This window comes from Colossoma macropomum, unplaced genomic scaffold (genome assembly GCF_904425465.1).
Source record: "Colossoma macropomum unplaced genomic scaffold, Colossoma_macropomum, whole genome shotgun sequence".
Taxonomy (NCBI): Eukaryota; Metazoa; Chordata; class Actinopteri; order Characiformes; family Serrasalmidae; genus Colossoma; species Colossoma macropomum.
In genome coordinates this window covers 8,605,949-8,733,197 of record NW_023494807.1, presented here as the reverse complement: position 1 = coordinate 8,733,197, position 127,249 = coordinate 8,605,949, and the positions used below count along the sequence as shown (strand labels likewise).

Below are 127,249 nucleotides of genomic sequence, written 5' to 3'. Positions count from 1 at the left end.
GATTAAGTGACCCTTATTAGTCCCACAACAGGGAAGTTTCACCTCTGCATTTGACCCATCCATGCCATGAAACACCACATACACACTAGTGAGCACACAGACACTAGGGGGCAATGAGCACACTTGCCTGGAGAGGTGGGCAGCCCCATCCACAGCGGCTAGGGAGTGGTTGGAGGTTAGGCACCTTGCTCAAGGGCACTTCAGTCATGTGCTGATGTGTCGATCCTCTGAGCAGGCGACCTTCCAGTGACAAGGCTGGGTCCCAAACCTCCAGCCCATGACTGCCCTCCATTTTGCCACTAGCAAAACAATCATAACACCAGAACTTTATCAAATCTTTCGATTGTCACTTTTAAGTTTCGGTTTTGACATATTTTAGCAAACTTTGTGCAGAATTCAAAAACACATCATATTTCCATTAAAACACAAAAAAGTACTTAACTGCAGAAAATATGTTTCGGTAGTGACAATTTTTAATGTTCCACACTTGTCAGACACATTTACTTGTGGAACAATGGGATCCCACTAGTCATATTGTGGCCATGAGGGACAGGGATGCAATCTCACTTCCTGCTTTAAAATGCAGGGGCATGGCTAAAACAAAGCTCCGCCCACAGACTAAAACTTAGTTTCGGTAGTGACATGAAAACTTGGAAAGAAAGTTTTTTATTTAAAAATCAAACTCATGATCATTCTAAACCTTTCAACTTAATTTCAAAAGAAATCAAAAAGATCTTTTAAGAAAAGTAACATTGAAAAAAATTCAAAAGTAAATATTATTTTCACAAGTGTAAATTTAGGGGTTTGGGTTTAGGACATCTCTAATTAGAAAGTACCCTAGAAGTGATGATTGTGTGTATATTTAGCTTATCACTGTCTTTATTAATGCCTTGGGGCTAAATAAATCATAACATAGTCTCTGAAAAAATATATGGTCTGAATATTTAATTGTTTATTTGAATAGTTTTTTTACTGTGGGGCCACAGTTTGAATTCATTTGGTAAAGTGGTCCACAGTCATCTTTTCCACAAATTTCCCACAATTTCTTTTTAATGAAGTCTTTTTAGAGTCTCCCTAGTTGCCCCCCCCCCACCCCGCCCCCTTTGTTAGAAAGGCTGGGAAGCCCTGTTTTAGGTAAACAGTGCTCTAAGTGATTAGATTATCAACAGCGATCATCTTTTTAGTGCCCATGATTTTCCAAAGTAGGGAATTGTGATTAAGGAGATAATGAGGCAGAGTGGGTGGGAAGTTTGAGGGGAGGGTCTTGACGAGGGGCCTTGAGCTGTATGTGAATCAGCCTGCAGTGTGTGGGAGGCACAGTAAAACAACCCCTAGTGTACAGTTTACTAATCAGGGTAATGAATCTTCTCTTGTTCTCTATGAGCTCTGAAGGCCTGGTGTGTGAGCATGTACACTGCATGCCAAAAGAGTGGAAGCAGCACTCAGTCTGAAAAACAAACATGATGTTTATAAGAGATAACAGTTTTGTGTGTTAAAGTAGAAAAGCCTTTGATTAAAAGTCCGGAGCAACAGTGCATAACTACTGTATAACTAACTGAGTCGAGCTCCTGCTGATCCTCCTGCTGAGTTTTATTGCTGGTCTAACAAAATCCACTTGATTCCTCCATTCAGAGGCTCCTGAAGTCTTTGATTGACTCGATTAGGGAAATTAGAAAATTAAATAAAATTCCACCAGTTTCTTGCTTAATGAATTGGTTGGGAAGTAAACAGTCATTCAGAGTAGACTGATGGTAGTGACCCCTGTTCTAGAGGTTGTGGTGTTAACATTGTATTTACTATCCAAAACCACAGCATGTCTTCTACGTTTTTCTATGCGATGTTAATAATATTAAAACAGAAAATCTGAAAAAAAAAATTCTTTAGGGACTATTTTGCCTCACAACACCCTGCATGTACCCCTCTGCCAATAAAATACATTTTAGGCCAAAATCTTACTGCAGAACGTTCATAAAACAATGTGTCAGGCAGTGTATTTAGAACCATTTAAAGTTTATTGTGAAGGAGCTTTTAGAGGTGGACGTCTGGTTCCTATCACCACCACTGTGAACAATTCTCACTCTAGGTTTTGGAGCATTTCAAACTGACCGAATGACAGTTTACATCTTAGCTGTTTTATTACACAGAAATTTGGAAAAATTGGTGGGATTCCCCTTGAAACTAGACAGTTAAACATGTGATGGTTTGGCTAATTGATTGCACACCACACATTTGAACTGACTGAGCACGTATCCACAAACCCTGGAGCTGAAATCTATCCTGTGCTGAGTCATGTCCAGCTGGGCAGACCAGGCGAATGGCCAGGCAGACGAGAGGCCTCGCGACCTCAGGGAGCTTCTCTAGACCCCGGGAGGTGCTTGGCTCCTTCTTGCCCTCCCACGCATCCCCTATTCCGGGACTTTTCCCCTTTCTTCTGAAATCCTGCTCTCTCAGGCCAGGGAATCCCCCTCTACTGTTCCTGACTGTGCGGATGAGAGAAATTTAAGAGCCAGATGAGCTTCCACTGAAGGTTTCCCACAAGAGACCCGAGTGGTGGTGGGCGGAAGGCAGGATGTGACCTCAGTGATGCCTTCTTAATGACATGAGAGGCAAGAAAGCACTGCCAAAGAGACACTGGATGTAATTATATGAGAGTTTGACCCTGCCTGCTGGCCTTTTTACATCAGTCAGAAGTGTTTGGTGTTGGTTTAAAGCTGCTTTTAAGCTTGACTAAAATGGATAAGGATATGGTGAATTACATTGCTGGACTGTATCCTCTTCCTCAAAAGATTTCTTATCTAGGCTTGCAAACAGTGACAGACTTAAAAAAATGTTAGCTGTGTCTCAAATCCAGGGCTTCAGTGGACCAGCCGCAAGCATGGGGAAACTCAACAGGATGTAGCGTACTGTTAATAATCACATACCCTTTGAAAAATGAAGCGTGGAATGTTTTACTGTATGTGCTTAGCGGCTGCCATACATAGAAGAGCCAGCAGAGGGCACTGTGCTTTGAAAGGTTCAAATAGAGCTCTGTGATCAGCGTCAAGCCTACATTAGAATCCCAAATCATTTTCTCAAAAATGAACGACATTTTCAAGATTATCGTGTCCCACATACATTTTTCACTGGATCCCCTGAATTATGAGGTCATTTGGCAGTCAAAATACAGCTAATGCTACAAGCAAGCTAACACTCCTGCTCAGTGAAATGATCTTGTATGAAAGTAGATCTACTATTAAGCTTAAAGACTATAATATACCAACATCAGCTACTCAAACTGCAACCTAAAACCTCTAAAGCACCAAACTGGACACAGCTTGCTGTTTTGTGTTGGGTATTTTGGTGAGGTCATTCTTATGATCCAGTCAGTTCAGTGCATAGCAGTGTTAGCTTGCACGTAGCAAAAGTCACACTTCAGCTCCTTTACCCTCTATTGCACAATGTTGCCTCAGGGCAACAAACTCATTTTTCTAACTTTACAGTAACGTTATACATTAAAAGATAACGATAGGGTTAACAATAAATGGATACCTTTGAGTAAGTCAATAAAAAGCATGTACTTGGTCATAGTATCTCTTATTGGGCACATTTAAACCTCTTTTTTATTGTTCAGTATCATTTTTTTTTGCTATGAGAATTTGCAGAAATACGTTTGTTGCCTAGAAGCAACACTGTATGACAGTGGAATAGATCTAGCCAGTCACAAGCCAGGGCGCACCACATCAGGGAACATGGCTATATATCATTTCTTCCCATTGTTGCACAATGTTGCCTCAAGTCAACATACTCCAAAAGACCCCTGCATACATTATTATTATTTTTTATGTTATGTTTTTATGTTGAAAAAATAAAACAAGGATAATTGTATGCAAATAAAGTGAAATGAACATAATTTTTAATTGCTCTCATAATGCATGCAGTAGAGTCCTGCACATCGGCTCATTCCTCCATACAAAACAACTTCAGCTCTGTTATGTTGGTGGGTTTCCTCGCATGAACTGCTGCTTCAGTTTCTTCCACAACATTTCTATAGGATTAAGGTCAGGACTTTGACTTGGCCAGTCCAAAACATTCATTTTATTCCTCTTTAACCGTTCTTTGGTGGAACGACTTGAGCGCTTACAATCGTTGTCTTGCTGCATGACCCACATTCTCTTGAGGTTCAGCTCACGGACAGATGTCCTGACATTTTCCTTCAGAATTTGCTGGTATAATTCAGAGTTCATTTTCTGAACTCTGAAGGTCCTCAGAAATCTCCTTTGTTTGTGCTATGATACATTTCCACAAACATGCGTTGTGAAGATCAGACTGATAGATCCCTGTTCTCTAAATAAAACAGGGTGGTCACTCACACCTGATTGCCATCTCATTGACTGGAAACACCCAAGTCTAATGTCACCTTCAAATTATCTACTAATCCTAAAGGTTTACATACTTTCGCCACTCACAGATCTGTAATATTATTTAATCATTTGACAGCTCTAAACATGCTGTGTGAACACCTGTGTCAGCAAAGGGCGACCTTAGAGCAGCTGAATTCACTCATTAGAAGGGCTGTTTGGATCCCTGGATATATAGCACATCAGGAAAGAGCTGCTACGTTATTCGAACAGAGCGAAGAAACAAATCAGAGCCGCTCTGTTCAGAGGTCACTCAGAGTGTGTGGAAGCTAAACCGCCTGCTCCATTTCATTTTAGCTGCCAGGGGTAGCCTCACTTCCAAAACCCACAACCTCCGTTTCAACATATCACCCTCTTCAGAGCTCCTGTGTGACAGACGAAGAGGGAAAAACAGCTGACTGCAGCACTCTGACGTAACAAATCCAGCACCAACGTTAGAGGATTTATTTGACCCGCCTATGAAAAACTCATTAGGCAGCACAAACTCTCCACTGCCCTCCTGCCCAGATATGAACAAGCTTTCAGAGCAGGGAGGAAAAAAGAGATTTTAGCCTTTTCTCCTCAAAAGAAGGCTGGGCTGTGTCTAATCACCCTGCCAAGAATCATATATCTCAGAGCAGGCACGCACAAAGCAGGCCTGATCGGACGGGAGGAAGTCCGTGGGTGTGAAATAGTTGTGGTGCTGTTTTAAAAAAATAATTCCCATCACTTTCTCCAGCTGGGTTATTAGGCGATGTAGGTCCTGCGTTTTATTAGACAGGGCTTTGTCTATAGGGAGATCACGCCCACACAAACAGTCTGCTGTTCTTCATTTAATGAAAGGCCAATACTGCACGTGCATTAGGGACTCACAATATATCATTCGTTAATCATTACTGCAGCATTAGCCTTTGAAATATTGATTTTGCAGATGACCACAGTACGCAAGTAAGCCCTCTAATACAATTTTGCTTTATAGGATACAAAGTTCAGGTTCTAAAATTTGATCAAGCCACATTAAAAGTACTCCGTATGCACACGCATGGTCAAATGACACGTTTTGTTGATTTTCACAGTGAAAATAAGTTAACGCGTCCTCTACAGCAGTGGTGTCCAGTCGTATCCACAGAAGGCCAGAGTGGCTGCAGTTAAATTATTTAGTCTGAAATAGTTAACAGTGTGCTCAAGTTCTGATGAAATGAAAATCTGCAGCTATCCCGGCCCATTGCGGCCAAAATTGGACACCACTGCACTACAGGAAACTTAAATATGGCATCTTTCTGCACATTTTAATATACAATTTCCGTCAATTTTAACATGTTAGGTAAAAATAAAAAAAAACATAAAACATAAAATGTGCCATAACTTTTGCACAGGCTCCACAATGTTAAATTCAACAAATAAATAGTAATTGTATATTAATAAGCAGAAGTGTCTTTCCTGTAGAGGATGTGTTCACTTATTTGAACTTTAAAAAAGCGTATCAATTGACGAGGGGTGCCCAAACTTTCGCATATGACTGCATAACTGCAGACATCAGTTCTGTTGTTGTATGAGAAGAGACTGTATGACTGAGAGAACAAGCTCTCTGGAGTTCACGAACTCGCCTTGTGTGTCAAATTCTCTGTGTCTATATCTGTTTCTCTAGTTTTGCGATAATCCAGATTAAACATTTCCTGAATCTGTAGAGTCGCCCTTTCCATTCCATCTCATCACAAGATCATACAAGACTCACATCCGGAGTTATGAGCCTGTGAAGAGGGGTTGAGATAACGTCATCTGCCTCTCACCGTGTGGTACTAGTGGATTCGTGTGTCTGTCTACATTCTGTGTGATGCTGACCAATGGACACTCAGGAAATCACTAAGGACTGACCATCACGCTGGTCACCCTTCATTCTTCATTCAGTCCACATCGGAGAAATGTGTGAAATGGTGTGCAGAGTTTACAGCTGCTGAAGTTGCTGCAGCAGTTTTGGAAAGTAGCGACACACATACCGTAACGGAGCATTTTGATATGAAACAAATGCACTAAAAACCCCATTATTGATGTTATATCCAACTCTCTTGATCAGATCTTTAGGCCTTAATCCAATCTCAGATGTCTGAGCGTGCTGTTTACATGACCATTTGAATAATCAGATAACTGCAGAAATATAATAATGATCAAATTATTAAGTGCATGTAAACACACTCAGTGTGCCATATTTCTTTTTGCCAATTCTGAATACTGAACTACATAACATACACACTTATTTAAGCACCTTAAGCAGCTTCAATAGCATTTTAACCATTTTAGTGTTCAATTAAATCGTCAACTTAACAGTAGAATTATATGGGACTTTTATTTTGATAGCATTATGCTGAATGTGAGTGACATGTTGGCAAGGCACGGGCAGGTGACTCTGCGTTCTCAGTAGATTTGTTTGTCAATTCCAATCATTTCTTAATTCTAACATGCTGTAACTATCACTATGTCATGAATGAATCCATGAAGGCAGGTTTAACTAAATATCAGTCTTAATTATTATAATAGCTAAGCTATTTATAGCTAAATTACAGTCATGCTGTGTCAGGTTTGCGTTTGAATGGCTCCTCTTACACAAAGCACTATTTCTGCTTTTAACAACATAATCATCCATCTAAGCTGCTTTAATATAGTTAATGTTGGGTACCCACCTCAGTGTCAGGTGGATCTACCCATCATATTTTAATATTGAGCCACAGAAAAAAAAAAAAGAAAAAATATAACAGTGCCAGTGAGCTGGTGGTTTAAGACCCCAGAAATAGGACTGAGGAACAGGGAAAAGTGCAAAAACTTCCTCACAAGATACAGAGCGAAGATGGAAATGTAAATGATGTTAGATTATTTTATTACTAAATTCAATGTGTCAACTATTAAAAACTATCGTGCTGCTAATGGAGTAATCTTTGACCATTATGTTGCTCACTACACTTGGGAAAGAAATGTTTATTGTGATAAATAATTAATTCATATTAAACATAAAAGACATAAATCATATTAATAATAAATGATATAATTCATGGACCATTCTGGTATTTTACCATATTGCATATTGTGGCCATCATAAAAGCAATAGGTCATTTGAGGCTTCGCATTACAGTGATTTAATGCAAAGGCACCTAAGCCCAGATAATAAGAGGACAGTGGACCCCTGTTAGCCTGCCAAAGGCAAAGCCGGCGGCCCACTGGCTTTTTGCTTAGCATTTTTTTGAATGGCCCACTAGTGCTTAAGCAGCGTTAGACAGAATGGCACTCATTTTGCACTCACAGTTCAATTTATGTATTTTTCCTGCATTTCTTTCTTTAGTTATCCTTTGTAAGTTAGTTTAGTGAATAATAAATTATTTAGTTGATTTAGTTACTCCATATATATATATATATATATATATATATATATATATATATATATATATAAAATGTTATGATGCACCAATCAGGCATAACATTATGACCACCTCCTTGTTTCTATGCTCATTGTCTCACAGAGCAGGTACTATTTGGGTGGCGGATCTATCTATCTATGTATATTATATATACTCCATATGGAGTAACTAAATCAACTAAATAATTTTATATTACGCCTAATTATTATTGGCCTCTCAATTGTTTCTAACAGTTGTCTTACTTCAAATCTAAAATCTGATTTTAGATAACAAAGACGTTTTAAAAGAGGAGACTGGTTGAAAATTGAATGGAAAAAGCTCATAACACTCAACTGAGTGGACAGGCTTTCCTATTAGGACTTTGACAATAATCTGGGTGGTCCAAGGGTGAACCAGCAGTGGCATACAGTCAGCGGGGTGCTGACTTAATCAAGCCAGCAGACCGGGACAACACCAGTTAACCACAGTGAAACCACTGTAATGCATAGCCTCAAGTGTCTTGTAGTTTAATTACAAAATGGATAGTTGTGCTGATAAAATCTGATTGGCTAAGCTGCATTTAAACTGACTACACTCTTAAACACAGTTCTTCAAGGGTTCTTCTTGTAAAGACATACATAGGACGATGAACACTCAAAGAACCAGGATTATTTTAGAATTAAATGGTTCTTTGCATGGCGAAATAGAACCATAAAGAACCATTAGCATGCTTAAATGGTTCTTTGCATAGTGAAATGGGTCCAAAGATTGATGGAGAATGTGTTGTATATGGCTCTAAATAGAACCTTTTTGAAAATGGTTCTATATAGCACCAAAAAGGGTCTTTCTATGGTGTACAAGCTTGACATTGTAAGTATAGCAGCACCCTTCTGGTGCTATGTAGAACCATATACAACACATCCCCCATCAATCTGAAGAACAATTTTACCATGCAAAGAACCATTTAAGCATGCAAATGGTTCTTTGAGTGTTTATGGTTCTAAACTGAACCACTGTTGTTACTAAAGAACCCTTGAAGAACCATCTCTTTTAAAAGTGTAGGCTAAAAACTGGTTCCTTCATTAATATTCAGTGTTTGGCTTTGAATTGAAGGATTTACTGAATGATTCTTGAATGTCTTACATGCTTTAAACTGCAGGAAAACAAATGTGTGGCACTCTTAGCCTATTGCTAACAAAGAAAACTGCATTGACATGCTATTGGACATTAGCATTGTCTTTGTAATGGCAATTTGTTAAGAAAGGATTGCAGTAAATTGCAGTAAACACTGCTGCATTATGACATTTTCAATATTTCATCATCATATGGCAAACAAATTATTGTTAATGAATCCACTTCAGTATAAAACAATGGCGACTGAAAGGTCTTGTCCTTCTTCGGCTGTCCATGGTTGCTTACCAACGATAGCATACTTTAAACCAGGGGTTTAAAAGATCTACATGGATTTTTTTCCCCACATTTTTATGGCTGTGCATTGCAAAGCTATGCGCAACTATGTTGTTCTATGTTTTATATTCTTCTTCTTCTCTATTATTATTATTATGCTGGATTTTTGCCACGTGACTCATGTCACATTTTTCAAGACATCAACACCGGTCCAACTCCAGATTGTCCGGTCTGATTGTGTGATTCAGGCTTGAATACAGCTTTTTGATGGGATGCACGGTTTTCGTACAATCTTCGTTAAATTCTGTATATTTTCCCCATAGGAATGAATGGGGATAAAACCTTGCACGACCATCTACTGGACTTCTGCTTGACCGAAAGACACTGTTTCGCATGTATTATCTCAGGGCAGACCCCCACACAAGGATTTTGTCCTGACCCGCATTCATCTGTTTGTCATTTTTTCTTTCCCTCGTTTCTCCCATAGAGCCCCATTCATTTTCGCCACCACACAAACTCTATTACTTCGTTGCCCTACAGCCACCAAACTACATGTACTCACTAAGGGTAGGACTCAAACTCTACTGCACAGCCATACTGACCTGCACTCCTCTATGTGTCATTTTTTCATCCCTCATTCCTCCCATAGAGTCCCATTCACTTTCATCCAAACCCCAGCCCAGTTTTGTCCTTTGTCCAACAGACACCAACATGCATGTACTCACTCAGGGCAGGTTCTAGAGCTTTAATCCACAGCCATACTGATCCCACACTCCTCTATCTGTCATTTTTTCATCCCTCGTTCCTCACATAGACTCCCATTCATTTTCAGCAACATGTAGTTAACACTTGGCAACCCCCTACAAACAACTAAATAAACGCTCCCATACACCACGGCAACTGCCTAGCAGCAATTTAGCAACCACCTGGGATACCATAGTAACCGCCTAGCAACAACCTAGCAGGAAGTGGGAACCATTTAAGCTGTGCAACCATCCTGAATTTCCTTCAGCAAATGCATGTTTCTAGTTTTAATATGCAATTGTATCTTTTATATCCGATAGATTTCAATGCATCATTTCATTCATTCATATTCCAAACAGATTTTCAAATGTTTTCGATAAATACACTGTACATTTGATAAGTTATATTTGATATAAAACTGAGTCTACTACTAAAGCTTTGAACGCAGTTCATCTCCAGATGACCTGTGGGTGCCACACCTGTGTATTTATGACACGGCCCTGGTACAGATGGGCTTCTTCAAAGACCTTTTTGAGAATATTTGTCTCCAGCGTCACATTTAAAGACTGATTCCACTTTCAGTGGGCGTGAATACATTTGTCTGAGCGTTTAGTTCCAAAACAACCCACAGGCATCACTTGTGGTTTCTACCATTAGGACTGGGAGCAGTAATTTCTTCTTTCCAGTAAAAGAAGAAAACAAATGGAGAAGACTGTTCAATTAGGGTTTGAAATACAATCAGCCTCCAGAGAGAGAGAGAGAGAAGGACTGACTGCAGAAAGGAGAAGCAGTTTGGAGTGTGTGTGTTCGGAACAGGCTGGTGGGATCACGAAAACTTGCTGATAAAAAATGATATTTAAAAAAGTGCATGCTGTCTTCTTTTTTATACTACTGGGGGTCTAACATCAGCTCAGACATAAAGCTACTCAGTAACCAAATATGTATTTGTTTTATGACACGTGATGATGCTGCACGTATCATGTTTCAGTAATTGGGAAAGATTGCTGCGAGAAATTTGATCTGGCATAAATTAGGCCCGCTGCTTTGATTTGGTTCCAGTGTATTTTACAGCATAATGCTCCAGTAATCGAGTTTGCAGAGTTGCGCATCAGCTCTGTTTATGAGACGGGAGTATCGACTGGAGCCTCTTTGAACAGAAATGAGAGAAAAAGTGAGCGAGCAGAAGCCTAACAGACACGCGTGGTTACTATTAGGCCCCAATCTGTTCTACATTTAGTCAAAGACACATGGGTTTTGTCTCAAATCAAGCCCTTCTTCCATTGAAAGTAAATGAACTGGGGGTTCAGACATGCTGCAGGTAGAAACTGCTTGGTAACATTGTCTGTAGTGTTCATGAGGCTACATGACACCTACAAGCCTTCCTGACAACTGACATCTATATGGATCTATATCTATATGTATTTAACATTATAGATTATTAAATGTATTACAACTCGTGTTGTGAATTATGTATTTCTGTCTATCTATTATCTATATAACTACCATTATCAGCTTATTCCAATAGTTATCTGGTGTGAAATAGTAGGTTTATGTCAGTTGCCACAAAAGGCTAATGTCGACTATAGGTAGCCTTACAAATTACGGCCCATAAAGTGTTACCAGTTAATCTATCCACGCTTTGCTTCACATCATAGCAACTGTTGGCAGGTTGGACAATTTTTTTTAGACATACATTAATTCCAATTTTGCTATGCAAAATCAAGAATGTATTTCAAAATAAGGAATACAAGAAAAGATGTAAACTCAAATACACACCCATTCCTAATCTTATCCATAGGCATTAATATGGAGTTGGTCCCCCTTTGCAGCTATAACAGCTTCCACTCTTCTAAGAAGCTTTATACAAGATTTTCGAGTGTGTCTGTGGGAATTTCTGCCCATTCATCCAGGAGAGCATTTGTGATGTCAGACACTGGCGTTGGACGAGAGGGCCTGGCTCACAATCTCTGTTCTAGTGTGTAGGTCAGGGCTCTGTGAGGGCCAGTCAAGTTCTACCACACTAACCTCACCCAGACATGACTTTATGGACCTTGCTTTGTACACTGGGGCTCAGTCATGCTGGAACAAAAAAGGTTCTTCCCCAAACTGTTCCCACAAAGATGGAAGCATAGAATTGTCTAAAATGTCTTGGTCTGCTGAAGCATTAAGGTTTCCCTTCACTGGAACTAAGGGGCCTATAGGCCACCCCTGAAACACAACCCCATATCATCATCCCTCCTCCACCAAACTTTATAGCTGGCACAGTGCAGTCAGGCAGGTAATGTTCTCCTGGCACTCACCAAACCCAGACTCGTCCATCAGACTGACAGATAGAGAAGCGTGAATCATCACTCCACAAAATACTTTTCCACTGCTTTCCAGAGCCCAGTGGTAGCATGTTTACACCACTCCACTCGACGATTGGCATTTTGATCTTAGCCTGGTGAGTAGCTGCTCTGCCATGGAAACCCATTTCTTGACGCTCCTAACATGCCGTTCTTTTGCTGATGTTGCTTCCAGAGGCAGTTTGGAGCTCTTTAGTGAGTGATTCAACAGAGGATAGACACTGTGTACGTCAGCACTCGGCAGCTCCACTCTGTGAGTTTGCGTGGTCTAGCGCTTCCTGGCTGAGCTGTTGTTGCTCCTAGATGCTTCCATTTCAAAACAACAGCACTTACAGTTGACAAGGGCAGATCTAGCAGGACAGAAATTTCACAAACTGGCAGAAATAACATCCTATGACAGTGCCTGTCCTAGGACCCCACTTCTGAGCTCTTCATTGCGAACCATTCTACTGCCAGTGTTTGTCTATCAAGACTGCAAGGCCTTGTGCTTAATTTTATCCATCTGTTAGCAATGGGTGAGGCTGAAACACCTGAACTCAATTAGAAGGGCTGTCCTAATACTTCTGTGCATACACTGTATTTACACAGTTATTTTCTTCTTAGTATGTTGCAAATATTCACATTAGGTACAGATGACTGCAGAGTTGGACTTCCTTTCGAGAGGCCCCCAGATCTTATGAAAAATATTACTTTTCTTTTTGATTGTGTATGTAAGTCTCTCAAGTGCCAAACATGAGGCAGCTCTCTTATCCATGAGCTTAAACCTGGGCAGGTTACTGTCTTCCAATGTATGACAATCTTATGCTTTGCATGCAGTAAGCAGAGATTTACAAGTATGGATTTGTGGTTTCTTAATACTGTTTCTGGGATAAGACTCAAAATATGAAGCTCTGGGCATGCTGGAACCACTTTATCCTTAATTTTGGACGATTTATATAGAACACTGTCAGAAATCTAATTCGAGCTAATGTCAAATTGAAGCACACAACTCAATTTTGTCAAAATAACTAAATGTAGAGCGTTATTAATTAAAAGGACAATTATTAGGGCTCCCGAGTGGCGCAACCGTCTAAGCGTTGGCCATGTCATCAGGAGATCGCGAGTTCGATCCCTGGTGATGCTACAGCCATCCGTAGCCGGGAGTCCGAGAGAGCACAATTGGCCTCGCTCTCTCTGGGTGAGTAGGATGGCCCCTCCTTCTCCCCCCATCACTCAGCGCGAAGCTAGTCAGCGCAGGCGTCTGTTAGCTGACGTAACAGATCTGGCAGTTGGCGCTTTCGGCTGTCCAGTGACGTTGCGTGAGCGGCAGCTCGAAAAGATGCGGTGGTTGGTTTCACAGGTCTCGGAGGAAGCCTGTGTTAGCCTTCACCCTCCTAGCGTTGATAGTATCGCGTGATTGGGAGTCCTAACTAGCGGGTGGAATTGGAGACGACTAAATTGGGGTTAAAAAGAAAAAAAAATACAATTATTCTGTATGCATATAAAAAAGCTGTTAGGATAGATTGGGTGAAGCTTTTTCATGCTATTTAGGTTTACATGTATTAATATGTGGCTGAAAGGCTGCTAAGTTAATGCTGTACACTATCACTAGCTACTAATGCCTGAAGTTAGTCTAGCTTGTCCAACCTAGCAACAGTTACTATGAGAACAATGCCTTTGTGGGCGGAGCACAGATAGAGGAGCTAGAACAAGAGATTTTCAAGTGCGGAGAGCTAGAGTTTTTAAACACCTCAGTGTCACTGCTGGACTGAGAATAGTCCACCAACCAAAAATATCCAGCCAACAGCGTCCTGTGACCACTGATGAAGGACTAGAGGATGACCAACACAAACTGTGCAGCAGCAGATGAGCTGTTGTCTCTGACTTTACATCTACAAGGTGGACTGACAAGGTAGGAGTGTCTAATATAGCGGACAGTGAGTGGACACAGTGTTTAGAAACTCCAGCAGCACTGCTGTGTCTGATCCTCTCACACCAGCACAACACAGTCTGAACAATCTGATTGGTTGCTGGCTAGTGAGGTCAATTATTTCTCATTGGCATAAAGTTGGGCTCTTGAAAATGAATAAATATGGAGTCAAACCTGAGACAGTGAAGAAGTGGTGTGGTCTGCTGTACACGCTTAAAAAGATGGCTCTCCAAGGGTTCTTTAGTAAAAGGAATGGTTCTATAGAGCCAGGAGTTCTATAGAGAACCATTTTCTGCTCAAATTGTTCTTTGTATGGTGAAATTGTTCCTCAAATTGATGGAGAATGTGTTGTATAAGGTTCTATGTAGAACCTTTTTAGTAAGGATTCTACATATTACCAAAAGGATTCTTCTATTGTAACCAGCCTGACATTATAAAAATAGCAGAACTCTTTTTAGTGTTATATAGAACCCCTTTCAAAAAGGTTCTATATAGAACCATATACAATACGTTCTCCATCAATCCGAAGAACGCTTTCACCTTTAAGTATGCAAAGGATTCTTTGAGTGGTTATGACTCTATTTAGAACCTTTTCTTTACTGAAGAACCCGTGAAGAAGATTTTTTAAGACTGTAGTAATTTGTAAAGACAGAGACCACCCAGAGACCCCCAACCTATTGTCTTTACTTCCTTTCGGGGGTGGGGGTGTTGGGTTATAAATAGAGATGTCAGAGCCCCCAGGCCCCCCGAAAAAAAACCTTTAATTGCATTATAATAAGGGGTCAATTGAAATGAATGGACATTGGTTACAATGTGATACAGTAGATACTGAAAGCCCTTCTATGCTTTCAAGCCTTCGTGCGGATAAACGACGAAGGTAGATGTGATTATAGCCTTGATATGCAAATTTAAGGCGAATGCAAATCTGAATCCGCGAGAAGCGAATCAAAGCTGAGAAAAGCGCGTGCGATTCATTCGCCTCGCGCCGCTGACTCCGTGCACTAATGGTTAATGACTCATCCGCCGAGAGCGCTCAGCATCTGTTTCTATTAAGTGGTGTCTTCATTTCGCCGATAACTCGCGCACGATTCTCCGGGGTGCACGAGCAGCGCCTGAACGTGAGACACCGGGCGCGCACCGTGCATGCATTTTTAACACGGCGGCTCTGACGTAGCCCCTCCTCGCGCTCTGCGCGGGACGGGACGAGACGGGACGGGACGGGACCGCGCGAGAAGCCGAGAGGGTGTAGAGCATGCACCACACTGCTGCACGCGGGCATTTCTGCACAACGCCACAACGGTTTCTGCAGCTGGTCTCGTGCGGCGATGTCGAAGAGCGCGAGAGCGCCAGCAGGCAGACGGTGACCGGAGCTCGCGAGGCACCGGTCGAGAGCTCCGCAGCATGACTGGACGTTGAGGGGGAGCGCGCGGCGGGACGTTTTTCACGTTTCCCTCGAAGCCCCGAAGCACTCGCGACCCGCCGTTCGGCTCGGAATGGGCGCGTGCCTCGCCGTCCTGGCGGCGCTTGCGCTGCGTGCTTGCCAGGCATCGCGCGACTGCGGCGACGTGCGCTGCGGCGAGCACGAGCGATGCTGCGCGCGCGGAAACGGCAGCACCAGCAACGGGAACGGCGGCGGCGCGGCGACGCGCGCATTCCTGGACGGCGCGGGCTGGCTGGCGCGGAAGCTGTCGGGCGTGCTCATCCTGCTGCTGCTCTTCGCCATGGGCTACTTCGTACAGCGCGTGGTGTGTCCGCGGCCGCGCGGGCGGCGCGAGAGGGCGCGCGCGTCCCAGGACACGCTGCTGACGACGCCGCCGCCGCCGCCGCTCGAGCCGGGCGCCGAGTTCACGTGGCCCGCGCCGCTGCCGCCGCCGCCTCCGCCGCGCCTGCCCGCCTACGACGAGGTCAAACACCTGCCCACGTACGAGGAGAGCGTGCAGGAGGCGGAGGAGGAGGAGGAAGAGGAGGAGGAGGAAGGACTCGGGGGGCGCCGCTCCGAGGATAACCTGCTGGAGGCGGCGGGAGCGCTGCGGAGACCTCGCGAGGAGAGACGGACAGCCGCGCGACAGACCAGGAGCTCCAGAAACTCTGTGTGATGGACAGCAGTAGTGAGGTGCTCTGGAGATCACATTTAAAGAACACTCATTAATAAAGGGTAAAAATATTACAGTAAAAAGATTAATTAAAGATAATTTATCTGCAATCTTTAAAATGATGATCCACCGTAAAGTAGCTCCAGGTAGAAAAGTAACACTTATTTACATTCTGTCAAACAGCAATGTTTACCAGTTTTACATTTTTTTGCAGTAAAAAAAAATGAAATCCTGCAAATTGTTGTAAAAAAAGGGAGAAAAGTTTCTAGTATAAAACTATTCAGACTCATAAATTAAACTGCATTAGAAATCATTACATTCACAGTCATCTGCAAGACATTTTTCCATAAAACATTTGACATTTTTCCCTGATTTTTTTTGCAGTTTAAAGTGTCATTTCGGTATTTTGACTGTTACGCAAACATTCGGTTAAAAAATCTGGCAGTAAAGTTTTCAGCCAAAAAATGACAACATATACATACATTGTCATTCTTTCAAATGATAAACCACTGTAAAATACTTCCAGGTAGAAAAGTAACACTAATTTGCATTCTGTTTTACATTTTTTTACAGTAAAAAAACAAAATCCTGAAAAGTCTAGTAAAAAAGGGAGAAAAGTTTCTTGTATAAAACTATTCAAAAACCCATAAATTAAACTACATTCAATTCACAATCATCTGTGTTATTTAAAGCACTACATTTTCTACAAACATTTGTAAAACTGACACTTTTCCTTGTTTTTTTGCAGTTAAAAGTGTCATTTTTGCATTTTAACTGTAAAAAAAAACATTCAGTGAAAAAAGTCTGGCAGTAAAGTTTTCAGTCAGAAATTGACAACATATACAGACATTTTCATTCGTTCAAAAGATGATGTTTACCGATTTTACTGTAACACAGCTCCCAGTAGATATTTAACTCATCTATCAAACAGGAACGTTTACCAATTTTACAATTTTCTGGGCTTTTTTGTTTGTTTGTTTACCATAAAATATAAAGTCCTGCAAAAATTCTGCTTAAAAAAAGGTGTGGAAGAAAAGTTGCTATTAGACTGTTAAACAATATTCCTGTTAAATAAGGGCATAAGATATTTTTGCTGTAAACAATTCTAGAAAAAAGTCATTAAAAAGGCTTTTGACAAAGTTGCAAGCAGAAAACGGACAGTATGTTTTGGTTTTTTTTTTACATGTAATTTTTATGACTACTGTAGCCAATTTTCCAGGCATGACAACAAATGAAATTTCCTCAGTTGAAATATGACTAACGACCAATTTACAGTTTGCTTCTGTTATTTTAGAGGGTGAATGATCCTCTTCTGTAATTTTGCCTGTAGAAAATGTAGAAATTTACAGCACATTAACTGTGAAAAGACAATTTTGCAGTGTGCGAATGCAAATAGCCGTAGCCTGTTTTAGTTTAGGTGAGCCAACAGTTTGCCATATACAGAACTGTATCACTGTGCATACCTTATTTTCTATGCATATGTACCCTGACGCTGCACCTGTGAGGGAGATAATAAAGGCTCTGCAATCAACACAGCTTGTTTCATGGAAGAGAGACAATGGGGGGCTTGTGCCACTCATGGCTGTGGAAAAGTATCCACAACTAATTTATGCAAATAAATGGAATCCAGATATTCTGTTCCAACTGATAATTAGGAATATTATAAGAAACTCAGCTTCAAAGCTTTAAAAAACTGTTTATTCAGGACAGGGTGCAAAGTTCCATCTCTTGGGAGATTGTTACCAGAGTTCCTTAACTAGTTTACCAGAAAGTAATGGTTATTAGAGCAAAAACAGGCAGTTTGGACTGGTGGGCACAGAGCCCCCCTCCTCGTTGTACAGCCCTTGTTGCAAAAGCCACCCTTTGTAGGGGTCACCATAAGCTTTTCTGAGGACTCTGTGGGTAGCAGAACCACAACTGCCCATTTAAAGGGGAATTCCACTGAGTTTTTTCCGTCTCATTCAGAGTGGTTTGATGTGAAATGGTGCATTGTAGAGAAAATGACCAGCTCAGGTTTCTTTACAATGGTGGTGATAGGAACCAGGGGTCACCATGTCTACAACACAAATATAGACATTTTATTTACGATCCAAAACCACCAGTGGACCTACATGAATCTTCTGAGTTTAATATGAATGCTGATGATGGTAAAGTCATAGTGATGTGTTTACTTTGGGGACTACTTTTTGTCAGTGTCCAGCATGTACCTCCACCATGAATGGATTTTCATAAAACAATATCAGGCAGTGAATTTATAATCATTTTATGTAATAGCTTTCAACGTGGGAGCTCTTCAGACATCAGGGCCCAGATTCACAAGAAAAAAAAAATCTTCCTAAATGAGATTTTCTTAAACTTCATTCTTAAGAAAAAAGTTCAGAGCAATTGTTATTCTTCAAATAACATCTTAAGAATTATATCTTATGGTAGCCTCAAGCTTGTCTTAGGCTGTAAGTGTTGACAAGGTAAACATGTAAATTTATCATGGACACTGCCCATCTTCGTCCATCACCCCACAATTATCAGATTTTCCAACGAGGATTTTTTTCCTGTTGGCTGTTTCTTCCACCATCACCTCTAGTTCTTGTTTGCTAAATTTTTTAAAAGCTTGGTTTGATGTTTTTCCTTCATTTTGCTCCTCAGAGTGGATTAAACTAAATAACAGAAATAACCGTTAATTCAGATTTAAAATGTATCTTGTGACTTTTATGGTATATTATAAAATGCAGCATAGTCTACAGAAGAAAACGATGAAGATTTTCTAAAGAAAATCTTAAGAAAATACAACCCCATTTCCAAAAAAGTTGGGACGCTGTGCAAAATGTAAATAAAAACAAAATGCAATGATATGCAAATCATTTAAACCCTATATTTAATTGAAAATAGTACAAAGACAACACATCAAATGTTAAAACTGAGAAATTTTATTGTTTTGAATGAGTTCAGGCCCAGAGAAGGTGGCAGCATTTCTGGACCCTGTTTATATTTCTAGAGTTTTAAGTCTAAAACAAACTGTGCCCAAAGATCACAGCCAATCAATACTGGTTTTCAGCCTTGTTCCTTGCATACAGAGATTTCTCCAGTTTCCTTTAATCTTTTAATGTTATTATGTACTGCAGATGATGAAAAGGATTTGTTGTCTTTGTACTATTTTCAATGAAGTATAGGTTTTAAATGATTTGCACATCATTACATTTTTTATTTACATTTTGCACAGTGTCCCAACTTTTTTTGAAATGTGGTTGTAATAAAGATTATCTTAATAGGATATTTGAGAACTTCTGAACTTTTTATTTTTATGAACTTCGTAGTTTTTGTCTTAAGAACATTTTCAAGTTTTTTTCTTATGAAAGCTTACATGAATCCGGCCTCAGGTTCCTGTGAACAACAGAGAAGAATGGAGCATTTCACATCAAACCACTTCCTAATGATCTAAATTTGGAAAAAGTTCCCCTTCAATGAATCAGGTTCAGAAGATGCTCCCAAGTGTTGTGGATGTCCAATGCTTTGCTTTAAAGTCAGTAAATTGGAGGTTGAAAGCCTGAGGGTGCCGGGAGAACGAAGGAGCGTAATTGGATGTATCACAGTTCAGAAAACGGAAAAACAAACCAAAGGACTCAAACAGAGAATTGCCAGTTTACTTTGTATACACCCAAAAAAAAGGTTCTTCAAGCGTCCTTTAGTAAAGAAAATGGTTCTCTCTAGAACCATGAATACTCAAAGAACCCTTTGCATGATTAAAGGGTTCTTTGCATCATGAAAGGGTTCTTCAGATTGATGGGGTTTATACTGGACATGGGTCTGTTCTTTTATTGTAACAAGCTTGACATCTTAACAGTAGAGAAACCTTCTGGATGCTATATAGAACCATCACCAAGGCTCTATATAGCACCATGTACAGCTCATTCTCCATCAATCTGAAGAACCTTTTCATGACGCAAAGAATCTTTAATCATGCATAGGGTTCTTTGAGTGTTCAAGGTTCTATAAAGAACCATTTTCTTTAATGAAGAACCCTTGAAGAACCATCTTTTTAATAGTGTACTTATACTTATGTATCTTAAAAATGTCCTCAAGCATTATGATATTATATTGTTGCCATATCGCCCACTGTCGCAGCAAGAGCCTTTTTAGGATACTCTAGGTCAGTGACCACGACTGTCCAGCTGTGCATCAATCTACCTGCACAGTTCTGTTCCAAACCAGATCAAGACCTTCTGCAGAGACTGATTAGTTGACTCAAGTGAAGAAAATTAGGGTTCAGAAAGCCAGATCTTTGTTCTAGGCCTACATTCCATGGAGGTCCATTACAAAGAAGTCCAGGTTCTTCTTTGGTAGCCCTGCAAACAGTGCACTTGGGGTTTTTCATGAAAAACATTTTTTATTTTTATGCTGTGTTTATTTTAGAGCTTTGTATTCTTTTTTTTCTTACTCAGTGTTCTCCCCAAATTGGTTGCATCTAATTTCACCCAATCGCTAAGCCTCCATCACACAACATTAGTGAGCAGGGGGGGTGACAGCTTCGAGATACGTGAATCTCCACTATCTCTTCAAGCTGCTACTAACACAACGTCATTGGACAGCTCAAAGCACTTGGAGGAGAACGCCAATTGAATATTCTGCTATAACAACATGCTGAGAGGGAGGACCATCCCAACCACCAAGAGTCAGCGAGGACACTTATGCTCCTCTGGATCCCCAAGATCACTCAGGGATCAAAATGGGGATTGAACTCACAACCTTCTGATTAGAGGGCCAACGCTTAGGTGGTTGCACCTCTCAGGAGCCCATTTCAGAGCTGTACTAAAGTCTGAAAACTTCTGATCGGTGTATGAAAAAGGTCAAAGATGTCACACAGTATCTGGTGGCTACCTAAGTGTTACTACTCTGCAGATGTGCTGCAGACAAGTGGGGGCTTGACTGGGACGCAAGCCAGGACTATTGCATTTCAACCATTAATGTTTAATAAGGCATAGCAAATGGTGAGCTGTTATCGTCTTGAGATTAGAAGAAAACCAACGTAAAAAGGAACAGCTCAGTATTAATTAAGTTTTAACTAATTCTGTCAAAGTAATGGGCTTACACTCTTAAAAATAAAGGTTCTTAAATTGTTCTTGGCTTGAATGCAGGGCTCTGGGAAAACAGCTTAGGTATTGAACCTTTATATTATGTAGAGGTTCTCTAAACTTTAAAAGACTCTTCATACTTGCACATCTCATTTACAAATGTGGATCTTCAAAGAACCATCAACTGAAAGACTATAGGGAACCCAAAGTAGTACTTTTACGGTTTTGTTCCAAAGAACACTTTTTGGCACCTTCATTATTAAGAGTGTAGTTCAAAAAGACATGTTGTCTTCTTAATGGCTGCAGAACATTGATTACATTTAAGATGTAAAGAGTCATTCAAAGTGGTTTGATATGAAATGCTCTGTTCTACGTAGATTCTAGAATCAGAATTGTTTACAGTGGTGGTGATAGGAACCAGACGTCCAACACTAAAAGCTCCCTCACAGAAAGTAATCATGAAATGGTTATAATGTATAGTAGTTTCTCTACACTCTTAAAAAAGATCTTTAAGGGTTCTTTAGTGAGGAAAATGGTTCTATAGAGAACCATGAACACTCAAAAACCCTGCACGTGATTAAAGGGTGAATAAGTTCTTCAGATGGATGGAGAATGTGTTGTATATGCTTCTATATAGCACCAAAAAGCATTCTTCTACTGCTATGATGTCAAGTTTGGTGCTAAACAGAACCCTTTTCAAAAAGGTTTTATATAGAACCATCTACAGCATGTTCTCCACCAATCTGAAGAACTCTTTCACAACGCAAAGAACCCTTTAATCATGCTAAGCGTTCTTTGAGTGTTCATGGTTCTCTATAGAACCATTTTCTTTACTAAAGAACCATCTTTTTAAGTGTGTACAATCACACCAAACCATTGTAAATGACTTTGTTTACATCTCAATCACTAAATTACACAATTCTTTGAAAAATCAGTGGAACATCCATCTGGTGTAGTTCATTCAACTGCAATTTCCAGGTCACTGTATTATGGAGCTTTTGCACAGTTTGCACCGAATCCACCATGACAACAGGCCAGCAGAGCACCATGCAGCATAAACACATTACTCATACACAGTTATCAGGTTACGAGATCTATGGATATTACAGAGTTTAAAGTTGTCTCTGCAAATAAACAATGTGATCTGTATCAAACTTGCCTTGTAAATGCAGAATTTGTGCCAACACTGCAGTTATTCAATCTGCCTTTCGCTGGCCAAACAACAAAAAGCGAGCTCGGATCAATGGGCATTACGACCCATTACAGGACCTATTTTTGCCCGGTTGCTGCCTGAGGTGGAACAGCTGGTTCCAGAGGCTGGAGAAGGCCCTCTAAAAGTGCTTTTAAATTGTTTTAAAATATTGCTATCCTTGCACTTCAATGAGACAAACCCTGCTGTGGGTTGTGCTTGCTTAAACTGACCGTTATACACGTTATCCAAGAAAATCTGCCGCTGCTGACATAAGTGGCCCAATGGGGCCTGTGCGCTTAAGGACATTTCGCAAACACTAGGGCAAATCCTTCAAATCAACTTTCATTCTATCATTTGGGCATTAAGACATCGGGCATTGTTGGCGTTCTTGTTGATTTTGACAGGTTTAAGTGAAGTTCTAAGGTTCTACTATCCTGCACAGGTTCCACAGGTTTCCAAAAGAAACGTATAAAGCAAAAAAGAAGGCTCCCAAAAAAGTTTTTAAGCTACATACAGGATTATAGACCCTAATTAAGTGCATGGTCCGTGACAGAGTCAATTAGCATGACTTTACTTGTCTAATGGCAACAGGTTCTACTTAAATTACGGATTTATTTCTAATGGCTAGTCATAGATAGTTGTGCTAATGATAAACATAAATGTTAATGATCTCCTCTTACTATTTAACTGTACTTATCTGGTTACTTCTAGCATACTAGCATGCTTGTATAAAGGATCACCCATTATGGGACTTTTATTTTGTAGAATTAAAGCTCAAAGACTTGTTGTACTACATTTCCCTTCCCTTTAGTATTTAGAATACAAACACAGCACAGTAATTTAACTAAAGCCACCTTGTTCAAGCCAAGAAATGTATGGTCAATGTATGACAAATTCAAAAGTTTGGGCACAACTGGTCAAATTATTGTTACTTACTGTTTATTTGCTAAGTTTAACACATTGGGGAAAAAACATAAAACATAAAATGCGGCCTGTGCAAACATTTTGGCACATTTTATATATTTTTTCCAACATGTTAAACCCAACAAATAAATTGTGCACTAAAATTTGCATAAGAATGCCATATTTGTATTCTCTATAGAGGGTGTAGTAGTTAACTTATTTCTACTAAGAAACATGTCATTTGATCAGAAGTGTTCAAACCTTTGTATATAACCGTCAGTGGTGGACGAAGTACACAAATCTTAAGTACTTAAGTATCGAAAGTAAAAGTACTAAAAGACTAATTATGGCTCTAATGTCCTATTACCATTTTTGTAATAAGACTCTTGCTTCATTAACTCATTTTAGCTGAAAATACTCCAGTGTCACTCTTGGTAAACCAATATTTTAATAGAATGTCATTAATTAGTCTGTCATTGATCTATTAAAATTGTCATAAGCACAAAACACCGAAGGCAAACAATTACCATTAGGTAGAACTGAGTGGTTATGCTTTTGCAAACAAGCGATGTTACAAGTTTAATAAAAACTTGCTTTAAACTCAGATTCACAAATGAGTTTTCCTTTACTATACTGCATCTGTAGGTCTCTGTTCATAAACATAAACTAGCAAAAACAAATTTACTTTAAAATGAAATGTGTTTGTATAAATCCAGAAAAAGACACGTCAGTCACAACTGCATATATGTACATATTTCTATATTGTGGACTATTTACACAAAGTTAGGTTAGTCCATCATTTATGTTGAAACAGACACTGCCAAAATTTTACGCTGCTGCACTGATGTTGAACTGTATGCTTGCACTGGGTCGGTATGTCCAAAAGGTCAAAACAAGCTCAAAACAAAGTGACCGCTGTGCCCTGATTGGTGTTCTTGCTTTGTGCCTCTTTCGTTTTGACGTTACGTTTATATGCACACATAAACCAAAAGGAACGGCAGATTTTGCATAATGTAGTGGAGTAAAAAGTAAGATATGTGACTTTGAAATGTAGTGGAGTGAAAGTAAAAAGTCACCCAAAATGGAAATACTTCAGTAAAGTATAGATACATACATAGATAGATACAAAAAACTACTTAAGCACAGTAACGAATTACATTTACTTAGTTACTGTCCACCACTGATAACCGTCAAATCATCAAAATATGCTTTGTTGGGAAACTCATCATATAAGAATATTTGGATGATTTGGATTGGTGAAATTTAGACTTGAACCTTCGGTGTAAGCAGAGCAGTTTTTACTGAAATTATACTTTAAGATTAAGTGACTCTTATTAGTCCCACAACGGGGAACTTTCACCTCCGCATTTAACCCATCCGTGCAATGAAACACCACATACACACTAGTGAACACACACACTAGCAGTCAGTGAGCACACTTGCCTGGAGCGGTGGGAAGCCCTATCCACAGCGCCTGGGGTGCAGTTGGGGGTTAGGTGTCTTGCTCAAGGGCACTTCAGTCACGTACTGTTGGCTCAGGGGATCGAACCGGCAAACTTCTGGCCACAGGGCTGGTTCTCTAACCTTCAGCCCACGACTTCTAGCAGATGCTTTATGTTCAGGATGTAGACTTTTTCTAATTTGAGTCAACACTGGAAAGTGAACATCTTTCAGCTACACTGAGAACAAATACATACCTGATGGAGAACTTAACTGTACAAGAACCTGAAGTTACTGAATTGGGATTTGTCACTATAAGCCTATCATAAGCAGACTGGCATGAGTGTAATACATTCTGGATCTACAAAACGAGCACTTCTAAACGCTCCCATCAACTCTCTAAACTGATTAATTAACCATAACAACAACAAGATACAAAAGTAAGCAGGAATGTGGTTTCTTAGATTTTTCTAGATTTCTCTCTAACTGTAAACATGGTTCCGCTGTGTAACGATATGAGACATGAGACAACAGTCCTAACCATATAATCTGTTGAAAAGTGTTCTATTCATGTTACTATGTCATAACAGCATGTTTTTTCACCATAGCTGTATCATTCCACCAGAACACCGGTTGCAAAGTACCAACAACGGTTGGTTGAAGTTGTGCAGGATTTGCTTTCTGTGGAGGAATGAAATATTACAAGCTATTTGCAAAAATGTTTTAATCAATATTTAAAAAAAAAATCAGCAAACAAGAAGATATTAAATAACAATTAATGCACTGTAATTATCTACACCGATCAGGCATAACATTATGATCACCTCCTTGTTTCTATGCTCATTGTCCATTTTATCAGCTCCACTTACTATATAGGTGCACTTTGTAGTTCTACAATTACAGACTGTAGTCCATCTGTTTCTCTGCATACTTTGTTAGCCCCCTTTTACCCTGTTGTTCAGTGGTCAGGACCCCCATGGACCCTCACAGAGCAGGTACTACTTGGGTGGTGGGTCATTCTCAGCACTGCAGTAACACTGATGTGTTGGTCATCTGTTAGTGTGTGTTGTGCTGGTACGAGTGGATCAGACACAGCAGTGCTGCTGGTGTTTTTAAACACTGTGTCCACTCACTGTCCACTCTATTAGACACTCCTACCTTGTCAGTACACCCTGTAGATGTAAGTCAGAGATAATAACTCATCTGCTGCTGCACAGTTTGTGTTGGTCATCTTCTAGTCCTTCATCAGTGGTCACAGGACGCTGTTGGCTGGATATTTTTGGTTGGTGGACTATTCTCAGTCCAGCAGTGACACTGAGGTGTTTAAAAACTCCAGCAGCACTGCTGTGTCTGATCCACTCAGACCAGCGCAACACACAGAAACACACTTCTTGATGTTCTACAGCTTTCTCAGTCATTCTGCAGCTGTTTATCATTCTGAATCCGTCTAACATTTCTTCATTTCTATGTACAGCTTCTTAGTGTGCTATTAAATATTTGAAAACTATGAGATTGCACAGTATTAGCACACTAAATTCACTGTATACATTTATCTGAAAGCAAATTGGTTTTATATTGTTGAATAACATTAGTTCCAAACTTTTGAACGATAGTGTGTATTTGAAATAAAGTCTGAGACTTTTCTTTTCTTTGGGAAAGCAATGAAACAGTTGAGGCAACTGAGGATAACCTGCTCCCTCTCCTGCTCTGCTGCTTAAGTAATATCTAACGATCATCTGGGAAGTGACAGAGCTTGATGACAGCGCGCCTGGAGCACAGGACAGACCACAAATGCTTCACTGTAATTCAATTGAAACGATGATCCTGAAGGAAGTCATTAGTTTTAGATGTCATGGATCATCTAAGTACTTGTCAACAGAGCAACCTCTTCACATAGCGTGTATATACAAAGGGAGAAAAAGAAGCTATTTGAGAGAAGGGTGGGGACCGAAAAAGGGAGAGATGTGAGAGAAACAACGAGAGCAAGAGAGGGAAGGAGAAAAGAAGAAAAATCAGCCAGAGCTGCAAAGTTAAAAGTAGTTTTCTGACAAGACGATGGCAGCAGAACAATGACAGGGAAAGATGGCAAGGAAAACTGTCAGAACTCACATAAAGGGAGAAAGAAAGAAAGATGGAGAGAACAGGAGATGAAGGGAGGAGAAAATGAGCAGGCGAAGGAGAGAGGAGGGTTTGAAGCATACAGAGATGGATTGGGTGCAACAGCAGGCCGATGGGCTGGCATGCTGCCGGGAGGCTGTAGCTGCAGGGCCAGCACATTTCAAACAACCACAATGAGGAGGAATAAAGAGACACTGCTTCTGTTCATTCACCCTCTCCATCACTGTGAACACAGGCAGAGGGACGCTTGATTTGATGTGTGTATTTATTCAATAGCTTTTGCACATCTTACTTTTTCCCCTTTCAATAAATAATTCATTTAAAAATTAATGTTATACGAAAGTAGCTTACAAAGAGGTTCGTGTTTAATGACTGGACTATTATTTACATGTTAGAAAGATAAATATGCTTAAAAGATGCAAATGATGCAAACTTTCTAGGTCACAGTTATAAAAAGCAGTTTATACAATGCTGAGCAAAAACTGCAGAATACCCTTTATTATTTACTTTCCAGTCTAAACAGCCATTAAGTACAAGTTTTTCATTTTGTAGGAGATTTTTCTGAAGAGATTATATAGAAGATAATCAACTTGCATAAGGAGTGAGAAAGTCAAAAGGAAATGGTTGAAAGTTCAAAAAAAGCTACAGAGAAAAGACCTGGTAGACACCAAAACTGTCCCCATCAGATAAACAGCACTTAAAGCTTTCATCTTTGAGAGAGAGGAGAAAATCAAGCTGCTTCAGATCTGAAAACATCCACAGGTGTTTCTGTCCATCCTTCCACTGTGAGAAGACGACTCAGCGCCATGGGTCTGAAAGGATGTGTAGCTGTCAAGAAGAACCTCACTGAGAAAAGGAGACGGACACATCAAACAAAGAAGCTGAACAATGGACTGACCGCTCCAGAGTCCAGACCTCAACATCACTGAATGTGTTTGATTACTTCAGAAAATGATCAACCAGCTTCTAAGACTGAACTTTGGAGGTGTGTCTGCAGATTTCTTTGAGAAACTGAAAGTGAGTCTGCTGAAAGGAATGGAAGCTGGAATAAAGGCAAAGTGTGGACACAGTAAATACTGATAAAACTGAAATTGTATTTAGTTTTCTGTGTAATTTTCATAATGGCCGTTTTGACTGGAAATTTAATAAATGAAGGGTGGTCTCCTGTAACTGAATCTCTATCTGCCACATCTGTATTATACGGTTGATTACCAGTTGCTTGAGCATCCACCCACTGGCTTCTATTGTGTGCATATTTTGAGTTAATAGGGTTTCTGTTCAAGTACATGAATATCTGTGAAAATGATGATGTACTACAGATGCAGCAGACACAGATTAAGCAGAAAAACCCCTGGAATATTCCTTTAATATTTACATTCTCATGGTGGATATAGATGGTGCAGGCAGCTCTGAACTAGCTCTGAAGTCAGGTTCTATTTGCTGCAGTGCCAGGACTCTGGTCTCAGATCAGCTGCGAGGGACGCTGGGAAACGTGTTCAGCGGCGCGAGGCCATGCTGCCCCTGACGGACGGGTTCGCTGCTCGCTCTCTCTCTTTGGCTAGTTCCATCTCAATTTTGGCCTGGATCTTCTCCCAGTCCACCTCCACCTACACACACACACACTCAAAAATGTGTCATGCTTGAACACACACTGGGCAATAACAGCAAGAATGGAAAGGTTACTTTCAAAGCATATTCGTTCTGCCTTACCGCTTAATGATTATATCAGTAACATAATCGTGAGGATTACACAATTTCAGTCTTTCTTATTAGATTATTCTTTTTAATTACCATTTCCAGTTAAAAGTGATATACTGGAGTACAAAATAAAGCCTTGGCTGTATTTCCATCTGATGAAAAGTCTTCCTACCAGAGGCTGAACTTGCCATCAGGGTGTCATGTTTCGCTGCTCTATTCATTTTCTTTTCAGGGGAAGACTGCTGCTTCAAAAATCCTCCTAATTCCCTAATATTTTCATTAAAAACCTGAATGTAGTTATACAGGCATTTCGATTCTCTACACTGGATGACTGCATTTACTGGTAATGTGTTAAAGCTATCTTTGTCTTTTGTGTTTTTATTACATGTTCTATCTTAATCTAACTACATATGGGCCTCAAAGCAGTAGTGTGCAAAAGTCACACCCTTTATATGTTTAATTTTCATTATTAATTAATTCATCAGCTACAAAAAATTACACAGAGGTCTCAACAATTAAATATAACATCAAATTTCTCAGTATTTAGTGGGTCCATGCTAAATTTAGTGTGTTCAGGAGACTCAGTGTTTTAAAAAAGTCTGCAGGGATATTTTTCCATACCTTTTCCATCCCAAGTTCAGTCTTAGAAGTTGGTTTTGCGTTTTCTGCTCAAGATTCAATGTTTGATCTCATGTTTAAGAGATGGGGTCAGTGTTGGTGGTCCACCTGGCAAGATTGTCAGGAGGCCCATTTTCTCTGTAACATTTATCTATAAATCTATATCCATAATATATCCACTCCCGTACATTATTTTACCTTGACTTTCCTTTTCCTTATGCAAGCTTCATGTTCTCAGAAATATCTCCTGAAAAACTTTTTTCACTGGAAATAAAGCAAATGAAGGAGGGGTCTCTAAATTTGCAATGTACTATAGGTTCATTAGCAGTGTCAGGATTAGGTATATTTTTGGTGTTTAAAAATAACACGTATCTGAAAAATAGTAACTTTATAGGAGAAGGCAGAAACATTCTTTTGTTTTAATGTAAACCGATGTAAAAGAGTTTTAATCCAAGTGCTTTTGAAGCATTTATATGGGTCCATTTATCATGAAATTGCGACCTGATGTAAAGTAGAGCCACAAGTTCAAATGATGCAGAAAAACAGAAATCGGTAAAAATGAATATACATGAAATTTTGTCACAACTACTAACGAACATTATTAATAGTACCAAAAAGAATATTAAAAGGAGAAAATTACCCCTTCAGAGTACTGCAGGAATCTTTTGTTGGTCTCTTTTTTGCCAAAGTCTTGCAGAAACTTCTGTCTGTGAGCAAGGACGGTGTCCACATGGGTTTTGTGCTTTACTGCCAGTTCCAGTGCTCTGAGGAGACAGCAGAGTGAGCCAGGAATAGGTGCCTTTACAACACTCACACACACGCAGACGCGCGCGCGCACACACACACACACACACACACACACACACACACACACACACAGCCTGACCTGTCCCAGTTGTAGAGGTTAATGTGGATCTGAATGGCCTGGTATATGAGGCCTGCCTGTAGGAGTGTCGCTTCAGCCTCTTGCACATGTCCACTGAAGAGCAGCATATGGGCCAGAGAGGATTCTTTAGAGGGCAAATCCTTAATGAAGTTTATATATTGCACCTTGTCCACCTACAGAGATAGAATGAGAATTGTATGGATGCAATTTAAAGGCAAAAATTAAAGGTTTCAATCCACAAATGCAGAAAGAGCGGACTGTTCTACCCAGAACTTCGTTAGTAATAAAATGTGATCAGTCTGAGCAGCCAGACACCTGAATAGAGGACAGCGCTACAAATAAAAGCTTACCTCTCCGATGGCTGCGTAGGCCACCTCTGCTGTGGTCAGCTCCCTGTTGGCCATGGCCATGCCGGCCAGACACGCCCACAACGTCTGATCCTATAAAACACAGTCAGAAACCAGCGTCAGATTTTTTTTTTCTTTGACATTCATTTTTCATCACATTTGACATTAAGCATGCTGACCCTGTCTCCCATGTCAGCAATGGGTGCACCTTAAAGTAGCTGTATTCACTGATTAGAAGGGCTGTGGGGATATTTTTGGACATACAGTGCATCTCATCCATATAAGAATACAAAGAAGCTGGTGAGGCAGGATTACAGCTTAAACCCTTCCATAGGGAGCAGATGGTCTTTTCTCTATATTAACGCCTCCACTATGGAGGGCAGGGTTGGAGATGAAGCCAAGCCTCCAGTGGAAAGTTCTTGTTTAGTTTACATTCCACCTCATGCAACAATAACAAAGAAAGCATGTTTGTGGGTCCAGAAAGAGTATAGAAAAGCCTTAAAAAGCCGTAGCCATGGTGGACGCGCATTCCCTCTGTAAATAAACCGTGCATGCATCGCAGCGCTGATGCGCAGCGTCTTTAAGCTGTGTATGTTAGCGGTTGGATTTAATGCTAAAGAAGAGGCCGGTGTTTAGGGGGGTGGGCGCAACAGGGGCGCAAAGAGGTCTATGGTGGCGCCGTGGCAAGCTGTTTGTTGCTGAAGCAGCACGTCCCACCGTGAGAGTGGCTGTAATAAGGACAGGAGGGTCATTAGCCTGGCGTCTCCACAGGGACAGGGGTCTCATTAGGCACAAGTGCTGTCCCCATACGAGCCTCGTTAGCATAGCACTGCAGGGTAGACGGATGAGTCAACAGGAGAGAGCGCGGTCCAGACGCAGCAAAGGAAGATCAGTGCGGGAACAGGATGTCTGGCCTGGAGATAGTTTTCCTTTGAGAAATCTCCCCATCTTTGAACCACAAATGCACACATATGCGCTCACAAGGGCCCAACTGATATATAGTTTGACTGATAAATATTGCCTGATATTAAAGAGCCCATATTCTGCATATTTGTTGTATTTTATCAACAAAATGACTGGGAGTGTTCAAACTTTTGCAATGATTATTTTAGGATGAACTTCACAAGTATGTTTACAACAACTGACAACATATCAGTCGAGTAACTTTTCACTTCAACTACCGAACCTGTCTTATTTTTGATCATTCAAAACCATACCAGCCAGTATTATTTGGTTACTTGGCTCTTTACGACCTGTTTTAGTGGCAAAATGTCCATGTTGGCCAGGCCTCTGCACACCAAATCTCCAGATAGACAGCTCAGTCATAACCACACACTTATTCTCTTCCCTCAGCCAGCACTGAGAGATATCCAGACCACACCATCACTTTCTACAATCACATTCCAAAGTGTTCACCCACTTAGTTTAACAAAGAAAAACACAACAGTCACTAAGGAAAACATTCTTGCGCCACTCCTCGCCCGTATCTGGGCTCGGAGCAGCTTTTAACACACTTTAATCCAATCTGCAAGGATCTCCACCACTGGAGCCATTAGTCAGCATTAAGTCACCACCCTGTGGCACATGTCGCAGTGGTCCCAGCTGCCGGCCTCACACAGTAAAACTCGGTCACCCTTGACCACTGTTTTGACTCTGGGCTAACTTTTAACCAGCTTCCTTATGGCGAGGCCACTATGCTCACTCCCTGTCCGGGAAAAGCCACGCCACTGCAGAATTTACCAGAAATACAGAACCGCCCCCCAACACTGTCCCGTCTCCTGGTCACATCCCCCCAAACCCCCACAACCCCACCCGACACCCAAGAACCAGCGAAGCCCTCTAGGGGTCTGTGGTTAAAGCATCATAAAGCTGAAAGAAAGCACAGCCTGCTTTTCTGTGCATTAAGTGCAGGGCGGAGGTCGAGCGAATACGGTAAATGGTGTCACACTAGCTAATTAGAAACAAATTCAAAAACCGCTGGCACCAACTCATAAAGTCTCTCTGCTGCACCATCGGGGCGACCAGCGTGGACTCTCCGTCCACTGAGGCTCTTATAGAGGCCCGTTAAAATAGAACAAGCATTACAAGCAACAAAAGCAACAACCACCACCACAGCCACTCTTGTTGCAACAAATAGACACGATACCAGCATTAGGTACACATATACAGCAGCGGTAATTTCCATGAAAGCATAATGATGGCAAGAGCTACTAAATCAATCTGAAACAAACAACTTAAACAACATTTACTACAGATCACCCTTGTAATTTTGCATTTATTACAGTTTTACTGTCTGACCTTTGTTTAGATTTATGCAATGGCAGAAAGAGCAGAAGGAGAGAATAAAAATAATCAACAGCAGTGGGAAGACACTGTGAAGACATGAATTATAGGTTAATAAGAGAGAGAGAGGAAAAAAAGGGAGAGAGAAAGAGAAACAGAGAGAGAGAGATTCAACTCCTCCTCAGACAAGAAGTGAGGAGAGAGCGACACAGAAATGTGGCACGATTGGAGGACAAAAGAGGACACAGAGACAGCACCAATCTGATACCTAGTATCATTTTCAGGTTGATACTAAAAGAAAATGATGGACGGATATCATAGGGAACAAACAAATAAATGTGATCCAATTTTTTCCCCCAGTCCCACCTGCTAGCTTTCTCTCACACGATAAGCTGGGAGGTTGAAGGCTAGTATGTGCTTTCTCTAAGACATGTCAAGCTTCACCACATCTTTTCAAACTGCCACAAATGCAATGCCTGACACAACACACCTAGAAGAGAACACTAACGGCTAATTCTGTAATACAGACAAACAGTGGATAAGTTTCTTATGTCAGCTTACAGATGACTGTGTTGACTAGCATTGTGCTGTGTGATGGGGGAAGGAAGGAAGGAGAACCATCCTACCCAGCCAGCTCAAGCGAGATCAACAGACCTCTAAAGTCGTGTGTCATTCTGTAGATGGAGTCATACTCATATTAGGTACTCACTGCTGTCTCATCCTGCTGTAAACTAAAATACCCCAAAGCTGATATGTTTTGTAATCACATTTCTACAGAATGACAACTTTAGATGTCTATTATGCTCTCTTGGACTCTTCGGAGCTGTATTTGATCTGATTCTATACACTGTGAAAAAAAAAAAAAGGGAAATGATATAGCAACTGATTACATGGCTTTACTTGAGCTGACTCAACATGAGGACACCAGAGGTCACACAACTCAAACTTCTTCGTTGAGTCAAAAATTCTCCCAGCTACTGTTTCTAGCTCTACATCTCAGTTAGATAAACAAAACTTAATTTGCAATTTTTTTTACTTAGTTTCTCCACTAGCTGGCACTTCTTCTATCACACAGTCCCATCTGGCATATTTTCCTCTAGGACTTCTGGATATGGACAGCTGTGGTATTGCTGGGATTCAACTCTTAATCTCCTGATGTTGGGATGAATTATTATACAGTTGTACCACATGAGACTATGCCCTGCTTTGAAGTTAAAACAAATACAACAAACATTTTCTCCAGCGCATTAAACATTTGTAGACACAAAATCCGAGTTTCATGTGTTCCTGAGTGGTGCAGTGGACTAAGCCGTCACCCCAACAGGAGGTTGTGAGCCCCAGCGATGCCACAGCCATCCATAAGTGTGTACCCAAGAGGGAAAATGTCTAGCAGGACTGTGTGATGGAAGGAGTCCTGGCTAGTGGGGAAGCTGAGTATAAAAAAAAATAAAAAAAGTTCCTTTTATTTACCAAATTGAGATGCAGAACTAAAAAATAAAAAGAGAACTTTGACTTAACTAAGAAGTTTGAGTTGTGTGAACTCTGGTGTCCTCAAGCTGAGTCTACTCAAGAAAAGCCATGAAATTAGTTGCTATATCATTTCGAGTTAAGCTGACGTGTCCTTTTTAACAGTGCAAAAAATGCAACCTGAAGTACTGCAGAGTTGCAGCATAATCTAAATGATTTACCTTCATTTAGATTATGCTGCAACTCTGCAGTACTTCAGGTTGCATTTTAGGTCATCAAGTAATAGCAACAGCCACATGTAGACTAATGTTAACATTAGAACAAGTAGTTTAATATATATATATATATATTCCTTTTTTGAGAAAGTGAATCACTGGAAGCTTAAATAGTTTGAGCATGGTGCTTTTAGATAGGCGTGGTTAAGTGAAGTGCTTCAGTTAAAATAGCTAATTTTAACGTTTATTAGTGGTACATCCTAGGACATATTCGGTCATGTTATTTGACATTTTTACTGGTCTGGTACTGCCTTTTGTTTGTTTGACATTTATCTTCCACACTGACAGTTTTGGGGTTTGGCATAACGTGTGACGTCATGTATGATCGAGGCTTGTGATTAGTACATGACACTGGCACAACGCTGCAGAGGCCCAGACCAACGAACAGGAGCTACCCTCAGAGTTTTAATCTGGTGGCAGACACCTTGCGGCCATGGCTGTTTGGGCTTTTAACGTGCGTGCTGTTTTCTTGTTAGGTTATTAGCCTTTTAAATGGTTAGCCTTGCTGTTAGTGTCGAGTACTGTCGTTCAGATATGTTAACCTCTTGAATTTTTTACCATCAATCACTGGAAAGTGAAGTCAATTTCCAGCTTAGCTTGTAAACTTTCTATTTACATTAGCATCAACTTACAGGAGTTGTAGGGGAGGATGCAACTCATTTTGATCCCTTTTCCTCCTGTTTAGCAGCTAGAGAGTGCGGAAAAGAGTTTGTAATTTATTTTTCTTTTGTTTTGCTTGAAGGAAAAAGCTTCATGGGTTAGTATTTTTTGTTTGTTGTTTTGACCCTAGCCCACCCTGACATCATATCTCCTGGTGACTGAATCCATGACTAATATATGTTCATGTAAACTTTAAATACAGTGCAACTATTTTTGCCAGAAAAAGAGAAAATCTAACTTTATGACTTTAATCTGACCTGGTGTTCTGCTCTTTATATTTTATGTTGCAGCCTCTTAAATCCTAGACTCTAGAGTGGGGTTATTTTCTCTCTGATGGGAGTGAGGTTGTAGCGAGTAGTTTTTAAAGAAAAAAAAAATAAATCACACTGTGAAAGTGTTATCATGCCATCTTTGGGAAACACACACCGTGCAAGCCTCTGCAAAGCTTATAATGAGAACGAATGTATTCTTCATTGTCAGCTTTGAGCATTTTACACCAACAATAATGTTCCTGTCTGAAAGGACTGTAAGAAACCGCTGCCCTTCCGCATCTAAACAAAGAAGGTTACAGCGAGTGGTGTTTTGGTGATTTTGAGTTGAAAGCTGAGACAACCTTTTTCTTTAAACATGATCATCATTGATCCTTTGCCACTTGCTATTCTATCAATAGCCTGAGCTTGGAAGCCCACCAGGGCTCTTCCATTAGCACGATGAGTGAAGAGCGGGAAGGTTCACAAAGGATTTAAGTGTAAATGTGATCAGTTTCAAGCAATTTTGAGATGAGAGGTGGATTGCAGCACTGACTAACTGATGTATCCATGCACTGCTGTTAACGTCATACGCTGCTAGCTACTGTAGCATGGCTGAAGCTACTCAAAGCGATTCATTAACATTTTCCGTGTCATGAGTTGTTGCCCCAAACTATATTGATAAAGTCAAGCTACACTGTGACAGTGATAAAGAGTCAAACAGATGCAGAAATCTTTAGCTTCCACATGAAAATGAAGTGACACAAAGGAAATACATAAAACTTCACTTCATCCAAACTTCTTGAATACCAGGTATCAGATTTTAAAATATCCCACACAACATTACAGCATCTTCATTCATTCCGAAAGCTTCTTAGAGCAGCATCATGTTCTTTATAGAAATTCTACTTTTTATTTTATAGTATGCTGCAAAAACGTAGTCTGATCTTTATGTGAAATGTAGCGGAGTCAAAGTAGAAGTCTCAAAATAGAAAAAAATACTTTAACACAGTGCAGATACTTGAAAAATGTACTTAAGCACAGAAATTAAGTATTTCATTACTGTCCACCATTGCTTTGGATTCACTTCTTGTTACAGTATATTCATGTTGCATTTACTGTATTTATGCTCATTTCTATTTATTGTAATGTTATATATTGTTTTTACTGTCTAAAGCACACTTACTGTCCAGATACATAGTTTAAACGCATTTTTTATGGCTGTCTACGGCTTTTGCACAGTACTGTATGTCCATGTACAGTCTAAGTTAAGTGGGACTTTCCCAGGCACGGGAAAGCCCAGCCATGTGGCCCTCAGAGCTGCTGTCCAGTGTCTGGCCTGTCTCCCTTTACAGCTCCCAATGTGCAAGCAATTTAGCCCCCACTAATGACACAATTATTTGTAAATCATTAGCCCCAGGCTGCTCTGAAACAGATTCCCCCTGGTCTCTAATGTAGCCCAATGTTTCACTATGTCACATCACTCTCTCCATAACTACAGTACACACAGGGAATGCTGACTTTCCCACCAGAAGATGAACAGGACAGACTCATGTTGCTACAGCCGACGGTGATTCATCTTCCCATTGTCTCTTTTTTTCTAAGCTTACTGAAGCTTAATTTACCAAACTGAGATATATGAATGTGCTTTAAAGAGCTGTTTAGTCTTTCTATTATTCTGATATTTTTTCTATCCGTTGACTTAAAACCAGTGGTGGGAAGATTTTATGTGCTTCAGATACACTGTGAAGTGCTTTGCTCTTTGGCGAGTGTTCCTAAATGACTGTAGGTTTATTTTTATGTGTGAAAAAACAAAACATTTTCAAGTTAGTTTAGCACCCACACTCTGTGTCATTAAAACTGACCAGTTATAGAAATGGTCAGAGAATAAACAGTATGAAAATTTCCTACCATGATATCAGTGATTAACCTTATCATGTTTTTAGTATTATGAAGGTACAGTCATATGCAAAAGTTTGGGTGTGCCTTGTCAAGTTTCATGTTTTGTTGATTTTCAACATGAATACATCCTCGACAAAGAACACATGTATGCATATTTTAATGCACAATTACTGCTTCTTTGCTTAATTCTGCATATTTAGCTAAATAAATAAAGAAAGAAAGAATAAAATGTGGCCTGTGCAAAAGTTATGGCACATTTTATATGTTTATTTTTTATTTTATATTATTAAGTTAAATTCAGCAAATAAACAGCAATAAACATGCATTAAAATGTGCGTAAGTGATTTGCACCTCTTGTATTACCACCGTGATGTTTCTTAAAAATATGATAATAAAAATTCTGATCAGCACGTATTGAGATTTCAACGGGTTCTGTGAGTCAGTTTATCATTAAAAAAAGATACAAGTCCCATCTCTAGAAATGGTTTTACAACATATTTTCTTTGTGTGTGACAAACATTGACTGTATGCATTTAAATGTGAAATAAAAATTTAAAAACCCTAAATTTAAATCTCAAACTGTGAGTAAAATAATCACAACTATAAGGCTATGTAAATATTTGAGTGTATTTTTTTCCTTTTTTCATTCTACTTGAGCCATCAACTTCTATTTGAGTTGTTTTTCAGTGCTCAGCACAGCTTTAATAACTTGTTTGGCGAGTTATTCTACCTAAAAAAAAAACTGTCCCACCCTGTTCCAGGCACAGACTGAAAGCAGGTGTACCTTGGCAAAGCGGCAGAGGCGGAGGGCGTCCTCCCAGCGGGCGGTGCCTGTGTACTCATGCAGCAGGGTGGGGTAAGAAGACACACTGCTGTAGACCAGAGAGCCGTCAGCCCGCCTCACAGTCACCTGCGTGCCCACATAGTTCAGGATGTGCGGTGTGCGGCTGAACTCACTGCAGCAGAAAATGGAAAACAATATTTTTCAAAGAAGCGAATCAAAAACAGGAAGAAAATTCAAGAGTGAAAAGGTTTTTGTGAGTGAAAATGTGAAATGCGTGAAAATGTTAACTTGTTAGTAACATTATTGTGTTCCACTTTTTATTGATGTAACAGAGTCTGATGTGGTGGTACTGTTATTTAACTAGGTTTGATATCTTCAAAGTTATTAACCATTTTGGTCTTTATATCACTGAGCAATCTGCCTAGATTAAATTGGTGCTCGCATAAACAGACAATAGACAGTATAAACATTATACAAATAATTAATAAACAAACAAATAAATATGATACAACAGTCACAAAGGGCATCACAAAATTTTCCTGTTATGATTACAGATCATAATAACTGCAGTAAACAGTTAAACCTGGTTGAGGTGTTGTTTTTTTTGTTTGCTTTATTTTTTTTTCCCCCTCAAAAAGCATTTTCACATGGCAATAATAACAGCAATACAAATAGCTACAACAACACCAATACCAACAACTGCAACACTTCTTCTCCTGGTCATTTTGAGACGGTTCCTAACAGTGAAGCAGATATAGAAGTAAACACAGTGACTATGCAAGCTGCAGCTTTACGTTGAAATAAAGGTGAAATAAAAAAACACAACAGCAGTGGAGGTCAGTGAAAGTTGTGGTTGTAGTTTGTCATTTTTAATTTGCCCATGAAACTTTACCGTCCGAGGCCGTTTAGTCTGAGGTTGTGGTGTCTGTGGCTGCTTAGCTGTTTTGTCTGATGTTTGAAACCTGACACTGTGATCTGAGGATGTCCTAAAACGTACAGGTGACTTTTTGTACAGGAATATCTTTCTGCCACACATCACTCAGTGCCCCGTCCCCAACCATTCCGATGGCTAGGTACAATGTGGCATATAATCACATTAACATAATTAATAATAGTCATACACACTCCTGGTCAAATTTCATGTTTTGTTGTTTTTGTACATAAAAATAAGTGAAACACATCCTCTACAGAAAACACATTCGAAGAAAAAAAAATTAAATAAATTGTGTTACTGATCACAAATAAATATAGCTGTGCAAAAAAGTTTGTTTAAAAAAAATTCCATACTTAAACTTCCTGTAGAAGATGTGTTACCTTATTTTTACTTCAACAAAACATGTAATTTGACTAGGGGTGTTCAAACTTTTGCATATGACTGTATATCATCATTCAACATGCTTAAAAAGTTCTGTTATGTACACATGTGGGAAGACTAGTGCCTTGCTATTGATTACATCAAGAGAATTTGCAAAAGAAATTGCCTTCAACAGTAAATGTCGCATTTACTCATGAGACCACACTAAGTACAAACATGGGACGAGCGTGAAAATCACGTATGCGAGTGTGGCTCAGCGTGTGTGTGTGTGTGGTTATTTTACCTGCCGTCCTTGGTGAAAAGCGTTTTTGGAAGCAGGTCCTTGTCTACAAACACAGCACTGGGATAGTACCACACAGCGAACTGGCTGTCTTGGATTCCACACAGGATGTTGGCTGAGTCATTCCAGGCCATAGTGTGAACCATAGTGCCTGAAAAAGAAAACAGAAACAGGGAACGAGAGAGAGAGAGAGAGAGAGAGAGAGAGAGAGAGAGAGAGAGAGAGAGAGAGAGAGAGAGAGAGAGAGAGAGAGATTTAACCATGACTAATGCGGACTAGAAGACTTTCACTGCATTACAGATGTTGAAATACAATTACAATGTATGGAAATCACTGAGCGTACCGCAATTCAAATGTGTTTTTACTGAGTTTCACATACAATCAGATAATAACATATAATTACTTATATAACACTGCTTACTAAACCTAGTGGTTACTGCAGACAATAGCCAGTGGAATAAGAGTCAATGCATAGCTAAATCAAAAATAAACATTAAACAATAAAACACATTGACAAAGCAAGTAGACATTACAGCTTTCAGCAGTCATGGTGTCTGCCTCTGTCCTGGTTCCAAGTAAAAGCCATTATAGCCATTACCTCCCCCTTTGTAGCTAGCAAAAAGGCAAAAATATAACTTATCCATGTCCCATTCTCACCGATCTTGTGCATGCTGTGTTCTCGGCCCAGCCTGCGCACCGAGGTCAGGTAAAGGTCACGGTTCTTGTCAATCAAGGCGATCTTCCTGTCGCTAGAGGGCCCGCACTGGTCAAGAGCGATTTCCATCACTTCCATCTGAGAGTCACAGAGAGAATCAGAGACAGAACAGAGAGACAGATGGACAAAAAAGTCACGTTGGTCTTACTTTTGTCCATGTTTATAGATAACAGTGTGTCATACAGTGTCGGAAACCACATAATCAAGTCTATTAGAGATTAACGAACAACTGCAGACGGTTTGAGGCGAGAGATTTACACAATGCTATTTTTTGTGATATAAGCTTCTATTGCTTGTTAGCTACTAGGGTGGGCAACAGAAACTTGTATCATGGTATTTTTTACTATTGAAACAATAACAATAAGATATCAGTATTTCGAATAATAAAAAATATTATTATTATCATTATTACTATTACATTATTGACAATGATAAGCATTGTTAAAATCCCATTAAAACTCTTAAATAATACTAGATTCCTTCTTAACTTCATGAAGCCAGCAACTAAAACACTTTTCTTTATTGTGTACATACTAACAGTCACTACAGTAGCTTCTTCAGTTCTTTTTAATGGAACCAGGTCTTCATCTTTCTCTGCGACAGTCCTGTTTGTTCTTACCCCTCACCCACTTATCTTCAATTATATTCTGACTAGCTGATCTCTAAAATTATATTGCACTGTTGGCTGTAGCTAATAAAGGCCAATACGTCTTATACATATTGGATGAGTTTTATGAGCCGATTCATCCTTTCTCATTTTCAACAGTTAATGTTTTTATCTGCTTTGTCCAACAGAGTACGACAAAAAAGTGAAAAAAGAAAGAAGAGAATTAGTTAAGTAGCTAAAGTTCATACTTCATTTTTCTTGAAGGCGGGACTGTGTTGGGCCATTTTCGGGCTTGTCCACAGTATGGAAAAATCCATGATATCAGACAATGTCATACCAACATTCACTTCCATACCAGTGAGCCTCACAGACAGTTACAAAAAACTAGATTGCTGAGGACGTGACTAAACAGCATACACTTTGAGGCCTAATGCAATTTCATTCAGAAGCTGTGGCAGGACAGTTAATTCATGACTCATGCACAAATTTATGTAAAACTTTTACTTTACGACTAATATATGTAATATGATCAATGTGATCTATTATTTCATAAGAATGGATGTAGCTACTTAAATATATGGATATCCCCAACTCATCCTCGTACTCATACAGTTTGTTTGAGGTATCTGAAGTTTAAAATTTACAATTTACAAATATGTATGTGTGTGTGTGTGTATATATATATATATATATATATATATATATATATAGGAAGAAAACCTCAAAAAAATCTCCAAAATGAGAACTTTACAGGAGAACGAAAAAACATGCTTTACTTTTAATGTAAGTCAGTGGAACCAGATTTTTTTTTCCCTAGTAATTTTGGGCCGTTTCTTTTGGTCCATTTCTCATGAAATTTACAGACAATGTAAAGGGTAACAGGCATTTTCATATTATGTCAAAAACTGGAAAAGATATGAGATTTTCTTGCAACAGCAGCAATATATATATGTATACAACCTAACAGAAAATACCATTATGGTGTCAATATATGGAATAAAACAAAGAAATCATAAGAGATCATATTATGAAAGATCAGATGTTGTGCTCTGTAGAAAACAAAACACACATTTGATAGTGATGAATATTTTTAAGAAAAAGCCCTTTAAAATCAATTCATATGGATACATATAAATAAAAATACATTTGAAGCTCCAACGCAAAACTAAAGCAGTGAACTCTGGACACCAAATATGTCTCGGCTGATCAACCACATTTGGGGTAAGAGAAGCAATTGTGCAAGTTTGATTTTTCCCCAAAAAACCCTCCATCGCTTTACAATCTCTTCTACCTTGTGCCAGATCCAGAAAAGTTTGCCCTCATATTTAAAGATTTACTGCCCTTTACACAGCGTGTTATGATCACAGGTGCTTTAAGGGAACATTCACAGTAAGGCTGGAAGGGAAAGATGAAGCATGCAGATTACAGACCGTATTTTAGCAATGACAACTTGTTGAATATGGTGTGTTTTAAGGCATAATAGGCTTTGGAACCAAGCTGTTGGCAACTAATGCGTGTGTTGATATGTACCCAGACAGCCATGGTGTGTGTGAAACGCTGGGAGATGGTGTGTGAAATGGACACTGAGCACAACGCCGTGCTGTCACGAACCACTTGCTGAGCAATTTTACACACTGCTCGAAAGCGCTGCGCAGCAGCTAATCCTTAAATTAGTTCAGGGACAGAACTCTATTAATGCATATCTAATGGGACATTCCTGCAGAAGGGGGCAGGGTAGAGAAGCCGGCGTCGGGTTGAACGCTGAGTGTCATCCTCAGACGGCTGCAGACAGCCGCCTCCCTGCTCAGATAGCTGAGTTCAGAGCCAGGACAGCCTTTGTTTCACAGTCGATGCTAATGGACAGAGCAGCTCCTCTATCGAGTCCTGTACAGAGAATAGGACTGAGGATAATGAGGTCACTGCAGAAAGATAGTGAGAATATGAGATTAGGTAGGAGAAAGGCTGGCTGACATCAGCCGATACTGAGGCCTTGTAGATTTATCAATATCAGTGAAAATACTGCCCATTCATCACTAATACTTTCTATACTGTACAGAATGTTGCAATGGACAGACTCTCTTGATGTGATCAATTCCTTCAGTTGTGATGAATTCATACTTATAAACCAGTCTTTATAGAGAAATGTGAAACTGCCGGTCACTACTGGCTCACTTCTCTCAAAGCAATACAGGCTGAACAAGTATCAGACACAAAAGCTTCACATTGGCCAAGACCTAATTTGTACTTTTGCTGGAAATGATGTTTGGTGTTCTGTAGAAAAGACAGAGAGTGAGGCAATTACAATCCAGCCTTGGGTGATCCAATTATAAGTGGACTGCGCAAATAATTGGTGTAAACAGAGTTCAATGAATCTCAGAGGCACACCGTTATCCAATTACTCAAACCACCTTTGACGGTGATCAGGGATACACATAACCACATCACATGACAGTGGGAACGCTAAAGCATCTTGGTCCTCTCTTATTTGCTGCTTTAGAAATCCATACGATCTAAACTAAGAAGCAGACAGTTTTGTCTGATAAACGCAGAGAGAGAGAGAGACTGGTGTAGTAAATGTGGGCGGAGTCGTTCCACCAGTCACCAAATCTGATCATAAGTGGTCACGTGGAGATGCATTCTTGATGGATGGAAATACCAAATGGGGCCTGTGTGTGTGTGTGTTTGAGTGTGTGTGTGTTTGATAGGGTTGCACAAAATACTGTTTGTTATTATTACTGTGATACTGACCTATTCAAATTAAATTAAATTAAACTTCTGTTGTTATATCAAGTGAAATCTTCTTAATATTTCTAATTTTTAAGATTGTGACATTATCTCTATATTTACAGATAATTTTATTTTCAATATAATTCTTTAAACAAGCAAAATGATCTCATTATAATTGTAGATAATTGAAGCGTTTCGCTCCAAAATGCTGTCCATCCATTTGTAACAATTTTAGATGGTTTTTAAAAAGAATAACAGCTGATGTAAACTGAAAAGACATTTTTCCTTTAATAAAGATATTAATTATAACACAGTAATGATATTTCTTGCCCACTCCCAACAACATGTATTATATAAAAAATAATAATAATGATAAAAAGTAGTCTGTGTGTTCTGCAACAAAACACTTCAATTCCACTTGACACAATTGCTTAAAAACAAGTGAAAAATGTTTTAAAATATAATTAATATGATTTTGCTTGCCAAGACATCATTTTGCAGTATAGGTTAAGCTAAAGTAGGCTAAACTATGTCATATGGAGACAGCCGTTATATACTTATGATGAGAATCTAATAATCCATGCATTACTGTTATTGTTAGCATGATTCTTACACATTTCTTACCTACAGTTGTTGCACTGATGCAGTCTAACAACAGTATAACTACAATATGCAAATGAACCAATTAACTAAATGTTTTACTCTGTGCTTTGAGCATCCTGACTGATCAGACACTCCAGAGTTTCTGTAGGTTTTTGGATTAATGGAGGCGTCTACATGATCCAAAAAATGCAAATCATTTTGGTGAATCATAAAGCAGGCCTATGTTAAACCATGCCACATGAAGGATTCAAAGACCATAAAAAGACAATCAAAAAGGTCTTTTTATCCTGGGTAATATCATGATCTAGTCAAAGTCGGAAAGGCTCAGTGATATATTTGAGGTAAAATAGATGTTCATGTTGCTGTTCCTCACGCAGTGGATTTGATTCTGCAACCAAAATGGCATTTTGTCCATTTTATTAACAAAGAAAATACTTTGCTTGTTTTTGTTTTCAACATATTTTAACAGGATTGGACTTGTATACCATATTAAAACTTGCATGTTTTAACAATCCGGGTTCTCTTTAAAGAGGAACTCCACTGATTTTTCAGAATTCTGCATAATGCAGCCACTGAGATGTAAACAAAGTCATTCAGAGTGGTTTGATGTGAAATGGTGTCATGCAGAGAAATGTACAGACTCAGATTTCTATACAGCTGTGGTGATAGAAACCAGGGACCACAATGTCTACAATGCAAAAACATTAAAACACTATTTTGCCCTACAGCACCCTGCTACTCTCTGTCACAAATGAATTTTAAAATTATGATTATTATAGACAAACATCTTATGTCAAAACTACCATGTAGCATTCAGATGCTCCAGACGTTTGGTTCCCATTACAACTACTGTATATAATTTTGGCTTGAGTTTGTCTACAGTCTTAAAAAAATGATTTTTATGAGTTCTTTAGTGAAGAAAATGGTTCTGTATAAAACCATAAGCACTCAAAGAACCTTTTGCATGATTACAGGGTTCTTTGCATCATGAAAGGGTTCTTCATGACAATCACTGGAAAATGGGCATAAATGTGCTACAAACGGTTGTATAAAGCATCAAAAGGGTTCTTCTATTGTTACAAGCTTGTCATCAACAGAATAACCCTTATATACACACACACACACACACACACATACATACATATAAACCATCTACAGCACATTCTCCATCGATCTGAAGAACGCTTTCATGAGGCAAAGAACCATTTAATCATGTAAAAGGTTGAGGTTGATAACCATTTTCTTTACTAAACAACTCAAACTTTTTTATGAGTGTAGAAGGGTGCATTTAAATTACTGTTTACATTATATCCATTGAATTAGGCAACAAATATGAAAAATCATTGGAATTCCCCTTTAATATATTGTACACCATAAATGCAATATGTAGAAATATAACAGCAGTACAGAGCTCTGTCCATACAGCGCATTCCAAGTTTGTGCATATGTGTTTTTGCGAGGGAGACCACTAGCGAGCCTCTGAAACATTCTGTTATTACTCATCTGGCAGCAAGCACCATTAAACAGTAAATAAAGGAGTCAATGGACTGAGAGAGGAGCAGGCCGTCCTGGGCTGTCTCGCAGACACAGAGCTTTGGGCAGACCGCCCGTGAGCGTGACAGGCAGCGCACACACTCACAGCCGTCACTGGGAGCTTGTATTGTGGAGGTGATGCGGGGTCTTTTAGTACTTTAGTGTGTGTGTTAAGAGTGTGTTGGAGTGTAGGGGGAGTTTGGACGTGTGTGTGTCCAGGACAAATCCAGCTGGCTCTCACTTTAACACTCCCGGGTTTTGAAGCTGCACTTGAGGAGTGCTGGCATACACATACATGCTGACAAACAGTAACTGCTGATCCTGGCTACCCCCAAACACCACCCCCCCATCCCAGAGCCCCTCTCTCTTCCCCTCCCTCCATCCTTCCCTTTGTCTGTCTCTCGCTCGCTTTCTCGCTTTCTTTGCTCTATCTCTAAACTCATTAAGTCCTTCAGGTCGGCCTCTGTCCTCTGGGTGGCGCTAAAACCTGCAGTCATCACTCTTAATTGTAAAGGCTTGAGACTACGAGACTCTACCGTCCTCTCTAAAGCTTTCACGATTAGAAACACGCTTGATCAAGTGTGTAATATTTGTAAAATAGAACATACTTTATGTGATTTGAAGGTTTTATACTAGTTAAAGTTTTTTTTCCCCTGAAACTGTGCATCCAAGTCAGGAACTGTTTGGCAACTTTAATGTTTAATACAGTGGGATCCAAAAGTCTCAGGCCACATTAAAATATGTGGGATTTCTTTTTTTCATGTAAACCTAGATATAAATAACAAAGAAAAGTTCCGACAAGTAAAATGAAGAAATATTCAAGATTCGGCATTTCTAAGCAAATCTGTGAAACTGCCTATGTAAAGGCCTCTGTACAAAAAGTTCAGAGGCCAGATTCACCACAGTGTCTTCAGAAAGAAAATCTTCTTAAATTTGACTTCTTTTTTTTTAAACATTTAATTTGATTTTGTTTTACTTTCATTTTCAGAAGCTGATTAGACTAACCTGAATAACCAGTGAAGGTTAATATAATACAACTTCTGGTCATCTGTACAATGATATTGATAGTCTACTTGACAAATCCCCTGTAGCCTGCAAACAAAAACTTTTCTTAAGAAAATAATTAAAACATTGTTAAGAGAACATCTGGGAACTTCTTAAAAAAGTTCTCTAAGAACTAAGAAATACTCTAAAAACATTATGAACTTCTTAGTGATAACAAATCTAAATAGTTGGCAGTCTGCATGGTGACAACACTACAGTAAATTCTCCTGCTGCTACTCCTACATAAAGAAACTGAGCCCGACTGACTTTTAATCCTAGTACCAAATTCCAAACCTTGATATACGCTGATGATCAGTTCATTTTAGTGATCATTCATCACTGTCTGAAAAAAGCCTGAGAAAAGAAAAGGGCAGTCATTGCAGGGACCCCGATTTCCAAGCTATTTACATGTTTTCATTATAACTTATAATTTTAGATTGCAAAGTAGACACCTAATCCTAACCAAATGTTTCTCAGTGGGGCTTTAGTGTACATGTATAAGCTTTTAGGTGAGGAAAAATGTCATTTACCTTATGTGTTAAAGGCTTGCCATCACCAAAGCCTTTTCCCGTTTGAACGTCAAACAGATAGACAACTGGAAAAGAGCAGATAACGTGTGAATTCTGCTAAATAAACATTTTTATTAAGAAGTGTGTTTATGCTTTTGCTAAAAATGCAAAAGCAGTCATCTGAATGGAGGAGGGTCTGCTTCAGTCACTGCTTACATATTGTTGGTATTAGAAAAAAAAAAGGTTTTAGTTTTAAAGTTTTAACTTTACAACAAACAAAAAAAATCTTAACTTTCAATGACAATGTAGCAAAGTTTTTTAGACCACTTTTGGTGGTCCGTTCATCATGAAATGAATGAAAAATTAAAGAAAATGTTAAAAATGGACAATGTTTACAATGTTTTTACATGACAACAACTATATATATATTTATATATCGCTGCTGTCGGAAGAAAACCTCCTATCTCCTTTTTTGCTGTTTTTCTGTTTTTGACATAATTTGAAAATTTCATGAAGAATGGGCCAAAAGAAAACAGTCCAAAATGACTTGGAAAGAAGTCTGGTTCCATTGACTTATAAGTAAAGAAGGTTTTTTCCTTTTCCTGTAAAGTTACCCTTTTGGAGATACAAGGTTTTCTTCTGACAACAGCGATATATACATATATGTATATATACACATACACATACCACATACGCAAAACTAGTAAAATGTCTAAATGTCCTCTTTTTCCAGAAATAGGCAAGTAACTGATTTGTTACTTAGGCTGTATTTAATTTCAATACTTCTATAAACAACATGACCAAATAACCTATGCATGTCTAGCAAATTTGCAGTTGCAAATAAGATACTAATAATACAAGCTGATCAACCTATCACTGAATTTCAGAAACGTGTCAGAAATGTGGTGAAGATTTTTCCCACATTTATAAACAGCAGTGGGTAGTAATTAGTTACATTTACTCAGTTTCATGTACTCAATTACAATTTTGTACTTCACTGTTTAATTTGAAATGTTAACACTTTTCTGTTATTCAAGTACAATAGTGAGGAAAGACGTACTTTTTATTCAGTTACATTTTAGTTGTTAAGATTTAGTTACTAATTATTTTTGGTTTTCATTTCACTCTGTTGTACTAGTTCACCTTCTGCTCTGCTTTGTGATTGGTCAGACCTCTCACCTTTGTGGTTCAGCATTTTATTCTAGACTGAAAGGATCCAGAATGAAAAAAATATAAACTAAACTTCAGTTCTGCTGGATGGACTATGAAGTTCCACTCTAGTTCTGTTACTCAGTACGTAGGTAGCTGTTTTATCTATCTATCACTTTTGTAACTGTACTCAAGTTGTTTTCTGGAAAATGTGCTACGCAACACACCTATATACAATATAACACAAGCATATTCGAGAACACTTTAGTAAAGGGCAGCATTTATGAGGTTAAATTAGCCTTTCCTGATAACTGACATAAACCTATACAGACGTTTATAAAGGCTTATTCCAACAGTGTCAGTTATAACAACGCTTGCTGGGGTGAAAAGACATCAAAACTGAAAATGGGCATAAAGTGAAATGGAACTATCAAAGATGCCACACCTTTCTCATCAGTCTTGTCCCTTATTGCGATGGTATCATTGCTTAGTGAGATGGACTGTGCGTTCAGGATGTCTGTCCTCATGCCAGGAAATTTGGGAGTGGACACCAGACGCCCCTCATACGAGTACACGTAGATGCCTCCTCCGTCCACCAATAGAAAATGCCTACACAGGAGAGCAAACACAAAAAAAGAAAGAGAAAAAGAAAAAAAATGTGGGAGTGAGAGGAAAAGATGGAGCACAAGGGTTCGCCATATAGCACAGCCATAATTGAACCTTTCAAAAAGCTCCCTAAACAAACAGAGAGGGAGGAGAGTCTGTAATTTGTACCGTTGTTTTAAAACTTCACAACTGTTGCAAAGTGTTTTTCCCTAAACTGGACGAGAACAATGAACCCAAACCGGCAATTGCCTTCCCTCCAAACAAGGTTTCATAAGAGAGGGAAGAAAAGCTCTCAGCGGTCCAAGAGCTTCATTTCACTGAGCTGATGAACAATAATCTTGGAGAAGTGTAACCATTAGAGGCAATGACTAATGGAGATCACTTTTCCACATGAGCAGGACTCGGTTTAAATGCGCTTCACTGCTGGCCAACACTTCGTGCTGCTTTGGCAGGTGTGTGACAGGAGAGTCCTGGACAGGAGAAGCTGGGGCGAAAAGAGGGGCATGCAGAGAAATACGATATAATAATACTAGGTCTGTCATGATTACTCAATTACACTTCACTTTCTCAATGAATCAGCAAAGATTAGTTGACATGTTGATGATGCATATTTTAAATTCTCCAATTGCTCTCTCTAACAGTAATAAACAGAGCACGATGGATACGTTTACATGCATATTTTGTCACATATATGTATGGAAATCCTCCGCTGACGATTCAAAATTTCTGCATAATTAACTGGTTATGATGGCACCACATATCTGAAGTTTTAATTGAGTTTAATGCTTTTAAAAGCTCCCTCACAGAAAGATTTTACATGAAATAGCTATAAAAATGCTGCCTGATATCTGAGACATTGTTTTACAATGATTTCGAGAAGGTTTTGACCTTTTCAAAAAACTCCATTCGTGTTGGAGGGGAACATGCAGGGTGTCGTGAGGCAAAATAGTCCCCAAAGAAAAGGCATTTTTTTCCTGATATATCACTGTTTAACCACAATCAAAATTCTATATAAAAAGTGGATAGTAAGTAATGATTTCACATCAAACCAATCTGAATGACTTTGTTTATCTTTAAACCATGCATTACATCAAAATTTAAGTCTATTATATTGTCTGGCAATGTTCAATAACAATCAATGACTGTTTAAAAAAATAATCAATAGTTTGCTTGATAACTAAATTGATCGTGACAGCCTTGAGAGTGGGGCGAAGTGACATACTGCCTTATACTATTTTTTCAAAAATAATGTCTTCACTGGATATTTAGAGGGCTCCAACACTGAGAAAGAGGGAGAGATAGAAGGAGACGCATGGGGGGTGGGGGTGGGGTGGGAGCCTCACCTTTCAGCCTGGAGGATCAGACTGACCGTGCCTTCCCTCAGGTCAAAGATCAGCGGCGTGTTCCAGTTTTTAGTGCTATCAGAAGCAAAAGAGCAGCATTAGTATGGCACTAGTATTTAGCATTTACTTACTACAGTAATGGAACACATACTTTTATGTTTAAAAATATCCTGAAAAGTATATTTATGGACCAAAAAAAGTGAGCATTCTTTATTGAATATTATCATAATAAAATTATAACTTAATTTTTTTTACCAAACTGTAAAAAAATCAATGCTGTTTTGAATGCACTCAACACCTTCAGCTGTATTTACTCGCCCTCTACACTGTCTTTAAAGGACAAGTCACATTATAATGTGAATGTGTAAGCAAGAAGGAGGTGAGGGGGAGTGGAAGGTGAATAAAAGATAATGATGAAATGCTGACCCACAAGCAAACACAAACTGACCTGCAAACTAGAGAGATAAGGAGGTGGAGGAAAGCAAAGAAAGATGTGCAGAGGGCAGAGTGTAGTCAGTGTCGTTAAGGTGAAATACCTGTAAACAGAGCACTGGAGAGAGGTGGCCACTACCAGATGACCATGAGCCAGTGACGCTTTGATGACCCGATCCCTGAACTCCAGGATGTCCACAGCATCGTTCAGTACATTCCTCACCTAAAACACAAGCACAAACACAAACATACAGTTACAAATAAACCAAAGCCATCTGACTACAAAAAATCTGTCAGCATTCAAACAGCCTAAAATTATAAAAAAATAAAACAATTTAATTTTACTAAATCTTTTTAGCCACTTTTAAGCCATTTGAATAAACTTTTCCATTCCAAAGTCAGCTGAACAGTATACGTATGTATGTGAGAATATTTCTCCCTCACTTTCACCCAAATTAGCTCAGGCAAAAGTCAAGAATAGACAGAGGCAACCACAATGTAGTAATTTTACAAGCTTAACAGTGAAGAGACAACCCTTTATTTATATAATTTAGAGTCAAAACAGCCATTAAAGACCAGTTACTTCTTTTTAGAAGATATTACTGAGTAGACTATTTATGATCCATTTGCATAAAGGAGGAGAGACTCAAAGGAAAGTACGTTTCCAAAACTGAAGTTTAAAAAAATAATTAAAAGCTACAGAGGAAATGGGGCTCCTAACAACCACCTGGAAACCCTGTTAGACACCAAAACTGTCCCCATCAGCACTTAAAGCTTTCATCTTTGAGAGAGAGGAGAAAATCAAGCTGCTTCAGATCTGAAAACATCCACAGGTGTTTCTGTCCATCCTTCCACTGTGAGAAGACTCAGCACTATGGGTCTGAAAGGATGTGTAGCTGTCAAGAAGAACCTCACTGAGAAAAGGAGACGGACACATCAAACAAAGAAGCGGAACAATGGACTGACCACCCCAGAGTCCAGACCCCAACATCACTGAATGTGTTTGCTTGCTTCAGAAAATCATCAACCAACTTTTAAGACTGAACTTGGGAGGTGTGGGGAAAAAAGTCCCTGCAGATTTCTTTGAAAAACTGAACATTTCCTGAAAAGAATGGAAGCTGGTAATAAGGTAATACTGATTATATTAGATTTTCTGCATTATCTGAAAATTAAACTGAGTGGTCTCTGACTTTTGCACTTTTGTACTATAAATACATAAGAGAAAACAGAGAGCTAGGAAGGGGAAAAAACCCTGAAGACATGGAGGATTTGTTTGGTTTGTTGCTAACCTGACTCAGCAAGAGCTATCTATATCAAATGTATGTGTAGGTTAATGAGTGTGTGCATGTGAACATGCAAGCAAAAGTGCACACAAAATACACACTGGCATTTGTCCTGCGGTTTTCTTGAGTTTAAACACTCTCCTGTAGCAGTGAGGGGCCCCAGACAGGCTGGACATTGTAACTGTGCTACAGTCAGAGGCTTATGGTATAATACACAGGGCTGAAGTACATGAAGGGCTGGGAAATACATGCATCTCCCCTCCTCACCAAAGCCCACGACATGTCAAGTCACACTACAGCTCTGCTGCATCTTATAGTTTTAGGTGATGTGTGCTTGAATTGCGGGTATCAAGTGTCGCATGGACCAGAATGTTTTCTCTGCTAGCAGGGAGCTACCTGCCACTACAAACTGTATAAAATGTTCTAAATACGATCCTCTACATAAAAGCTTGCTTTAGTCCAAGTGATCAATAGTGATCAGAGTACACTGCTGGCTAGCCTTCTAAATTAGCTGACAACACGTATCGTCCACCTAAATATGAATTAAAGTACTTAATGTGTTCATACTGAAGGTTAGAGCTGAATGGATTTCATCTAAATACAGAACGAATAAGCGTTATTATTTTATTATGTCTCTATTCCACAATCTCACCAATGTAGACTTCTACATGTTTCAATCTGTTATCACGCTCACTATTGTGTTTGTGGACGGAAAGAACAGCATGTTGAGCAAAAGTGGGCTGAAAGCTTTGCCCTTCTTTGGCACATTCCCAGCTTTCATGGACCTGCTGAAAGCTGAAGCACAGGAGTCTACACTTCACTGTGCTGGGATCCCTGCAACATGCAAGCAGAATGTCGCCCATAAAGTGCAGCACCGACCTGTGTTTCGGATTAAATTCCAGCAGGACAGTACGTTCACAGTACAACGGCAAGTCAACTGACCGCTTTCTCGGGTGTGACGATTGGACGCTCTCATTCCAAAAAGACGTATTAATTAGTAGGACTCTACTCAAGGCCACCTTTGTTGAATCCAATACTTTGATTAGTTATTATCAAATAATTACCAAGTCTAAAGGGGGCTGAGATCAGGTCAAGACGAGCCCAAACGAGAGCAAAACAGAGTCAAGATCAAGACCAAAACCAACAACGTTCTCCTCAAGACCAAGTTTTAACTAGACCTTAACTCCTTTCAGTTTCTTCCTCTTTCTGGATAGTTTGTTGGGATCATTTAAAAGTGAGCTGTACCCCAAAGATTCAATTAAGACAACAGAGAAACATTACTTTTAGTTTGCTGTTATGTTTAAATGAAATGGTACAATTATTAAATATTTATGTAATGAATTATGACTGCATTCAATTTATACTCTGTATCAGCAGGTTCTAGTCTGTATGTCTGACTTTTCCTGTTTGAGTCAATGTCAGAAACTGGCAATTACCTCTATACGTGGGTTCTGGTACAACCACATATCCATCTATATGAATGTAGCACTTGTGGTTATTTAACTAGCCCACAAGCAAATATATATGTAGCTATAAACACAGCAAAACTTCTGATTGGTGTCATTTATAAATGGATTTTACCAGCCCATTTCCAAAAAAGTTGGGACACTGTGCAGAACGTAAATAAAAATGGAATGCATTGATGTGCAAATCATGTAAACCATATTTTTAAAAGGAAAATACTACAAAGACAACATATTAAATGTTGAAACTGAAAATTTTATTGTTTTTTGAAAAATATATCCCCATTTTGAATTTGAACCCCACAAAATTTGGGACAGAGTCATGTTTACCACTGTATTTCATCACCTCTTCTTTTAACAACACTCTGTAAGCGTTGGGGAACTGAGGAGACACTGCTGTAGTTTTGAAAGTGCAATGTTTTCCTGTTCTTGTTTGATATAGGATTTCAGCTGCCCAACAGTTCGGGGTCTCCTTTGTCATATTTTTCATTTCATAATGTGCCCCTTAGTTTTCAGTGGTGACGGGTTTGGACTGAAGGCAGGCCAGGCGCTCAGAGTCTTTTAATACAGAGCAATGGTGTTGTAATAAATGCAGAATGGGGTTTGACATTGTCTAGCTGAAATAATCAAGGCCTTCTCTGAAAAAGACGTCGTGTGGATGGCAGCATATGTTGCCAAAACATGCATATATTGTTCAGCATTAATGGTGCCTTCACAGATGTGCATGTCACCCATGCCATGTGAACTAATGCACCCCTATACCATCATGAATGCTGGCTTTTGAACCTTTTGAACTGTGCACTGATAAGCTGAGTGGTCTCCAGCCCGGAAGACACAGTGTCCATGATTTCCAAAAAGAATTTCAAATGTTCATTCGTCAGACCACAGGACACTTTTCCACTACGCCTCAGTCCATTTTAAATGAGCTTGGGCCCAGAGAAGGTGGCAGCATTCCTAAATCCTGTTATGTATGGTGTTTCTGTGTTTCTGAGCCTATACAGTGATTTCCACTATAGAATCATGTGTGTTCTTAATGTATTGCCGCCTGAGGGCCAAAGATCATGGCCAACAAATACTGGTTTTCAGCCTTGTCCCTTACATACAGAGATTTCTTTTAATGTTATTATGTACCATAGATAAAAGCAAAAGTTCTTTGCTATTTTACATTGAGAAACGTTATTCCTGAATTGCTGCACTATTTGATTATGCAGTCTTTCACAGAGTGGCGAGGCCCTCCTCATATTTACTTCTGAAAGACTCAGCCTCTCTGAGATGCTCTTTTCATACACAATCATGATACTGACCTGTTGCCAATCAACCACCAGGTGTTTTTTTAAGCATTACACAACTTTACCAGCCTTCTGTTGCCCCATCCCAACTTGTGTTGATGGCATCAAATTCAAAATGCAATAAAAAAACAATAACTTTTCTCAGTTTCAACATTTGATATGTTGCCTTTGTACTGTTTTCAATTAAATATAGGGTTTACATGATTTGCACATCATTGCATTTTGTTTTTATTCACATTTTGCACAGCATCCCAACTTTTTTGAAAATGGGGTTGTACATGTCTCTAGTGTTTGTGGTATCAGTTGTTTAGTAACCTGCATCCAGTTCATGTTGAACCATAAGTCTGGGAAGGTAAAGGCTGAACATGCTTCCGTCAAGGCTCTTCAAGCTGTCTGTCAAACAACATGGCCAAGGGTCTACAACAACACGAACGCTGGTCTAATTATAGTGCTCCGGTCCAAACTTAAGACTTGTCTGACTCAATGGTATTTGTACTTGGATTTGTCTTGGTCTTGGCCATTGTTCTCACCACATTTAGTCTCTGGTCTCGACCGACAACTCAAAACCAAATCACTGCATCTGTTTGTGTTTGATTTAGCCAAAAAGCATTGGTTGGATTCATTTAGAGTGGGCACAGAATGCCAAAAAAACTCTGATGCAACTGTTCTGAAAAACTTAGAAAACTTTCCTCACATCTGATTAAATTTAGAAATTGACTGTTGGAGCCATACCGTAAGCTTTCAATCGATACCACATTTGTAGAATGTAGGAGATATTTTATTAGAATTAGAATTTGATAGAAAGGTACATTTTGACTATGTTTCTGTAAATTCCTGACATTAAAACAAACATCAAAAATGCAGACTCGAATCTGTTAATACATAGTTTAAATCAATGTACACATACTCTCAACTAATGAGCATCTTGGACTTATCTTGGACTCCAAGGTGGTCTTGATCACAGCCCTACTAATTAATTCATCTTTTTAGAATGGACAGTATCCAATCGTCACACCTGGAAAAGCAGCCTGTTGAGCTGGTCCTGTACTGTGTGTGAACTGTCCTGCTGAGATCTGAACTGAAACATGGGGCGCTGCTGCGCTTTATAGGCAACACTGCGCCTTGCAGGGATCTCAGGACAATGAAACGAAGTGCAGAGCCCTGTGCTTCAGCTTTCAGCAGGTCCATGAAAGCTGGGAACAGCTGAGAGGATTTGAAGGATGCTGCCGCTGAGTGGCTGGCCTGGGCTCGACGCTGTGCAGGCCCCCATCAAAGCCAAGCTGGGAACAGTGACAGCGCATTTGTTTTTCACAGTGAGCTGCGAAACGGGCCAATTACTGCTACTGAGCACTGCTGTCCAGTTCACTTCTCAACTCACTGAAGTGTATGCTGCAGAGCTTTGGCTTCCTGGCCTTAATGCGAATGTATGCATGTAAAAAAAAACCTGGGGCATGAATAAGAAAATGGGATTGGACAACCAAGCCCAACTTATTAGGTAGATGCCTGAGATTTGTTTTGTTGTGTATAATCCAGGTATCCTGTTGGCACTTACGCTGTGCATGTAAGGCATCTCAGGTTTTAACTCATGAGGAAAATCTAGTGCTGCTAGAATGGACTAGAACATTCAGATTTAGTAACACTTACTCAAAAAAGACAAACGTAAACAATTCTGAACAGGTATTGTAGATAACTTATGATCAGAGTGAGTGAGTTTCTGGCAATTATTTGCATTACTCTCTGGTAGCGATGTCCTGTCTAGTTGTTTTGCCCCCCTTAAAATTTGATTAAAAAAACTGTTAAACAAAATAAGTATCACTCGGTACTGGTCTTAATATTTGTCTCTTCATAAAAAAATACAGGCACATTTTTACTTAATATCTGATCTATGTACACGGAGATTCACTCGAAAGAGGCCCTGAATATTCTGTTGTAACTCCTGTTGAGACGAAGCAATCTGAACCAAATACGACACATACCTTGACGTATGTGTAATCAGCTGCATTACATGTGATGCTGGAAGTGATCATTTTCTGGCAGACACATGAAGGGGTACGGGGGTATGCACCCGGAAGTTGGTACCTGGTGCGTCCTAGCAAGAGTTATTACAGAATATTTGGGGCCTCTTTCGAGTGAATCTCCCTGTATTTGTATCATTATAAATAATACAGGTACATATTTTATTAATAATAAACAATTAATGACAATTAATACTACAATAAAATTTGCTCATCTCTAGAATGTGCGTATAACATTCTGCACTGATATGTTTAGCCCTACTATTTTATGATCAAGTTATCATGTCCAACCTGATGATTTGACTACCAGACACTTAAGACCTTCTGCAGTAAAATCCCTTCATTTTTGATTTGCGCATGGAGGAATAGAGTCTGAACTTACACCTTTTGTTTTTTATGGACTATGTATGCACAACAATCAGTCTATAGTGTTGTTAATACAATACTTCATATTGCTATGATCTGCGCACAGTATCTCCTTTTGTGTGCATGTATGTACCTGCATAGTGCGTCTCTTGGTAAGGGTGATCTCACAGTTCCTCCACTCCCAACGCTGCTCCACAATGTGAGCAAAGATGACCTGTCCATTTCCACAGGCCCCTGCCAGCTGGGTGCCATCAGCAGACCAGGCCAGACTGAACACGCTGCCCGTGTTTGGTTTCTCCAGAGCATATGACCACTGTGGCAGAGAGAGAGAGAGAAAAAAAAAGAGCATTAGAGAGATAAAATGATGCCATAGTACCACTAAAGAACCAATGAACAATGTTTGAAGAGATTTGTAAATGGGAAGAACATTTCAAAGTTTTAAACAACTTTAACAAAATGCAAAGGCTGTATACCAATTATGTTAAAACCTTAGAATCTTTACATTATTTGGGTTCCTTGCACTCATACAGTTCATTTACAAAAACAGTTCTTTAAAGAATCATTCATTTAAAGGTTTTTTTAGGGAGTTAAATGACTGACAACAATGGCAACAGATTGCTAACATATGAAAAAGGGATTAAGAGTGGACTCTTCAGGCAAAACGATGCGTAAAGTAATCCCTGAACCCTGACTAATCATTACTGAACCAGTAAGATTTATTTCTTCAGTTCTGAAGCTGATTATTTTTGGACATTATGAGTGCATTCATACAGGCACTAGTCTATAGGCAGTAGACAACGCCTCTCGTGCAGAAGCCCAGGGGAGTTGAGCTAAAGAGAGTGAATGTGTCTCGTACTCCGTGGTAATGGGGGAGTGCTGTGGCCAGCCTGCAGTGATGAACTGTGAGATGCTGCATGGCCCGATTCCAGCTAAGTCCCGTGCTCAGCCTCGTAAACATGCACTCTGCTACAGTCATTTATAAGCCGCGCCCAGAGGAGGCGTCTGTGTGTGAATACACTTTAGGGATGTATTTGAGCACTTCTGAAAAAACAGCATGTAGCTAAAGTGATTGTTTATGTGTGCTTACATAGTCGGATTTGTCGCTGTCCTAAAACCTCATAACTTGATGATAATAACTTTATAGAGGACAGTTTTCAAAGAAGAACTTGATTTGTTTTTAAATTTCTGCATAATTCAGTCGGTAAGATGCGCACAAAGTCATTCAGAGAGGTCTGACGTGAAATGTTTCATTGTAGAGAAACTTACAGACCCAGATTTCTTTACAGTGGTGGCGATGGGAACCAGGGGTTGTAATGTCCACAACACAAATATAGCCATTTAATGCACTATCCAAAACCACCAGTAAACCCAACACGTGTCTTCTGTTTTGTTTTTTTATTTATCTAATGTGGATAATGATTAAAAACCCTAAATAACACAGTCTTCTTTGGGGACTACATTACAACACCCTGCATGTAGCTCACCATGAATGTGTTTTAAAAAATAGGTTTCAGGCTAAAATCTTATCTCCAGTATCATAAAATATTGCATCAGGCATCAGGCAGCATATCTGTAATCATATGGTGCTAAAACTTCATGTGAGTAGCTGTCAGATGCATGAAATCCTTCAGACGTCTGGTTCCTATGACCACCACTGTGAATAATTCTGACTCTGTAAGCTTTTCCAGAATGGAGCATTTCAAATAAACCACTTTGAATGACTTTATTTACATATCAACAATTCAACTATGCAGAAGTTAAGAAAAACTGGTGGAATTCGCCTTTAACTTCAACATAATAATATTTTAATCCAACTGATCCTGGAATAGTTTTATTGCTCTGTTTGTTGTGAAATGTCTCTACAACGTGAAGGGAATCTTATGTTCAAGAACAGTGAACAGAAAAAGTAAGCAAGTTTGTTTGATATAACAGGAATGATATGCATTATTTAGTTTTACTTCAGTAAGACCTTTTCAGCTTCTCATTACTTCACTGTGTCTTCTGATGTGTAGTACTTCTTCCTGCAAGCACTCCAGAAGCAGAAACCTTTCTAAACGAAACTAATACAAAACACTCCCTTTTTCACCCCCACTCGTTTTTCTCTCCTCACTCTCTCCCTCCGTCCTTCCCTTCCCCCTCTTTCACGTGATGGGCTGCAGAGTGTGGTTGAACAGGGTCTGCTCTGTTAGCCAGCCTCTGGTTTCAGGTGCTATAAAACGCAGTGGAGAGCGTCCCAGCTCCGAGGCTTTTGCTATTGTTGGTTTGGGTTTGAACAGCAGTTTCGGAGGCGTTCTGCAGACACTTGTGTAATTGCGGTGTTTACGGATTATATTTAGAGTCCACGTTTGAGCCTACATTAGAGTTTTCAAGGAGCAGGGAAGAGTAGTTTCAAGTGCAGAGAGAAGAAGGAAAGAGGTCAAGAAAATAGTCAGAGACTATATTCAGCCCTGCTTGTAGTAATAGTGAGGACGTTACCATTTAAAAGTTGGAAATCAGTGTTTTATGTGCAACAAATAATAATTTTTCTTTCAGTAATTTTGAGATAGTCCCTAACAGCAGATGTGTAATTGAGACATAATCGTTGTCAAATAAAAACACAAAAAAATAAGACAGGTCAGCAGAAGTTGTGGTTGTCATATAATCTCATCTTTAATTTGGCAGCAAAACTAATTAACTAAGTAAGAATGAATGGAATTAGAACTGGCACACAATCTTTAGCGTCCAAGAGTAAGCTTAGCCTGATGCTATCTCCTCTGAAGTCATTTCACCTGAGGCAATCTGAAACAGTCAGTGTCCACTGATATATGTAGTGTTTTTTGTAAGGGGGGCTGAGTGTTTGATCCTTGGTGATGCCATAGTCATCCAAGGCCGGAAATCCGAGATAGCACAAGTGACCTTGCTCTCTCTGGGTGGGTAGGACAAGCCCTTCCTCCACCCTTCACTAAGCATGACGCAAGCTAATGTGGGTGTGTGTTTCCTGACGTAACAGAATTTACAGTTAGTGTTCTCTTCCAAGCGTGTTCAGTTGTCTAATGACTGCTGTGTTAGCAGCAGCTTGAAAAGGTTGAGCTTTACATGGCTTATAGGAAGCACATGCCAGCCTTTACAATCCTAGCACTGGTAGCACTGTGTGAATGGTAGAGACCTACCTAGCTAGGGTGGGACTGGGCATTGGAGAAATATGGCAAAAAAGCGCTGCTGAAACTGCATTTCTAGAAGAATCTCATCCATGTTAGGTAAAATAAATGTGGTATTAATGTAGGATAGTACATCATTCAACATGTTTAAAAGTTCAGTTATGCTCATGTGTAGGAATACAACTGTCTTGCTGTGGTTTGCATGAAATAAATCATTTTTTTTGTCTCTGGGGTCTGTTACCTTGGTAAACCATCAACAGACACACGCCTACAATGCCAGGGTGCATTATCATACCCCTATAATATGATTATGAATTTTTGAATGGTAGCATGTCGATGCCAAAGGTGACTATAGGAAGCAGCTGAGTAACAATTGAGTATAAGGGCACACAGGGATAAAAAGGCGCAAACAGATCACCCTTTCTTCAGTACTTCAATAATAGACTCTATCATTTTTTCTATTCCCTCGTCTCCCTGAACTTTCCCTCCTTCTCGCTCCTACTCTCACTCTCTGGTCTGCTCCGTTTCTCACTCTCTCTTTCTCTTCCAGAACAATCCCCTCTCTGTAGCCGACATGCCGGCATTCCCCCACGTGCCGCCTGGCCACAAACACCGCTGCCATCCATTTCATGACCCCTGACCTGACAGAATCAGCCTTTTCTTAATGTGTGCAGGTGGCTGGCCGCACCAGAAAAGAGGGAAGGGGGGATTGCAAAGAAAAAAAAAGTAAAAAAATATATATATCTAACAAAAATAAAAATCACCAGCTTTACAGCTGCCTCTGGCTGCCTCCCAGCGCACAAGAAGGAGCCTGTCTTAATTTGAGATTCTGAGGTGAGGCGTTATTTCCGCTTCGGTCAATCAAGGCGAAAGGGTGCAGTTGACAGGCTGAATTGGAGGCGTTTGATCACTCCTCCCTGCTCGCTATTTAAAGCCAGGCACTGGTGAAAATAGAAGCTTTCCTCAGGTCAACTTCCTGCCTCCTGCAAGAGTGTATCAAGAACCGAAATAGCCGCAGAAATTGCACTTTCATCCAGTCTGCACAAGCACTTCCTCAAAGGTGGCGCTCGCTTTTATTTGGCTTTTTCTCCTGGCCCATATTTCTCTTTCTCTCCCTCCTCACCTGCCTCCACATAAATCCTACACTCAAAATGACTTTCGTCTTTCTGTTTTGTTTTTTTTTCGTGAGGCGGGCGCAGCAAAGATAAACAGATCTGGCCGCACGAAAGGCCAGTGCCAGGCTTTTGAAGTTCACTTTTATATACCTTTTTCAAAACAAGGGCGCGCTGTGCTTGGACCCGCTCCACTGGCCCCGAAAACGGACAGCATTTTAAAATAATAGTGCTCCATCTATTCTTCTGCAAACATGGCAATGCGGCCGAGCTTTAAGGCTCTCTGGAGGGGACGGGTGACTCACAGATGGAGCTCAACGTATACACCAGACTGCAATGAGCCAAGACACATGATAGCAGGCCGAGGAGCGCTTTTTGGATTTGTGCTTGCCTAATGCTTTTAACACATTGAGCTATTAGACTCCTGCTGCAAAAGATGGAGACGTCGGCGTGTGCGTGTGTGTGTACAGGCAGAGAGAGAGTGCACACGCAGGTGTGTATATTGGATGAGTGTGTCGCTGCTGCTTGAATGTAAGGCAGATGAAACCAAGCATTTACTAGATGCAAGGACAGCTCATTAATCACTGCCAGTGCTGCTGGATCATCCTGAACAGAAGAAAAGGTGGATGGGGGGATAAATGTACATGCAATGTTCATCAACAGCTGCCATAGTATGGCCAAAAAATTATATCACTCTATAACTTTTATTATGTTATAATGATTTTTAACAAGCAAAGTAAATCTGAAATATTTGTATTGTGCAATCTAGTAAAAACAAAACTCAACCATAGGTGGATAAACTTTTGTATTATTTGTAATATTTTATGTGCTGCACTGCATGAGTTCCAATTAAACTGGACCAAAAATGTTCTCTTTGTAATGAAACATGTAGTTAGACAGTTTTCTAGGAGTTTATACTGATGATATCCATGACATGCTCAGAAAAGCGTACTGTGACATTGAGATGATGATAACCATTAATATCATCAAAGTGCCCAGCCCTACACATCATGTCCAAAAGTCTCCTTCTAATTATTGAATACGGCTACTCTAATGTACACCCACTACTGACACAGGTGTTCAACTGCACACACAGCTTATGTGGCATACACAAAAAAGCACTAAACTAAGGTCACTATGCCCAGTGACAAGCATCAGCTAGAGGGGTATGAAGCCCCCCAGCATTGGGCTGTGGAACTGTGGAACTGTGTTCTCGGAAGTAATGGAGCTCCATTCAATACCTTTGGGACGAGTTGGAGTGATCCAGAACTGACCATCAGTACCTGACCTCACTAATGCTCAGTCAAATCCTCACAGCAATGTTCCAAAATCTATTGTAAGAATGATGAGCAGCTCTCTACGAACGTTCGGACATACAGCGGACATATGCAGGCGCTCCACTGCCCATGTGCATATCACTGTGGTAATCTTCCGGTTTCGGCAGCATGTGCAGCCTAGCGGAGTATGGACTCTCCGTTTGAATGGTTTTAGCAGTTTTTCCTGCCACTAGCCCCCTCAGTGACACTCATTAGAGTCTTGACTTGCATTTATGGAAAACTGCTTTGGTGCAATAAAAAGTACTATATAAACAAAAAAAAAGTAATTGACTTAGCCTAGTGTCCTCGGCATGACCTCGTATCAGTCTCTCTCTCTTTCTCCTCACTCACTTTCTAATGTTGATCTCTCTCTGGTCTATACTCTGATCTTCTACAGCACTAGAGAACATCATGATTTTAAAATACATCTCATAAATACAAATTAAATATGTGTAAATATAGAAGAATATTTTCTTAAATCATATGTCTTTCTTTGCTTCTTCCTCTTTTCCAGGAATATACCCATAAAAGGAATGTGGGGTGTGCTTGAGTAATGAAGAGTGATATGTCGCATTTTCAATGCCCACCCTCTCACTGACTGGAGGAGGTTATTTCAGGTGTATTTGTGCAACAAAGTGAGGAAAAATCTCTTATCAGCGGAACCTAAAATTGAGTTTGGCTCCTAAAATACATACATCATCAGCACGTGGTGAGTTTTATGAATAGGACTATTGCACAGTGCTGTGGACTAACCACTAACTTTGTTGAAGGGATATTCCATCATTCTTGTATAAAAGCCTAATTTACTTTTTTTATAGTCTCGATAGTCTGTTGCTGTGGAGACGGAAATTCAATAAAAACATTTTATTGTTGTATTTCTACTTCATTTGGTTTAAGTCGTATAAACCATATTGGCTCATTTAGAATGAGATTAAAAATAGTCTTCTCTATCCATACTATTTATGTCTGCTGTGTTCCAAAACATGACATGTTTCCTTCTTGTTAAAGGGGCTGGCAACTTCCTCAATTCATTCTTTTAGCTATAGGCTCCTACTACACTCTCAGAAATAAAGGTAGTAAACTGTCACTGGGGCAGTACCCCTTCGGTCACTGAGGTGGGACCCTCAAGGGTACATCTCAGTACCTGTAGTCAGGGAACATAACTGTACCATAATCCATTGAAATGATATTTTCTAAACTGTATTAACTCCACACACCCCGTCTCGTCTCCAGGCTTTTTATTTTACTGTTCTGTTTTAAAACATCAGGTTATGAAAAGGTATAAATGCGAACTTTTCACCTGGAAAAATTTATTTGAGGTTCACAATTGGACCTTAAAACCACTGGAACATTTACATTGTTTGTACCTTGAACGAAAAATGTATAGTACCTTTATTTCTAACAGTGTTGGAGTGTAGCAATAAAATACGTCATACTGTTCAACACAAAACTCTAAATTCGGGTGTCCAGCTTATGTGTCTCAGAACACGACGTCTTCCTCTCGGCCTACTTTAATAAGTACATGCGAAGGACGTTTTCCTGTGTCTGACATCATTTTGAAGCAATTAAAAACACAAGTGCTGCTCACTGCTGCTCGTCTCACTCTGACTGGACTCCCGTGATGTTCGATATCATGGTAACATACGCACGCACATCATTTTGGACCGGATTACTTGTAGTGCGCATGTAAAGATTTTCCATCAGATAGCTGAGTAGAGTGAGCAGATAAACACCTCAGTCGTAATCTATAATCAGAATATATTCAATCGGATGGCAAAAATCTTTGCACGTAAACACAGCCAGTGAAACCCATACAAACATCTTTCACAGTTTCTATGAGGGTAGCTAAGGCCTCCAATATTCCCCAAATGTATGAAAGCATGAACAGAAGGCTATTACGAAAGCCATGTTACACTGTTCAGAATCTCTAATAGGCTTGCTTATGTGGTTTCAGACACTTGTATGAAACACTTATCTAAAAACGAAAGTACCATGCATTGCTAAACTGTATTAGCAGCCACCTTGAAGCCTGAACTAAACAAAGCTAAAAAGTGAGACGTCAGCTTCCATTACTAAAAACAAAACTAAAAAAGCAAACTTCAAATGCCAAACGTGTTTTGACTGGAAAACTGTGTTCATTAGACTGAACTATTCCTTTATGAATAGGAGGCTCCAGTAAAAGTTGTATTCAGATCAGGAGGCCTCTGAGCAGGGTGCTGTATCTGGGGACAAAATGGTAGAAATAAGGAGGGGAACGGGCTGAAAATAGTAGTAGAGCTCAGTCCTTATCCAGATCATAGCTTACACCTAATAAAATCATATCCCCACAAAACATTCCCCCATATTTGACAGTAGGGTGGAGTTGTGCCAACACTTGTGCACGCAGCAAAGCTTTATGCCATGTTCTACAAATGCTCAGTTTAGACTAAAAAGTAAACAAATAAATAAATAAAATTTACTGTGGGCACCTTGAGGGAGAGCTAGTATCTGTGTTAGTGTGACTGTGAGAGGATCATTCAGCAGCAGATTTGCTGACAAGTTTTATTGGAACCAAAAGGCCAGAAGGGATGATCCTGGCTCACATCCAGGCACTTCCTATTCTCATGGTGCTGGTCAAGAGAGTATATGTATATTATAACAAATTTATGGAGCAGTGGAGAGAGGGGCTGAGAAAGCCAGGGAGTGTGACATCACAAAAAAGATTTTTAGTGATATGAGTTGAAAGAAGTTGGTATAAGGCTCTATGACACCTGCATAAGCCCTTCATGAGCACTGACATATAGAAACTACAAAAATTTTATAAACACCTACACAAACATGTATGAACACTTAGTCCAGTAGGTGTCATTTGTCATAAAGGCTGCATTTTTTCTGACATTAAGCTGTCCTGACACTTTGTGGAGTGAAATGATATAACATCTCCTCCATTTCCATGAAGAAATAAAAAAGCATCAAACACAATGCAACAGGTCTCAAAAAGCTCTATTTTCTCTCACCAGTTCCCTCACGAATTCATGCTCTGGTGACTTCACCATGCAGCCTCGTTAAGACTGTTCCACTGTGTGACCAACAGGCTACTAAGGAGGGGTCTTCATAGGACAGTCCTACCGAGGACCCGCACTACCTTGGCTGCAGCCTCGGCTTTGGAACGCAGCTACAGGAAGAACAAATGATGCCTATTGAAATGAGCTTTTAGAAATGTTTATGTAGGTTTGTGTTAGTCATGACAAGCTTAAGTAGGTGTCGTGCAACCTTGTGAACACTGTCCTACAGTAAAGTCTTACCAAGAAATCTTTCATGCAAACATTTGTAATGACGAGCTTCACAGATACTCAAATAACAGGAATATTTACTCAATCAATAAAGGTCAACTTTTGAATAAACTAACAATACAATCAATGAGTGCAGAACAGTGCGGTATAACATTTCTATCAGCCAATAAGTGAAGCTAACTAGCAAGCAAGGTAGTCAAATTAGATGCTTTAAAGTGGCATAAAATGACCTACAAGACAAATCATAAACTGTGGTTATTATGATGGTTCCAGCTTTTTCTTGAGCAGAAGGAAAATGAATTAGAACTACACTCTTAAAACAGATCGTTCTTCGAGGGTTCTGTTATAAAGTTTTACATAGAACCATAAACATTCAAAGCACTCTTTGCATCACTGAAGAGTTCTTTCCCATGTAAAGTGTTATTCAGATTGATGGAGAATGTGCTGCAGATGATTCCATATAGAACCTTTTTGAAAAGGGTTCTATAGAGCACCAAAAAGGCTCTGCTATATGTATGACGCCAAGCTTTTAACTATAGCAGAACGCTTTTTTGATGCGATTTAGAACCCTTTCAAAAAGTTCTAAACAGAACCATCAACAGCACATTCTTCATCAATTAGAAGAACCCTTTTACGATGCAAAGAACCTGTTAATCATTTAAAGGGTTCATCAAGTGTTCATGGTTCTATATGGAACTATTTCCTTTACTAAAGAACCATCAAAGAACCATCTTTTTAAGAGTGTAGAACTGTAAGTTCTGTTGGTTATTGTTTGGGTTAGTTCTGGTTTTTGAATGTGAGTATGGACTCTGGGTGTTTTTAGTCATTAAAGTTGTCCACCAGGTCAGCATTACACTGTGTTTAATGTGTACAGTAGGGGTCTAATTTTTTAAGTATGATTTTTTTAAAGTTTTATGGTGTCACATACCCCCCCCTCCCCAAGTATAAATTACATAAAATATATTAATTTGAGCACATCCATCAATGTTTATTAGCCATTATAAAACGGATAGTTTCGGTCCTAAAATCTGATTGGCTGAGCCGCGTTTAAAGCCATTGAAAAATCCATGATATACCACAGCTACGACCGCCTCACAGCAACTGAACTCTGTATCACTGCGTCACGGCACGGAAAACCCTTATGCTGTTAATGGATTAATCTTAGACTCTAACGCAGATCGCACGAAGCACCGAGTGTACTGATGAAGTAAGAACTCATTTTTTGTTTAAACTGAGGGGCTGAAAACTTGTTTTCTTATCGAGAACTAGGATGGTCAGCTAGCTAACAGGCTAAAAGAGCCAATAGCCTAAAGAACTCCATCATTAATATCACAGGCTTGAATTAAAGCACTAACGATATGATTCACTCAAAAACGGCAAAATAAAAGTCTAAAGTCTTATGTCGAATATTATTCATAATAATTTAAATAATTATCTAAAACATCATGTATTTTAATATGTTTTATGTTGGGCGCTGTTTTATAAAAGTAATAAGCCACTCCAGGCAGTGAGTTACTGTGATTTTATCCACAAGAGGCCGTGGGTTACTCCCCGTGATAAAATCGCTGTAACCCGTGGCCTCTCGTGGATTATTGCTTTATTATTCTGTCACCACAAACCAATAAGTACTAATACAAATAATAATACAAATAATAATAATAATAACAACATTAATAATAATAATAATAATAACAACAACAACAACAACAACAACAACAATAATAATAGTTCACCATAGTAATTCTTTTTCATAGCAGTAATCGTGCACACGCATAAAAAAACATTTTAGTGTTCAATTACATCAAGTAAACTTACATTTGGCAGCAGAATATATAGGACTCATTGTGGTAGCAGTGGAGTTTCTGCTGAATGTGAGTTAAGTTACTAAAGGACAGTTAAATCTGAGTTCTCAGTAAATTTGTTTGATAATTCCATTAATTTCTTAATTCTGACATGCTACCAACCACAACGTCATGAGTGAATCCACAAGAACAGTTTATCGGTGTAAATTAGAATAAGAGCTAAGTTGTTTATAGCTAAATTACGGTCATACGCTCCGTGTGCAGCGCCCCTGCTGTGCCGAGGTTTTGTTTGAATGGCTCCTCTTACATGCAGTGCGGTCTTAGATGATTTTGTATAGTTTATGTTAGGTAACCAGCCACAGCATCTATATTTATCTGCAGAAAAATGAAGGAAAAAACATTCAATGTAAAGATAAACTGTAAATATGTAATGGGCCATACAAAGCTGTGCAGCAGGTCACATGGTGGTGGTTTAAGATCCCTGATTTATTGCACGAACAAAAAGAAATAGCAAGAAAGCAAGAAAGAAAGAAAGAAACGAAAGAAAGAAAGAATCAAAATGATGGTTTAATCAAACACTGAACATTACTGCACAGCCCTTATACATTCATAGCTGCACTTTAAACCGTTGCTCCCACTTTGGTTTTTACAGTCTGGCTCAGAGTCAGCTTCAACTTCAAAACTGTGGATGTTCAACAGGCTCCTCAAAGACAAACGCACGTATGCACGAATGAAAATACAAGCACGCACGCACACACACACACACACACACACACACACACACACACACACACACACACACACACAGGAATCTCAGGGACAGTGCAATCTCTGTCTCACTCTGTCAGCGCTGCTGCCCTCTTTTGGGGGAGCTCTCCTTCACTTTGCTCTTCGATTCTCTCTCCATCTCTGTGTGCACATAAGTTTGCCATTAGGATTGGCAGGTGCTGCAATTCCGCTGCTTCTCTGCCTTATTAGCAGGACAGGAGAAGGCTGTAAAGTCCAACTCAAAAGGAAAAAAGAAGCACTGGTTCCTCTCTTTCCTCTGTGGCTTGGAAAAGCTTCATAAGTTTGAAGAAGAAAAAATGTTTTGCTGATGAACAATAGACATCTTAAAATCTCAAGACCATACTTGGTTACTCAGAACGGCTGCACTTATACTATCCATGCTCTGCCCACAAATGTCTTCTTTCACAGCAACTGTTGTAAAGGCTTGACAAACTTTACAGAACGTTTACATCCCAAAGCCTATTATTTAGTAACTAAATGGAAAACAGGTCCTGGTGGGTCCATGGCAGGTCCTGGCCATTCAAGGATTAACTAAATGAATTTAGGCTGGAGTTTACATTCACTACATAACATTGGGTTTAAAATGTTACATCACTGAGCTGGACTGTGTTGCTTTAGCTAGTTGAAACTAGGCCGGAAACGACAATGAACAATAGATTTAAAAAAAAAACAACAACAACAACAACAACAACAGAACTGTACTCGATCTATGCAGCCAAACAATGTGTGACCATTCACATGCTTTTACTTTCCAAATTTCCATATTCTGACACAAACTGAGTTGTGTGCTACAATTTCTCATTAGGTAGAAAGTGATTTTTTTCATCAGTGTTCTGTAAAGTATTTCCAACTTTGCAACAATAGTTACAAAACAAGCATTCGTGGGCAGCACATGGACAGGTCAGTTACTACTATTAAAACAGAGAAAACAAATGTATTAGCTTTACCGCACTGTGCAAAAGTTGAAAACCGCCCTCATTTATTTAATTCCTAGTCAAAACTGCTTTTGTACACAAGTTATTAATTTTTTTTTTTTTTTGGGGGGGGCACAAAAACTTGAAAAGAATCTTAACAGAAAATTGAAAAAGTTTCCACTCTTTTCAGGAGAACTGGCAGGAGCTCTCCAAAGTTCAGTCTTAGAAGTTGGTTTTGCATTTTATGCATCTCACAGTTCTTCTGATATGTGTATTTTCTTTTCTCGACAGCTACACCTTTTAGACCCATAGCGCCAAGTCGTCTTCTCACAGTGGAAGGATGGACAGAAACACCTGTGGATGTTTTCAGATCTGAAGCAGCTTGATTTTCTCCTCTCTCTCAAAGACGAAAGCTTTAAGTGCTGTTTATCTGATGGGGACAGTTTTGGTGTCTACCAGGTCTCACATGGTTGTTAGGAGTCCCATTTCCTTCAAAAAAAAACTCCTGTTTAATTTTAACTTATTTTACTTTGACATTCTCCTTCATTATGCAAATGAATCAATTTATATCTAATATCCTCAGAAAATTCTTCTAAACCAAATAACTTGTACTTAATAGCTGTTTTGACTGAAAAATAAAAAGTACTGTATGTCAAAGAGAGAAGAATTGTATTCAAACTTCATCTGCTTGCCCTCTTCTTTCTTTCCATTTCTTCCCTTTCTCTCCACCTGGGCTATGTGTGTGTGTGTAGAGAGTAGGGAAGGGGTTAATGACACATGTTGGAGTCTAATGGCTCCCTGTGGAACTATCTGCTGATTCAGCCCCATTACATCAGACACGTTAAATATGTCGGCGCTGACCGAGAGAAGCCTGCTCTGCTTCTCCTCACAGGACGCTAATCGGCGGGGTGGCATGTGACACGCACATACACACTTACACACACACACACACACACACACACACAGACACACACATGGTCAGTGTTTACACATACTGTCAAGCAGAGGGGAGGCTTCGCTGGGCTAGTGGTATAAATTAGGAGAGCTTGGCTGGTGGAGCCGGAGGGAGAAGCCCAGCTGGCTTCAGTTAGATTCGCTCCTCTGCTACAGACAGCCTGGCAGGACAGGTACCACATGGAAACACACGCACACAAACAATATGCTAAATCCTCTTTGTTATGTGTGTTATATCTATGTAAATATGTGAACAACATGCAATATACAGTCCATACAGGAAAAAAACAACATAATATTAAATGTGATATAACTTTTGCACAGTCCTTTCCCAGTATGTTAAATTCAGCAAATAAACAGTAGTTGTGCATTAAAATGTGCAGTGTGCTCTTTGTATAGGGTGTCAGTTTCACTTCATTTGACTAGGGGCACCCACACTTCTGCATATGACTGCACATAATCCCAGTGGCACTATCCTCTTACACTATGCAACAGTTAGTTCCAGTAGCACAATCTAATTGGTTGAGACACTTTTTTTTCTAAATAACAACTGTATAATTCCACTAAGCACTGCTTGCAACTAGTATTGGTGCAGCTAAGCAGGACAAAAACTGGAATTAGCCAGAAACAAACAGAATACAAATCAGCAGAAAGATGAGCTGTCAAATGCTTTACGGACTGAACAGAACAAAACCATGTTCAGCTCCATCTGGCAAAAACTGAAAAAGCTGAGCTGAACCTGATATTATGACAGTTTTATGACTCAACCCATGATGCAAAAGGGTACTACTTTTTTTTGGTGGAAGGAATTTCAAATACAGCGCATTTTATGCAATGCCAGATTTATGCATTCAGAATTGTCTTATAAAAGCAAAAGTATTTTTGAGATCATTGATAATGTTCATCATTGCAAATTAATTCACAGCTCTAACTGTCTGCTACAGTAAAAGATTTACTGAAAGCTACAGACAGAATTCAAAAGACCCAGGAAAAGCATCCTGCGGCCATGCTGTTGACATTCTGTGAGCATAGTGTGTATGAGCAGTCAATGCCGGCTATGGCTTCTAAATCAAAACATCAAGCAAAAGTCAGTTTGTTCAGAGGTGTTGATCTGTACTAGATCGCCAAGTTATCTTTGAGAATTATGAGGTTGGTGTACAGCTGAAATACAAACATTGCTTCAGAAATCATAAGTGTGGCAACCTTACCAAAATACTCCAAGCAAACCCCTAACTTTGCGATGTGTGGCATGTTGCAGAGTAGAGTGAAATATAACATTATACTGCTTTCTGGCAACATAATTTCAATGTGCAGGAATGTTAGTTTGCTTACAGCATATTATATATACATATACATAACATAAATATAACATATATATAAAACCCATTTCCAAAAAAGTTGGGACGCTGTGCAAAATGTAAACAAAAACAAAATGCAATGAGGTGCAAATCATTTAAACCCTATATTTCATTGAAAATAGTAGAAAGACAACATATCAAATGTTGAAACTAAGAAATTTTATCGTTTACAATGCATCAGTATAAACCTAGCTTGACTCACAGTGAAGAAGCCAGTCATGCAGGTCTCGATGTAAGAACCAGCAGCAGTGTGTTTTTCCTCTTACATTTGGCTTGTAAATCTGTTTTCTCCAGCGTCCAAATTTCAAAACATCTCACACCTGATACACATGATACACCTTAGCAAGTCAAGATTCATATTAACAGCATGTTAGTAAAGCTAGTCCACGTGCAGATACATTAGTCTCGGGTCTCAGTTCTTTTTGTGATCTAGACTCTTCTGTGTTTTACATGCGATGAGATAACGAAGCGCATGGGGGAAAAGTACAGAAAATTCTATGATTTTCCAGCACTTATGATTTCCCATTACTTTTCTAGGCCTGGAAAACCAAATTTCTATATGCCATATTTTCTCCAGAATTTTAGGACTTTACGAACCCGTGTCTGGCACACCCTCCAAAGTTGACTGACCCTCTTCTGTAACAAACTGTTCTGTCTTTGTCTGTACAAGCCAGTAAGTGTGTAAATGTAGACTGCATCCCCGCATTACACAGTGTCTTCCACAATCTCTGAAAACCACAGCAAGAGTTTCATGAACAGGAACAGCATGTCTGAATAGTAAATCAATGACACTTCTTTTACTGCTTAAAAGGGTCTTAAGAGCACAAAGAAGGGAAATGTGAAGCTACGCATTATGCTTGTGAGTTACAACCATATGTGAAGTATTTATTAAATGACCAAATGCATTAGTTTGACATTTATATGTTGCTGTAGCATTCTGTAACAAAACTTTGTATTGCTGAAATGGGAACTTTATAGCAGAAGGAAAACAAATTTAATGCAATCATGGACCGTCACTATTGTTCCAATTGACAGGAAATTTTAGTTTTGTTATGAGAGTAACGATATACAGAAGCATCGGAAGGAGCATTCTTCTTTCGTGCAGGTGTAGTAAGTAGAACAAGACAGATTCATCCACTAATCTGACACATCTGAGAAGCTAGAGAGCCAAGTCCACACAAACATAATGCATTTTAAATACATTTATAAATAAATTTATAAAAGCCCTGGAAGGGCTCTACACTAGATGTTGGAACATAGCTGTGGGGATTCGGTTCCATTCAGCCACAACACCACTAGTGATGGTCAGGCACTGATAAGGCCTGGCTCCTTGTTGGTATCATTCCAAAGGTGTTTGATGGGGATGAGATCAGAGTTCTGTTCAGGTCAGTCAAGTTCCTCCTCACCAAACTCAGTTACGGACCTTGCTTCGTGCACAAGGCATCGCATGCTGAAACAGGAATGGGCCTTTCTGTTTCCCACAAAATTGGAAGCACTAGCTCTGAGCTTGTGTGGCCTTCAGCTCCACAGCTGAGCTGCTGTTGCTTCTACTCATTACCACGTCACATTAACAGCACTAACAGATGACTAAAGTTGCTCTAGCACAGCAGAAATTTGACAAACTGACTTACTGGAAAGGTGGCATTCAAGTTCATTCTACTGCCAGTGGTTTTCAATTGAAACTGCATGGCTGTATGCCTGATTTTATGCACCTGTTGACTGACTGATTGAAATTATTTGTTGACTAAAAAGAAGACATAATCAATGATTCAAACATAATAAAGCTCTAAAACATATTTCCATTGTGGTCATCTTTACGTAAAACACGAACAAACTGAACATCACAGAACACCAGGCCTCATTCACCAATAACTCTCTATATTCTTTCTTGAATTTGTTCTTGAAAAAGGTCCTAAGAAAAAGTCTATGTCAGTTTCATGACATGCTCTTAACCCACAGAACTGTTCCCACCTTTGTGCTTAAGTGAATGTAGATCCTGTTCTTGCTAAGAACAAATCCCAAATAAGAAAACACTAGTGAATTTCAGAATCCTCATGTAAAGTGAGTAAGTGGGTTTTAAGAAGTATTTTTTTTTCTTAAGAATGGTGACTGAATGAGGCCCTTTAAGCACAAAACAATGGGAGTCGCTGAAAGTGCCAAACCTACTAATTAGTAGGAAGTGTCCACAAACGTCTGGCCACATAGATTATCTTGAGTCATCAGTATTCATCAGTCACAGTTAATCAGTAGAGTTACAAAATTTGATTCTCTGGCTTTGATGTTGTTGAACGTTTAATGTCTTGAGACAGGATTTGGCAAAAGAACAAAAAAATACCGCCACACATTTTGGAGAAGCCATTCCTGAGCCAGAAACTACTGCGTGTTAAGAGACAAACGTTCACCTTGAAGCACTGCTGTAGGGTCTTACAGTCAGAGAGCAGCAACACAAACAGCAGGAGGACTAAAGACAGACATAAATCTGAGAGTTTAGGGCTTTGTCTGCTCTTTATACCACTGTCCCCTTGTCACTTCTCATCCCATCAGCCCTATCCCACAAACACGGAGGCCCACTCATCATACTACAGATGCCCAGACAGACAATACCTCACAGAGAGTACAGCACGAAAGAGAGGGAGAGAGAGAAAGGAAGAGAATGGGGGAAGAGACAATAAGAGAGAAAAAACACAGAGAGACTAACACAGGGTATGGAAATAGGACAAGAGTGGGAGAGAAAAGAGTGAAAGAGGCAGACAGAGGGGTATGAAGAGAAAGAGTGAGATATTGAGAAGGGATAGAAAGAGGTGGAAAGAGAGAAGAGAGACAAATAGAGAAAGACAGAAAGGTAGAGAAAGTAAGAAAGAGAGAGATAGAACTTGTCAGAGAGAAAGAGAGTGAAGGGTAGAAAGGTAAAGAGAGAGTGAGCAAGAGAGAGGTAGAAAGACAGAAATGAATAGAGAGAGAGGTAGAAATAGAGAAAGAAGCACAGAAAATAAGAGACAGAAAGAGAGCAAGAGAGAGAAGGGAAGATAGAAAGAGAAGGGAGAGAAATAGAGAAAAGAGAGGTTTACATAGGGAAAGAGATAGATACAGAGAAAGAGAGAGATCAAAATTGCTAAAGTAAGAGAGAGACAGAGAGAGTTAGAGAGATAAAGGGAACGAGGTATGAGGTAGTGAGAGAGAAAGAGAAAAAGAGAAAGATAGAGAGAAACTCTAATAAGTAGAAGTTGGAGGCTGAGGAAGGCGGTGGGAGTAAACGGGAGAAGGGGGTCCTCCCCATCAATCTCTCAGTAAATTAGAAAAGCTTGTAAATGTCGCTTTGCGCTGACCCCTGAGTGCTGGGGTCCAGCTCTGGGCTGGGGGTTGGTTAAGTAGGGGGGCTGCCCCGGAGTGGGGGTTGGGCAAATGGGTCTGGCTCTGGCCTGGGGGGCTGGGCAGGGGGGCCTCAGGCTGGGATGAGCACTGCTTAAGAGGTACCTTGATGGCCTCACACATCTGTGTCCACTAGAAGAAACGAATGTAATCTGATCTAATTGGTTTACGATGCAGTTTCTCTAAACCAGGGGTGTCCGATTCAGGTCCTGGAGGGTGAGGGTTCAGTACAGCTCTCTGCTCAAAGACACTTAGTAAACCTGTTAACTGGGCAAGGTTGGGCAATGTGGCAAAAAGATGAATGTTTTCAAAGAAAGGTTTTCATGATACATGTTTTAATGATGTTTGCAAACAATATGGAAACTATTAAAACAAATAACAGACATAAACACATTTACTAAACCACTTATCCTTCTGGATCGAGGGGGGGGAGGGTACCACTTAGCTGACACCACTATCAGCTAAGTGGTACTATGCAATTCATGTAGTTACTCTATTTGTTGTTTAATCCCTCTCTATAAATGATCTAAATCTCTCTTTTCATGATCTATGCAGTTGTTCAGTGATCTAGAATTAATGACCATACCAGAGCATGTGTTATCGCAAATAGCACAACCTTGAATGTTCTATTGCGATTATACAGCAAAATAAAGAAAAAAGTGAAGCAAAGGGACCCAAACATTGTACCAAATGTCCTTTAATGATGATGATTCCTTCCGCCAAAAAAAGTAGTACCCTTTTGTTTTACAGAGCCATAAAACTGTCGCAATATCAGGTTCAGCTCTGCTTTTTCTGTATTTTCCAGATGAAGCTGGATGTGATTTTGTTCCAGTCAGTCTATAAAGGATTTTACAATGCATCTTCTGTGCTGAACTGTATTCTGTTTGTTTCTGGCTAATTTCAGTTTGATGAGGTATAGCTGCTGAACAAAAAAGCTCACTTGGGAGCAACAACAGGTTTGAATTGTAGTCTTGCTGTCGTACTCCTTTTTAGAACCTGGCCAAAACCAGCTGCAGGTCAAATTTTATCTTATAAAAGTTATCCAATGTGTCCATTTTCTGTTTTGGTAGTACTGAAGTAGAAACACAGTAATTGTTAAAGTGATCGTCATATTGACCACCTATACTGGTGAATCTTGAATTGACCTGAATTAGGTGTTTGGGCTGGTAAGTCTCCAAAGCACACTGGCCTGAGGCCCTCCAGCACTAGAGCTGGGGACCCCTGCTCTGAACTGTTTTAGGAAAAAATGAGAACCTGATTTCTGATCAGTGTGGGCTCTGCTTTTAGCGATCCGGTTTGCCTTTATGCGTTTCAATGAATCACCAAAGGGTCTGCTATCAAGTTCATACTGTGTCTCAGCAGTCATTCTTAGAGTCTTCCATTTCCTTCAGCTCACATACATGAAACTTTAGCACTCACAATGGCCAATGGCACCACACTCTGATCACATTAACCACTGCAGAGAAGCAACAACTGGCCTTGAAATTCAAACCAGACATTTAGATAACTGCAGCTCCTGTATCGAATAGGCATCCCATCAAAAGAGACCTGCCAATACTCCCTTCTCCCAGTGTGCACTTACACTAGGCCATTCTGATAAATATCAAAGGGCTGTAGAAGACTGTAAACAGGCCTCAGAAGTCTGGTCATATTGTGGACAATGTAGCAAACATATAACACCACGATTTCCACAATATAAGATATGTATTATGATATTTACAGAGGATTTCCAAAATAACAGAAACACCACATGGAACATTCCATCACATGGAACACCACATAGCTACACTTTGTAGGTGTACAGTTACACACTGTAACCCACTCCTCTACCACATCCATCAGTGCCAAAGAGATCACCAGGTCCTATGGTGGTCCTGAATGATGGATGCAAGAGATGGGCTACAGTCTGTAACTGTAAACTTACAAAGTCCACCTAAATGGCAGGTGTTTCTGATAAAATGGCCTAAAAGTATGAGCATTTAATGTTGTGTTTCCATTGTTTTGTACTCATTCTTTTGCACATAGCAAAACAGTAGTGCCACATTTAAAAAAAATGACTGCAAAAAAAACATGAGTACAGTGTTTTTTTTTAATTAGTAATACAACAAAATGAACATTTTGCCCAAAACTGAAAAAAAAAAAATTCAGTGGGACACTAGGTCAAAAAACTAAAAAAAAAAGAGCTGACGATAAAAACAAACAGCTTACGTAAAATAAACATTAAAATTATTACAGTATGCTGGTTTCAGTATGTGACATAAAATTCAATGTCCTTGACCACAGTGGTTGGTCAACCAAGGCAATGAAATTCTCTGTTTTTGTTATTCTTTGTACCAGAGGCTACAGACAGTGTCGGTGTGCTCACAAGAACTTTCTTTCCTGCTTCTGTTGTTTTGCTGTATTCTGCATATCAAGCAGGATGTGGTGTTTTCAAGTGGAATCAAAGTAGTGCTGCTCCTGATACTCAATGTGAACAGTGATAACAAATCACTTGTCTCATATTTCACATAGAAACCAGTAAAAAACAACAAGGCCAACAATTTCACTGTTGATCTGCTGCTGCTTAAACTGTTTGAACACATCTTCGCTAACTGGCTGAAGTCTTGGATTTGTCCTTTTGTGCCTTTTGCCTATGTAATCTTTGTTTTTTGTTTTTTTTTCCTTTATTCTTGTTAATTTTGTCTCTTTCTAACACCAGAAGTCTCACTTCCTGCTCCAAAAATACAGGGGCGTGGCTAAAATAAGGCTCCGCCTACAGACTAAAACTCTGTGTTTGAGTAGTGACATGAAAACATAGGGACGGTATTTTTTTTTTTAAATGTTTCTATTTAAAGGCAAGTCTTTCAACCTCAGTAAAAAAAAACATCAAAACAAAAATGCAAAATATATATATATATGTATAATTTCACAAGTGTAAATTTTCAGCCTTTGGGACAGACATTTCCCAATAGAAAGTGCTCTATAAATAATGATTTTATACATATATTAAGCTTATTACTACCACAGTTAATGCTTCTGGTTTAAATAGATCATAACATCCCTATAAATATCTATAGTCTGAATACTTGATTGTTTTTAAAATTAATTAAAAGTTTTATTTACTGTGGCACCACCAAAAGCACACTGAGACATAATTCATCATGATAACCTTTCACCACACTGTCCATCGCTCCCTACTCCTACCTGAGCGACCAGTAAAAAGCCTTCAAGACAATTTTTCTTTAATTCTTGGAAAAAAATGAGCAACGCAGGTCCAACTTGGAGTGAGCTATAAGTGTGTGTCTGTGATTGTGTTGAGAAGAAAAACAAACAACCTTGGACCGGCCTAAACTAATATGAAAAAAGAAAACACAGTTAAGGGGTTTAGGTAGGGTAAATGTCAGCTGCTCTGCAGAGCGAGACAACGTGCATCTAATGTACCGAGCTTTATAATAAAGCCTGACCCACTGCGTTAAATTACACGCTATCAAACGCAACGAGCACGTCGGCCCATAAAAAAACCTGCTCTAAAACGTCCCATGGCACCACGTTGTCTGAGCTGCCTTAATCGCAGAGAGATTCACTGACACGCTTTCTCCTTCTATCTGTCTATCCAATATCTTACAGAGGGAGAGAGAGAGAGAGAGTGGAGCCCTGCAGACACGCGCACTGTATGTCTCATAAAAACACAGCCAACCGTAGATGTCATAAATATCTATACTCAGATGATAAGATATTATATCACAGACTCCTCTCTCGGGCGTTCTTCAATGATGTGAATGCATTTTGGATCCATTAGGAATCTCCTGTACCTCTTCGAGTCCTGCAGTTCTGCTAACTCAAAGTCTCTTGGCTTAGCAGTGAGATACGGAGCGGTTATTACTATAATTATAAATGCTGCCAAAGTAACTGTGTCATAAAATAGATTAGCCTTGTAAGAAGTGGAGTCGTAGTTCATTGTCTTTGACCAGAACCTCTCATTTAACCCCTCCTCTCCCTCCTCCACTCTCTTTGTTTTGGCAGCACGTCCACTCCAGCGAGGGCATTCTGAGGTTCATGCACAGTGCTACAATAACTCAGGAGCAGGGTGTGTGCGTGTGTGCGTGCATGTGTGCGCTTCGAGCAACAGGGCAACGTGCCCTTCACGAAACTCAATGCCTGTATTCTACCTCATCCTTAACTTGACCTAAACTCCATCAAAATGCTCCATCAGAACAATCATATCCAGCAATCACGTTCTTCATTCGGAGGATTAAATAAAAACTGAAGTGAAAGAAAACTATCCCAACCACACTTTTTACACACTCTTTATATATCTAATATCTTTAGATATTCACCTGGAGGTTAGATACAAGATAATCCACTTGCATGAGGAAGGAGAAAGTCAAAGGAAAATAAGTGGAAAAAAAACAAATATCCAAAAACTTCAAAAGAGTTCAAAAATGATTAAAAGCTACAGAGAAAATGGGGCTCCTAACAACCACTTGGAAGACCTGGTTGACCACCAAAACTGCCCCCATCAGATAAACAGCACTTAAAGCATTCATCTTTGAGAGAGAAGAGAAAATCAAGCTGCTTCAGATCTGAAAACATCCACAGGTGTTTCTGTCCATCCTTCCACTGTGAAGACAACTCAGCACGGGTCTGAAAGGACGTGTAGCTGTCAAGAAGCCTCAACTGAGAAAAGGAGACAGACACATTAAACAAAGAAGCTGAACAATGGACTGACCACCCCAGGGTCCAGACCTCAACATCACTGAATGTGATTGTGATTACTGGACTGAACTAAAAATAAGAATGGAGGCTGTAATAAAGGCAAAGTGTGGAAAATCTGCTATTATATTTAGTTGCATATTTAGTTTAGGCTTCTGTTTCATTTTCTGTTGAACATGTTTTTAAACATGGCTGCTGCTGTCTGAAAATGCCAGCTTAGCTTTACATTGTGTCAAAATGCCCTGATGAATAAACCGAAATTCTTTCAAATAAATTCTTCTTACTTCACCGTACACTGAAAGTTAGAAAGGCCTTAAATCTACTTGCTTTTTAAAATTAAACAACTGTGATGATGATAGTATGAAAACATTGTTAAAGCTCATTCCCGGGTCCATATATGGAAACTGAATTCACCGTTTTTGTGATGTGTCATGAAACCAGCATATTAACATATATCCACTTATCCATCTTAAAGCAGATTAGCTCCGCCCACTCACACTGCCCGGCCACAGCCTGCACTGCTTTTTTGAATGAGGCCCACTACAGGGTATCCAGTCAGAACAGAGTTTATTTACACATATCAGTCTTACAGGCACACTAAAATAAACAGCCTGTTCAATACTAAGGAATAAAGAGAGGATCAAAAAATGTCATAAAAGAGCAAATCATGACTGTTTTTGGTACATAAATATTATTAAACACAAAAAAAGTTTTTTTCTTTGTTACTTTTTAGAAAATATGAGGTTTTGTTCAGATGGCGATGATATGTAATGTGTAATTTGCTGTACAGTGTCTATACCTACTACTTTGGATAGGCGCTATAAGAGCTCTGGAAAGAAGAGAAGACAAAGACAGAGCGAGAGAAAGAGAGTGAGAGAGAGGGAGAGAGAAGTAACTATCCTCACATGGCTGTGTGCTTGGCCCGCCTCAACACGGTAACCATCCGCACATGCCCTGGTCCCCTGGGACTCATCAGCAGGGCCCAGCTGTGCGCTGGCCAGCAGAATTCAATTAGCACCACTGCACCAGCCATGCAGCACAGCAGAGTGAGAGAGAGAGAGAGAGAGAGAGAGAGAGAGAGAGAGAGAGAGAGAGAGAGAGAGAGAGCAAAGCTTAGCATAGCCTGGAGAATACAGCACTGTATAATGCAGCATACTAGCACTGGTCAACAACTGGCAGCTCTGAACAAATCACAGCGTGGCCAGGAATAGCACAGAGCGATGGCAAGGCAAACGCAAACATTCAATAAGGTGGAACTGAAACAGTGCAGGACATACAATTTATCCTAATAGTGCAGGTTTACACAGAGCAGCCACACTACAGAATACAAACCAAAGGCTGTTATTAAGCACGTGTAATACTGAACAGGTCCACTTTCCAAAAACAATACGAGAGCAGGCTGGCCTCTTGCTCGCCTCTCTGTTAGGGGTGAAGGGTAAATTAAGGGAGGCCCCTGGAGGACCAGGATAGAGGTGAAAAATTAAACCACAGGGTCAAAGAGGAGAGGTCAGGGCTGGGGGTTTGGGTGGGGTGTAACTGACATTAGCTGTATTGGCTTAATTTGGTGGGATTTTTAGCAAACTCCATTAGTGAGTGGGCCAAACACTGTATGAGCTCATGAGGGTTAATATAGTCAGGGTCAGAGAGTTTAAATAGAATAGAGTAGCACAGAAGCAGATCACTACTGGTGCACCTCTGATTGCAATACAAACGTTGAGTTTTAATTGTTAATTTCTGGCCAGTCAAACGTCTGCATGGTCATACAGCAGGGGGCTATTTCACAAAACAGCAAGCTGGGTAACTTAAGCCAGATGTGAGGGTTATCTAATAGGAACGTCTATAAACTTTACTATTGGACGGGCTTGACTTTTGGCATAAGTGAGTAAAGATAGATAAAACTGGCTCTGAAGAAAAAAAATCTGTCATTATGGTGCAGTTAGCCAATTAGCAGTGACTTAGCATTTCAGAAGTGGTGAAAAATGAGGAAACTGTCTGAACTGGCTGCAAGCAAGCTAGCTAACTTGCCAACCATAAACACTAATAGCATTATCGCTGTTGTTGGAAGAAAACCTCGTATCTCCAAAATGATAACTATACAGGAGAAGGAAAAACCTTCTTGACTTTTAATGCAAGTCAATGGAACCAGACAAAATTGGAGATATGAAGTTCTGTCCCGACAGCAGCTATATAATACCATCTTTTCCAGTTCCCGATTAACTGTGTACCATCATGTCTCTTTGTAACTTATTTTAGGGATACGTCAGAATTTTAGAATATCTGAACAGCTATGAAAGTTTATAAAACATAATAAATCATGATCTTTTTTATATGCAACCTTCTCTTTAACATATACTTATACTTAAGAACTATGAAATGTCTGACTTACGTTTTGAGCTTTTCTCTGTTTAGTCCAAAGGAGGAAACACAGAAAGACTACTGCAGTTGGCTAAAGGCTACCACACACCTGATGGAAAGCTCTGAGCTGCAGTGCCAGGAAGCAGATAGCACAAAGTGTAGCTATTTAAATGTCGCAGAATAGCACAGATAAACACTAAGCTCAATTTACTTCCTATGTGTATAGATTTAATTAGAAAAAACTTCTATCATGTTTGGTATCAGCTCAGAGGTTTTAAGTGATGGTTTTGTGCTCCGGGCCTGGGTCTAATATAGCTCAATACTAAGCGCAGGGCTATTAAGCACTGTCTCCGATGGTGTTAAGCCCATAGCCTCAAGAGTTGCGGGGTGGCACTTGGGCGTGTTCTGTGGTTGGCAGTTCATATAGACTGGATGGTAAGCTGCATGTTCAAAAAGTCTGAGTGTCCTCCTGAGCGTCTACTCACAGCCACACCCACCCCAAGAGACAGAAACATGACAAGCTCATTACTTTTCTATGCGTGCAAAGCGTTTAAAGCAAATTATGCCATTTGGAGAAGCAAGCAATAAATTACTCAACGCCAAGAAAGGAACCGTTACTACCCATGTGGAGTTAAGATTGAGTGGTCTGAGCCCGAGGGAGAAGTTAAGCGCTGACGTGCAGCATGTCTTCCTCTTCTTCCTCCCTCCCCTGACACTCAGTAGTGCAGTAATGAACTTTCAGCTGGCAGCCTCTGCTGTACAGTGATTTTAGTGGGGGTGTTGCAGGGGTCTTTAAGGGAAAGGAGAGGAAAGTCATGGAAACAGCGCAATTTTAAAGCCAAAGAGCATCAAGTTAAATCAAAGCAACACCACGCAAAACAGAAAGCAATACCAAAGGTATGTGCTAACCCTGAAAGGTAACTTTTCTGCAACCACAGGCCATTTGTCATTTGTTACTTTGTGGAGAAAAGTGAAATCTCTCCCATCTATGTCTCAGATGAAAGAAATCAGCTGAGTGCAAATTAACATAGCCCTTTATCGCAATGAAAAATCATTGGCTGTCTTTGCCAAGTTATTAATTGGCAGGTTTTCAATTACATGTCCACACAGGCAGTCCAAGCAGCCAATCTGTCTCCTTTTGCACCTTTAGACTTTTCTTTTACCTACAGTGTTAAGAAACTTAGAGTGCCATAGTTTTTCCTAATTTCAGTCAATGACATAAAGTACATTAAAACATTAAAGACTAGTTGAAGGTGTAACAGTCCAGCCCTTATACACGGTAGATCCAAGTATTTTGAAGCCCTATAAGAAACTTCTTATAGCTGTTACTTTCCAAACGAGCAAAAGAAAATCTGGCTAATTAAAGAGAATAAAATAATGACAGAATCCGTTATTTGAATATAAATGAATACTGGTTTTTGAACTGTGCAGTGATAACAAGCTGAGTGGTTTTTAGCCCGGAGGACAGTGACCATGATTTCCAAAAAGAAACACAAATGTTGATTTGTCAGACCACAGGACACTTTTCCACGTCCCCTCAGTCCATTTTAAATGAGCTCAGGCCCAGAGAAGGTGGCAGAATTTCTGGATCCTGTTTATATACGATTTCTTCTTTGCATTTGAGTTTTATCTTGAATTTTTTGATGCAGCAATGAACTGTTTTCATAGACAGTGTTTTTCAGAAGTGTTTCTGAGCCCATACAGTGATTTACACTACAGAATCATACCTGTTTTTAATGTAGTGATTCTCTGAGTCTTTTAATGTTATTATGTACTGTAGATGATGAAAAGCCAAAGTTCTTTGCTATTTTACGTTGGGAAACGTTATTCTTGAATTGTTGCACTATTTGATCGTGCAGTCTTTCTCAGAGTGGTGAACCCCTCTTCATCTTTACTTCTGAAAGACTTAGTCTCTCTGGGATGCTCATTTTATACCCAATCAAATTATTGATCTGTTGCCAATTAACCAGGTGTTTTTTTAAGCATTACACAACTTTACCAGCCTCTTGTTTCCCCTGTCCCAACTTTTTGGAAACATGTTGCTGGCATCAAAATCAAAATGGGCATATATTTTTCAAAAAACAATAAAATTTCTCAGTTTCAACATTTGATATGTTGTCTTTGAAGCATTGTCAAATAAACATAAGGTTTAAATGATTTGCACATCATTGCTTTTTATTTTTATTTACATTTTTCACAGCGTCCCAACTTTTTTGGAAATGGGGTTGTATTATTAAATGTCTAACACCTGGGTGACTTCTGAGCTGAACAAATACAGAGGCGAGATGACAGCTGTCCGTCTGTGAAGTCTTTCTCTGCTGTCTACTGCAAACTGAATCAACTCAATTCACCCTACATTAATTTCACAGAGAAAGTGCAACACATCTAGACGCCTCTGGCTAACTGAAGATAGCTGAAATGGATACCCATATTCTAAAGTAAGGTGTGTGTCATGTATATGCCCGTCAATTTATTCGTGGCCAATTCCATGCGCTAGGAGGAGGAGAACACAAACTGGCAAATCTGTTATGACCGCTAACATTTGCCCACACTGGCTAGCAATGTGCTGAGTGATGAAGGGAGAGGGAGAATCATCCAAAGAGAGAAAGAACAATTACGCATGGTCTCCCGGCCACGGATGGCCACAACCATATTTTGGGAGCCCAAAGCATCTTTTAAATTTGCGAACCACCTTGACTTCCATGAGTCGTTTGCCTACAACCTATAAATCACTAAAATTGAACATATAACACAATTCTTGTTTTTGCAATGAAGCTATCCTTTATCTCTCCATGCAATAATCAATTTCCGGCATAATTATTTTAATGCTTCTCTCTAAATATTGACTTTATTTAAATTGTTATTTGCACAGATTCATGATGCTAGTATCCGATGCCCTGCTGCTTGTTCCATTTTCTTCCACTAAACTTAACCCTCAGTCTTCTCCTTGCCCAGTAACTATAACCCTTTAGTCCTTAAAGCCTCCCTCCTTCTCCTTCTTACTCTCTCTGACATGTTTGCCTTGCCTGTGAAGGTACTGATTTAATGGCCCAGGGAGTAATGACTCTGCCAGAGGGGCTGGCAGACCAGTGTCTGAGGCTGTCATTTATTTCTCTCTCCCTCCCCCCTTATCCCTACAGAAAGAGAAAGAGAGAAAGAGAGAGAGAGAGAGAGAGAAAGAGAGAGAGAGAGAGAGAGAGAGAGAGAGAGAGAGAGAGAGAGAGAGAGAACCACCACATTTTAACGTTTTATAGGGACCAGTCCACTCGCAGCGGCTGCTTTCCCAACTTCTCTTTTCGGGACAGGGTAGATTGGACAGCTCCACACTTCGCCTCTCTACCTCTCGTGCTCCTCTTGTTCGATTCCTCGCTCACTTCCCTCCCCCATTTTTAGCTCTTGAGCAACATGGCACGTCTGGAGTCAAGCTCAAGAGACGTGTAAAAAAAAATTAATTAATTAAAAATCCGCTTAACGACTAAATACTTCAGAAAAAATTCTAATTACTATTTATGCATGTAGCGACTATTGTTCTTAACTTTTAATGTAATGAGAAATTAATTTAAGTAATTACGGGTTATCACTAACGATGCATACAGTAGTGTGCAAAGGTCTTTATCATCTGAGGGAAAGTCATTTACCTGGGTGGGAAGTGTTGATTTGCTCACTATAAACATAATAAAACACAAATAAGCAAATTGGAAGCCCAATGTTCACAGTTACCATCCAACACCTAGTTAATCTAATCAATCCTTCAATAAATTAAATCAGGTGTGCTGTGGATGGAATCAAATCCTTATAGTGGCTGAAATGTAGCGAGAAGTCAGAACAGACCTGTCTGTTAGGGCGATGTAATTAGAGATCGACAATGATTGACAAGTAACCCGACAAAGCTTCAAAGGCAATAGCTGCTGTGTTGGGAAAGAGAACTGACAAAGAATGAGAGAGGACTATTTAAAGTTTAAACAGCCTGGTAAATAATATAAAATAACATGTACGTGGAATGTTTTATTCACTTTCACTGTTAAAATGATGGATTATTACCCTGTATTAATAAGTCAATAATCAACCACCATAACATGCTGCTTGAGAAAAATTCTAAGCATACAAATGAATTTTATCAGTTCAGATGAGGACGTAAATACATGCATGCAACTTCACATGGAACTCGCACATGTTTAGCAGTCTGAAGTTCATCCACAAGGAGGAGCTATTAGCACAAGTCTCTTTTGTGTACATCAGTGTTTCCCAGGTTTGAGGGGCTGTATTACAGAAAATTCTGAGAAAAAAAGTCTGAGATCTGCTTTGTTGTCATGGCAACTTAAGGCAAGACTGAAGTTAGGACAGAAGCCATTACTGAACAACAGTTCTTAAGTCTATAATCTTATCTTATTTCCGGATACAAAAACGGTGTTACAGAAACATTCTAAGTTGCCAAAATATCCTAAATATTTTCTTAACTTTAAGATAAACCCCAGAGCGTCTTAACTTCTGTTTTAATTGTCTGTTTCTATTGTTTTATGCAATGACGGACAGCACAGTTCACTATAAGCAGCATAATGACGCTACATTTATCTACAATGAAAACGGTGCTTTGACTTGTGAGGTTTTTTTTTTTAACAGCTTTTTAAAAACCTCAGACACTGCAGACTCGATCTCCACCATCCCCTCTTATTACCTTTGTGTGTTAATGTTGATAAAAACTCATTAGACACAGTATTACAGTGATGGTGGTGAATAATGAGGAGACAGAAATGAACGTGTGTCTGTTTATTAGGAGGAATAACGTTAGTGTGCTTGGCTAAAGCGTTTGGGAAATGGAGACTGAAACTGTGGAGCGGCAACTCTGATAAACAGCACAAAGTGCTGACACAATATTCTTAACTTTCAGTTTATCGCACTTTAGTTTTGTTTGACTTTCTTTACACCAGTAACGGTAGCTAACGTTAGCTGTCTGCCTAACTAACTTGATTATGCATTTACTGGATTCAGCTGTGTGCATATGGTCAGTTGCTACGCAACAGACACAACAGTTAATTGTCGACTTCAATGGAGTAAGTTAAGATTTCCTAACTTGAGATAAGAAGATGCTGTAAGATAAGATTTATAAATTAAGATAAAATCTGCTTCTGTAATATGAATTTGTGAAAAATCTTGACCTGTCAGATCTTAAGTTAAGACAAAAAAGATAAGAATTTTCTGTAATACATTAGTTTTTCCAATCAGTTAAAGCTAAAAAGCATAAAACTTAATGATAGCTTAAAAAGATGGCCTAAGCTGTAGAGGATGTTTGAAGTATTTTTAGATATTGGCCGGGTCTAGCCGGGAGGACCTGTGTTCTTCTAATTGTATTCTTCTAATTGTATTCTTCAAAGCAAGATTTTAATAATTTAAAAACATCTTGTCATGTTTTACTATTTTTGCTTATTTGCATTTATTCTAATTTTATATAGTACAGAAACAGACCTGCTGCCAAGATACATAGTTGTAAACAATTTTCTTGACTTTTGCCCAGTACATTATGCCGCTAGGCTAAAATAGCCAGGGCACATATAATGTAAACTACAAAAAAGCATTTGCACTACCCCATTTTCCTGTAATATTCGCCCTAAATGCCAAAACCGGACAACAACATCTATATTTGCCTTTCAAACACCTGTGGGCAAGTGTGAGAAAACAAAAAACACAGTACTCTGCAAAAGTCAGGGACCAGTGTTTAGATATAGAGGTGAACATAAACATTTTCCTTTGCCTTTATCATAGCTTGATTTTTTTCAGGAGACTTGCGTTCAGTTTTTCAAAGAAATCTGCAGAGATATCGTTCCACACCTCCAAAGTTCAGTCTTAGAAGCTGGTTGCACTTTCTGCTTCTCATGATCTAAAAACGTTAAATGATGGTGAGGTATAAATAAATGAAGGGTGGTCTCTGACTTTTGCACAGCACTGTATATGTGGACTTTTACCCACTGCTTTGCCTGTGTGTGTGTGTGGATCAGTGCCGTCCAGGGAGCAGCTTTAGAGGCAGCAGTCCTCTTAAAGCTGCCATGCCAACTCATATTTTTACCACGAGCACTGTAGGGCCATACGTCTGACGGCTGTTTTAACTGGCTGTGAAGTAGCGGCCGTTAAAGCCAGAATGTGCCCGCTTTTTCAAAAACATTTCATAGGTAGCCTCACCCAGACGTGTTAAAAGGAGAAGTGGGAGTGATTATAAAAATAAATAGGTGTAGAAATTTAACAGAAAAAAGAAAACGCAAACATGAAATCACAAAGGAGGACAGAGCCAGGGTCTACGGTTGGAATAGTTTGCGCTTTAAGTTAACAAGGGGAGCCTGAAAACATCCTTGAGAGCTAAACATGTCAAGTGCTCGGTCAAAAAAAAGCTCTTTATGCAAAGTGTAGGCTGACAAACGCCGGCGCTGTCAAATTAAAAACTTTCCTTCGGTTTTTGTCTCCGCTGGTGAAGACCTGGGCTGGCCTTTTCTAATGTTGGAGGCGGGGGGAGGGGGGGGGGAGACAGAGAGAGAGAGTAAGAGAGAGAGAGAGAGAGCATGTGAGTATAAGTCAGTGAAAGACGAAGAGTGGAGGAGCCCAACCCAGTTGCCTGGGGAGAAAACTGCTGCTGACTCAGGACTCTCTTTGTTTCGCTGCTCGCTCGCCCTCTCTCTCTCTCTGCTGTCCAACCCCTCCACATCTGCTGTTTTTCCACACATTGGTGCCCCCTCTCTCTCTTCTCTCTCTCTCTCTCTCTCTCTCTCTCACACACACACACACACACACAGACACACACAGACACACACAGACACACACAGACACACACAGGCTCACCCCCTCCTTCATAGCCTGATCTGTCGTTTTAATAGTGACGCTTTCTCCATCTGCACAGGCTGGGGCCGAGCTTTCTCATGTGATGAAAACAGATAAGACCCAGAAAAAAAAGACTCGTAAATCTACACTCATGTCTGTCTGTCTGTCTCTCTCTCTCTCTCTCTCTCTCTCTCTTTCTCTCTCTCTCTCTCTCTCTGCCCCCCTCCTTTCTCTCATGCTCCATTGAGTGCACCCTCGGTTCAAATGCCGCGAGTTGCTGGTCCACTTTCCAGACGCCCTGCGCTGCACTCACACCGTCATGTCCCAGGGCGGCAGGCGGAGCGGTCAAACCCTATTTTAAGACAGCACTCGGATTGGTGCTGGAGACAAAAACATGCAGAAACACAGTCAAACTGACAGGGCCAAAGTGAAAACAGGACTGAACTACAGATCTAGGACCAGTTTCTAACTTGCTGCTTAAAAGACCAGAGTATGGCTGCACAATATATTGTTTTTTAAATCAATATCACAATATTTCTACCTCAAAATTATAATATTGCAAAAGGCTAGTTTGTGTAAAAAAGTTTCATCCTGACCCCTCACAACTGCAGATGAGTATCTGTGGGTTTTTAATGAATCAGATTCCACCAGTCTTTCAAAATCTCTGTATAACGTAATTGTTGAGGTTATTGTAAACAACATTCAGGGTGGTTTGATGTGAAATTGTGAAACTTGTTGACGCAGATTTCTTTACAGTGGTGGTGATAGGAACCAGAGCTTGCAATGTCTAAACAAATACACCCATTTTACTGACTCCACCAAGGAATCTACAGGTGTCTTCTGAGATTTTATACGTAACGTAATACGTAAAAAAAGATTTTATACATTAAAAAAAAAAAACAAAAAAAAAAAAAACCCAAAAACCAAAATAACGTTTTCCTTATTGGAACTTTTTCAAACAACGCCCTGCATGTATCAAAATAAATACATTTTAGACAAAAACTTTGTATCAAATCCATTGGAAAACAATGTCTCAGTCATCAGGCAGCATATTTGTAACTATTTCATGTTACAACTTTCTGTGAGGGAGCTTTTTGGAGGAGGACTTCTGGTTCCTATCACCACCACTGTGAACAATTCTAGAACTCAGTACTTCACATCAAACCACTCTGAACAACTTTGTTTACATCTTAACCGTCTTTATATACATACATTTTGAAAACATGGTGGAATTCCCCTTTAATGTAATGCAGGACTATCTCGCAAGGCGTACCACACGTTCACAATATAACCGAAATATCTTTTCCATATTGTACAGCCCTAAATCAGAGCAACAGTTTCTAGAACAGAACTTTCTCTGTATAGTGCCTCAGTGTAGAACCTCCCTCACATTGACACCCACTCCACCAAAGCAACCCGTACGTGAACGACAGAGATAAGCCACAGATAACCACGAGATAATTTTCCCACAGTGTTCTTCAAGAGCTAAAACAAAGCCTTACACAAGCAGCTATCTCCAACTAACAACAACAAAAAAGGGTGCAGAGACAGAAACAGGAGCAGGCCAGTGCAGAGCCTGCACTTCTAGCACGAAAATCACAGCATGAGGCAATAAATCACCATTCCGTGGCCCAATTCTAGGCCTTTCGTGTCTAGCACCAAATAACATCTAAATTATAACGGATACCAGTGGTCGGGTCTCTTTCTTTAATTCCTGCAGAACTGCGGCCGCGATCCGGCTCTATAAATTTGACACACATTTTATGACAACTTATCTGCTGAGAGTGAGGCAGATGTTCAGAATACAGGCAGAGGCATGGGGCGAGAGAGAGAGAGAGAGAGAGAGAGAGAGAGAGAGAGAGAGAGAGAGAGAGAGAGAGAGAGAGAGAGAGAGAGAGAGAGAGAGAGAGAGAGAGAGAGAGAGAGAGAGATAGATCGCATGTGGAGAAAGAGAGTTAGGTCAGACTTTCCAGATCCACTAAGGGGGTAAGAATGGAGAAATTTAGGCAAGACTTCCATTAAACGGGCCATTGCTTTTTAGGAAAAATACACAAGCAAACTGACCCATCCATCTTCCGCCCACAAATGTGTTCTATCGTAGTAAGTATAGCAAGGTTTTACAAAATATTCATAAAATTACACCTTTAAGTTTTGTTAAAATACATGAATACAGACTCATTCAAATTCTTAAATTATATTAATTTTACAGAATGCACAATAATCTCTGAACCATATCAGTCTCAGCAGATATTTGCTTAAAGGGAACCACGCCTGCTACAGATATGTAAGCTACAATATGGTGTACACATCCAGCACCGCTGAACTATGCTGTACACTGTTAGAAACAAAGGTTCTGTGCAGGTACATTTTTCGTTCATTAGGTGACAAACGGTGTAAGTGTTCCCTCAAATGCCCAAAAGTGGTTTTAAGTTCCAATTGCGAACCTTAATTAAGTTTTTTCCAGGTGAAAAGTACGCATTTGTACATTTTCATAATGTAATGTTTTAAAGCAGAACAATAAAATAAAAAGACTGGAGACGAGACGGGGTGTGTGGAGTCGATTTAGAGAATATAAATTCAATGGATTATGGTACAGTTATGTTCTCTGACTAAAGGTACTGAGATGTACCCTTGAGGGTCCCAGCCCAGTGACTGTTTCATACCTTTATTTCTCACAGTGTATAATAAAGAAAATCATTTTCTTTATTATTAAAAATTTCAACCAGCATCAACTGGTTGCTCTCACTGTCAGCTGAGTAAGATACCACAAGTTAAATATCTAATTTTAATCAAATAATCAAAAACCAAAACTTTAGCTAGAGTGTAACGTGACAGAGCTGACCAGACGCTCGCGGATAAAATCAGGAAGATAGTCTTTACTAGACAAACAAGACAGGGGTATAAGATTAGACAGACAGACAGACACATAAAAATTTATTGATCCCAAAGGAAAACTGCAGTGTTTCAGTAGCAAGACATATAATTGCACATAAACTTACATATACTATGCAGAAAAAAAAAAAAATAGAAATACAAGTAGACATAAGTTAAAGCAGAAGAGTAGAAATAAAAGTATATCTATTTGCATATTTACCTGGCATATGAGACAGATTTGTTGTATTTACATGATAGCAGGCACTGAGTGGTATGAGGTGGTCTAAAAGCACAATGAGTATAGACATAACTAACAAGGAGTTGCAGCAATATTACAGTGTAAAGTGCTTAGTGAAAGTGTCATTACAGCTGCAGGTTATGATATATTGCACAGTGTGTATTAACAGGAGAGGAGATACAGTCCAGCTTGGCAAAGCGGCATTTTATACTGAAAGCTCAACGTCATGTAACAACACTTCAGGATCGCTACAACTTCTCATTAGTTTGTATGTGACGTTTTGGCAGTATTGGCAGTATCAAGCCTCTCCAACCTCACAACAGTAGCTACGAAAAGAAAGCATTTGTGGGTGGAGCAATGACAGGTCAACTGAGGCTCCACATGATGGACTGGCTGCTGTCGGAGTAAATATACCTTCCCTATAACTTTCTCCATTTGTTCTGGCTAATTAGTGGATGGCAGGGTTTTCACTCTGACGTTTGGCCACATTTTCAGCCCAAAGCAGAGAAAGAGATGTGAGTGGCTAAACCATCCATCACGGTTTTCCAATTTAGCCCCCGACACACACTGTGGGCAAGGGTTGGGGTCTGCGCAGACGAAACCGAACACCAACATTGTTATCATTGGAAGACGTAAACCACTTTTAAGCTCGGCTTAGTTTGGGTTTGTAGTGGAGAGCGCAGTTGGACCAGAACAAAAGTGAAAGCAAAACTGGATGCGCGCACACGCAGAGGATCCTGTGACCACATATGGAACAGCTTTACATCTCAATACAGCAGCAACATGGGCAATAACTAGCATACATACAATCAGCAACCTTATACAAAAAAAGAGACTTTCCTAAAGAACACGACCAGGAATTTTTACCTCTCCACCAATGAAGTACACATATAATAATATCCGATAAAATCCATCAGGATTCTAAACATTTGTTAAGAAATAGCTGACATATTAACAATTTCTTAAGAAAACTAGTGATGTAACAAAAGCCCAGTCCTATATTTACGCTGCCATGTCAAAAGTTTGAGGACAAAGTGCCTCCTTCTGAAATTTTACAAGTAGTGTTTAATTGTCACTGTTGCTTTATAATTTAAACTGGGAAAAAACACCAGCAAAAGTTTTGTTAGCATGAACCGTGTGCTAAAGCTTTGAGTACATTTCTCAACACTCTTCATGTTCATCAAATTGTCTTCATAAATTGGCTAAATAAATTGATTCCAAATCTGATACTGACTCTGGTATGAATGGTTAAATAATGATCAGAAAGTTTTCTTTTTTAAGCTATTGTGAAAAGTACATATTAAAACTCTTCTGGCGCAAAGTGGTTTAAACATCTGAATGGTTCAAGTGCTGGTGAGTGCTGACATCACAACAAAGAGGTACAATGTGTGGCCTTCATTTCCAAGCTAGTGATTTTATCAGCTGCAAAGAAAACTGGTAAGATCTAAACAGCATTATATTTAATATCTCAACTGCAAACCGACAAAGACAACATACTTTTTATAAAACAATTTTAAATAGAAATTCTTCCTGTATAATTGAATGGTTTAGATGTAAACAAAGTCATTCGGAGCAGTTTGAAACTTACCCAGACGTCAAAACTGTTTAATTCCTCAAAATGCTTCATCATAGAAGGTTATTATGTGAAATGGTCATGAACTCGCTGCCTGATGCCTTACACATTGTTTTGCGATAGCTCTGTGATAACATTTTTGGCCAAAAGCATATTTTTTCGAATCCATTGATGGCAGGGCGGTACACAGAGGACGCTGTTAGGAAGTTTTCCAACTATTTTACCATTGTTACTATATATAAAACTCAGAAGACACGTGTTGGTTCATTGGTGGTTTTAGAGAGTAAATAAAATGGTTATATATGCTTTGGAGACATGGCCCCTGTTTCCCATCACCACCACAGTAAAGGAAATCCAAGTTCTTCTACTGTGAGCAATTTCACAAACAAGCCATTTTACATCGATCTCCAAAACTGCATTATGCATAGATTTAGAAAAACTGGTGGTATTCCTCTTTAAGAAGTTTTCACAGGTGGTGTAACAGAGGAATGAACATGAAGAAATCTACACGTATAAGCACAGCTTGCAATAATGACTGATTCTTTAGTGCTACAGTGGCTTTTCTCTTAGATCTATGGCTTGATTCTGTCTGGTCAATCTCTGCATTTGTGCCCAGGGAACAGTACGCAGTTTTACTCTGCTATGAAAGGGGACACACTCATGCCCTGTGTGTGCATGTGTGTGTGTGTGTGTGCGTGCGTGCGTGTGCGTGCGTGAAAGAGAGAGAGAGAGAGAGAGAGAGAGAGAGAGAGAGAGAGAGAGAGAGAGAGAGAAAGAAAGAAGAGCGTGTAGAATGAGTTAGTAGGGGTGACACAGTGTCAGGGATCGTGACAGAGCCCAGATGCTAGACACCAGCTGCAGCCACTCGTAAATAGACTGTTGTCTAGCGGGCACATGTGCATGTGTGTGCCCTCGCGCTCATTCAGTTACACGCACGCATTCCCATACAGTCATGCTTATAGTGAAAAATATGGCTTGATTTTGCTTGGCTTGAACACACACCCTGCTTCTGCATTGACTAAATATATTAGACCAACACAATCACTATCTTTCATTTTACTTACTTTGGGCTATGACTGATCTGCTTAGCTCCACCCACAAAGCTTACAAAGCTACTGTTGCTAGACTAGACAAGCTTTAGAGAACACTGGTAAAAACCCAGAGAGTTTTCACGGAGCATGAAATTTTGGTGCATACCCAAAACCAACACAAGAATTTTCTGCCCAAGCTTGACCTGACACACAGCAATGCATGTTGAGCCCGAACCTGAACCTGACCCGACCTCGACAAAATTCTGCCCAAACCCGACCCAAACATCATGTTTCGAGGCCAAAACTGACCCAAGGATAATTAAGTTCTGTATTGATCCAAACAGGCCCATCAAATAACGTGACACAAATATACACGAAATTGCGAAACATTCTGGCAATTTGTTCCAGAATAAAACTGCACAAATTAGATCTCAGCTGTCTACAGCCCAATTTGAGCCCTGCTTTTGGAGACCCAGCACACAGAAGAGGGCCAACTAATCCTTTCAACATTGCTTAAAAAGTTCTAAATTAACCATGCAAAGAACCTCTTAAATATTCAAAAATTTCTTTGAGTTGTCATGGTTCTACATATAACCATCGCCTTTACTAAAGAACATTTGAAGAACCACTTTTTTGAGGGGTTTAGATCAGCACTGCTATTTTGAGATGAATACTGGCCCAGAAGTACTTTTTGTTGTGTAATTAAGCTAACAGTAGCATGCTCGCTTTTACTATGAGCTCTTTGAGCAATGTCATAGAACAGCAGTATCCCACTCTGATCATGGAGATCTACCTTACTGCAGACTTCAGCTCTAACCCAAATTGATCCCACCTGATCCACCTAATTATTGTCTTTAGAAGTCTCTGATCAGCTGAAAGAGGTGTGGTAGCTTTCCCCGAAGAAAAAATGTCTTTTCTAAAATTGTCTCAAAGAAATAAAGCCGTACTGTATTAATGGAGGATCACTCATTTCTGAATTCTTTCTCCAAACCCCCCTTAAGAGAAAAGGGGAGATTAACATCAGCATGATATTCTGAGAAGTTCTGGTGATGAGGGAGAAAAGTTCTCCTTCTACACTGACAGACTGCTGAAAAAGCTCTGTGATATAGAATAGAGCTCTATAAGAAAATGTGAGATCTTACACTTTTCTTGCGGAGATATTATGCAGCCAAGACTGAACTGAGAGTCAGACACACACGAGTTAATCCAAATGTGTGACAATATTTTGATCAAAGTGAGAAAGTCAGAGGGTTATTTCTCAGGAGGCAAAGGTCAGAAACAGGAGAAAATAGTTTAAGTCTCACTCTGATTTAAAACTGGACTTAACCATGTCTAAGAGAAGTACCTGAGATCAAGAGATCTCATTTAGAACATTTCCTTCCTCTGGGTTGGGTTGGAGGTGACCACTGCCATAGAAGACTCACAAATCTCATTTACAAAAATGGTTCTCAAAAGAACCATCGATTTAAGGGTTCTGTAGGGAATCAAAAGTGGTTCTTCTAATCTATGGCATCTATTCAGAACCCTTTGTGGCACCTTATTTTTAAAGTGTTGTGGTAAATTTTCTACCTATTTAGTTTTAATTTGCTTCAACAATATAGTCCAACTCAGTGCAGCATTTTAAATTACTTAAATTTAAATGCTGATCATCATCATCGTCACTTTTATTTATATAGTGCCTTTCCCATGCTCAAGGACGCTTTACTTAAGCAACTTTGGAACCAAAGCCGTAGATCATCACAGCCATGATGTTATTCATGATAACACACTCCTCGAGTGTTTCTGTTGCTTTTATACAACAGTTAAATAAATAACGTAAGAAATAAATAAATTGGGCCGTGAACGCGGCGTTTAATATGTTTTAATGTTAGCAGTTCCTTCTGCCAAATTATAGTTCCTTAACAAGCAGCTTGTTGATACGGCAACAAACTCGGTTATACGGTTACAAACTCCGTTCACTCGCTGCGCAGCCGGCAGTTCATTCTCCAGCTCCTTATACTAAATTCCCAAACTGTCATCACCACTGAGCAGCTTTTCAGTCGGCGGCTGTGACAGAAGAACAGTTAAACAACCTGGAATCAGCCAGAAATGAACCCAATACCATTCGCCAAACTTGTAGTCTCATCTTCAGAGTCTGACCAAATCAGACTGAGCCATAAAACTGCCGCAATATAAAGTTTAGCTCCGTTTTGTCAATTTTTGCCAGATTGATATTAATGTTGTTTTGTTCCAGCCAGTCTGTAAAGCATCTTACAGCCCATTTTGTTTGGCAAATGGTTTTCAGTTCATTTCTGGCTGATTTCAGGTTGTTCAGGTGTTCTTCTGTCACAGTCGCCAACTGAAAAGCTGCTCAGTGGTGATGACAGTTTGGGAATTTAGTGTAGTCTCATCTTCAGAGTCTGACCAAATCGGCTGTCGGTCAAATGTGATCTTAAAAGTATCCATTATCTTTTTGTGTGCAAAGTAAGAAGTAAAAATGTCCAAATGGCTTGAGTGTCTCCTACAGCTGTCAGTTGTTGCTTAGGAGTTTTTGTGAAAAAGTGCTTCTCAACCAATCAGCTTCCGTGGCCAGAACTAACTGTTGTATAAAATCAAATAACATGAACACAAACAATTAGCAACAAAAGGACAATACAGGTAAACATTCAAGTATAAACAGAACAACGCTAACACAGTGAAAACAAGTAAGTTTTTAACAGAGATTTTAATGAGGATAGAGTGGTGGTATCCCAAATAGACTGGGGGAGAGTGTTCCAAAATTTGGGAGCTACTAAAGTAAACGATTTTCACTGTTTAATACCCACAGAAATCAAGACACTTCTTGAAACATGAAGAAGGCCTAAATTTTGCAGTATTAAAGTACAGGATGGCACATATAGATGAAGAAGCTCTGCCGAACACTGAGGAGCCAGACCATGCGAAGCTTTATATGTAATAAGGAGAACCTTATATTGAACACGGAATGTAATGGGTAACCAGTGAAGACTCCGAAGGACCCGGGTGATTATTCTTCTCTGAAAAGGTGACGATCCTAGCAGCAGCATTTTGAACATACCGAAACCTAGTAAGGGCTCTGACGGGGAGGTCAGATAGAAGAACATTGCAGCAGTCTAGCCGTGATGTCACTAATGCATGCAGGCGTGTTTCTACATCGGCTTGGCTGAGAAACGGTCAGAGACGAGAGATATTACGAAGATGTAAAAATGCTGTCTTAACAACAGAACTGATGTGGATGTCAAAAGAGAGTGTGAGGTCAAAACGTAAATCTGAGATTGCGGACGTGGGGAGGTGGTGTTACCAGAATCCGTCAATATTGATGCCAAGGACAGATGAACTAGATATCAGTGCCTTTAAGCCAATTAAAAGCAACTCAGTTTTGCTTGCATTCAGTTTTAAAAAGTTCATACTCCTCCAGGACTTTGTCATGAATACAGTCAGACAAAACAGGTGGGGGTGTAGTCTGAGCAAGGCTGATGCTAACACAGATCTGAAATGTTATGTAGAGAATCTAAACTGCAACCTATATTCATTTCCACTGTCTTAATTCCAGTGTTCTGTAAAGCAACGGCTCATACAAAGCGCACAGAGCGAGCCTGTGGGCGGAGCATGAAAAGGTCTGTGCTGACGTAATAATTTATTTATGTACACCTTTGAACCAAATACAAAACATTTTTTTCAGTGAACACACTGGTACAAAAGTGAACACCCACATCAGAACTCACAGCAATAAATACATTAGCTCAAGCAGTTCTAACAATTTTGCCACTGATGACAAGAATACAGCATCCAAAATGAGTTCTGCCAAAGCTGTTTATTCAGTCCAAAACAACAGTCTCTCGTGCACTTAGCCACTTATACACACACCCTCTGTGGCAACATAACAAGAAGCAGTTAAGGCAATCAAGTTGGAGTCTGTGGGAGTAAATTTAATTCTGTAAGTTAATTTAACACTTGTGAGTTTAATGTGCAATTTGAACTTGACTTCAGTAACCCCAATCAGTGGGAGCCCTTGTTTGTGGTTAAGGTTGCCAGTTGTACACCCGAAGGGGCCAGCGTGCACTTGAACACACACAGTATCATATGTCCTCAGCCTCAAAATGCAGCTTATCTGCGCAGCGTCACTTTGCTACTCATGAGAAAACGTATATGCACTCTTAAATGTATTTCTAGTAATCCATATGTTTGCAGATGCTGGTGCAGGGTAGAGGCCCCAGGCCCCCAGCACAGAGCTGATATAAGGGGAGGTTGCGGGGGAGGGGGGGGGGTTGTATGTGCTGTATTTGCCCCAGGCAGCTAAGTGGAGTCCTGCTGGAGGTGAAGGGTTAAACGAGACGGCTTCCTGCTGAGCCAGCACTCCGTGAAGTGCAAGGTTTCATTGTACCAGATACAGAAAGAAACTCCTGCCCATTAGTCATGGTAGTAACGCAGAGACTCTTCGCAGGCCCTTAACCCTTTCACCACCACACTGCTATAGTAAGAGACAGAGGCTTGGCAGCAACACTCAAATGCACACGTTGGAAACTACTAGCTCACCGTCACTCGGGAAAGAGCAGAAACACGTAATCCAGTGCTATTAAAAGTGAAGGCTCTCACTATTGGAAAAAAGTCATGGGTAAACATATAGAATATAAAGAGACACAGAGGAAACAGATGCTTTTATGTCACTGCTGTTGTGTCAAAAGCAGACAGCTCGTCATTTTTATTGTTTTTCAGTTTTTACCGTAATTTTTAAAAAGCAGCTTGTACACTGTGTGAGAACCTCATGATTCAAAACTTAACGCAAAGAAATCTTGCTAACTTATATTAAACACTTAGAGGAACTCTAACGCTGATTTTTAAAAATTTCTGCATAATTGAGATGTAAACAAAGCCATTCAGTGTGTTTTGGTGTGAAATGCTCCGTTCTAGAGAAACTTAGCAGGTCAGAATTGTTCACAGTGGCGGTGACAGGAACCAGACGTCCAGCTCTAAAAGCTCCCTCACAGAAAGTTATTACATGAAATGGTTGTGAATTTACTGCCTGATGTCTGAGACATTGTTTTATGATAGTTTTGAGAAGGTTTTGGCCTATTTTTAAAACACATTCATGGCAGAGAGGTGCATGCAGTAAGAAAAGAAATAAGTAAGAAAATGATTTTTTTTCAGACTTCTCACAAATTTTACCATTATCAACATTATGTACAAAAATTCAGAAGCAAATATAAAGGTTATAATTGTTTTTTAGACATCATATCCACTGGTACACATCACCACCGCTGTAAAGAAGTACAGTGCGTTTCTCGACAATTAACCATGTCACATCAAACCACTATGAATGGCTCTGTCTACATCTCTACCATTGAATTATGCTGTAAAAAAATGAGTGGAATTACCCTTTAAAATTTTTTCCTCCTCAACAGTCTCAATCTGGAAAAAGTTTCATTCTGTGATATGCTACATAGAACATAGATAACATATAGACTATATGTTGCCTATATATTTCAACAGACAGACAACATATACATAAAGATAAGATGTGTAAACCAATACACTGCAGATCTGTACAGTCACTTCACAGCAAGTAAAAGTATTGGCTGTTAGTGAGACTGAACTAAATCCCTCTACTACTTTATTTACTGTTCTGTTTATAGTAATTGTTCAGGTTTTTGTGCATATATATGCTCACCAACACACACAGTTCTCTGTATATGTATGTTCAATAGGTATACTCTTGGTGCATGAAAGAGAGAGAGAAAAAGAGAACAGAAAAAAGGAGGGAGGGGGTGAGAGATTGAGGTAGGGAGGGGGTGACGGATTGTGGGAGGGAGAGAGAGAGAGAGAGAAAACTTTCGAGTGTAAGCAGCAAGGTCTTCCAAAGACAGCTGGTGGGGGGAGAAGCTGGAAACTTTCGAAAGTTGATTTCTCTGAATTTCTTTTATTTCTCCCCCACTATTGTTTTTGTCCTCCTCCTCTTCTGCTCTCTCTAGACAAAACTTCAAACACACGCCCACTCCACACTATGACATTATAGAGCCGCTAAGAATTTGAGGAGGCAAATGCAAATGCTACACTGCTAGAACAGCTGGAGTCTACAGGCAGCATCACCACACTCAAAGCTGACACCCCAGCTACACTGAGAGCCTTCGCTAGTCTCTTTGATTAACTTGCTCGCTGTTGACTGTAATTTTCTTTCAAAATGACAAGCTCAAAATCTCAACAGCCAACAGGTTAGACTTCTTTGGCTGAAGGCACTGAATGTGTTACATACAGTGTTATTAACTGCTGGCATATCTATAAACAAGCTAAGAAGTTTAAGAGAATACTTTATGGTCATCTTTATTCATGCAGATTACTCTAAAAGGAATAATTACCAAGTTATCAAGTCATTCAGACTGTTCTGATGTGAAATGGGTAACTGTAGAGAAACTTGATTCAGATGTCTTTACAGTGGTCATGATAGGAACCAGGGGTTGCCAAGACTACAACGATTATAGCACTTTTATTTACTATCCGAAACAACCTGAGAACCTACACGCAGCTTCTGAGATTGTATATGTAATGTTGACAATGGTAACAGAGTAAATCGAGAAAAATATGCTTTAATTTGGGGATTATTTTGCCTTATAGCACCCTGGATGCATCTCTCCGCCAAGAGTAGTAAAAAATGAGTTTCACTCCAAAACCTTATCAGAAAACTGTAATAAAGCAATGCCTCAATGCACAGGCAATGGATTTGTATGAAATTTGTATGAAAATAATTTGTGGTTATATAGCTTATAGGACATCTGGTTTCCATCACTATGATCAATTCTAACTAATTCTAAGTAATTTTCTCTAGAACAGAGCATTTCCCATGAAACCATTCCGAATGACTGGTTTCATCTTAAAAAAATTTAATTGAACTAAAATCAGTGAAATTCCTCTGATATCCAAAGAGACTGGCTAATGGTGCCTATAAGAAAGTGTGTTTTTTGGTTAAAGAAGTAAGGATTATTTATCCAAATGACATGGTTCTATTAAAATAGGAAGATTTAGAACCTAATTTGACACTAATTACTCTATCAAAAACATTTCACACAGAAAGAATAGCATAAGAATACTACAAATGAACAATTTTAATTCATACACTGTAGAAATGAGGCTCCAGATATGAATAAGGGTGAGACACTCTGGGACAGTACAATGACTAGCAGAGCACATTTCCATGTGCTAAGCAAATGACTCGGAGGTAGAGAATGTCTAAATGATCTAAAGGGTCCTGGTGACACATACAGGACTCCCCACAAGGTTCTATGATTACTCTCTTTCTCCTACACATACACACACAATGTACCTCAACCCCCACTGCTCTTACCATCTTCACTGCACTCAGAGCTGAGTAACACTTTCGTCATGATTAAACAGAATGGGACAGTCCTTGATTGAAACTGGATTTAAACATGATGCATCTCAGATCTTATTTTTTTAACTACTAACAAAAAGCAATGCTCATCACTTTGTTTGCACTGGTGGTGTTTAGTGTTTTGGACAGTCTGTGTTTTTTCTCAAACGAGATATCTACACAGACTGTGTTTTTAAGAATTCAAATGTTTGAAGATGACAAGAAGCACCAGAATTAGGGCTTTAATCAGGCCTGAAAACCCAAATACAGCCTAAGCCTGACCCGACCCAAACAACATCATTTTTTAAATTCAGGTTTTGAGCCAGAAACTGACCTGAGTGTAACAAAATTCTGTTCTAAACTGACCCAAACCGGCATATAAAACTCACCCAAATAAAACGCTGACAGGACAGCGGCAGTTAATGTGTAATACGGATAAATAAAATATAAAACAATAAATTAATTTATTCATCAAATAATGCTTTTGAACAGCATCTCAAACTTTTTTTAGACTGCATAAACTTTCCATACTTTGCTGTTCTCACATGGTGCAGTACTGATATAGCCTTCTCCTGTTTAATCCTAAAACTGTTTCTGAATATATCGCTGCTGTCAGAACAAAACCTTGTATCTCCAAAATTATAACTTTACAGAAGAAGGAAGAAACCTGCTTTACTTTTAATGTAAGTCAATGGAACCAGACTTTTTTCCATGTAACTGTGTGCCATTTTTTTGGTTTCTTTGTTATGAAATTCACAGACAACTTAAAGGACAACAGGCATTTTCAGATTATGACAAAAACTGAAAATCAACAAACATGGAGATACGATGTTTTGTTCCGACAGCAGCGATATAACATATTGAATATATAACAAACATATTGGTGGCCAAACAAATTAAACATCTTTTTGGGTACGGTTTCGATTCACTGTTTATGTTCTGCTTTTTTGTGAGCACAGGCCTCAGTGCTGAGTGGGTGACTCCAGCAAGCTGGATTAAAAAGACTTAAAGCATTGAAGGCAGTAAGAATATAGTAAAGAGTAAAACTAAAGTAGTGGGGAATGCAGTGAGAAACCGAATGTGAAAACTGAACTCCACCCGAGCTCAACACATTTGAGAAAAGACGACTGAACCAGACAGTCAGGTCTCGTTGGGTTCTGACAAATCTTTCAAGCTCTAACCTGGATCTCTGTTTCTACACATGTATGTGTGTTTTTCCTTACCCCGGTCTTATCACACAGTCGGAGGGTGTTGAAGGAGCCCACGGCGAAAACTTCACCATCAGGCGCCCAGGCCACAGAGGTGATGGGGTAGTCATTAGAGGAGGAGGAGTAGAGCAACCGTCCATAACTGTCCCACACCTGAATCAGAGAGAGCGATTCTATCACAATCAAACAGTTTAAATGCTCTTCTGGGAACATTCAGCCACAAGAGCACTAGTGAGGTCATCCCAAAGGTATTAGATGGAGCTCCATCACTCCAGAGAACGCAATTCCACTGCATCACAGCACAATGCTGGGGGGTTTTATATCCCTCTAGCCCATGCCTGTCATTGTCACAGGCATGGTGACCTTGGCTCATGTGCAGCTGTTACAAAGCATCTCATTAGCAGTAGCAAGTATTCTGAATTAGAAGGTACAGCTGAATACTTCAACATACAGTATAAATTACATTTTATTTATGTGTAATTTACAAATGCATAATATACAATGTATTGATATTATGCAGATTCACTCATATCACTTCAGTTAGCAAACATCAATAAAATGTAACTGTAAAAACTGCAAAATGGATTTATACAGAAGATGCTGTGATCATGTTCAATGACAAATGTTAACTTGTGTGTGATCATAGCTTTGACTTAAGAGTTGGGCAACATGACAATATTTTATTAGCATCATAAATATCACAATATGCTTTTCTGAACATATTTTGGATATTGTCAGTTATTTAAAAACACTGAACAACTAAAAAGTGCAAAGTGAGCATAATTAGGCCTGTTTAACTGGATTTAGTGCATGCAGTTTGTGAAACACTGCATAAAATCACTGCAGTTGTAGGTTTATTATTGTTGTAGCATTATTTATTTGTGGCTTTACAGGTTCTCTTTTTGTATGTTCCAACTTACCAAAAAAAACCCCGCAATATCATGATGCATATCGTGTATTGTGAAAATGTCACATTTATCAGAAAACTGTAATAAAGCAATGCCTCAATGGCATGGATTTGAACACAGGCAATGGATTTGTATGAAATTTGTATGAAAATAATTTGTGGTTATATAGCTTCCAGTGGCATTAAACTCTTTGGACATCTGGTTTCCATCACTATGATCAATTCTAACTAATTCTAAGTAATTTTCTCTAGAACAGAGCATTTCCCATGAGACCATTCTGAATGACTTTGGTTTCATCTTAAAAAAATTTAATTGAACTAAAATCAGTGAAATTCCTCTGATATCCAAAGAGACTGGCTAATGGTGCCTATAAGAAAGTGTGTTTTTTTGGTTAAAGAAGTAAGGATTATTTATCCAAATGACATGGTTCTATTAAAATAGGAAGATTTAGAACCTAATTTGACACTAATTACTCTATCAAAAACATTTCACACAGAAAGAATAGCATAAGAATACTACAAATGAACAATTTTAATTCATACACTGTAGAAACGAGGCTCCAGATATGAATAAGGGTGAGACACTCTGGGACAGTATAATGACTAGCAGAGCACATTTCCATTTTTCCTCTTTTTGTATGTTCCAACTTACCAAAAAAAACCCCGCAATATCATGATGCATATCGTTTATTGTGAAAATGTCGTGAAGTATCGTGATATAATATTTTTGCCATATCGCCCATCCCTGGAGTGACTCTGACTGTGACATACTGACTCTAATAATTCAGTTCTGATGTGAAGTGAACTAATTTCCACTTATTGTGATGGTTGTGAAACACTGTGTGTCAACACTGAAGATGTTTAGCATTAGACACATACGACTGGAAACATATAAAACAATAATAAACAAATGCCTATTCATTAAATAAAGGAGGTCACCTCTCTTAAGACTCTTACCTTGTATTTACAATCTTCACCTCCAGACAAAATCAAGTCATTCATGGAGTTCCAGTCCACCTTGAGAATAATGCCATCATGAGCTTTCCACTACAGAAAGAGCAAGAGAGAGGAAGGTTTATAGGAGCATTGCTCAATACATCAGGGATAAACAATCACACCTTCAGTAATGACTAGCAGGTGCCATCTGTAGTTTCCCTTAGGGGCAATACTCCTCACAGAGGCATTAGTCCAATAGGATTCTATAAAGAGCTCAGAGAAATGCCTTGTATTATTGCTAACAGCGGGCATGGAGAAACACCAATAGGAGGTATAATTTCAGCAAAGCCTGGCTGATAAGTCACATGGTTTACCATTAGCTACATAACTCAGACACAAGCACTGCACAATATATTGTTTGTCAATATTAGCATGATATCTACCTATATATACTGATATCGCAAAAAGCTGCAACATGAAAACGGGCCCTCTAACCAAGATTCCCAACCACTGGGGTGAGGCTGTGGGATCATTTGATACTGGGCCGCAACAAAGGAGGAGGTAGTAGCCTAACTGTTGAAATCCACTGTTTTATTATCATCATTAATATAAGTCATAATGTTATAGTTTTATTTAAGACTTAATTCTTTCCATTAAATTTTATGGAATTTTAAACACATCACGTCTGGGCTTCACCTCCTGAGTGAGTGTAGGTTGCTACTGGCTGCTTTCAGCTGAAGGCTAATGTAAGTGAAGAAGTCAAAAGATCTAAATAAAATAAATATATAAATAAATAAATAAATAAACAAACTGTCAACATTAAACATTTTATTGAAGCTGCAAAAACAGAAAAAAAATCACTGAAAACAAGAATGATCACGATACCAAGACAAAAAATCAAAAATCGTTAAATTGAAAATATGACAACACATCCATGCAACAAAAAAACAAAAATATTTTATAGATCTACAGTAGATCGGTCCAAAGGAGTCATACATTGAGTAGAGAATCAACAGGAGAGCCACATTTAAGGCAAATCACTAAATCTCTTATAATTAATTTAGAAAGCATCCTCTTTATCTTTCCACAACAAACAGTGCTTTCGTAAAATATAGGTAACACAATGTGATGCATGCAGCTCTCCTATGTTAATCACTGTAGCCTTTTGTAACAGTCGTGTGGTTTGGTTTCACTTTATTTTTTCCACTTTCAGTACCTGACCTCCAGCATCAGTGCCTGACATCACCAATGCTCTTGTGACTGAATGCAATCAGATCCTCACAGCAATGTTCCAACATCTAATGTAAAGCCTTCCAAGAAGAGTAGAGGCTGTTACTGCAGCAAAAACAACAACAACAAACTCATTATAAACTCACTATTAACACCCTTGATTTCAGGAGAAACAATGAGCAGGTGTCCATGACCTTTTGGACATATAGTGTATTACAGTTTGTAATGTTGTCTGAGAGAAAAAAAAAACTTTTTTGAATTCATGTCTTGTTTGTTACACCAGGCTACTTTAAACATCAAAAAAGGGGGAGAGTCTATTGTGACGAATGGCTTTAATAATATGGGATACTTTTGACTTTATACTGCATCCACAGGATGGCTGATTCTGCATCGTCTTGGTAATGTGGACTCCTGTGGCTTGAAATATACTTATGGGTGCAGATTACCATAACCAACACTCCAAATGAGCAGGTTTCCACAAAATTAGCTGAGTAAGTTGAGAAGTATAGGTAGAATCCAACAGAGTGGAGAACTGGGAGTAGCAGAGAGAGGGAGAATGAGCAAGGATAAGAGAGGATAAGAAAAAAAAATGTAAAAAAGACGTTAAACAAGAACAAAACGAAGGACGCCTTGCAAGACATGCGCTGAAACAGCTGACAGATCGGCCAGCCTGTTCTGTGTTACGATAATTGCTCCGACTTGTCGTAATTGAAAACAGGGCAATGTGTTCGTTTTGGACCTGGCCAAGGGGAAGGGGGTCGCTCTCCACTTTCATGCCTCAGGACCCCCCTCTCTCTCATATTAAAGACAGCACTACAATAATGCACTCAGTTCATAATTGTGTGACCTGATACACAAAACATATTTTAAACTCTGATTTCTCCTGTGATACAGAACACCCTATTCCATACAGGTCTGTTTTTATACAATGTCAGAATGTGGGATTATACATATAACCCATATGCATTGTAGATTTAGATAAGACTCTTATTTCGAATTTTTTGAAGCCTAATACTAAACCTAACCTCAATATAATGGTTCACCAAAAAATCTAATTTACACAATTTTTCCTTTACCCCAAACACTGGCAGATTAGCGAAAACATGTTTGGGGTCCAAAGTTTGCTTCTTTAGTTTTGCACTCAACCTGTGAGACTAGCATTGCTGCAAAGAAATGTCTATGGACTGGTTTTGCACACCCAGATTAAGCCTAAACCTAGACTAAAAAGAATTTTCAATGGCCATTCACCACTGGCACTGCAATTTAGTCTTTTGGAGTCACAGACCTTAGTTGTTTTAGCCTTTTAGCTCCAGTGCAAGACTAAAGAAGCAACCTCTGGATACCAAACACCTCTTGGCTGAATGCTTGAAGTAAGTGGAAAAATGTGTAAATTTAATTTTTCAATAAACTATCCCTTAAACCTCAGTAACCAAAAAGAAATTGCTTTGCCCTTTCAGTAAGAAACTTTTTCTAAAAAGCACATCAGGACTGTCAGGACCGTTTTGTTGGTGCTGACATTTTACAGTAGGTTCTCCTTGGTTTTCTCTGAATTTCCTATAAAGTCAGGACAATTTTGCACTAAAAATGTACGTAAACACACAACCAAATTAACACAGATTAAACAAAACCAGCCATATGTGTCCGGAATTATCTCCATTAGGGCATGATGCATGACCAGATTCTGGCAGTTTATAATTTTAATTTTGGCTGATGTGTGTTGCAGTTTTATGATGTAAAAACATGAGCCAGGTAAGTGCACTCACACTGTATTTAAATGCCAAAACGTTGTAGGACGATTATGCATGATTCTGCACAGCCAGCTGTGTCCTACTTTCGATGTAGCACTTTGACTGACCTTATCTAAATAGGCTACCAATTTTTCATTTCAAAAAATTGAAAAGTTTAGCTTAGGCCTGGTAGACACCAAAACTGTCCCCATCAGATAAACAGCACTTAAAACTTTCATCTTTGAGAGAGAGGAGAAAATCAAGCTGCTTCAGATCTGAAAACATCCACAGGTGTTTCTGTCCATCCTTCCACTGTGAGCAGACAACTCAGCGTCATGGGTCTGAAAGGATGTGTAGCTGTCAAGAAGAACCTCACTGGGAAAAGGAGACGGACACATCAAACAAAGAAGCTGAACAATGGACTGACCACCCCAGAGTCCAGACCTCAACATTGCTAAATGTGTTTGATTACTTCAGAAAATCATCAACCAGCTTCTAAGACTGAACTTTGGAGGTGTGTCTGAAGATTTGTTTGAGAAACTGAAAGTGAGTCTCCTGAAAACAATGGAAGCTATAATAAAGGTAAAGAGTGACACACTAAACACAAAAAATATATAATCTAAAAAATATATAAAATAAATACACTTTTGTTGTTTTAACATGTACTTACAAGCTGTTTTGACTGGAAACTAAATAAATGAACAGTGATCTGTGATTTTTGCACAGTACTATATGTTGCAACATTGGGTAACAGAATGTACTAAAAATGTGCTGGTGTGTTACATGTACTCATTTAACCCCAAACAGTGAAAATATAAATCTACCATCTGCCAATTTGGCAGTAAAGAAATCAGAATGAGAATCATTCATGAGACTTCCTGATCTATACATCTCTAACCTTATGATGTTTCCTAAAGCAGGTCTCTCGTGTTGATGAGTGTATTAGCATTGATGAGTGAGTTAGTGTTGAGTGTGTATCTGGCCTGGCTGTGACTCCTGCCCCCACACAGCCGGCCCATCCGAGGCTTTCCCCAGGCTGACATAAGCCAAGGAGCAGGAGGGTCATGGGGGCATGCACGGGGGCCTCTACACACTGACAGCTGCTCAGGGAGGGGTGGGCTGGAGCAGTCCTGCTTAAACCCCGGCCTGTTTATTCAAGGTCCCTGCTGCAGTTCAGCACCCAGTACAACAATAAACACACACACATGCACACATGTACAAGCACATACACAGCTTTCCAACCTCTGACTAGAGAGCGTACACAGACGCTACGGCTGCATGATATGGACAAAATATCATATGGCAATTATACTGCTACACACTGTGACTGTGATAATGCAATATGTTAAATTCCAGTTTTAATGTAATACGGTTGAGGAGCATTATTTGGACCTAAATAATTTATATTTGCGATATACACCGATCAGACATAACATTATGACCTTGTTTCTACGTTCATTGTCCATTTCATCAGCTCCACTTACTATATAGGTGCACTTTGTAGTTCTACAATTACAGACTGTGTTGTGCTGGTCTGAGTGGATCAGACACAGCAGTGCTGCTGGAGTTTTTAAACACCTCAGTGTCACTGCTGGACTGAGAATAGTCCACCAACCAAAAATATCCAGCCAACAGCGTCCTGTGGGCAGTGTCCTGTGACCACTGCCCACTGACCATCTACAAGGTGGACTGACAAGGTAAGAGTGTCTAATAGAGTGGACAGTGAGTCGACACTATTCTCAGTCCAGCAGTGACACTGAGGTGTTTAAAAACTCAAGCAGCACTGCTTGATCCACTTGTTCCAGCACACGTTGGGTGTGTCTCAAAACCTAGTGAGCTGTCTACATAGACAGCATTTCACGTCACAATATGCAAGCTCCCAACAAGAAGGCTGTCCCAATTCTTAGATATCTCAAATATGCTACCTACTTAGGTACCTAATTTTGGCCGAATATCAAGAGAGCATCGGATGTTTCCTCAGCCGCTGAGGCAATCCCGCGATGCAGCGCAGCGCAACTTTTGTTTGAAGATGGCGGGCAGAAGCGCTTCACCAGCAGCGACATCATCTTCAAATGTAAGTTATTCTGATTTTCTGGGGTATTTATCTGTTTTCTAGTCATAAAGGTGCACAAATAGCCTATACTTTCCACGTTTGACCACAACTATTGTCTATTTTGCTGTTTCATTCAGAGCAAATACAATTAAAATCGCTATATAAACTGCTGGAGCAGATCCATGTTGGCTAACTGTGATTCTGACGGCTGAGGTAAGTAAACGCCGGTCTCGTGCAGTGGGCGGGAACAAGCAGCGACGTCACTGCTGTCTAACTAGAGCGTCTCATTTATCTGTCTTATAAGGATAGATGACGGTTGGAACGCTGCCTACTTAGACAGCTGCCTATGAAGACAGCGGCTACTTAGAGAGCTCACTAGGTTTTGAGACACACCCAGTAACACACCACCACCATGTCAGTATTACTGCAGTGCTGAGAATGATCCACCACCCAAATAGTGCCTGCTCTGTGAGGGTCCATGGGAGTCCTGACCGCTGAAGAACAGGGTAAAAGGGGGCTAACAAAGTATGCAGAGAAACAGATGGACTATAGCCTGTAATTGCAGAACTACAAAGTGCACCTATATAGTAAGTGGAGCTGATAAAATGGACAATGAGTGTAGAAACAAGGAGGTGGCCATCAAGTTATGCCTGATTGTGTATATTGTGCATATTCATTTAGCCTTTTGAGGGAAAAAAGTTAGGGTCTTGAACTACTATGCGGGCAAATGAGAGTAATAAAGCAAAAAATGCCTAATTCATATAAATCATATGGATCCAGTGAGTGCAGAAAAGTGTAACACTCTGTAAGCAGCTAGTAATATGTTTCATAAGAGCAAATTTAATGCATTTACATTACATTTCCAGCATTTAGCAGAAGCCCTTATCCAGAGTGACGACAAAAGTGCTTTGCTGTCCATTCAAAGAATGTTTCCTAGGTAATATAAATAGGTTAATAGGTTAGAGTCCAACTAAGCTTGAGCTCAGACAATGCCAGCAACAAATGCCAGTGCTAATACCTAGAAACAAAGATACAAAATTAAACATAGCATAAGTGCAATACATTGCATCTGAATAAGTACTTAGACTAGTGCTCGCTTAAGTGCTTCACATAGAGATACATCCACCATACGTTATTTGTCCTAACACACCCAGACAGGTCTTCTAATGAGTGAATTTAGCTTCTTGCTGACAGAGGAATCCACAAAAAGCAGTCACCAATAGAACAGGACACTTAGGAGCAGCAATACATGAACCTGAGGTCACTATGCCCAATGCCAAGTGTGGGCTAGAGGGGTATACGTTCGGATTAAGTAAGAGTGGCGTTTGTGATCCAGAACTAATCACCCAACATCAATATCTGACCTCATTAATGCTCTTGTGGCTGAATGCAATTAAAACATCACAGAAATGTTTCAGTATCTCATATAAAGTCTTCCCAGAAGAGTAGAGCCTGTTACTGCAGCAAATTAATACTATCATTTCTATAGGAAAGCTGGATCAGTTATCCACCAGCTTTTGGAAATGTACTTTGATCTGGATGATTACTGTCGGTCAGAATCAGCCCGTCTGAATAAAAACACAAACACAGTGAAAAGCAGTTTGCCTTTGGTATACACTTTGACTATTATGACAAATTATTGCAATTTTGCCCATTTTACCTCCATTTTCCACTCCAATATTTGAGGACTGGTTCAATTCTGTGCCAGTCTCTAAAATGTCAAGCCTTCAAGCTTTGATGCTTCAGCATCAAACTGGACTACACAACTCTTTACTGTTTAAATAATCTTCATACGCTTTTGCATAAGCCTCAAAAGAAACACAACATTAATCCCAGTTTAAGGCCTTTTTGCTCTTCTCTTGGCTTGGTTTGGCCAAAGTTTGATTTACTAACACACTGATTAGGCCTGTATGAACAAACACAAAGTGAACAGTGCCAGTCTCAATTCACAGAGCGAAATGAAAGCAAAAACTTGTGCCAATTCAGAACAATTTTGCAAGTGGGCTAGTCTGTGGCAACTTTATGGTGTGTTACCTGCAAAACTTTGGAGCTGGGCTGAAGCGGTTTAATGATGAGCTGGCGACCAAATGTGTAAAGTATCCTGTCGGAGTCTGGACCCCAAACTACAGAGTACACTGGAGATCCTGCAGCAAGGAGAAAGAGAGAAGAAGAAATAGTATGGCCTTCTAGTTACATAAGTAATTTACACAGGTAGACACAGGACACCGTTTACGAGTGAAACGGCATGAAGGACAGTAACCAATGGGCTAGAGCTAAGGCTGGGTGACATATCCTTTATGACATTATACGGTGTTATTGAGATACTTTGATATTGCTCTCTCCCAGATTCACCCCCTTTTTTAGCAATATATTACAGATAACATGAGTTTTATCAATAATACAATGCCCATAAAATAACCATAACCATAAAAAAAATCCCTAAAACCAAGCAGTTTGTTTTAAACATTTTAATTTTGTGCACTTTAATTCATGGTATCCAGGACAGTTATCTGCAGTGTATTGCATTTACTGAGTATTTCGGACTGTTTTTAGAGATGAGCCTAAAATACATAAAATCTAAAGAAATAATTGGTGTTCTTTCTGGAAATGTTCTTTTTTGTCTGGTAAACATTTATAATACTATGCAAGGTTCCCTTTAGTTTTGTTTTCTTAAAATTACACCAATCAAAACAAGCTGTGTCAGGTTTGTAAGACGTTCTATTATCATTGAGCAGCAGCACCTAGACAAAATGAGTTAAATGTTAGTTTAGCTATCTTAAATGTTAAGGATGTACCGATGCCACTTTTTCCCTCAAGTACCAATACCGAGCACTGACACTAACTCTAACCTAATTGTTCAACAGATGCCTATAAAGCCTAAACGTTACACAACTGCGTTTTTTAAATTATTTTATTTTGGTAACAACAATGTTACAAATAGGGACGGACAACACAACAATAATTTATTGTTAACATGATAAATTACCTCAAAATATGCTTCCAAGAGCATATCGTGGTTATTGTTAATACTTGAACACTAAACAACTGTATAATTCATTACAAATTAAAAACTGGATTTACTTTAGTGCAGTATGTAAAATGTTGAATAGAAATCATTGTACACTGTAGTTTTGCTTTTTTAAAAAAAAACAAAACAAAACTAATATTGTCACACTTGCTGTGTATCATGTGAATGTATTCATGTCATCATATTTTTGCCATATCACCCACTCTTTTCACAAATAAAACATGCTCAGCATGAATGAATAGTGTTTACTGGTTGGATAACTTCACATTTAAGTGATTTTAAGATCTACGAAAAGTCACTGTTTTCTTTGGCATGGATCATCTTTAAACACTTAATTAAATTCAATGTACTGAAATCCTTGCTGGTCGTGCCACCCCATGAAATTCTAATGTTACATCTTTTGCAACAAGCATGAAATAATCCCACACATTAAATAATCCCACAAACAACATGTTGCTGGCTTCAGTTAAGATCTATCTACTGGCACACATGCCATCGTCACTCAGAAGCTAACATGCATATCAGAAATTGCTTCATGGTACCAGTATTCTCGATTGCTAACACCGAGACTGTACACAAGCTGCAGTATCGGTATTGATCTGATACTGTGAAATTTTTGGAAAATATCATGAGATAGAATTTTATCAGTATCGTCCAGCCATAACTAGAGCATTTAATCTGATCCACCTTTTGTAACTAATCAAAAATTACAAGGGACAGAGAACAGAGGCTTCTGCATTATGTCATTATCAAAGTAATATTTCTTTCATACAACAGTGAACTCCACAAAGTGTGCTGTTTTAAGCCGGTGCAGGGGAACGCACACAGTTGTAGCCGGGAGGAATGCAAAGAGCAGAGCAATACTGCACACATCAGAGCACACCACATGAAGAGAGGCAGCTAAGCAAGAGAAACCTGGCTGGAGCAAGACAGGTGCGAGTGAGAGAGAAATAAAGAGAAAGAGAGAGACACTGACATTTAACCCTGCTCCAGGTGCTTGTGGTTTCTCACAAATGCCAAGAGGTCACATGGTCCTGGGCTGACAGAAGGCAAAGGGAGCAGGCAGCGTGATGAGTTCCCTCTGCTCTCCCTCCACACCTCTTTCTCGCTTTCTCTCTCCATCTTTCTTCCACCCCTCCCACTCCCTTTCTCTCCTTTTCTCCCAAATGTGTCAGGGTTACATCATTGCTACAACCCACCAACAGCCCCCAGCTGTACCTGAGACTCCTCCCATAAACAGAGAGAGAGAGAGAGAGAGAGAGAGAGAGAGAGAGAGAGAACAGAGAAAAATAAAGAGAAACTAGAGAGAGAAATACAGTGAAATGGAAAGGAGAGAGAGAAAGAGAGAGAGACAAAAAGAGTGAGAAACAAGTGACAGAGAGAGAAATGAAGAGGGTGATAGAAAGCAAAAAAGTAGGAGATAGAAAGATGAGAAAAAGAGAAATGAGAGAGAGAAATGAGTGAGAGAGAGATGAAGGGAGAAAGAGGAGAGAGAGAAATAAGAGATGACAAGAGACAAAAAGCAAGAGTAAAAAGAGATAGAGAGAGAAAGGAAAAAATAAAGAGAAAAATGAGACAAAGAGAGTGAGAAATGAGAGACAAAGAAAGAGATAAATAGACAAAGAGAGAGGCACAGAAAAAGAAAAAAATGTGACAGAAAAACTAGAGAGAGGGAAATAAAAAACAGACAGAGACAGAGAAACTAGAGAAAAAGTGAAATTGAAAGGAGCGAGAAAGACAAAGAGAAAAGCAAATGAGGGAGAGAGAGAAATGATTAGGCAGATAGAAAGCAAGAGATAAAGACAGATAATAAAAAAAGAGAGAAATGAGAGAGAGAGGGGGGGTGAGAAACGAGTAAGAGATGAAGAGAAAAAGAGATGAAGAGAGAAAAAAGTGTCTGAATGTGCAGCAATGTTAACAACGTTATATGAATATGAACTTCTGCACCACAACTTGTGAACTACTAGTGAAATATGTGAGAATCAGATAAGTATTTTCTGATTAAATAAAAAGCTGCTGGGCTGACTGAACACTGGACAATGGAGAATTTTATCCTAAAATATGAGCATTTCCCTTTGGCAGGCCATTTTTGCGTTTAGAAACAGTTCTCCAAATATACACTCATCAAGGGTAAAGATTACTGTCCCCTATTTTATCCCCTGGATTAAGATCATTATGATTTGACCTGTGTATCACTTGCATCATGGCTCTCTGTGGAAACATGTGGATTCCAATGATGGCTGTTCTAGGACGAACAATAAAGGAACTTTCCAGAAGCTTCTGATGACATGAATTAGATGAAGTGCGTTTTCACGATTTCAACACCACAATGAAACGAATAATAAGTGAACCATATGAGCACGTTAACTGGATAGAAATCTGAATCATTAAGCATCGTTTTATGGCATTTAATAAAACTCCACTCCAATAAACCTTTGAAACTTTATGGTGCTTTTAATGAAATGGAACTGGCGCATTCATGCACTTCGCCACGGGATCCAACATTACGCCCTAATAGTCTAGTGCTAGCTCCGAGCCAGTGAGTAATTTTGGAGATGACTGTCATCTTAAATCATCTAGTCAGAGTGTCAGAGTGAGGTAGCCTTTAAAACCTGATGCTTGTGCTCAGCTACAAGGCAAACATGCACTACAAACAACTGATGTTGGCTTGTTCTCACTTTGAAGTTACTTGAACTGCATTTGCACTGTAAAGTCTGAAAGAAGTCTGAAAAAAACAAGAAAACCACATCATCTAGCTGAAGTGTGTTATTTCAGTAACAGACTGGACAACATAATATATAACAGTTAATCTAAACTATTACTAGAAAAGGGGCATAAGACCTTCTGTTAGGCCAAGACAAAATAATTCAGACATTAGTCTGCAAATTTACACAATACTCTTATGTAAACATACTCAGACACAAACAATGAGCAGTAAACAAGGTGTTCAGAAACTGACTCTCTGTAACAGCTACAGCAGCATGGTTCTTGCAAGAAAACTTGAAAATTCTGGTATGGGGTAACTGCTGTGAAACTGCTTAGTTAAGTGAGTTAAACTACTATGCTAATACAAGTAATTACAAACATAGTACTGTTTTCTGCATATTTCCATGAATGTTATCTGTTGTTTTACAACACCAAAGTCAAAATGTCCGTGTGTACAAAATTTGGCAGACATGTTCTTTGGGCCCACAGCTATAAATACAAGCCATAGTAAAAACTTTGCCCATCATTTGTGTTCTACCAGCTCCATAAGTCACTAAGTGATTGGACCCCGATGATTACCACTTGTAGTCATATACGTATGTGGTCATTTAGCTCTCATAGAGGTTACTGTCCAGCAAAATCAATGTGTTGCTGTGCTGTGTTTGTGAGAAAAGTTGGATTCTCTCTCAGAACTACCCCACAATAAACAAACCAACCTTCAATTCTACACTACTCACGTGAATGTCATGTTCAGAATTCACAACTGTGAATTTTGCTGAAAGGCGATTGGTTTGCATGTATGTATACTGTATTTAAACACTCAATCAAGTCTGTGCAAATGCCAGAAGATTAATTGGCAATTAAATAATCTCAAAATTATTCAGAGTGGTTTGATGCGAAATGCTCTGTTCTAGATAAACATACAGACTCACTATTATTCACAGTGGCGATAGTAGTTTTAGGCCTAAAAGGTAGGGCAGAGGGCAAAGTAGAACACAAAGAAAACATTTTTTCAGATTTACCTGTTTTACCATCACCAGCAGTACACACAAAAACTCAGAAGACTTTGCTTATTTGTCAACCATTGAGTCACCCTTTCTGCATCATATTTAATGATTTACGTTTACGATTAAATGATGGTTCGGCAAGAAATTAAAAGTACACTATTTTCCCCTTTACCCCAAATACTGTCTATCAGCCAAGATACGTCTGATGTCCAAAGGTTGCTTCTTTAGTTTCACACTAGAGTAATGAGGCTAATGTAGCTAACAAATAAAGGGAGCTTATACCATTAGTAGGATTATGCAAACTGCACGCATAAATAACCACACGTTTGCCTCAAACCATAAAAGCATTCATCTTCATTTAATTTGTATTTTTTTAATTCACTTGTTAACTTTATCTTTAAGATGCAGCTTTTTGTACTTTTCATACAAAAAATCAAATATTGTAAATAATGCTACAATAATTAAGTACTAGCTTATTAAACATTCCCATAAAACTGGTAAAGTGGTTCTTTGTTTTTACAAAAGACCTAATTCTCAACGGAAGAAATTCTTAGCAAGCATCTTTTCCTCTATAGCCAGTTGCACAACAAGTTGCATGAATACTGGTACTCGTCATTTACAAACTTTAACTCCCTTTTTCATAGCATGAAGGACAGATTCAGAAAAGCTTTTACCTTCAGTACCATGTTATATTATACAGATGGATTCAAATGACAGGTTTACTCCAGTTATGATTCAGTAATAATTTATGATGTGCTAATAAGTAATGAGTTGCTATGCGGTCAACTGAAAGGCATGACCTTATCCTAATTGCTTAATGTCCACTAAAGCAAAGCATTAACACACTTTCCACTTTGAAAATGGCTTCTCATATACTGTGATCTATGACATAGTAAAATGTTTGTTGGTTATTTAAGGTCAATACATATTACTCAGTCTGGAGTTTCATATATTGCAAAGAATTAAGAACATGACGTGATCATAATGTTATGTGGTGCAAAACAGTTAAAAGGTGCGGTGCGTACCTTGTTGGGCCAAAGTTGACCTCAACATCCCACTTTTAGACCAGATCTTGATTTGTCCATCCTCGCCAGCTAGAAAGAGAAGACAATTTATCAAATCAGCATTAAAGAGCAGTGAAAAATTAAATAATTCAGAAAGTGTAAAACGGATAATTTACTTGGTAAACTTTTTACATACTTGCAATTGGACTGTAATTATGAATTAAAAACTAGACTAAATCATTAAATAGTGAATCCACAGGCAATAACAAATACATAGGCCCTAGGCACACATGTAGTAGTTGAAAGAAAGAAAGAAAGGAAGAAAGAACGAAAGAAAGAAAGAAAGAAACTCCCTGACAGACTCAACACCTACAGTGTCTGTGTGGTTTTTAGTCTCTGTTTGAACATAAGGCAAAGACTATGTCTAAAAGTCTTATCTCAGAATCAATCATCTACTCATCAGCCCACTGTCACGTTTGCTCACATTTGAGGTTAAACATGTTTAGGTCATGAAACTACTGGAGGGGGTAACTAACAATGTATTGTTTCTATTCTCTGACCAAATTCTTGCTAAAGACCCAAATTTGAATATTCTACTTCAGTTTAAAAAAAATAGGTGTTGTAAAAGCCATGTATTATAATGTTGGAACAATAGTCACTATAAAAGATGCTAATCGCTGTTATGGTAAAGGAGCGAGTGAATTGTGGTCAACTAAACTAAATATGCTACTATTCAACACTTTTTAGATTTAGACACTCACCCCCAGCCAAATGCATAAACCACCTTAAATCAAAACTAACCCTAGAAAATAATGCGCTTGAGACAGTTTATTCATGCAGATATGTGTCTATGAGAAAAGAGCACTAGCTTATATCACCACCTGTGATGAGAGCAGTTCCATCATAGTTCCAGCGGCCCGCCAGCACAGCTCCTCGATGGGCTTCCACGCTCTTTTCAATGCGCCCCGTCTTAGAGACCAAATGGAACTTACCTAAATACAAATAATAAAGAAAACAAATTAAAAAATGAATGAATGTGTATGGACAGCAATCAGTTTAGGCCTAAATAAATTTAAAACCTGGATTCTGCTTTTTCACAGGTTCAAAAGCTTGTTTTTTTCTTAAACCCAAAGGCGTAAACTGACCCAAATAAAAAACCAACAATTGTTAACAATGGAAAATAACTTTACAACTGAAGTGAAACTATGCATGTCTACAATAACCCTGCATGTGTTTTGAACAGGCTCTCTATTCCACATAAACTTCATACTGTTGTTGCACTAGAGGGCAAAATAAGAAAAGTTAAAATTAAAAAGAAAAGGTTTTGTTTGTGAATAACAAACGGTGTCAAACTGTATCCTCCCAAACAACTCAGTTTTGCAACAGCAGGCTATATATATCCAACAACTTGCCAAAAACACACTGGTAGGCAGGTGCTAATGACATATCAACAGACATGTTGCTTCATGAAAATGAATCAGTTATATGCATCTGATTCTGGGTCTATTTAAAGACCATGGACTATCATTAATAAATAATTTGAAAACTAATTAAAAAATAGTAGCTGATGATCATTTGTAAGTTATAACTTGTCTATTAACTTCTTGGCAGTTACTCAGTTTTGCCTCACCATAAACAAACTCCATGGTTGAAAAGGAAATATTGAATTTTATGTCTAACCCTGTAATTTTCAGAAAATAATGTCTACTTCACACGACAGGGTTAGTTTAACACATTACAACAACGGAGACCCCAAAAGTGAGTTTATATCCCCATATATGCATTTAAAACAGTTCATTTTTGCAAGAAGCTACACACAAATTCATCAACAATGTACTACAGATGTCATTAAACATATTTCTGTTTAATTATGCTGATATTTACTTTTCTAGTTTGTAGTGAATAATATATTCGCCACCTTTGACACAAGCTCTTTTCACTACTATTTATTTTGATGCACCTAGTGTTATGTATTTGATTGGAAAGCATCTGGTTCAAAGAACATTTTTTTTACAGAATGTGATTTGCATAGATTTTCCTGACTTTTCAGCAACTATTACAACTAGTATCTTTGAATGTTATAATTAAATTTGCACTCATGTCACTTTCAGGTGAACTGTTCACAAACTAGTAATAAAAGATTAATCATTTTTATATTAAAAACAGTAGGTATTGAAAATAATGTTTCTGTTTTCATTTGTAGCTAAGATGTCTTATGGCTTCTAGGATAAAAATCAAAAGTTAAACTTATAAGCAACTTAAAAGCCAAGAGTGTCTGTTTTTCGTAAAGGAATCCAAATAAATGCAGCCTGATGTAGCCTGTGCTTAAATTAAAAGTTCTCTATACACTACATATAATAAGCAAATTTATTGTAAATCCTTTGACAGCGAAATTTCTAAAAATATCACTCAGAATGCATGGTTTTGATCAACAACGTGCCTCAATGGGGAAAAACTCCTCCAGCTGCTTCTTCAACTGGCACTGCATGCTTCATTAGATATGCTGTGGGCAGTCTTTAATTCCAGATTGCGAAGCAAATTTGAGTCTAGGTAACTTTTCGGAAAACGTTTAACACAAAATAGGAGAGCAAACGCAGAACGTCTGCTGCTCAGATTAGACCAGTCTCGCTTGTGCTGGAGACAGAGGGCGATCAGGCATGGAGACAGTTATCAAAGACACTAGCCAACCATATACTTTGTGGCGGTGCATATTAAAAAATTCAGAATGTTCTATGTAATTTCTGGTTGCCTAAAACTGCAAATCAGCACGCTGCTGCTCTCTCCCAGTGCTATATTTGGATCTCCAAACAAAAGTGAACGTAGTCAACCCAGAAAAGCAGGTAGTAAGTGAACAACCATGAAATGCCATGTTTAAAAGATTTCAAGAAAACGAGAGAAAAAACATCAGTTCCTTCTCTAAAAAACTTGATTTCTTAACAATGGCTTTCGGGGAGGCTCCACGGCCGTGCCTGTGCTCAGTGGTGAGCTCGGTCTATCAGCAGTGAGCGCCATGCCCAGGTTTGACATGTATCTACAGAGCTCCAGGGGCCCACGCAGTGACTGGGGCTGGAGCAAACCACTAAAGTTACTGCATGATTTTTTTTCTCCCCACCCACCAAAGTCAAACATCTGTGGTTTCTTTTTAACTATTTCAGAACGCACAAGCCAAGGAGATGTGACATTTGAGCACTTGAGGTAGGTGTGCAAGTTTCCACCATGAGAGAGGCGTACACTACAATAGGTGGCTCTCTTGACATCAAAGCAAAGAGCGGGTCAAAACTCAATATCGCAGATCACGTGGGCAACAAACAGTATCGAGACGTGCGACTTCAATACGGCCGCAGAGTCGTACTATCAGCAGCAGGAGGTAAACAAGTAGGAATGAACATAAGAACGAGTCCTTTCTAGCGGTGAAAAATGCACAGAAGCATTGTGCATCAGCCTGACGCAGGTGACTTACCTGCACTGATTATGGGTCGTAATAATCGTAAACATATAGTATCACGTAAAATGAGATAATCCGTCAACCAATTTTAATGTTTTAAAGATTATAACAATATTTTGTAAAGTATGATTTAATTTATCATTTTTTTGGCCAAAATAAAATCTTTTAGCTATTTTTAAAAATCCCAAAAAGCTTGGTATATTGTTTTTACTGTCTATATCCAACTACTATGTGAATAACAGTCCCCAGTAATAGTAAAAGAGTCCCCAAAGGAAACTATTTTTTAGGCTGACCAGCGTTTTACCATCAAGAATACATATGAAAACTCAAAAGACACGTGTGGGTTCACTGTAAAAGGCATCACCTCTGCTATGAAGAAAGTTTCTCTACAACAAACCTTTTCACATCACAACACTCCAGATTACTTTGTTCTCATTAACAGTTAAATTAGCTGTAATTTTGAAAAATCAGTGGAATTCCCCTTTAAGTAAAATGAAGATGTCCTGCACTGAAGTGGCAGGACTGCAGAGTGAAAAAACACAGAAGTGTCCACAAGTCAGCGGAGGAGCCCTGGTGCAAAGGGGTGAGAGCAAGTCCACAGACTGAACATAGTTTTCATCACAACGGGGGACTGCCAGACTAAATTACTGCTTCAGTTTGTGGGTGTGTTTATGCAACTCTACACTGCCATTAGTGTGGTGACCACACGTCGTTTGCCATGGCCATGCGTCTCCACTTCATGTCTTCATGTGATAAGCTCATGAGACACAGAGGTCAAAAGGAGAAAAAACGCACACAGCACAAAGCGAAAACCTTGAGTCATCTAACTACTACAGTAGCAACATACCATAAATGTAGGGCTGCTTCAATTCGTCAACGTCATCAATTACGTTTACACTGTAAATACGCCGATTTACCTATTCGTGGTCAGATGTGCCACGAAAAAGGAGCCGTGAATATTGACTGAGAGGTCACTCCTGACCCAAAAAAAAATACTTCATCCGCACCTTTCTCCGCTAACTTGTTTTTCAAAATTTCAATCATCTAGATATAAACAAAGTCACTCAGAGTGGTTAATTGCAGAGAAACTTAAAGGCTCTTTCTGTATAGTGGTGGTGACAGGAACACAAACACAGCACTTATTTACTATCCAAAACCACCAGTGACCCCACATGCATCTACTGGGTTTTTATATGGAATGCTGATAATGATAAAATAGTGATGAATCTGGAAACAATAAGTTTGGGGACTATTATACCTCACAACACCTTGGATGTATCCCTCCACTATGAAGAGATTTTTAAAAAGAAAAAATCTAACTCATAAAAAAATTCTCAGACATCAGGCAGCGAGTTCATAATCATTTCATGTAATAACTTTCTGTGATGGTTAAATAACATGTTAAACTCTTCAGGTGTCTGGTTCCTATCACCACCACTGTAAACAATTCTGGCTCGGTAAGTTTCTCCAGAACGTAGCATTTCACACTAAACCACTCTGAATGATATTGTTTACATGTTAACTATTTAATTACAACAAAATTTTGAAAAATCAGTGGAACTCCCCTGTAAACCTGGGGAAAATAAACATGCTTGTGATTCTGGTCAGAAACTTCAGGCTGACTTTGTTCTTGTTATGGTTTCATGCTGTAGGTTTACCACACTGCACTTTAATAGCATATAATTTGCTTCTTGGTAAAATAATAAAATGAATAAAGCTTACCTTGTTAAGTTAGCCTACATGCTACTGTTGTTGTAGCCTATTACTGTTAGTAAATACAAGGCTATACTAAACTGTGTGTAATAACTCAAGTCCATGTTTATGTTTCATGTAGGAAGAAATTTTGAGCATGGAAGGCTACAGCTCAGCTTTATCTATATGATTTATGTCATCAAGATATCACTTGTTATAATTAATTGTTGGAACTGCAGATAAATTCTGTATTGGAAAAAATAAAGTGAACTTCCTATAGCTTTTTTGCTATGGGAACACAAATCTACATTAACTGACGCATCAAAACATGAATCAGATTAATTAATTGATTACTAAAAAATCATTAGCAGCAGCTCTATACAAATCCACCTCTTAGTTTCTCACTGTGCCAACTGTAAATTATATTGAATGACTACCTAGATCCATGGTACTTAAACCAGAACTCAGGACTGTTTGGCTTTTTATGATTTCTCACAAGAATGTGTCATGAACAAATGCATTAAAATTCAACAATGAAAGGGTATGTTAAAGTTATGTAAGCGTATTTTGTGAGGAGTTTGGATCAGGGTGAGAAAATCTGAAATTAAGTCAGTGATTTTGTTTCAAATCAGATAATCAGGGAGGAGTTTTCATTTATGTTTCAACCTGAAAACAGCAATACTGGCTGAACAAAACACCCCTGAGAAGGTTTTTACTTTTTATACTTGCATAATATTATATATAATATTCCTATGTATAATATGCAAATGTTTGAACACCCCCAGGAAAATAAGTTAACACATCTTCTACAGGGAACAAACTTAATGATGACATTTTTCTGCTAATTTTAATGCACAAATTCTGTTTATTTGCGAAGTTTACCATGTTGGGAAAAGAAATTAACAGAAAATGTACCACATTTTATGTTTTTCCAGCATGTTAAATTTAGCAAATAAACAGTAATTGTGCATTAAAATGTGCAGATGTTTGTTCTCTGTAGAGGGTGTGTTCACTTATTTTCACTTAGAAAATAAACAAAAAATTGTTGGTGCCCATTTTGTATATATCATTGTTGTTAGGACAAAACCTTGTATCACCATTTTTTCCCTAAAGAATTTGAAAAAGCCAACAGCCCTGTATACTGTGCTAAATTTCATGATCAATGTATCAAGAGAAATGACAAAAAAAAAAGTTTGGTACATTAACTTTAACTTTTAACTGTAAAAAACACACTATTTTTCTCATTTACGATATACACTTTAGTATAACATTCAGACATTCAGTCATATACTGATAATTCCTTTCTGTCTGTGAAATTTTTGTTTTTGTCAAGAGCTCAACTACCAATCTACGACGTTTAATGACATTTAAAATAACGTCCACTCGATTCAACAGAGAAATGATAATGCATAAATGTGGTCTTGCGAAACACAGGGTGGCAGCAATGAACAGAGCTGTCCAAACAACTGCACAAATGGTGGTGCCCAGTTCCAGATAAAAGGTTAACCCAAATGTATGATGCAAAACTCGAGATACGTGCTAGCTACCTCACATCCAGAGTAATTACATTTATGATGCACTCTGTATCTTAAGAACATAAAGGCAAAGAAAACATGATTAAAACAGAGTAAGTAAATGACTCTGTGCTTGCGGAATTACCATCAGTGCTGGTGAGTGCAAAGATCTCTGCGGCAGCTTGCTTCTTCCCACCGACAGTCTTGGGAAACCAGTGCAGGTCAATGGGGTAGATGTCGTCCTGGAGTTTCACCACCACAACAGTCTCATTCGTAAGCAGATTCCATTTTAATATCTGATGGTCTTCACTGCAGGAGTATAGTTCATCAGCTGTGGTCCAGCCCACACAGCTGACCAATTCTGTATGTAAACATCTGTTAAGGTGAATGTCTATAAAAGTTTTTTTGTGTATTTAAATTACTGAAAGAATCCAAAAACAGTGCACAAAGTTTAAGGGGAATTACAGGTATTTTTTCTAAATCTCTACATAATTAAACTGTTCAGATGTAAACAAAGTCATTCAGAGAGGTTTGGTGTGAAATGCTCAGTTCTAGAGAAACTTAAGGAGTCAAAACTGTTTACAGTGGTGGTGACAGGAACCAGACGTCTGAAGAGTTTAATGCCTCTACAACCTCCCTTACAGAAAATTACTTCACAAAATGGCATGACGATAGTTTTGAGTTAAGGTAATGACCTACTTACGGTAGACGGGTACTTGCAGGGCTCTATAAGACAAATGGTACCCAAAGAAACTTTTACCATTTACCATAAGCTTACCATTATTAAGCTAAACAAAGTTATACAACATAAAATAGTTACAAATACGCTGTCTGATGCCTGAGACACTGTTCTATGATAGCTCAAAATACAAGGTTTTGGTCTAAAACATAGTTTTTTTAAGTATCCATGGCAGAGGTACATGCAGGACATTTTGACCATTTCCCAATCAACATCATGCATATTTTTTATATGTACTCAGAAAACACCTGTAGATTCACTGGTCATTTGAATAGTAAATAAACGGTTACATCTGTGTTTAAGACATGAAGACCCCTGGTTCCTTTTACCACCACTGCATCTGAATCTGAGTTACATTAAACCACCCTGAATGACTTTTTAGACTGACAACAACTGAATTATGCAGAAATTTTGAACAATCGGTGGAATTCCGCCCAAGATAACAAAAGGATATGCTTCGGCTCCTTCAGCAGAGAAGTTTTGAATCTCATTTTGTAGCCGTGAATCCAAATCCTGTGGAGAGACATGCAAGCAGATTAAGTCAGAAAAGCTAAGCAGCTTCTCATGTTTACTGCAGGAGAATGAAACCTTCCTCCTCTTACTTTAATAAACAAACTGGCTAAATGAATCTCAACTATGGTGCACGAAATTCACACTAGCCATGGTTAGCAAGCGGATAGCTAGTTAACTCAGTGCCTAGGTAACTTAACCTAACATGGATACCCAATTTTATACGAGGCTAAAGTTGCTGTTCGCCAGTTTCTTTTCGAATTGTCCCGTTCCACCTTAAATGCCGCCGCGGTTACATTCTGGCGCCTGTGTCCGCTGCGGCATTTAAGGTGGAACGGGAAAAGTCGAAAGACAAAGCTAAGTTCAGTTTCGTCAATATTACACTGTTAACCTAGGTGGTCTTGCAACTCCGTTGTCTTCGCCAACGTCTGTAAAAAACTCCTCAAGTTTGTGTTCTCCAGCGAAACGAAACAAAAACAGCGAAAAACGACGGAGTTTGCTGACGAAAATAACGTTACCTTTCTCCTTCTGGAGCTAAATCTCGTTGCTACGGTAACGCGTTGACTGCTTGGCTGTTAGCGCATGCTAACTGTGAGATAGCAGAGAATTCACGAGAAAAATAGGTGAGTTGTAGAAAAGAAAAGGCTTAACGAGAGTTTTCTAAAGACCAGGACTTAGGCTCCTCGCTTACGTTTGTCCCAAAACAAGTCGCCCAGAAGCTACATGCTTCTGAGCTATATGCGTTTTAGTTGTATTTTCAGGATTTCCAGCGCTACCAGAGCAGCTTGTCCATTACGTTATTTCGCTTTGCTGTTTGTCTCGCGAGATTTGACAGAGCGAGCTTGCCTGGCAACCCTCGCGCTTTTTTCCATCCACTCAACCCTACAGAGCATTAAAGGGGAACTACACCGACCTTTCAAAATTTCTACATAATTAAATGGTTAAGATGCAAGGCTAGGCAGAATACAGGGGGTGTCCCCAAAAAACTGACATCATTTGAGATGCGAATATCTGAGTAACTACATGTCCGAGGCAAACGAAATTAAATAGGCTTCATGTTGAACAATAAAAGATTTATTTATCAAAATTCGAACACGAAATTCAGAGGGATGTAGATTTTATAACCGATTTCACAAAGCTTCCTCTTTGAATTCTTTGTGCCGTGTC

General features: G+C 39.2%; 1 protein-coding gene across 3 annotated transcripts; it reads right to left on the bottom strand.

Moving 5' to 3' along the window:
• Positions 1 to 28,091: 28,091 nt before the first annotated feature.
• On the bottom strand, positions 28,092 to 126,893 carry ift80 (intraflagellar transport 80 homolog (Chlamydomonas)). Of its 3 annotated transcripts, none has more exons than XM_036556183.1 (20): positions 126,601 to 126,893; positions 126,027 to 126,085; positions 124,979 to 125,200; positions 119,064 to 119,174; positions 118,204 to 118,272; positions 112,472 to 112,581; positions 105,449 to 105,538; positions 103,600 to 103,737; positions 57,560 to 57,739; positions 51,115 to 51,233; positions 50,579 to 50,653; positions 49,075 to 49,238; positions 47,502 to 47,566; positions 40,400 to 40,535; positions 39,746 to 39,893; positions 38,148 to 38,319; positions 30,532 to 30,621; positions 30,182 to 30,354; positions 29,936 to 30,059; positions 28,092 to 28,586 (listed from the first exon to the last, which is right to left on the bottom strand). In XM_036556183.1, exons 2-20 carry the CDS (start codon positions 126,061 to 126,063, stop codon positions 28,476 to 28,478), a joined length of 2,334 nt encoding a protein of 777 aa, XP_036412076.1. In that variant the 5' UTR covers positions 126,064 to 126,085; positions 126,601 to 126,893; the 3' UTR covers positions 28,092 to 28,475. The 3 variants fall into 3 exon arrangements, with proteins under 3 accessions (XP_036412076.1, XP_036412075.1, XP_036412077.1); XM_036556182.1 differs by having other exon boundaries at positions 126,774 to 126,893; XM_036556184.1 differs by lacking the exon at positions 126,601 to 126,893 and adding an exon at positions 126,474 to 126,594.
• Between the last annotated feature and the right edge of the window lie 356 nt (positions 126,894 to 127,249).

Bases quoted from the DNA above. Each gene is read 5' to 3' on its own strand.
- ift80 (XM_036556183.1), bottom strand. From the start codon at position 126,063: ATGAGATTCAAAACTTCTCTGCTGAAGGAGCCGAAGC. The intron at 105,539-112,471 runs GTAACACACCAT...CTCTTTCTGTAG, and splicing joins CCAGCTCCAAAGTTTTGCAG to TGGAAAGCTCATGATGGCAT. The intron at 30,355-30,531 runs GTAAGCTTTTAT...CTATCTCTGTAG, and splicing joins CCTACGCAGCCATCGGAGAG to GTGGACAAGGTGCAATATAT.